This window comes from Marmota monax, unplaced genomic scaffold (assembly GCF_021218885.2).
Source record: "Marmota monax isolate L192 unplaced genomic scaffold, Marmota_monax_Labrador192_F-V1.1 WCK01_AAM20220418_F8-fsc00341, whole genome shotgun sequence".
Taxonomy (NCBI): Eukaryota; Metazoa; Chordata; class Mammalia; order Rodentia; family Sciuridae; genus Marmota; species Marmota monax.
Window position 1 is genome coordinate 704,227 of NW_026694916.1, and position 136,676 is coordinate 840,902.

A 136,676-nucleotide genomic window follows, 5' to 3' on the forward strand; every position below is an offset into this window, starting at 1 on the left:
GATGCTCAAGTTTGACCAACCTGAACATGGATTTGGAATGTGACCGTGTCTAGAAGACTCTATTAGATTAATTGTTTAATCATCCATCTTCCTGGATGGACATTAAACTGAAGTTACATATTGTCCTCTGAGCCATTTTATTCCCAGTGCCTATTAGGCACCTAGAGAACATGGATAGAATGAATAGAAGAAGCCTGACAACATTTGCCGCAGAATCAACACTTTCCACATGTCTCAGTTTAAGTCTCAACTTAGTCTGGTTGCTATTGAGACTAAATGAACTATTATTTGTAAAACATTTATAGCAATGCCTGGCATATAGAAAGCACAAAGTGTCTACTAAATGAAAACAGAGTTGCATGGGACTTGGGGTGTAGCTCAGTAGTAGAGAGAATGCCTAACATGTGTGAGGCCCTGAATTCTGTCCCAAGCATGATGGGGGGGGTTGTAGGAATGGACCATTTGATCTTTAATTATTTTCTAGTCTTGTCTTCCCCTAACCCCACCCCCCAACACTGCCCTCCTTCTAGACTGAGTTTCTATTTCCACATATTCCAGAATTTTACATGTCTTCAAATCTTTGCACATGCTGTTCTCTGTGCAAATATTTCCCACTTTGTTCACCTCTGTGCCCCTATAAATACTTCCCAGTTCAGCTCAAACTTCATTTTGAGATACCTTCCCAGAGACATATAGTTGCAGGCATGAAGAAGGCATAAAAGATGTCTGCTGAATCAATAAAGGGACAAATGTCGAATTAGATCCCATGACAAATGCAAATTGGCCACAGTTGGCTGGGAGGTAAATCGAGTCTTATACCTTGCTGACCATAGCTTTTCTTCCTACCACAAGAGGAAAATTCACTTCTCATTACCAGGCTTCTAACTTATGCATAATATAGTAAAGCTTCAAAAAACTCCTAAAGGACATTTTTTTTTTTTTTAGGTGTAGGTGACACAACACAATGCCATCATTTTTATGTGGTGCTGAGGATCAAAACTGGGTCCTGCCCATGCTAGGGGAGCCCTCTCCCGCTGAGCCACAATCCCAACCCCCTAAAGGACATTTTTATGACCCAGTGTTCACTGAATAGTCCTGTGTACCCAGCTGTCAGCCAGGCACTTGATTCTGTCATCAGACTGAGTCCTCACCACAAGCTACCTTAAGGGTGGAGACAATGAAGCTTGAGAGGAGCACAGAGGTGTTATGAAACAGGTCATATCTCAACTGGCTGATAAGAGATATAGGTTCTAATCCTGGTTCTGACCCCAGTGAGCTTCATGATCCAGACAGAGCCTTCTCTCTATCTGGGGAAACCCTTATAAAACCCCAGGGTGAAGAGGCGGGTGTGAATTCATGATTGGTAAAGTTTCAAAATCTGAGAGGATTTGGGGGAATGCGGCAGGGGAGCAGGTAATGGGAATTTACAAGGTGACTTCAGAAGAAGTGAGGCAATATCATTAAATGTCAACAGAAGGAGAGGTGCAGGCCATGAATAGAATTGCTTCCCTCTCAGCATTCCTTTGATCCTCTTAACATTTTGAAAGATGAAGAAATGCAGGTCTCACCAGGGACAGTGGTCTCTGCCTGTAATCCCAACAGCTCTGGAGGCTGAGATAGGAGGATCACAAGTTCAAGACCAACCTCATCAACTTATAGCAACTTAGCAAGGCCCTAAGAACCCTTGTCTAAAAAATAAAACAAAAAAAGGCTGAGGATGCTACCCAGAGGCTAAGCAACCCTAGGTTCCCAAAATAAATAAATAAATAAATGCAGGTCTCAAGAGCTTAAGGGGCCATCCAATTCATCAAGGTATCGATTTATAGAGGTCAATGATTGATCAAGGGTCACTCGAGAAAATCTCAGGATCTCCCAGTCAGCTATGTTCTCTACAGCTTATCACTCTTGCTGATAGCAGGAGTCCTCCAGTCTAGGAAGCCACAACTGAACTCAGAATTAATCCTGGGCATGTAAAATGCTATTGTCACCAGTAGATAACCCATGAGCCAACTCAATCCATCTGACCTTTGGCTGGGAAAAGTGAGGTCCTTCCAGAGTGGGCATTTGATGAGCAGAGAACCTTCAAGAGCAGGGGACTGTCACACAGTGCTCTTTTCCTATGCCACCTCTGGTCTCAATGCACCCTCCACCCCCAACAAATCCCAACACACAAGTGTATCTACATTACATATGTCTACACATACTCACAAACACCAGCACACACACATGCTCAACTAACCCAGGCTGTCAGAGATGCTCCTTCACCTTCCCCAGCAAAAATGCCCTGAAGGTGGGACCAGCAGCCCCAAAGAACCTAGGAAGCTACCAAAATACCCACTTCTTGATCAATGCCTCCTGAGAATAGGTGTCTAAATAGAAAGATGGGGCAAGGTGTCTAAAGCCCGATTAGCTGAGTACCAATGTGTGAACACATGTGCACAGATGTGTACGTGTAAGGCCCAGGCTCCAGGGGATGGTCGAGGAAAAAAAGTGGTCATCAGAAAGACAAAGATGGAAAGAATCAGAGAGAGACAAGAGACACCCCCCACACATACACCTCTGGTCCCTCTTTCTATCTTTCCATCCTCCCTCTCCCGGTAATTTCATTCAGGCCCGAGTGTGACAAAGCCTTGCTCAGGAGCCTGTGGATGGTTGACTCTTCAGGTGCTCCAGGGCACCTTCACCCCCCACCCTATTTTAAAAATGAAGGGAGCAGGGACCTCATCAGTCACCATACAGAGTCCTGGTCTCCGGATGGAAAGGGTCTCCATCTCTATTCCTACTCTTCTCTCTGCCGCTTATTCCGCCTATTCCGTAGGTCCTGTCAGCGTTTTTATCTACTCCACCCTCATCCCTACACCGCCCCCAGAACACCGATGCGGCTGCCCCTTTAAAGCAGCGGCCCCCGGCTGGGTTATTGTCTGGCCTCTCAGCCAATCCGCGGCGCCGTTGGGGGCGGGGGATCCAGCCTCCTGATTGGCCGCCGCGCGCCCCTCCCGCCCGGGATCCCGGGAGCTGTCCGGCCGCCTCGGTGCTGATCCCACCGCCGCCCACGGGCCGCGAGCGGTATTAAGAGGGCACTATGAGCGGGGGCGTCTACGGCGGAGGTGAGCCAGCCTTGGGCTTCGGGCTCCCAGCCCCGCGCGGCCTGGCCCGCATCCCTGCGCCCCGAACCCGCGCGACCCAAGCCTTGGGCACCCTGGGGCCTGTCACCTTCGCGCTCGAGCAGATCAGCGCGAGGTTTGTGTCTCCCGCCACCTCTACCTTCGGTGACGGCCCCGAGCGCACCGGGCCTAACCTCTCCACTATACAACCCGCCTCCGCCCGGCCAATGGCCCCTTGCTTCCCCTCCAGGAGAGTGGCTTGAACAAGGCCAGTGGGTGAGAGGGACTCTGACAGCTTGACCCTCCACTCCCAGGACCCCGAACTCCAGGCCTAGCTCCCACCTGCTCCCAGCAGATATTGACTGTGGCGAGACCGGCTGTGCCCTGAGCTCCTCTTGAAACTACCCCCCGGGGGAGAGAGTTCGGGGGAGGTCCCCTCACACTCCTGTCTCTCTGCACAGATGAGGTGGGGGCGCTGGTCTTTGACATTGGCTCCTTCTCAGTCCGCGCTGGGTACGCTGGGGAGGACTGCCCCAAGGTGAGCCTTCCAGCCCCTTCCCCAAAACCTAGGGATTCTGGACTTAGCTTCAGGCTTCCTGTGACTCAGAGCTTTCACAGCCCAGCCCCAAAGCTGTGCTGAGCGGGAATGTGGGAGTAAACCCAGGGGCGGGCTGAGGGCCCTGGGTGGGACTGGACAGGGACAAGAGGGCCATCTCTCTCCCTGCCTATCCTCCCCACCCCCAGGCTGACTTCCCCACTACGGTGGGGCTGCTGGCCGCTGAAGAGGGGGGCGGGCTGGAGCTGGAGGGGGAGAAAGAGAAGAAGGGGAAGATCTTCCATATTGACACCAACGCCCTGCACGTGCCTCGGGATGGAGCAGAAGTCATGTCGCCCCTCAAGAATGGCATGAGTAAGGGGCCCCTACCCATCACCTCCTCACACAGCACCCCCCTACACACACACACACCACCTGGGATACAGCATCCCATACCTTCAGAGTCATCCTTGCAACTGCCCAAGTCCCAGGGACCTCCTCACAGCTTCCCTCCGCTCCCTGGTACCCAGCCCAGGGTCCCACCAGATTCCCGGGAATGGGGACTTTTCTGATGGAGCTGGACTCACTCTTCCCAAGACTCTTTTCCTTCTTGTCTGCCACCCCTGCCTGCCCACCTGCATCTCTCCACATTGGTCTTCTTCCCCCAAGTCGAGGACTGGGAGTGTTTCCGGGCCATTCTGGATCACACCTACAGCAAACACGTCAAGTCTGAGCCAAACCTGCACCCAGTTCTCATGTCGGAGGCCCCGGTGAGTGCCTCATTCAGACTCACATCCAGCTCTGGGGCCCCCAGCACACCCTTTCCACCATTCACCCCTCACTTCAAGTCACCCCTATCAGTGGCTTCACCTACATTTTCCTTCCAACCTTATAATCGTCAACCAGTTTTCTTCCTTCCTGGCTTCTCTCCTCTCTTCCAGCTCTATCCACTCTGCCCTTCACCCCTGCCCACAGTTCTTTTTTGACTTTTTAACTTAAAATCTTGGGTCAACATTATATATACACGTAAGGAATCAATTTGCTTTATAAAGTGTGTTAAGGTAAAAGCCTGCAGTTCTTACCCTCCTCCTTCCATTTCCCCTATTCCAAAGACAACTAAACTGCTTTTCTCTTTTTAAGCTAGTTTTTTTTTTTTGGTAGTATTTTTTCTGTATCTCTAAATGTCACACTTAAATTATTGCATGTTTTTTTTTCCAGTATGGGAACTGAATCCAGGTCCTTGCATATGCTAGGCAAGTGCTTATCCCCAGACCACATGTGTACATGTACAAACACATACATACACACACACACATATACACAAACTGCTTTTTTTTCTTCTTCTTCTTTGAGAGAAGGTCTTGCTAAGTTGTCCAGACTGGCCTCAAACTTGAGCTCCTACTGCCTCAGCCGCCCAAGTCACTGGTTTACAGGAATGTACCCCAACACCTGACTGCATGGATTTTTCCCCCTAAGCTTTAGATATTTTTTAAAAAGGCAAAGCATTCTTTTTTTAACCTTTATTTTATTTATTTACTTTTATGTGATGCTGAGGATTGAACCCAGTGCCTCACACGTGCTAGGCAAGCACTCTACTACTGAGCCACAACCCCAGCCCCAGCTTTAGATATTCTCTATGAATTTCCCACTAAGGAAACAAGCATTTGGTTCTTCACCACCCCCACTATATCACACATATTTCTTTTTTTTTTAATTTTTTTTTTAGAAAGAGAGAGAGAGAGAAAGAGTTTTTTTTTAATATTTATTTTTTAGTTTTCAGCGGACACAACATCTTTGTTTGTATGTGGTGCTGAGGATTGAACCCGGGCCGCACGCATGCCAGGCGAGCGCGCTACCGCTTGAGCCACATCCCCAGCCCCTATCACACATATTTCTGATTCCCCACCTTTAAGTACATTTGTCTTTTATACTTTTGAAAAGATCAATACTCAGAATCTATGCTTTTATTATTTTTTATCCTGAGCAGGCAAGAAAATATGGTTATTTTTTCTTTCCTGTGCAACTTTTTGTTCACTGGATCTGAAAATTGTCTTGGGTTTTATGTTGCTTAGTCTTCTATCTACTTAATAATGTGACCCTATGTTATTCATATGTTATTCATATATAGCTACCTGTATATTTTCTCAAGACATTAATTGCTTTAGATAGTCTATTAATTTCATCTTCCTGAAGAAATTTCTCCAGGAGAGCCTAATAACCTATTCCACTTTGAATTAGCAGCCCTCTACACCAAGGGCAGAACTGTCATCTGGCATCCCCTGTCACCCCGTGGAGAATCCCTTTGCCTCACTCCTATATTGGGGAAGAAATTTGGACCTTTACTACCCCTGTGTTAGAAGTCCTGTTTCTGATATTTGATTCCATTTCTTGTTTTACTTCTTAGAAAGATTATAGGAAGTAAATTTTTTGAGATTTTGCATGTCCGATCTTGGATTGATAGCTTAGCTAGGTATCACACTCCGGGTTGGAAATTTTTTTTTTTCTTCAGAATCTTGAAGGTATTTCTCCATTCTCTTCCAATATCCACAGTTGCCACCAAGAAGGCTGAAACTGTCTAGCTCCTGATCTTCTGGTGTGATTTTTTTTCTTTCTGAAGGTTTATAGATTTCTCACTCCATCCTAAGTATTCTACAATTTTACTATGATATGTACTGATATTGATTTATATTCATTCATTGTTGTATATACTTAATATGTCCCTTCAATCTAAAAACCTCTGCCTTTCAAATCAATGAAAAAAATTTATTAATTTTATTACTTATTTCTCTCAATTTTCTCTGTTCTCTTTTTAAGAAATTCTGTTATTTAAATTTTGGGCCAAAACTGGTCCCCTGATTTTTATTTTATTTTATTTATTTTGGTGCTGGGGAATTGAACAAAGGGCCTCATGCATTGCCAGGCAGATGCTCTACCACTGCATCTCTACCCACATCCCCAACCCTTTTTCTTATATTTTCTCTTCTGTTTTCCATCTCTACTTTTCCCCTCTAGTTTCTAAGATGTTCCCTCAACTTTACATGCCAACCCTTCTTCCAAGTTTTCCATTTCTGCTCCTACATTCTTACTTTCCATGAGTTCTTTTTTTGTTCCATGAATGTTGCTATTTGAGTGTCCTCCTCTGGTTTCATGGGTGTACTATTGTTGGTTCCTTCACTAAGAATATTACTGATTTGGTTTTTGCTCTTGTATCTTCCTGAATAATCTCTGTTCTTCCAAGTTGTTCTTACAAGTGGCACGCACCTGTAAAATCCCAGTGGCTCCAGAGGCTGAGGCAGGAGGATCTCGAATTCAAAGCCAGCTTTAGCAAAAGCAAGGTGTTAAGCAACTGAGTGAGACCCTGTCTCTAAATAAAATACAAAATAGAGATGGGATGTGGTTCAGTGGTCGAGTGCCCCTGAATTCAATCCCCAGTACCCCCTTCCCCCCAAAAAAATAAAACCAAGTTGCTTTTTTATCTGCATTGTTTTTGGGAAGGTCTCTATCTCATTGTAGAGACATTTCTTAGATTCTGAAAGCCCATGTTTGCCTGCTTATTGTTTCGTGGTGGGGCTCTAAAAAGCTGATCAGAAACCCTGGTTCCGGGGGGATGGAGAGCTTATTGATTGATGTTTGCTATGGGCTAATCTGAATGGAATGTTCTGGTGGTCAGCATACAGATGCTGTACTATACAAATACTGGTATCTTCAGATTTGGGAAGGGTGCTGGGTTGAACCTAGGACTTCTCATGCATAAGGCAGATACTCTACCACTGAGCTACACCCCAACCTGTATCTTTAGATTTTTGATGTGACCCCATAGGCTTCCACCCTGGAGACCTGCTTGGATCCCTCTTTCTTAGAGCAAGTGAGAGAATGGGGCTGGTAGTCTCAGCATCCAGTGTACCTGGCATCGCTTCATTCTCCGCCTTGGGCAGATGCCCTCACTCCCGCTGTGTCCAGAGTCCCATCAGTTCAGGAATCCTCAGTGTCATCCTCTCTGGGGTTCTGGAACTGGCATGGGGGATAATAGCTCAGTGACATGGAGTTGGGGAGAGAGTTTAGGAGTCTGTTATGTGAGTAGCTTCAAACAATCTTATTTTCGATTTCCTTTCATCTCTACTTCTAGAAATACCTGAACCCTATTCCTGAGGCTTTTCAGGATTCTGTGGCTTATCACAGGTTGTTCCTGGTTTTTTCCACTACCAGTTTAGGAGTCAGTTTGCCGAACCTCACCACTCACCTATCTGATTCCCAGCTCCAATATTTTGTCACTGTTTCCCCTTATTATTCCCAACCCAAGCCCTCTTCTCTCTCTTTTTTTTTTGTCCCTCTTGCTCTCTCTCTCTCCAACCCACCCCAGAACAGAGATTAATACAACTTAAAATTAACCTTTCTAAAGTTAACAATTCAGTGGCATTTAGTACATTAACAGTGTTACACAGCCATTACTGCTATCTGGTTAAAACATTTTCAAGATCTCAAAGAAGAACCCATTTCTGTTAAATAGTTACTCTGTAATCCAAACTCTTAGAAATCACTGATCTACTTTCTGTCTCTATGTATTTAATTGTTTATATAAATGGAATCATACAATATGTCTTTTTTGGACTGGGGATTGAAGTCAGGGACACTCAACTACTGAGCCACATCCCTAGCCCTATTTTATAGTTTATTTAGAGACAGGGTCTCACTGAGTTGCCTAGGGCCTTGATAAGTTTCTGAGACTGGCTTTGATCCTCCTGCCTCAGCCTCCCTGAGAGGATTACAGGTGTGCACCACCACACCCAGCTCAATATGTTACTTTCACCCTTCTCCTTTTTCTTCTTCTTCCTCTTTCTGTGTGCTGGGGATTGAACCCAGGGCTTCATAAATGCTAAGCATATACTCACCACTGAGTTACACCCACAGTCCTATTCTGTCACTTAACATGTTTTAAATGTTCATCCATGTTTAGCATGTATTGGTACCGCATTTCTTATTGTGGCTGAATAATGTGCATTGTACAGATATACCACCATTGTCTTATCCACTTTCCACTGATGGGCATTTGGACTATATCTACCTTTTAGGCATAGTGAGTGCTGCTTTGAATATTTGTGTACATATATTTATTGGAGTACCTGTTTTCCATTCTTCTGAATATGTAATTAGGAGTGGAATTTCAGAGTCTTATAGTAATGTTTACTTTTTTGAGGAACCAACAACAGTGACTGAACCCTTTTATGTTCTGACCAGCAGTGTGAGAGAGTTCCAATTTCTTCACGTCCTTGTCAGCACTTGCTATTTTCTGTTTTTTAATTATTTTACCACTCTAGTGCACACAAAGTGGTATCTCATTATGCTCTTGATTTGCAATTCCCTAATGGCTAAGAATGTTTGATTTGCATTTCCCTGGTGGCACTTCTTTTCCTGGGCTTGTTGACTTCTGTGGGTTTAAATCTTTTTAAATTGCCCCTTCATTATAGTTTCGCTGGGATCTTGGGAGGGAATAAAATTAGATGTTTGCATCATTACCGAGACATCCTCTTCCCCAGCTTTCTTGCCTCTGGATGATTAGAATGGGGGAAAGGAATGACCTGGGGACTGGGAGGAGCCTGAGGTGTATATTGTAACAATTAAGAGCCCCTGAGCCAGGCATCAGAGGAACAGGACTCCAGATCCAGCTCTGTCTAGAGCTTCCTGTGTCATCTTCCTCTCTGAGTGTTGTTTTCCTCATCTAGGTTTTGACTGTGATCCTTAAAATTCTTTATAGTTCTCACAATGTGAACTCTTCCCCTAGTATGAGTTGTGTGTGTGAATAAGTGTGTTTGCATATATGCGTATGTAGATGTATGTATATGTGCATGAATGTGAGTGTGTATGTATGTGTGTGATCGTTGTGTCTGAGTGTGTCCCTCTTGACTCCTCCCTCCTGCACTCTCTCTGCAGTGGAACACACGGGCCAAGCGGGAGAAGTTGACTGAGCTGATGTTCGAGCAGTACAACATTCCTGCCTTCTTTTTATGCAAGACAGCCGTGCTCACCGCGTATCCTCTGGGTTGTGCTGCTCTGCTGGGTGGAGGGACAGGGTGGGGTGTATAGGCCTGATTCTCTGGAGATCAGAGTCAGGACTCTGATCAGAGCCAGACTCCTTCCTTAGCCACACCAGGACTAAAGACCCATGGGCAAGTGCCCAGGACTTCGGGAGTCCAGATAAGTGGCCTTTCCCCATTCCATGGATCAGGCTGAGCAGAGAAAGAGCTGGGCTAAGGGGACAGCAGGAGCTGGGACTGGGCAGAGGAGGGAGGGGTATATGACTCTGAGGCTGTCCCTTCTCAAACCACCAGTCAGCATTGGTTTTTTTCAGCATCTGCTTTACACAGAACCCTGTGCTAAGCACTCACTGGCGGGACAGGGACCATAATTCAGGGAGCCCAAATCTTAGAACCAAGAATAAAGAGAGGCTGGAGTTCCATAGGAACAGAGGAAGAAGTTGCAATTCACCCAGGAAAGAAGTGACTGAGGTCTGAGGAGCCTATCTCCAGGAGAGGGGCCATAAGTCAAGGGGAGAGTCTTGCAGAGTGGGGGTTGGATGGGCCCCAGGAAGAGTGGGGAACCAGGCCAGCCCCTCACTTGCCACAGCTGTCTCTTTGACTGACCCATCCCACACCAGCTTTGCAAATGGACGTTCCACGGGCCTCGTGTTGGACAGTGGGGCCACCCACACCACGGCCATTCCAGTGCATGATGGCTATGTCCTGCAGCAAGGTGGGGCCTCAGCAGGGGCCAGGGGGGCTTGGAGAGGGCCAGGTCCTGACACTGCCTCCTCTTCCAGGCATTGTCAAGTCGCCCCTGGCCGGGGACTTCATCTCCATGCAGTGCCGGGAGCTCTTCCAGGAAATGGCTATTGACATCATCCCCCCTTACATGATCGCAGCCAAGGTGGGACCTCTGGGGAGTCCAGAGCTGCCACCATAGAGTCCTGGGTACCTGTCAGCCCACCAACCCATGATATAGCAGACCAGAGAGCAGCAGGACCCCCAAAAGATGATAGGTCCAGTTCTTCATTTTTCAATCAAGGCATCAAAGATGGAGACATGCTGAAGGACATGGCCAAGGTCATGCAATCAGCTGGCAGCAACATGTGTGAAAACCAGTGTGTGTGTGTGGGGTCCAAATGGCCCAGGTTCAAATTCTGCCTCTGCCACATAAGAGCTGTGTGACCCAGAACATGATATTGACACTCTCTGGACCTCAGTTTCCTCTCCTGTAAAGAAAATAGAACAACAGGGAAAAGTGTTAAATGACACTGCGTGCAGAGGGCTTTTCTAGGTCCCCACATGGGATAGAGCCCAGAAGAGGCCTTCCCCATATGCCCTCAGCTTTCCCTAATTGGGCTTTTTCAATCACCTGTATTCAACATGTGTATGGCACAAATGGGAACAAGTTCTCCCAGTTCCCTCTCCTCTCTGTCAAGGAAGGACAAGAAACCCTTCTTTGGAGCAATAAAGCAGAACCCCCAGCGCTGGTTAACTGCAGAGCTGGTGAGGGCTGGTAAGGCAGGTGTGGACAGGGGGTGGACAAGCACCGGCGAGGGAAGGATGCTCAGAGGCTGTGCCCTTACAGGAGCCTGTGCGGGAAGGTGCTCCCCCAAACTGGAAAAAGAAGGAGAAGCTACCCCAAGTCTCCAAGTCCTGGCATAACTACATGTGCAATGTGAGGCACTAGGAATGTTCCCCAAAGAGCTTCCCTCCCCAGCTCCTGGCCTCCTGCCACAAGCTGTGGGGAGGGACAGAGGCCCTGAAGGCGGGTGGGGTGTGGTGCTCGAGAGGGAGGCCAAGTCCTCACCCCTTCTTGATTCTCAGGAGGTGATTCAGGACTTCCAGGCCTCGGTGCTGCAGGTCTCAGACTCCCCCTATGATGAGCAGTGAGTGGGGCTCCGTGCTGGGGTGGGAGGAGGGTACAAGTAGGGCTCAGGGGGCACCTGTGGTGCTTCTTACCTGGGGACTTTGTGAGCACCCCAGGCAGAGTTTTGATCCTTCCTGGGCAGGGTGGCTGCACAAATGCCCACAGTCCATTATGAGATGCCCAATGGCTACAATACAGACTATGGCGCCGAGCGACTCCGCATCCCCGAAGGCCTGTTTGATCCCTCCAATGTCAAGGTTTGGTGGGGTGGTGAGCACTGATTTGAGATGGGGGCTGGCTGGAGTTCTTAAATTCTAGGGTATGGGAGAGGCTGGGAAGGATCACAGGGGCCAAAGCCCAGGTCACCTTTGTCAACAGGGCCTTTCAGGGAACACCATGTTAGGCGTAGGCCATGTGGTCACCACCAGCATTGGCATGTGCGACATCGACATTCGTCCGGTGAGGCCTGGGCCAGGGCTGAGTGAAAGGGTCCAGGAGTGGGGAGGCTGGGAGGGGTAGTTCCTGCAGGCTCACTCTTCCTCTCTGCTCTCAGGGCCTATATGGCAGTGTCATTGTCACTGGCGGGAACACGCTGCTTCAGGGCTTCACTGACAGGCTCAATCGAGAGCTTTCCCAGAAGACCCCACCGGTAGGTGTTCACCCCTTACCCGGGGCCCTGGACTCCACTCCTGGTATAGCCTTTTAGGACCAAGTCCATCTTCCTTCCCAAACATGGAACGTTCTGTCCATCAGAGCAGACCTCTTGCCCCTGTGGCTTCTTCCCACCTTCCAAGCCCTGTCCCTTCCCAGAGCCTAGATGTCTGCTTCTCCTGCCCCTTTCTCCCCACAGAGCATGCGTCTGAAGCTCATCGCCAGTAACAGCACCATGGAGCGCAAGTTCAGCCCCTGGATTGGGGGCTCCATTTTGGCCTCACTGGTGAGAAGGAAGGGGCCTGGCCTAGTGCTGAGTATGGGGAAGGGAACACCCGGACACACCCCACTGCCTTGCCAGCATCCTAGTTCATTCATTTAACTAACATTTATTTTTTTGAGAAAGAGAAGTGCTCCCAGAAACCTAAATGCTTTATCAGGACACAAATCAGGGAGCAGAAAGACAGGGAGTTGGAGATGGGTTGGGAGGAGGTCGTGGTAAGGCACCCACCATCCTCTGTGAGCAGAGGGGATGTCCTGGGGGTTGAGGGCAAAGGAGTGATGTGATGATGACAGGCACCTCTGAGAAGACTGTCAGGCATGAATCTTTGTGATCAGGGTGTGAGCTGGAACCAAGGAGACCTTGCCAGAAGCCTCTTCCCATGGTCTCTGGAATCGCGGACTGGGAAACAGCGGAGGTGGGGGGAGAGTGAGGAGCAACGGGATGAGGAGGTGGGCGGGTTGGTTCTGGTGCAGAAGGTGGAGAATTTAGTCTGGATCAGCCACTGGGGTGGACACAAGTCTTCGAGCAGGGAGCTGGGGTGCAAAATTCATCCCCTCACAGAGGGGATGGCAGAGCCACCACAGAAAAGGACATCCACTAGAAGGGGAGACCTCCAAGGAGACAGAAAGGAGAGTCAGAAAATCAGAGGCTGGCAGTTAGAACTTAGCTGGGGGCTGGCACATGTCAGCTCCACAGTGACTAAAGGCCTCCTCTGTGTTTCAAGTGGACAGACAGCCTGATAGTCCCTGCCTTCCTGACAGTGACAGTCTACAGTCAAGACTATTAAACAGAAAGTGACCACAAAGTGTGCAGTGATCTAGTTTGGAAGTTTCCAAGGGCCTTCAGGATTATAAACTGAGATGAGAAGAGTATGAACTTGGAAGGCAAAGAAGATAACAAGGCATTGACTGTGGGGAGGGCCAGATGCAGGGCCAAAGACAGATGCAGCAGATCTGGGTTTTAGGAGGTCCACATGCTCCCTCATGAGAGTGGGGAGTGGATCAAATGGGGCCAGGCTGAAGGCAGGGACAGGGGCTGGGAATGTAGCTCAGTGGCAGAGTGCTTGTCTAGCAGGTGCAAGGCCCTGGGTTCAATACCAAGTGTTACAAAAAAGAAAAAAAGAGAGAGAGAAAGAAGGAGGAGAAGGAGGCAGTGACAGAGCTGCTACCATCTCCACTCCGACTGGGACACAGCAGAGGCATGGGTACCAGTAAGTGTACACTGGAAGCTTATTAAATGGTACATGGACAGTACGTGGACACTGTTCGCATGCAAGAGAAAAGAAAGAGACAAGGTCAAGAACAAGACACAGATGCTAACTTATGTAGGGGCTAGGTCAGTCCTACCCAACAGGAGCACAATACAAGACATATATTTTAAAATTTCTGATGGGTGCAGTGGTGCACACTTGTAATCCCATTGGCTTGGGAGGTTGAGGTTGGAGGATTACAAGTTCAAAGCCAGCCTCAGCAATTTAGCAAGGTCCTGAAGCAACTCAGTGAGACCCTATCTCTAAATAAAATATTAAAAAATGGTGGAGGGGCTAGGGCTGTAGCTCGTGGTAGACCACTTGCCTTGCACGTGTGAGGTTCTGGGTTCGATCCTCAGCACCACATAAAAATAAATAAGTAAATAAAGATATTGTACCAACTACAACTAAAAAAAGAAAAAAAATTTAAAAAAGGCTAGAGATGTAGCTCACTGGTTAGGCACCACTTAATTCAATCCCTGGTGCAAAAAAAAAAAAAAAAAAAAAAAAAAAATTCCTGTAGCCATGTTGAAAAATAATACAAAAAAAGGTAAAATTAAATTTTAAGAACATACTTTATTTGATCCAATATGTCATCAAAATCCAACATATAGCCGGACATGGTGGCACATGCCTGTAATCTCAGCGACTTGGGAGGCCAAGGCAGGAGGATTGCAAGTTCAAAGCCAGCATCTGCAACTTAGCAAGGTGCTCACCAACTCAGTGAGAACTTGTTTCCAAATAAAAACATAAAAGGGGGTGGGGATGTGGCTGAGTGGTCAAGCACCTGTGGGTTCAATCCCCAGTACTAAAAAAAAAAAATCAGCATATTGGCCAGGTGTACTGGTACACAACTGTAACACCAGTTACTTGGAAGGCTAAGGCAGGAAGGTTAAAAGCTCAAGACCAGCTTGTCACCTTAGTGAGACCCTATCTCCAAATAAAATAAAAAGGGCTGGAGAGTAGCTCAGAGAGTAGCTTGCCTAGCATATGCAAGACCCTGGGTTCAATATCCAGTACCAAAATAAATAAATAAATCCAGTCTGTATTTTCCCCATAGATCATATCTCAGGTGGATGAAGCACATTGAGATGGCGGGCCACCAGAGGCTAGTGGCCACCACATTGGAGGGCACAGGCATGGAGAGTGGGAAGGATCAAAGAAGCAGCGGGTTTAGGCAGAGCCTGGGGGGAAATGGTTTACTCAATTGCGGACATAATGAATTTAGGATCCAGAGGAACACTTAGGGCCATGAATCTAAAAGACAGCTGGATATTTGGGTTGGAAACAAGAGATTGGTTAGGACTGGGGCTGATTGAGCCAGGCCAGGAAGTCTGTTCTCTGAGGAGAGAAACAGAGACACAAGCCAGGGCTAGACACTAACTTTCAGGTGAAGGCGTAGAACGGCCATCCAAGAGAAGGAACAGTGTGAGATGCCCAGTGCGGGACCCCTCAAATGGCAGGCTTCAGTAGGGGTGGGTGACAGCGGGGCACCAGGACCTAGAAGTTAAGTGGTTTAGGTGGTTTCAGAATGGTGAGGGAAGAGGAAAGACTTTCCTTGGGAATGAAGGCGACTTGAGAGTGCGCCTGCGCCCTGATGGAGTGTGGTGAGGCTCGGACACCTGGTATGCGTGTGTAGAGCGGTGTTGGGTGGGGGTGATTGGCTAGCCTAGGCTGTAAGTGCCACCACTCAGCTCAGGAACGGTGCCTGGCTCAGGGCAGACAGGTGCTCTATAAATCCTTGCTGAATGCATGAAGCCTTGACTACAGATGCTGTCTGTATTCCCTCTGAATACACAAAGAGGGAACAGACGGGCCAGGGAGGGTGAGACCCGGAGAGGCAAGGCCAGAGGAGGCCAGGCTTCCGCAGGGTGCGGTGGGGTGGGGGCGGTCCCTCCCCGCTCCCCCTGGACTGCCCTGACCGCTGTGTCGCCCCTCCTCCCAGGGCACTTTCCAGCAGATGTGGATCTCAAAGCAGGAGTACGAGGAGGGCGGGAAGCAGTGCGTGGAGCGGAAGTGCCCCTAAGGACGCCCCTCCGCACACACCCACCTGCCCGCAGCGTTGGGGACAGCGGGACGCGAGAGGGGTGTTCCCCGGCCAGGCCTCCGCGAGCGCAGATCCCAGCCCGCTCACCCCAAGCCCTCATCACCCTCCCTCTTCCCTTTTTGTCCTCCTAGGTTGTGATGTTTCTGAGTTAAAAGAAATAAAAAAACGTTTTACGAAAAAAAAAAAGTTTGGGGGGCTGGGGTTGTGGCTCAGTGGTAGAGCACTTGCCTAGCATGTGTGAGGCAGTGGGTTCGAGTCTCAGCACCACATATAAGCAAATAAATAAATAAAGATTCATGAATAACTAATAAATATTAAAAAAAAAAAAAAAAGAAAAAGAAAAAAAAAGTTTGGCCTCTTTGGGGGTGGGGAGCGGAGGGAGGCGAGGGGAGGGCGCACCTACATTCATCCAGATCCGACGGTGGGCGCCCGGACACAGCCCCAAGAGCCACGGACTCCTCAGGTTTGAGGGGAAGCGACCCACTCAGGGAGGATCCAATGACCAGCCGAGCTTGGAGTCCAGGGGCTGCAGGAGGCGTATGTGGTGGGGGCGGGGCCAGGCGAGGGCAAATACGGGGGCGGGGCCTGGGCGGGACCCGTGAGGGGGTCTAGGTGGGCGGGGCCTCAGCACAGGTTTTGGGTCAACTGAGAGTAGCGCTCAAACTCCCCAGGACCTATACCCCAGGTGAGCCGGGGCTATAGAGGGGATCTTGGCTTTGACAGGCGTGGGTCGGGGACTAGGGTTCTCTGTGGGCCTGGATGGGAGCTGAGGTTTCCCAGGGGAGTTCCTGACCTGGACAGAGGGCTAGTATCCTGGAGTCCTCTTCTGGGATTGGACACCTGCGACCACCACTAGAAATTTAGGAAAAACTTAGTTATTTATATCTATGATCTGTTTCTGGGTGAGGTTATCTGGCCTTTCGCTAGACTCTTAGAAGGTCTCAGACCCACCTAATAGAATCCACTTAATTTAAGTCATTTTGTAACCAAAGAGGCTCCAGCACCCAGGGTGGACTACAACTTCTCCAAGATCAGGCTGCTCTGCCAGCCTTGGCCAGGACTCCCCCAATGACTGGTGGGCCCTGACCCTGACTCCAGCCTCCCTATCCTGGATATTCACTGGTCCCTCCTGACCAATTACCCTACCCATGTGCCTCCCTCCCCAGTAGTCAGTAGGGACCTAATTCCAAAAAGACTTCCATCCACATGCCCAGTCCAAACCCCGAGTCAATTGACCCAAGTGTCTCCAGCTTAGGATTTATCAGGGCAGGGACAGCAGCCTGGGCCTCAGGGGACCTGCAAGCCAGCTGCAGAAGGGTCCAGATATCTTCATGGTGAATCTTGCATGGGGTTGAAGGGTTTAGGAAGGGATCCCGAAGGTCACTGGGAGAGTTGGAAACAGGAGAGGTACCCATATCCTCTTCTCCCTGGTTTTCAGCCCCCTCCCCCACCCCTGACGGGAACTAAGAGGCCAAAGTCTGCTCCAAGGTAAAAAAAATATTGATTGTTTTGCAGCAAGGGGGCAGGAGGGTGCTGTGGAGGGATTGGCAGGGGAGGCGCAGCCCCTTGTCCTCTGGCCTGGGCTGGGGGCCCTCTGGAAGGCTGGACTGAGGCCAGGACTACGCCCCCACCCTTGTGTGTATGGAGGGGTGAGAACTGGCCTGAGTTCAGACTGCCTGCCAGGGCTGATAAGGGGCCCTCAGGGGCTCCCACAAACGGTTTATCACTGGGGGGGGGGTGTTGTAGCCTGCAGGGCTCAGGAGGGGGCACAAGCATGGAGCGGCTTCGGGGTCTACTCCAGAGAGCGGTAAGACGAGTGGGGTTGGAGGATACCTCAGGCCTTCCATCAGGTCCCCTGGCACCCCCAACCCATAAAACCAACCCCTTCTGACCAGCATCCTGACCCTTCTCCCTCCTCCTCCTGTTCCCCTCTGGCTCCTCCCCTCCAGCCTCCCTCAGGCTCCTCTCCCTGCCTGATGCTCATTCAGCACCCCAAAGTCACAAACACCATTATTGCCCGATCCCTCCTCGTCCCCCAGGCCTTTTCCCCTTATCTCATGCTGGCCCTGTCCCCCACAGCAACAGTTGTCCCCACAACGCTCTCAGAACATCTACAAACGTGTGGAAGGTCCCCATCAGGGGCGACTGGAGGAGGAAGAGGAAGACAGGGAGGAGGGGGCCGAGCTGCCTGTCCACTTCTGCCCCATGGAGCTGAAGGGCCCTGATTCCCCAGGCTCTAGAGCTGGGCTGCCAAACCTCATACCGTGGGCAGCAGCAGGACGAAGGGCTGCCCCCTACCTGGTCTTGACTGCCCTCCTGATCTTCACTGGGGGTGAGTCATGCCCTTGCCCCGCAGTGAAGGGCCTGGACTGGGGGAGATTTCTGGTGTCCACAGAGGGGCACAAGGAGAATCTCTTCATCTTGCCACCCACCAGCCTTCCTTCTGGGCTACGTGGCCTTCCGAAGGTCCTGTCAAGCATGTGGGGACTCCTTGTTGGTGGTCAGTGAGGACGTCAACTATGAGCTGGGCCTGGACTCCCGTCAGGGCACTTTGTACTGGAGCGACCTCCAGGCCATGTTCCTGCGGCTCTTGGGGGAGGGGCGCCTGGAAGACACCATCAGGTAAGATCAGCCTGCCCCCTTCCTGGTCCTCAGTGTCCTCTCCTCTCAGACTGGCCTCCCTTTCTGTTTGCCCAGGCCCCTGGTGTCTGGTGTCTGGTCCCCTCCGAGTTCTTCCACCTGCTTCATTGGTCTCCTGGTTCATTGGAAGGATGGCAAGCACCTAGAGCTGAACTCCAGGGGGCTGAGTCTCTGAGGGTGGCATATTTTGGAGATGAAGATGCTAACTAAATGAGAAGAGAAGGGTCAACATAAGGCAGGACAAACCCAGAAAGGTCCTGCGTGCTGTACCTGGGGGCCAGGATACCAAATTGGCAGGAGGGAGCTCTGTGGGACTCAGAGGAGGAGTGTTTCAGGAGATAAGGAAAAAAAAAAAGTGAATGCATTTGTAGGGACAGACCCCCAACTACATTGCGGGAGGATGCCAGCCAGACTATGCAGGCCTATGGTGCAGCAAAGATAGCCTGTGTCTCTCCTCCTGTGAGGTAGTCCCTACACCCTAGGGGAAGGAGCCCAGCTAGGTCCAGAGAAGAGGTCAACTCACCCACGGCCCTCATCTGGTTGGGAATCATGTTCAGTGGGTCCTCCTGGGATTTCTAAGTAAATAATATAAATTGTAGTGAGCAAGAGACACATATTCTCTTTTCTGATGCTTGTATGTTTTATGTCATTTTCATTTCTTACTGCATTAGAGACAGCATGAATTTGGATATTGGTGATGGTAGCTATCTTGGCTTACTTCCTGATTTTAATAGGAATTTTTTAATAGTACTTTGTTATTGAGTATGAAATTTGCTACAGACTTTGTATGGCTTTCAAAAACTTCAATTGGCCAGCTGCAGTGGTGCACCCCTGTAATCCTAGGAGGCTCAGGAGGCTGAGGCAGGAGGATCGAAAGTTCAAAGCCAGCCTCAGCAACTTAGTGAGGCCCTACACAACTCAGAAAGACCCTGTCTCTAAATAAAATATAAAAAAGGGCTGGGGATGTGGCTCTGTGATTAAGCACAATCCCCAATACCCCCAAAAAATTGAATTAAAGAAGTTTCTATTCCTAGCTTACTGAGACCTTTTTATTTTATTTTATTTTATTTTATTTTATTTTATTTACAGTACTAGGGATCAAACTCAGGGCTTCACACATGTTAGCCAAGTACTGCTCTACCATTGAACTACATCCCCAGCCCAAGACCTTTTTCTTTTATTGATATTATGTAATGATCAGGAAAGGAAAAACAGTATGGAATTTTTAAAAAAATATTTATTTTTTAGTTGTAGTTGGACACAATACCTTTTATTTATTCATTTACTTACTTACTTATTTATTATTTTTGGTACTGGGGATTGAACTTAGGGGCACTCGACCACTGAGACACACTCCCAGCCCTATTTTGTATTTTATTTAGAGACAGGGTCTCACTGAGTTGCTTAGCACCTTGCTGTTGCTGAGGCTGGTTTTGAACTTGAGATCCTCCTGCCTCAGCCTCCCGAGGCACTGGGATTACAGGCGTGTGCCACCATGCACAGCTTTATTTATTTATTTTTATGTGGTGCTGAGAATCGAACCCAGTGCCTTGCACATGTTAGGCGAGCGCTGAGCCACAACCCCAGCCTTGGAGTTTTATTATTATTATTATTATTATTTATGTACTAAGAAGAGACCACATGATTTTTCTTTTTTAATATTTACATCATAATTTGTATTCATAGATTTCTTCATTTAAACTTCATCAAGGAATGTTATTACATTTTTGATACACTGGTAGAAACTTGATCAAGAAGTTTTTTTCCTTTTGCTAAAAGACCTCAAATCTGTGGCCTCTACAACATTTAGGGATTTTGTTTGTTTTCTTGAGCAGCACTTGGCAGCCCCAGGACTGGCTGAGGAGGTGGATGATTTGACAGGTCTAGGAACATGGTTAGCACTGTGGCTCCATCCCAGGCAGGGAGGAGAGGGTGGCATCTCGGGGCAGGGCGATGAGCTGATGTGAGGCTCTAGTTTGGCTGGGAGGGGAGGGAAAGCAGAGAGAGAAATTGATGGACGTGGAGAAACTGGACAATCTGGAATGCCTGGGTTCAGGAGCAGATATGCAGGGTAAGGGAGCTGGTTGGAGCCTGAAAAGGTCTAGTCAGAGAGTGGATTCTGGAGCTTTGAAGTCGGATCTGATAAACTCTCACTGTTTCTCTTGGAGTCTGCAGTACTTACCACAGTGCCTGGTACTTTGTGGTTTCCAGTAAATCCTCAATGGATAAATATTCCAGAGATGGAGTTCTGGGTAACGAATGACAAGAGCCAGGAAGTGACCAGGGAATTGTGTTGGTGGTAACATGGATGAAGTCATTTATTCATTTACCTAACAATTTTTTTAGTACATGCTATGTGACAGGTACTAAGCTGAACTGGTGGACATCTGACATCACAGAGACCAAAGCAGTCTGACCCTCCTGTTATAGAGCTTGCAGTCCACTGGAGGAAATCAATAGGAAACTAACAGTCACATTCACGACCATATAATCATTACTGGGATCATGGCTTTGAAAGAAAAGTAAAGGGTATGACAAATGACCATTATCAGAGGACCCGATTTAGACAGAGGGTCCGGGAAGGATTCCTTGAGGAACTGACAGCTGAGATCTGAGGGATGAATAGTGTGCCAGGAAAAAAAGTAGGTGGCAAATCATTTCAGGCCCCAAAATGACATGTGCAAAGGGTCTGGAGCACGGACCTGGACTTGGCTCTCCAGGGCTACAAACGTTGTTTTAGACTTTTTTTTTCCTTTTTAAAATATTTTTAGTTGTCTATGGACACAATAACTTTATTTTATTTATTTATTTATTTTTAATGTAGTGTTGAGTATTGAACCCAGTGCCTCACATGTGCTAGGCAAGCACTTTACCACTGAACCTCAACCCCAGCCCTGTTTTGGGCTGTTTCATTCAATCAAAAATCTTCATCTGGGGCTGGAGATGTGGCTCAAGCGGTAGCGCGCTCGCCTGGCATGCGTGCGGCCCGGGTTCGATCCTCAGCACCACATACAAACAAAGATGTTGTGTCCGCCGAGAACTAAAAAATAAATATTAAAAATTCTCTCTCTTTAAAAAAATCTTCATCTGAATATGTAAAGATTGTTCCCTAAATTATACAGTCTGACAACTCTTTCCATAACATCTACATTATATTAGGTGTTATAAATACTCTAGAGATAATTTAAAGTATCTGGGAGGATACATGTGTATTATATGCAAATATAACTATGCAATTTTATGTAAGGGACTTGATCATCAGTGGACTTTAGTATTTGCAAGGGTCCTTGAACCAATCCCTTGTGGATACCCAGGGATGAGACTCAACATGTAAAGTTGTTTTATGTGTATGTGTAGGTTTTTTAAAACAGTAATGTTGGGAATGGTAGAGTGTGTGCTTAACATGTATAAGGCACTGGGTTCAGTGGTTCAACCCCTGGCACCTAAACACACACACACACACACACAATGCTTGTGTAAAATGCTTTTTTTTTTTTTTGTACTGGGGATTGAACCCAGAGGGGCTTTACCACTGAGCTTCATCCCCAGCCCTTTTTATTTTTTGAGACAAGGTCTCACTACGTTGCTGAGGCTGGTCTCAAACTTGCAATACTCCTGCTCAGCCTCCCAAGTCACTGGGATTACAGGTGTGCACCACTGTGCCAGCTAAAAATTATTTCTAAACTTAAGCAACATGGAAAAATAAAACTTCTTTTTAAAAAAAAAAAAACTTTTTTTAGTTGTTGATAGATGTTTATTTCATTTATTTATATGCGGTGCGGAGAATCGAATCCAGTGCCTCACACATGCCAGGCAAGTGTGCTACCACCGAGCCACAGCCCCAGCCCCCCAAAATAAAAGTTTTTACAAAAGCACTCCAAGACCCATTAATCAGATATAGCTATGGTTAATGTGTTTTTAATTTAGATTTTTTTTTTAAACTTCACACAATGTTTTAAAGTTCTGTCTCTATTGCTGTGTAGTCAATTGTTCCTTGCTGCCACACAGGACTTCCAGTGTGATTACCATATTTTATGTACCCATTGATTGATTGGGTGCAACTCCAAACAAGCACTTGAGATTCTGGATGGGAATTGAGTTGGGGGGAAAGACATGGCCTTGAGCCCATGGACCATCGTGGTCCTTGTGAGAGCTGAAGATGGTGGCAGAGACTAAGGGGTCTCATCCACAGAGATTCTGATGCAGTGCAGCACTGGGGACCATGGTGAGGTGTGGAGGGGAATGATAAGCTAAATGCTATAGTCCTCAATGAGAATGGATGATTGGTCAGAAGCTACCAACAGTGAGGAGGGAAGGGCTGCAGAACTGGATGGCTGGGTTTCCATAAGAAGAGAGTTTCACCCAGGAGAAATGGTCAGAAATCAAAATGGAGAACCAGAAGCACCTCACTGCAAACCCAGGGCAATGAGAACTGAGCCATGCTCTCTGAAGTCCCTCTGTGGACTCAACTAAGAGCCAGGTCTCTGCCCAGGACGGATGTAGAAGAGGTATTCTGTGATGATCAATGGGGACAGGACTTTGTTTGCCACAGAGGGCACAGTTGGAGCCAGATGACAGGTAAGCCAGGGACAGCCCAGGACAGACAGTGAGATGGGAGAGCAGTAAGAGTTAAGGTGACAATCTGTGAGTGGAAACTATGACAGAAGGTGCTGTCTGCAGTAGACCACGTGATTCAACATTAAGGGTCCCAACCTTGGTGCAGTGTCTTCAGGAGACCCAGGTGAAGGAGGAGGTGCAAAACAGGGCCTGCTGCCTGGGCACACAGGCCCGCCTCTGCAGGTGCCTGCGGGCAGTGCCCCCATGCCCCACATGCAGGGGGAAGCAACATGGACCCAGGAGTTTGGTCACAGCCAGGAAGAAGCTAAGGGATGGTGGACAGGCTCCCTGGCTATGGGAAGCTAAGGTCGAGTAGGAGGCCCTGGAGAGGCTGGGGGCAGAGTCCTGGTGGTGATGGGAGAGAACCAATCCATTAGGAGAGTCCCCAAACTTAGCCCCTCACTGGCCCTACCCTGGGATGACCCCACTTCTCTGGCATCCTTCTCTGTTCCTTCCCACTCCTGCAGGTTCCTGATGGACCACCCCTGTCCCCTTCTGGGCCTCAATTTCACCTCTCTCCACTCAGGGAAACCAGCCTTCGCCAACGGATGGCCGGCTCCCCCGGGATGGCTGCCCTGGCTCAGGACGTTGTTGCAGCGCTCTCCCGCCAGAAGCTGGACCACGTGTGGACAGACACTCACTACGTGGGGCTGCAGTTCCCCGACCTGTGAGTGCGCGGGGCGGGGGCGGGGGCGCGCGATGGGGGTGCGCTTAGACGCTCACCTCCCCCGCTCCTCAGGGCTCATCCCAACACTCTGCGCTGGCTCGACGAGACCGGGAGGGCCGGGGAGCAGCTGCCGCTGGAGGACCCCGACGCCTACTGTCCCTACAGCGCCACCGGCAACGCCACGGTGAGCGCCTCTTGCCCACCCCCAGCATGCGGAGCAGCGCGCGCACTTCCCGGGGCCGCGGAGGAGAGATGCGGGCAGCAAGCCTCACGGTCCCTGGCGTCCCCAGGGAAAGCTGGTGTACGCCCACTACGGGCGACCGGAAGACCTGCAGGGCCTGCGGGCCAGGGGCGTGGAGCTAACCGACAGCCTCCTGCTGGTGCGTGTAGGGGTGACCAGCTTTGCCCAGAAGGTAAGGGTCCTTGGATCGGGCAGCATGCAGAGCGTGCGGGCTGGGAAACCCAGGGGTTGACCTAACCATGGAAAGCTTCTAGAGGCTATAAAAGGAGAAAGGAAAGATCAATCATCCTGCTGTCATATATGACAAGTTCGAATAAAAAAAAAATGTTGGTGGCCACAAAATCGGGAGGTTCGTGGACATCAGATGGGGGGTTAGAGTCTGTAGGGGGGGCATCGAGGATGAACACCCACTGTGGCCCTCTGATAGGCTAGCCGATGCCTCGGAGGGCCCATTAAGGATGGTCAGCAGCAGATCAAAGGGGCTATTTCACTTTTCCTTGCTTTCCTACCCTCCCCTAGGTGGCCAGTGCCCAGGACTTTGGGGCCAAAGGAGTGCTCATATACCCTGACCCAGCAGATTTCTCCCAGGACCCACACAAGCCAAGCCTGTCCAGCCACCGGGCTGTATATGGACATGTGAGTCTGGGGAAGCCAGTAGTGCTTTCCTGAGGTCCAGGCCACAGGCCCTTGGAAATGGGGCTAGCCCAGCCCAGTTTCAGAATGGGCACTCTTTTCCCACAGGTGCATCTGGGAACTGGTGACCCTTATACGCCTGGCTTCCCTTCCTTCAACCAAACCCAGTTCCCTCCAGTGGCATCCTCTGGCCTCCCCAGCATCCCTGCCCAGCCCATCAGTGCAGACATTGCCTTCCGCCTGCTAAGGTGAGGGGAGACAGGGAGGCAGAGAGCGGGATGCAAACTAGAAAAAAGGAGACTCCTTTTCTGAGTGAACACGTTTTACTAGGGTCCAGCATTTAGCAAATAGAGCTCTCACTAGATTTCAAAACCCATCTCTGTTGGGCACCCTGGAGCAGGGCACAACCTGTACAACTGCCCAAGGCTGCCCTGACTGCGCTACCCCCACCCCAGATGAGGTACAGAGGCAGAGACATGGAGGCCAAGGGTGGGAGAGAGAGTAAAGCGGGATCTCTGGGTTCTTATATAGCCTGGACAGCTCTTTCTGCCACTTCTAACCCTTTCTGCTCTATCCCTTTCCAGGAAGCTTAAAGGCCCTGTGGCCCCTCAGGAATGGCAAGGGCGCCTCCCAGGCTCCCCTTATCGCCTGGGCCCCGGGCCAGGCCTGCACCTAGAGGTCAACAACCATAGAACCTCCACTCCCATCAGCAACATCTTTGGCTGCATTGAGGGCCTGGCAGAGCCAGGTGGGTCTCCCTTGCTCAGCACCCACAGCTTGTGGGAACAGAGCCCTTGCTCATAACCCCTGCCACACGGGGCAGATGTAGGGGGCCCTGGAGAGGAAGCAGGAGGGGTATCCAGGGGAGGGAGACTGGCAAGTGGAGGCTGAACTGGGACTGATGGGGGTTGCAGTGAGGAACCCACATGACCACAGACAGAATGGGCAGCATTGCTGGGGAGTAAGCTCCTGAGCCTGGGAGGTGAGTAGACACAGGTGGGATGGACAGGTTATTTATAACTGAGACTCAGCATAAAAGAGGTCCAGTTAGCTGGATGACTATTCCAAATACGACTTCATGATGGTGGGGAATTGAAGTAGGTTGTTGACCTGGAGAAGAGGGCACCAGACACTTGGGGAAGAGTGTGGCCCTGTTAAGCACCCAGATAAGCACCAGGGAGAGGTGCAGGAGGCCTGTGATGAGCCTTGGGTGAGGATGCGGGAGGTGGGAGCGGGGGTGCGGGGGGAAGATTTTGGGTACTTCCAGTGTAAGAGGTGGGACCCAAACAAATCCTTTCCAGATCACTATGTTGTCATCGGGGCCCAGAGAGATGCATGGGGCCCAGGAGCAGCCAAGTCGGCTGTGGGGACAGGCATACTACTAGAGCTGGTGCGGACCTTTTCCTCCATGGTGAGCAATGGTAAGGTCAGGGCCTGGGCCTGGGCTGGGCAGAGCTGTCGGGTGCAGCTGCAGGGGTGGGGCAGAAAGGCAGTTGGGAGCTCAGAGCAGAGGGAGGTCACTGGGACCTGGGCTCCACACCTGGCACCTCCACAGCCTAGCATGTGGCCTTAAGCAAGTCATTTTACCTCTATTTTTTCATCTAAAAATGAAATAATGGTGTCTTTGGGTCTGAGTGGAAAGTTAAGCAGAAATTCCATATACAGCATCATCCCCATCACTATTATAGTCAAGTCAGGGCAGATGCAGGGAAAGATGGGCTGGGATGGGGGTTGATGAGAGGGAAGAGGAGACCCCTTGGGGACTAGGACAGAGGAAGACAAAGGGGGATCTTTGGTGGTTCCCAGAAGAGCCCATCCTTCTTGTCCCCTCATCCCAGGCTTCCGACCCCGCAGAAGTCTTCTCTTCATCAGCTGGGATGGAGGCGACTTTGGGAGTGTGGGCTCCACAGAGTGGCTGGAGGTGATTTGGATCTGGGCAGGTAGCCAGGGGGTGGGGAGAGGTATGGTGTGGGTTCCTTCTCCATACTCTTCCCCCACCCACAGGGCTACCTCAGTGTGCTGCACCTCAAAGCTGTAGCCTACGTGAGCCTGGATAACGCAGTGCTGGGTGAGCTGGGGCAATGCCACCACCTGGCCCCCTCAGGCCCACCCTGGCTCCTGGGCCCATTCCTAAACCTGGTATGCCTCCCCTCCCCTCTCTTCAAGGGGACGACAAGTTCCATGCCAAGACCAGCCCACTGCTGATCAGCCTCATTGAGAACATCCTGAAGCAGGCAAGAGATGGGTCAGGAAGAAGGGATAAGGGGAAATTGCGGGGCGGGGGCGGGGCCTAACCACACCCCCCACCTGCCCCCAGGTGGACTCTCCTAACCACAGTGGGCAGACTCTCTATGAGCAGGTGGTATTCACCAATCCCAGCTGGGATGCCGAGGTGTAAGTTGGGGTGGGGTGGGAAGCAGGGGGTTGGGAGGAACCTGAGCCCACGGAGCCCCCCAACCTACCTGCCCCCAGGATCCGGCCGCTGCCCATGGACAGCAGCGCCTATTCCTTCACGGCCTTTGCCGGGGTCCCTGCGGTGGAGTTCTCCTTCTTGGAGGTGAGACTTTCCGGCCCTGCTCCAGGGCACCAATCCCTGGGTTTGTGGGAACCACGCCCCTGGCCCTTGCCCCTCCCTGTCCCGGCAGGATGATCCGGCGTACCCATTCCTGCACACGAAGGAAGACACATACGAAAACCTGCACAAGATGCTGCAAGGCCGACTGCCTGCCGTGGCCCAGGCTGTGGCCCAGCTCGCTGGGCAGCTCCTCATCCGGCTGAGCCACGACCACCTGCTGCCCTTCGACTTCGGCCGCTATGGGGACGTGGTCCTCCGGCACATCGGCAGCCTCAACGAATTCTCTGGGGACCTCAAGGTCCAAGATGCCAACCTTGCTCCCAGCCTCTGGGGGTTGGGGGTGCTCTATCCTTATAGGGTGCTGCCTAGGTCAGGGGGTCCAGACCCTCAGTCCCCCTCACTCAGTCCCCGGAGTCTAGGTCCTCTGACTCCTGCCTCCAGTCATCCTAGCCCCGAGGACACAACCGGTACCTTCCAAGCCCCAGGCATCTGTCCTCTCCCAACCTCAAATGTCCAGGGTCTTCTCCCTGCATCCTATCCCCAGTCCTCTGTTCCTCTATACCTCTCCCATCCTGCAAGGCCCAAGGTCCCAGCTCTGTCCCCCGACACCTTGACCCTATCCTAGGCCGGGGTCCCGGTCCCTGCCTTCGGCCCCAGCCCGCGCCTTGCCCTCAGGCCCGCGGGCTGACCCTGCAGTGGGTGTACTCGGCGCGGGGAGACTACATCCGGGCGGCCGAGAAGCTGCGGAAGGAGATCTACAGCTCAGAGGAGAGGGACGAGAGGCTGATGCGCATGTACAACGTGCGCATCATGCGGGTGAGGCCCCGCCCCTCCCGTCCCTTTCCGGTGGCAGCGCGGACACCTTTGCCTTAGCGCACGCGCTGCTCTCCAAGCTTGTGTTCGTCGCTTGGCTGCTCTTTCCCTGTCCGCCCGGCGCGCCTTGTTGTGGACATAGTGCTCACAGACCAGCCAGGCTGGAGGAGCTGCGGGGTCACAGAGGCAGGCCCTGCAGAGTGATGAAATGGACAGGCGGGACCAACCCAGTTCCCACTTACTTCTCCCGCCCCTTTGGAGGGACAAAGCGTAGTCCACAGTACAAGGGGCACTGGGTTATAGCCTGGGAGGTGCCAAAGACCAAAGAATTGGGAGGGTGGAACGTTCTCTTCTGATAATGAGGTGGGTGGAATCCTGAGAGGCTGCTTGGAGTAGGCGTCAAGAAAAAGTTAAGCCCTGATTCCCTCGCTAATCCCTCCTGTGTATCTTTGAATACTTGGAGGTCCACCCGTCTCCAGTTCTTATTCTTCCATTTTCTCACCGTAAGAATTCAACCCCTCAGGGAAAAGGTCCATAGGGTAAAACTAGAAGCAGGATCGATCATCCTCAGCAAGTGTGGGGTGAACAGGAAGCCAACAATGTACGCCACATGTGCACAGGTGTGCCAATGCCCATGTCCTTTGGCGTCACTCATTCAGTTTACAAACCTGTCTTTCCTGCTCTTTCTCCTTGCCTTCAGGATCTCCTCTTCCTTCTCTCTTGATCCCTTATTCTCCACTTCCCTCTGTCCCCACCACTGAGATATACGTGGGCCTGGGGCGATCCAAGAGATTGGCTATGTTTCGTTCTCATTTATAGGTCTTGGTTTAATTTCTGATACCTTAGACTCCAAGGACGAACCCCTGCCCCCATCAAGGGATAAAGAGCACTTGTGTGTGCGGAACGTGACTCAGGCTTAGGGAGGCGAAGGAAAAGACTAGGACTTAAGAGCCAGAAATACAGGGCTGTGCTAGACCCAAGGAATTTTGTGGCTCTAAACCAGCAATTGGCAACCTATAGGCAGCAGGCCATATTCAGCATGGCGCCTGCTTTGTAAATAAAGCTTTCTTGCAGCACAGCAATGCTCATTGCTTTTCATATTGTCTGTGGTTGCTTTCACGCTACAGTAGCAGGGCTGAGTAGTTGGGTCTTGAACAGGCAGAACTTCAGTTGGTTCAAAGAAAAGAGGACATTTCAGGGTGGAGAGACCCAGAACGAGGGTGTGGCAATAAAACAGGTCTGGCATCCTTGGAAACAGGGCATGGACCAGCAGAGCCAGAATAGAGGCCCTTTAGAGAGGCAGAGGAAGAGAGTGGCAACCCAGAGAGTGGCTTAGGGGTCAACAGTGGGAGGCCTCCAATGCCAGGATAAGAAGTTTGGATTTTGGTTCTGGGCATCAGGAAAATCTGGAGCCAGCAGATGATGTGGGCAAAGTGGAGTTTTTAGAAAGGATTTTGACCAGAGAGTAAATGGCTGAGAAGGGAATGAGGTTGAGAAGGCTGAGCTCTGGATGACGATGGCAGGTGGACAGACTGATGTGAAGCATTTGGACGGAAAAATAGGGTATTAAGGGAACAGAAGGTGCCATGTGCTAGGGGCTTTACTTCACTTTGCCTAATAGAACTTCCTAGACCCAGTGAGGTTGCTAGTATTGTATGCAGATAATGAGACTCAGAGAGACTAAATAACTACCCAAGTTACACAGAGCGATAGAGCTGAAATTTGGGCCAGGTGATCTGACCTCATAGCCTGTACCTACCCCACACTCACCTGCAAGGTTGAGAGCCCAGGCTCTGGGGAAGACCGATGCTCTTAGCAAAATGAGGACATAAAGCAGCGTTTTTGTCTTTGTTGTGTGGTGCTAGGGATTGGCCCCTGGGCCCCAGGAGTGCTAGAAAAGTGCTCCCCCGCTGAGCTATACCTTGCTCAGGTATTACTTGCTCAGGTTTTGGAAGAGATTGGCTCTAGTATGTGAGTGGGGCTATGTCCAGGTGGCCCCTATCCTGTGGGGCAGGATTCCAGTGGATGATTTGGTGAGGAGATTTGGCAGTGTGCCCACAGAGGTCCTTGAAGACAGAGAGACAGATGAGCTCTGTGTGCAAATACATTTGAAAAGATGTGAGCATCTGAGGTTCCCTGTAGAGATTGTTTTTTTCTGGGGTGGTGCCTAGGCAATGATGATTTAAAACCTTCCCTGGGTGACTCTTAACATCCATCCAGGGCTGAAAACGTGGGACTATAGGTAAAGAAGGACAGAGGGAGATCACACCTTGAGATCTGCCCACAGACGGGATCAGAAAGGTGGAAGAATGACCAGGAGTGAGAGCATCTGGGGAAAGAGGGAACAGCACTGTGGCAGAAGGTGACAGTGTGCTTCATCAGGACTGGGCTGTCTCTTGACCTTTGCTCTGTGGACATTGGCAGAGGCGGGGCAGAGTGACGGTGCGGGGAGTGCGGTATTGAACGGCAGGGCAGCAGGAGGCTTTGGGCAGGTGCGTGAATGGATGAGGGCGACTGGGGCGATCTAGACGCAGCTGTGGGCGCTGGGCATAGAACGACGAGAACAGAACCCAGCACAGCTGGAGGAGGCATCCTCCCCGGCTGCTGGTGATGTCACAGGATGGCTGCTCATGATTGGACAGCTAAAGGGAGGTGGGCCTTAAGGAAGCCGCTGGACAATATTTTTGAAGTAGGCACTGGGTCCCCAGGTCCGCTAGGAACTGCTGGAGGGAGGCGTGGTTGGCACCTTCGCCCTGGGCACAGGGTCCCCACCCCGACCTGATTTCCTCTTGGTGCAGGTGGAGTATTACTTGCTGTCCCAGTACGTGTCGCCGGCCGACTTCCCGTTCCGACACATCTTTCTGGGCCATGGAGACCACACGCTGGGCGCCCTGCTCGACCACCTGCAGCTGCTGCGCTCCAACAGTTCCGGGGCCTCCCCCAAGTTGTCCCAGGCTCTGGGCTTCCAGGAGAGCCGCTTCCGGCGCCAGCTGGCCCTGCTCACCTGGACGTTACAGGGGGCAGCCAACGCGCTTGGAGGAGACGTCTGGAACATTGATAACAACTTCTGAGGCCTGCCTGGAACCCCACAGGCTCCTGACCCCTGCTGAGGAATCTTGATCTCCCTGCTTGAGTGGTGCAGGGCGAAGGAGGTGACCCATGTACCTCTCACTGCGACGGATTTCTCATTAACCCATCCGATTTCTCCACCGGCTCTGCGCAGACACCCACACACCCCTGGTCCTACAGTGCAGATGAATAGCTCATCCGTCGTGTGACGGTGAGCAGCATCCTTTGGGGCCATCACAGCCTCCTTTCCATTTCAGGAGCAGGGTCCCCAGTACCCAGAACCCACTCTGAGAGCTTTGCTGGGCTCTGGGACCTGGCCAGTTCCCTTAATGGGAGAGACAGCTTTAGGGCCAACAGGTGGTTTGTGGCTGGAGGGGCACCGGTTCGGATGGCAATAAACCACCTGGTTATATGTTATTCATAAGCACTTTATGCTTCCTCCTGTCCCCCTTCCCCGCCTACCCCTCCCTTGAGACCTGGGGAACAGAAGGGGTCAGAGAGGATGTGTGTAGGACACAGCTTCCACTGGGAGCATTGAGCTGTGTGTTACCTTGGGAAACTGCCTGAGCAAATGATGAAGGCCTGTTGTGGTTCTCTGAAGACCACCACTTGCTGGGCTGGAGGACTGACATTGGAACCAGGGACAGCTACATTATTTGCAAGGCCTGGTGCACAGTGAAAATGAGGGACTTTTGTTCAAAAAGTGGAAACAGCGCTTTATTCTCCCACAGTCTCCACCTGTCTGGGTGTTTTGTCACACTCTGGCATAGAGATGCTTAGCGTGAGTGCAGACCCTCCCAGGTACCCAGGCTTCTGCTCCAGTTTGGTAGAAAGAAACTGTGTGCCTAACCCTGACCTTCCTTGTTCTTGTGCCCAGTCCCCTGCTGGGAAAGGAAGATGGCAGCTCTTCCCTGGTAGGGGCAGGGGGGTCAGCAAAGACTCACCCCTGGGATGCAGGTGTCTCAGCATACGCTCCAGCTCACTTCACTTCTCTCTCTCTTTTTAAAAGGTGTTTATAGTTTTATTCTACTACTACTTTTAAATATATCAAGCAATTCTACATATATAGAAGGACTAGATATTCCACATGAGCACTCGTCCACTACGCACACAACAACTGGTAAATAAAATTGCACATGTAGCAATGGTTTCCTTCTAAAACATAAATTCAAGATGATATTAAGAATTTCCAGCCAGGCATGGTGATGCACGCCTGTAATCCCAGTGGCTCTGGAGGCTGAGGCAGGAGGATTTGAGAGTTCAAAGCCAGCCTCGGCAACAGTAAGACACTAAGCAACTCGGTAAGACCTTGTCTCTAAATAAAATATAAAATAGTGCTGGGGATATGGCTCAGTGGTCGAGTGCCCCTGAGTTCAATCCCTGGTGTACACACAAAGAATTTCCAGGGGCTGGAGTTGTAGCTCCGTGGTAGAGTGCTTGCCTAGCACATGCGAGGCACTGTGTTCAATCCTCAGCACCACATACAAATAATAATAATACTAATGATAATATTAAAAAAAAGAATTTCCAGGTGGCTAGCTCAGGAGGAGAACTTGCAGAAGGATCACAAGTTCAAAACCAGCCTCAGCAATGAGGCCCTAAGCAACTTAGCAAGACCCTGTCTCTAAATAAAAATATTAAAGGGCTGGGGATGTGGCTCCATGATTAAGCACCCCTGGGTTCAATCCTCAGTACAAAAAAAAAAAAAAAAGAATTTTTCAGACAGCAACTTCAGAGCATAAACTCCAAATACTGGGTTCCCTTATGAGAATGGGTCCTGGAAGACTAATGGTCACACACCTGCTTGATTGGCCCTGCCTTGGACATCTGTCCCTGGAATTGCCTTTGGCCAATCTTTGTCCACTGACAAAGTCTGAGCTACAAGAGGGCAGGGGATTGTAAATGCTGGTGCCTTTTTCTTTTTAGTCACAGCTTCTGGAGGCACAGTAGTGGCCTGACTCTTTTTCCCTGGGCAGTGATATAATCTTAGGGCCCATCTCCTGGTCATCTGCTCCCAGCATGGCATGAGACACCTCACCTAGCTCCTCAGGACACTGGGAAATAGTGGCCACTGAGGTTAAGGTCTGGGATGCCCCTTCTGGGTTCAGGATGAAACTGCCCTCTTTAGCCCCACGAGCCTGACTTGGTGGATTCTGGGGACTCTAAATCTCAACTATTTGCTTCCCAGACATACACTCCAGAGAAAACTTCCTAAATGGCCCCACTTCTTCCCCTTGTCTCTTTGTTCCTTACAGCAGACAGAATAATGGTCTTAGCAGAGGAGCCTACTTCCTAATCCCTGAAACCTGAAAAAGAATGTCATCTTGCATGATGATGTGACTAAGATTTAAGAGATGGGGAGTGTTATGAGCTCAATTTGTGCCTCACAAATTCACTTTCCCCCCTCCCCCTCAGGGATTGAACACAGGGCCACTCAACCACTAAGCCACTTCTCCAGCCCTTTTTGGAATTTTATTTAGAGACAGGGTCTCACTGAGTTGCTTAGGGCTTGCTAAGTTACTGAGGCAGGCTTTGAATTCGTGATCCTCCTGCCTCAGCCTTCAGAGCCACTGGGATTACAGGCATGCATCATCACGTGTCTGGCCCAAATTCACATCTTAAAGCCCTAACTCCTGGAACCTCAGAATGTGATGATATTTGGATATAGGAACTTTAAAGAAGTGACTAAGTTAAAATCCAATCCAATCTCACTGGTGTCCTCATAAGAGGAAATCTGGACACACAAAGAGGCACCAGGGATAGAGCACTGGCCTAGCAGAGGTGAGGCCTAGCAGAGGTGAGGCCCCGGGTTCCATTCCGAGCAGTGGGAGAAAAAAAAAAAAAGATGGAGGGAAAGGCCATGAGCCAAGGAACACAGGTGGACTCTCCAAGCTGGAAAAGAGCAAGGAAACAGATGCTCCCTGTTGCTTCTAAGAGAAATGCATCCCTGCAACCACATTGATTTTAGCTCCAGAAGCCTCATTTTGGATTTTTGGCCCCTAGAACTGTAAGAAAATAAATTTATGCTTTTGTTTTTTCTGATGATGGAGATTGAACTCCAGACCTCACACATGCTAAGTGTCCACTCATGCACTTGAGCTACACCCCCAATCCCAATTTATGCTGTTTAAAGCCACTATCATGATGTGTAACAGCAGCTACAGGAAATGAACACTTTCCCATTCCAACTGCTGCAAGCTCAGTATTGTTTTCTAAAAAGTTTGCTTAAAAGGCAGTCTATGTCCCAAGCCCATCTGGCCTCCATCCCATTCCTTCACAGCTGCGTTTCTGGAAGCTTTCTGGGTCCCACTGGCCGTCAGTCCTCTTTACAGGTACATACCACACAAGAACCATTAATCTGTGCTCGACTGCATTTTGGGGGCCCAGGCCCAGCCCCTACAGTACTAATGGCAATCATCCACACATGTAACTAGGTGAGAGGGGTTTCCTGAGCCATGGGAGGTGTGCCTCGGCACACATTGGGTCCATTTTCTGTACACTTATGGGGCCACACCTCACTGTGGCCAGCTCAGGATATGGGAGGGACAAGACTTCTAGGGCAAAACTGGAACAACAGATCACCTTCCAGGGGTGTAACAGACTCAGTCTGTCTAATAAACATTTACTGATTCTTTGTCCCTAACCAACAATCTGCCCAGTGTCACAGAGTCCCCCCTCTTCCCTTTCCCCTCTCCTTCAGCATCTGAAGGAGGGCAGGTGGGCTGGAAGCTACTTTTTGAGGACCTGGTTTTATATTTTCCTGTGCTGTAGTTTCTTCTGCCTGGTTAGAGTGAGGTTATATTAGGCAATGCCATTTCTCACCATCTTGGCAGGGACCTTGGTGTTTCTTATTCATGGGAGTTGAAATATTAAAGGAGAGATAAAATGAGAACAGATAAAGGTCACAGAGGCAGAAAAGGATTCTGGGGACTGTAAGCCTGTGGGTAACCCAGGCAAGAGATCCTTCTGGTGAGATGTGGGTTTTGCATCAGGCAGGATTAGGTGACATTTCTGTTTGTTTCATATTAAGTTAGGCAGTTTGGCTTGGAGAACAGGATCCTATGGTAGGACAAAAGACTTTTTTTTTTTTTTGGAGGGGGGGATGATAGTGTGACACCCCTAGCCTAAAGAGTAACTTAAGAATCAACTTGGAGCCAGGCGTGGTGGCTCACACCTGTAATCCCAGCTTCTCAGGAGGCCGAGGCAAGAGGATCATGAGTTCAAAGCCAGATTAAGCAAAAGCAAGGTGCTAAGCAATTCAGTGACACCCTGTCTCTAAATAAAATACAAATTAGTGCTGGGGATGTGGCTCAGTAGTTAAGTGCCCCTGGGTTCAATCCCTGGTACCAAAAAAAGTAAAAGAAAGAAAAGAATCAACTTGGTAAAGTGGGAGAGTACATGTTTAACATGCACGAAGACCTGGGTTCAGTCCTCAGCATCACATGCTCACACACAAGAGAATCAACTTGCCCAATGCCCTAATTTTAGAGGTATAGAAACCAAAGCTCTGAAAACTAAATGACTTGCTCAAGGTCACATGGTCTTTTGGAGGAAACATCAGGATTAGCTCAGGTCTTCTAAATCCCCACTAGGCCTCTTCACTGCCCCAAGCTCCTGGATCCCCTGGGAATGGGAGTGAGAGGAACAGAAAGATATCAGGGCATCAAGGAAGGAGTGGAAAGCTAGGAGCAAGTACCCTACATTTCTCATTTAAAAATCCATTTTATTCAACTTGGAAAATGAGTACAAATCCCTGGGTATTTTTCTTGGTGGGAGTTGGGGAACAGATGAGAAGAAGAGGATTGAGGCAAGGTACGTGCATCACAGTGGCTGCCTCAGGTCCCTGCCTGGGGAGGTGATGGTAGGTTGGGGTTGAGCAGGAAGCTCAGGTCCGCAGGAACACCATGGTGAGGAGGCCTGGAGGTAGAAAAAGAAAGAGAAAGTCCCAGGAGCAGTCCTCCCCCGGCCCCTGCTCCCCTTTCTCTACAAGTGGGCCTAGGTCACACTACTACTCGCTCACCTAAGACGTAGGCTGCCACCAATTTTTGTCCCAGGGAGACGTGCAGGACTTGTGGCAGTTGGCTGCCAAGTTCATCCTGGAGTGGGAGCAGCAGGAAGGCCACAGAGACAATGCCGGTCATCAAAAAGAGGAGGAAGGAGCTGGTGGCCAGTTGCTGGCGGGGGTCTGGGAAACAAGGCTCATCAGCATTGACAGTCCCCTAACCCTCTCAACTTTGGTCCCTTTCTTCCCTCTGCCTCATTACTGTCTTCCATACACAGTGCAGACCAGCATAATTGCTCCATAGAGGTCTGTTGTTGAACTGAACTGAGCTGACACCTGATAGGAAGTACGATAGAGCTAAGGAAGAACTCTTTACTCTAAGTAGAAACCAGAAACCAGAGAAATTGTAGTCTTTCTTCCCCTTACTTAATACAAAATCTCAATTAGAAATGTTTTCATCAAAAGGCAAAAAACACTGGACCAGGAAACTTCTTCAAATTCAATTTAGCTCATTTCCAGAGTAATGCTAGTTCCTCCCTCCAGACAGAATTCAAGAATCCCCGTCTTCCAACTCACTCTCCTGCAAGTGTCTTGTCATGGGTGGTGCTGTCCAGGCAGGAGGCTCTGGGTTGGGTGTTGGCTGGGGCGGTCCCTGAAGTTCAAGGGGATAGGCTGGGGCCCGCAGAACTGAGGTGATGTCTTTGCGTCCCACCACTCTGCCCTCGGTCCCTTCCTCAGAGAGCTCAATGCGGAAGCGGTCCTGGATGTCATAGTGGCTGGGAATGGGGGCCACATGGCGAATCACACTAGCTCCAAGACAGGAGAAAAGCCCATTGGGAGGAAGTGAATGAGAAATAGAAATTTAAGTAAATCCAGGCCTCCTCCCCAGAAGCCTTTCCTTTAGGGACACAGAAGGTGGGGAAAACAATTTCAGGAAAACACGGTCTCAGACCTAAGATAATAAGTGGCAGCGACCCCTGGCTTCCATCAGCCTCCCCAACTCCCAACTCACATGTCAATGCAGGACTGAGGCTTCACATATCCTTCTGCATCAAAAACCGTGTATTTGGCAGGTGCTGTACACAGGACTGTGGGATAAAGGCATACAAAGAGACCCTAAACAAGTCTGGCCCCGGTGTAACCAGCGTTGCCTCTGCCTTCTATTCCAGCCAGGAATGGTTAGGATTCTTCTAGTCGCCAAGGGTGGGCATCTGGTCCTGCTCATCTGACTCTTCCAGCCCAACAACGAGCCCATTGAAGGACAACCCCTGAATGTCCTTCCACCAGCCCCCAGATCCCAAGCACGAGATGCCCATTCCTTCACCTCGGAAGCGAAGCGCGGTTCCTGTGGGGTTATAGAGGGTCAGCAGCTGCCGGGGTCCACTCCTTTGGTCCGCCCTGAATACTAGATCCGGGGGAAAGACGAGGACCGGGACAACGGATCCTGAGGGAGGAGGGGCGCCCCGGGACCCCCGCCCAGGGGCCCCCGGACCCACCAGCTCCTGGTCCTGGGGCGCCCCACGGCGCATGCAGGCTCTTGGCGGTCGGACATCCGAGGGCAGAGCTCAGGGGGCAGGGCCTGGAGTCTGTGGCTGGGGGCGCGAGGGACGAAAGAGAACAAGACTAGATCGTTGCGTAAGGCCTGGACTGATTCCGTTGCCACCTCGAAACCCCGCTGGATGCGGCTCTCGCAGACCCAGGCCCAGGCCCCCCAAACCTCCCCTTCACAGTTCTGGTCCCGCCCCCAAGCTTCACCTCGACGGCCACGCCTACCTCTCCAAACCCTACCCCTCGTGGCTCCCAATCCGGTCCTTTTCTTCGGGCCCGGGTAGCGATCTCCTTATCCCTGCCCCGCTTCAGACCCCGCCTCTTCCGGGCTCTTCAGGGCTCCCGCCCAGTCTCTCTGGCCAGACTCCGCCCGCCACAGCGGCCACATCTGGAACTACCCTTTACGCCCCCGGCTCTCCGGGACACCTGTATCTACGATCCCTCCCCGACCTCGGCAGTGCCGGTCGAGCTTCCGTCTCCGAACGGCCGCTCGTGCTATGATGATCACCTTGTGGTCAAAGCACCTGCCAATCAGATGTGGCCAGACTGAGGGCGCCATCTTCCGGAGAGTCCCTTTTCACACTTCCGCCGTACGACCTCTCTCATTGGTCATGACAGCCTCATTTCCGCCTAACTTTACCCTGATTGGTGCCCTTTTTTTTTTTTTTTAAAGAGAGAGAGAGAGAGAGAGAGAGAGAGAGAGAGAGAGAGAGAGAGAGAGGAGAGAGAGAGAGAGAGAGAGAGAGAGAGAGAGAATTTTAATATTTATTTTTTAGTTTTCGGCAGACACAACATCTTTGTTTGCTGATTGGTGCCCTTAAAGTCCTCACAGACACCTGGCGCAGGTGATTGGATTAAGCCTAGTGACGTAAGACTTTTAGGGCATCTCTTATTCTCACTGGAGTCCCGAAGTAACTCTGGGAGGCGGAGCGGGGCTGAGTGCAGGGCTTTGTTCCTCCCTCCACCCTCAGACTGCCCAAATCGCTAGATCGCTTCCCTCCTGCTCGGGCCTGGGAAATCACTTATATTTGCTCAGGGAATTAAGACTCGCCGAATCCTGCCGCTTACGTCATCCCATCGAATCTTTAATTTCTTTTTGCAGACGAGGACACAGCCTTGACAAGGTAAAGAATTTCATCGTATGCCACTCATTATTAGTGGAGGAAAAACTTAAGTTGATCTTTTGGGAAAGCCTTCCTGGAGCACCTTACAACAAGTAGAACCCCGCCCCTCTTTGTCCCCTTATACTTTTGCTTCCTTTTATAAACACATATAGTGCCACTTGAAATATTTTTCTCTCCTCCAATAGGACGTTCTTATTATAGAAAGGACTTTTGTTTTCTCCTGTATCTTTAAACAGTCCTTGGCATTTGGAATTAATAAATGAATAAAAGACTAGGATGAACTTTGATCAGAAGTCTGATTAAGATATTTATGGAAGAGAATTCTGGAAAAAGGAAACAACAAAGCCTGAAGAAGTGTATTAGAAGTAGGCAATGAAAGCCCGGCTCTGTGGCGCAAGCCTGTAGTCTCATTGACTCCAGAGGCTGAGACAGGAGAATTGCAAGTTAAAGGCCGACCTCAGCAACTTAGTGAGACCCTGTCTAAAAATAAAAAGGCTGGGAGATGGAGCCCAATGGTAAAGCTCCCCTGAGTTAAATCCCCAGTACTGAAAAAAATAGGCAAGGAACCCTAAGGCATAAGGGAGACAGAAGAGATGAGATAAGGTGGAAGAGGATGTAGAATACCAAGAAACTTAGAACTTAGGATAGTAATTTGCATTTTATCCTGAGGACCATCAAGAGAGTTTTGAGCAAAGGAGTGATAGGACTTATTCCCCATACCCCCTCACCCCCACATTGCGGTTGGACCCAGGGTGCTCTACCTCTGAGCTACATGCTCAGGCTTTTTTTCCTCCTAGCCCTTTTTATTTTTGTGGTGCTGGAGATCAAACTCAGGGACATCTTACCACTAAAGTACATCCTCAGCCTTTTTATTTTGAGATAGGATTTCACTGAGTTGCCCAGGCTGGTCTCTAATTTGTGATCCTCTGGCTTCAGCCTCCCCTATAGCTGGGACTAAAGGCTTGTGCCACCCAAGTATAGTTCTTTCTTTCTTTCTTTCTTTTTTTTTTTTTTTGTGTGTGTGTGTGTGCTGGGGATTTTACCCCAAGGAAGCAAGCATCTACCATTGAGCCACATCCCCAGCAAGCCTGGCTCATTCCTAAAAGATTATACAGTAAAAACTTGTGGAATGAATGAAGGAAATCTCCAAGGTGAGCCCCTAAGTGATAGAAAGGGACATACAACACCTTCCTCAGTTGAGAAACATTTATTTGGATAAGAAAGACAGCACATGAACCTGGGGCTGCAGCTGGCCTGGCTCTCAGGCCTGAGACTCTGCAGCTTGCCTAGGTTGGGAAGAACACTTTCTCTTGCTGAGGTTGGTGAGGATCTGGTCCTGGCTGGGCCGGTGTTGAACCACGAAGCTGTCTGAAGGAATGATGGGACCTCTATTCTCATCCACTTGGCCCATAATCAGATAATTGAGTCCTGGGGGAGGAAGGGTGGGATTGAGAACTCACATTGCTGGTACCTTGTCAGGGTGTATTCTCAAGATTCCATGCCTATCATTTTAATGTGGCTAAGTGCCCCCTTTCCCATTCCCATCTCTGTTACCTTTCTTCATGAGGGGGCATGGCCTGCAGGGCACGTAAAACTTCAGGGGGGTGTCAGTGGGCGGAGAGGGCAGGTCTAGTCCTCCAGTTTTATAAGCACCAATGAGACTGACAGTGACAGTGAGACCCTCTCCTGGACCCCGAACCATGGACTTCACTGTTGCAGTCACCACTGTGGGAGAATGGGAATGAGAGATGAGAAGACAGGAGGGCAGGGCAGGTGTGAAACCAGAAGGGGACTATAGTTAGAGGAGCTGGAAGGGCAGGGGAGGGAGATGGGTCTTCTTACCAAGATCACTGGCACAGAAGTTGCTCTGCAGTGTGCCTGTCCTCCGACATTGCTTTGGGCAAGGGACACTGGGTGTATCTAGGAGGGAGGGGTACTGTTTGTGGAAGGTGACCTACCCAGCAAGTATGGAAGGACCACTTTTCCCCATAACAGTACCATAGGTTTGAACCCCTTCAGAGCTCTCTTCACCTTTGGTTCCCAGCACCCAATACCAGCCATTGGCAGGAAGGAGGCTCTAGTGAGTGCTGAATAAACAAGCCAAGGAAGAACTACCCCCTCCCCCAGCTGGTAATGGGGATTGACCCCAGGGGTGCTACATCCCTAGCCCTTTTTATTTTTGAGACAGGGTCTCACTAAATTGTCAAGGCTGGCCTGGAACTTGGCATTCCTCCTGCCTCATCCTCCTTAGTCGCTGGGATTAGTCAGGATTACAGACGTATGTCATAGGTTGGCTAAGGAAGAACTTTTTGAAACAGTTCTGTTCAGTTCACATCCTCTTTTTCACCCTTCCTAGACTCACCAGGGCCCAGTGGAGTTGCCTGGGCTTCAGGTGAGACCTCTGACTTCTCCCCAGGCTGGAGTTTGGGCTGGGTGGGTGGCTTGACTTTGGGCCTAGCTCCAGGTTTTGGGCCAGGGCCTAGAGATGGGGGACCTGGCCTGGTGTCCTTCCCTGGGTTTGGGGCTGGCCCCTTTTCAGCAGTGCCTCGTGGCACGGTCCTGTAGGAGGCTGAGAAGCCGTCGGCGGTGACACTGAGATCTGAGACGAACTGGACCAGAAGCTCATTACCTTCTGAGGAGATGGGGCTGCGGGCAGTGGGCCATCAGGAGGTATTAGAGCAGGCTGTGCACCCCTCTCCCTCCCAGTCTGGTGGCCTTTTGATCTCTGCTCCTCAGTTGTCTGCATTAGAATCCCCATTCATCTCCTAGTCTCTGGATCCACAGACCCCAGACCAAGCCTCCTCCTTGTCCACTACTTGTTCTTTGCTCTGGTTTGGAGCCCAGGAGCTCAGATCCCACCCCTCAGCCGAGTTCCATCCCTCAAAGCCCTGGCCAAGCCGAGCTGACTCACCCAGAGAAGCGACTCTCACCCAGTGAAGTGAAGATGCCCTGGCCACTGCCCACCCAGGTTCTGCCCCCTCACCCAGGGGATGTGTCCCCGCAGAACTTTCCCAGCCTCTTGGCATCATCGTTCACTGCTCCGTTGAACACGCTGACCGAGTCATAGCGGCAGTAGGTGTCTGGCTCCAGGTCAAACTTCCCGAAGGTCAGCGTGATCACCTGGTGGAGGTGAAGGCTGCGCTGGGGGACCGCTCCTGGTGCCTCCCAGGTGCTTACTGGAGTCTTGTCCACTCCTTGCAGCCCTCTGAGCCCCTCCTTAAGGCATTCTCACTGCTGCTCCTGCTCGGAAGGTCATGCACTCCACTCCCACGGTACCCTGCAGGGGTGTCCATCACCTGCTCACTAGGGAGAGACTCCCACCTGTGTAGCACTACACAGTTTGCTAGCACCTTGTACCTAGCTCTCCTAAGACTTGTCACAGTTTGTAGTTTTAGCTTTTGTTTGAATGCAAGCAGGGTCTGGGTCTGGTTTTGATCCCCAGTTTGGGGCTCCAGACACAGAATGTTAAATAAATCTTCACTGGCTGCATGCTGGAGGATGCTGCCTGGGTCCCCTTGGGCAGCTGGGACTAGGATGCAGTACCTGGTCTGGGGGTGCGATGATGTGCCAGGAACAGCTGATGCCCGGCGGGTAATCAGACTCTGGCCAGTTGGGCGTGGTCAAGGTTCCCTGTTCCTTCTCCATCCGCCCCCCACAAAACTGGTGCTCTGGGGAGGGGAGAGAGGGGCGGGGGTGGGGGGCGGTGGAAACCCTCAGTCAGCTCCAGGAGAGCTCTAGGCTGGGAGCCGGCAGGCAGCTCGGATGTCTGGGTCTCAGGATGAGTGGACAAGAATCAGGGCAGGAGAGAGGGGGGAGGTTAGCAGAGAGGGGCTGGGAGGAGCAGGACAGTCTTGGGCCACAGGGCCCTGGAGGCGGGCAGGAACTGGCTGGATGTGCTCCCTTCTTACCCCTCCCCTACCCACTGCCACACCGTGCCTCTTCCCCTGGGAGATCCCATCTCCCCGACCCGGCAGAAGAGTCCCCTCTGCAGGCTGGAGAGCCCCCACGCTTTGAGGGTGCCCTCTACTTGGCCTCTTTTCGGAGGTCCCTGCCTGAAACATTTCCAGGGAATTTCTGCTGCCAGGAGCGGGTGATGGGACCGCAATCGGGAGCTCAGGGCTGGGTGTAGGGAACTCCAGGTCGGGGGAACCTAGTCCCCCAGCCCTGGGATGCCCCCTCGCGCCCGTCTGAAGGAGCCCGATTGCGGACGGGGGCGGGCAGTTACTCACCGTCCCAGTAACCCCAGGCCGCCCATTCCACCCGCGGGTCCATGACCCATTTCCGCCTCGAGCCTGGGGGGGGGCCTGGAAGAGGGGTGGGTGGGAGCGGGAGGGGGAGAGAAGACCGGGAGGAGGGACTGAAGGGGCGGTTAGTGAGGAGAAAGGGCAAGAGAGTACTGGTGGCCCTAGGCTCAAGGCGCAGGGTCCTCTGGGGGTTGAGGTTAGGGGGGGGGCGGGACCTGCACGGGGCGGGGCCAGGAGGGGGAGGTGGAGGTGAGGGAGGCTCACCGGTGCGGGAGGTGGCCCGCCCGCTGTACCAGAGCAGGAAGCCTCGTCCTCCTGTGCCCTCGTCGGCTGTCATCCTCAGGGTGACCTGGTTGCCGGGGGCGACTAGGGGCGCTGGCCTGAAGGTCCCGCAGAAGCGTCCAAGCCGCTGGCCAGAGGTTCCAGATCCAGCAAAGACCTCCAGAGCATCATAACGGCAGGAGGGGTGCAGCTCCAGGTCGAAGACTCGGAAGGAGAGAGACACAGTCTGGCCCTCAGGGACCTGATGGTGGCGCCGGAGGCAGGGGACCCACAGAGTCAGACTACACACAACCCTGACAGAGGGCATCTCCCCTTCCACAAGCATTTTCTACTGAAATGGCCTGGACTAGAAGGGACCTCATTCAGGTGCAGAGCAAAGGGTCTGGGCTCTGCAACAGCCTATGGTCTCAGGAGATATTAGCATAGACAGAAAGGAAGTTGGGAGTAGGGAATCAGGATTCGAGATATGAATTAAGAATTAAAGTGCAGGGGCTGGGGCTGTAGCTCAGAGGCAGAGCGCTTGTCTAGCACATGTGAGGAACTGGGTTTGATCCTTAGCACCACATTAAAAAAAAAAAAAGGCGGCATGTTGTTTACAACTAAAATAAATAAAGTGCAGGGCACTTGTTATTGTAAGGACTAGATGCCCTCAGTGAGCAGAGGGAGAGCAGCGCTTGGAAGGTGGTGCTTGGCAGGGGGCACTTCTTGTCTGGGAGACTTTGATAAGGGGACAGTGATCAGAAGGGCTTTCTCACCGTTATTGTCCAGATGCACTCCTTATTGGGGGGGTAGAGGTTGGGAAAGCCCTCACTTGCCACGTAACCCGATTCCCCAGTCACATCCCCTCCGCATAGGAACACAGGTCTGGAGAACAGAAGAGGTGTCAGGAGTGGGAAGTAGTTGAGATAGGGATGGGTTAATAATGGGAGGATGGGTGATGAGGGAGGCCAAAGGGACCCTGAGGAAGCCTCAGCAGGCTGACTTGCTACTCCTGATTCCTGCAGACATGAGAAAAAAGTGGGAACAGCAACTGGACCATCCCTCCAACCCCCCAGAGGCCCCACCCCCACCCCAACAGGAATTCCCGGAATCCTTCTCAGCCTCCCTTCCTCACTACTCTCCCCCCTTACCCTGCCTGGCAATCCGGGACAGGAGCCGCCTAACTACTTCCAGATGTGGACAAGCCACGAGGCTGTAGGGGGGAGGGGGCGGAGAGATGCCGGGAGTGGCAGCAGGCAAAGGCCCTCCAGTTGGACCTGGAGACCAGGCTCCCTGGGCTCCCACCTTTGCCCTGCTCCTGTTCTGCTGGCTAGAAGTATCTGACACCCAAGTCTCTGCTCATTACCCCCTCAACCCCCCACAATCTGATTCCTTTCTGGAATCCAGATGTCAGCTACCAGGCAAGTTGGGGTCTTGGCTCTGACTTCAAGCTTCATGGGGGGCCATGGGTCTGGCTGGTGGGGGAGACTTAGGAGGGTGAAAGAGTGGAAGACTGCTCCTGCAGCAGAGGGGGAGGACTTAGGCATAGGGTGGTGGTGGTGGGAAACCTGGGGGGCTGTTAGCAGAAGAACCCAAGAGACTCACAGGCATTACCGTGCCTCCGCACCCCCAGAGGAGTCAGGGTTTTGAAGCTCAATCCAGCCATCTGGAAGATGCCGAGACCTACCTGGTGTAGTTGGGGGTCTGGCCCTGGGCAAGAGGCAAGAAGGGCAGCAGGGCCCAGGCCGTAAGTAGGGGCCCCAGAAGGGAGGCTGGGGCAGCAGACAGCATGGTGGGGGGAGTGTGCTGGGGTCCTCAGCCGGAGGCGGCAGCTGAGTTCAGCAGCAGCAGAAGCAGCAACAGCAACAGCAGCAGCGGCGGCAGCAGGATAATCAGTGCCAGATGAGGCAGCACCGGGTGTGTGGGCGTGGGGACCGGCCAGCAGGGCGGGCGGCAGGAAGGCGGGACAGGGAGACAGCTGGGACAGTGGTGAGTCCTGGGGCCTCTCTAGGTCTAGTACACATCATGACCTAAGGAGGAGGTGGAGCAATGAGGGGCAGAGGGAGTATCATCCATGCATGAAGTAATGTCATCTGGAACCCCACTCTGTCCCATGTCAGAGTACCTTGAAAGCACAGCTCTGGACCTTCCTGGGGCTCTGTTCCATACTTCCCCACCACACACCCTGCTTCCTCAGAACCCAGATGAGTTCTTCCTGTGTCTTCCACCCAAATAATTTCTCTAGCCTCTTGGCCACCCTCAGCCCTAGCCAGCTTTCTACCACACATTTCTATGGCCTTCCCTCTATCTCTGGACCTGACAGGCCAGGGAGGAAGAATTCTGCACACCCATTCTCTCTTCAAATAACTGAGGTACAAGAGAGTTGGAGGCATGGAGTGTCCCTCTTACTAAGGAAAGAAGGGAAAGAGTAGTAAATAAGGCAAAGAAAGGATACAGGAGACCAGGCCTGGGAATAAAACAGGAGCGAGAGAGGAGGGGACTGACTTCCCTGGAACTAGGGCCATGGGGGTAAGGGAGCTTTACAGAGTCAGAAGTGGCCCCTAAGGATGGAGAAAACACCTGTAGAGAGGATCCAAACTGGGGAACTAAGCAGTGTATGTTGACTGAGTTGTTCCTGAAAGTGGGGCCAGGGCTTCAAAGTCAAAAAGACCTGGTGAAGTCTTGAGAGTAAAGCCAAGGACTCAGGTGCCATCAGCTCTTAAGCAACAGAGCTTGAGCTGCTCCTGCCCTCCTTTATCCACTGGGTGGGCACTGTCCCCATCCTTTGCCCAATCCCCCCCAGGCTCCAGGGTTCCAAACGGGGCCTCGCTTCAGCCTTTTATTCTATTTGTCCATCAAATCTCTTGTCCATGATAGACTGGAGGCCCCTCCTGGGCAGCCCCCTGAACATTTTACAAAAGAGTTCCCTGCCCTACCCCCTGTGACCCATCCCCACATGCACACAGTGTTCACTGCCACCACTCCATCTCTCCTTAGCCCCTGGCCCAGGGCCAGACTCCCTCCAGGGGTGAGGTTGGGAGAGGGGAATCAGCTCTCAGGGGTTGATGGGCCTGGGCCAACACCACCAGCAGCCCTCTGCAGCATGTCTAGGGCCTCCCAGAAGAAATCCTTCTGTGCGGCCATCAAGGGCATCCAGCCCACGATCTCCTTCATCTTCTCCATGCGGTCCTGTAAGGTGGGGCAACTGTGGATCTGGCTGAGGTACTCCTCACAGGCCCGGGCTGCCCCCCCAGGGTCCTGGGGGCCTCCAGTCCCCAGGCTGGGTTCAGGGCTCCCCACCACCCTGCTGGCTGGCAGGTCCCTATAGGCAGGGTAGTGCTCGATGTCATGGCTAGACAGCATGTAGAGGCACTCTCTGGTGGAGCAGAGGGAACAGGCACACAAAGGAACCTAGGAGGAAAGAAGGGGTGTGGGTTATGCTCCTGGCTCCTAGAAAGCTGGGCTAATCCACTGTTATATTCACCCTCTCAGACCAGCCCTGAGCCAGCAAGTGAACTACAGCTGGCTCTCTGCCAAGGTATGCAAGGTTGGACAAGGCCAGCAGGGTCTGCTAAGGGAGAGAGCCATGGAGTGGCTGGAAAGGGATTTGGAAGGTGCTTAGGAAATGGGACCACTGGGTCCCTGTAGGGGTCCCAGCTATAGTCCTATGGGCTACCTGGCTCTATTACTCTTGCCCCCGCTGGTTGCCCGTTGCCTCACTCTGCTCTGACCTTGACGTGGAGCTTGACGAAGGAGGCACTCCCCTTAGGCCAGCCGGGGAGGCGGCCTCCAGCCCCACAGCCGCAGCCCAGAAGTTCCTTGCTGAAGTCCGAGCCCTGGCTCAGCACCAGGGAATGGTTGAGGCCGCACCACAGGGCAATGGGGCATTGCAGATAATGTACCTAAAGACACATGGCCAGGGTCCTTGATGGGGGAACCTCAGGGGGCTGGGGAGCCCAGATCAGAGAAGGTTAACTAGGAGGCTCAGGGCTGAATGTAATTAAGGGAGGGAAGAAATGGGAGTCTGCTCTCCTCCTCCAAGAGGTCTGCACTGCCAAATACAGAATAGCAGTAATCTGTCCCTTCTTGGTACCCCTGTATGCCTCCAACAATCTAACCATATGGGGTGTCTGGTACTTCTGTGGGTACCTCATCTTTGCTCCCTAGAAAAAAAGCTCTTGTCTGAGGCTGGGGCCTGCTATCTACTCTACTCCCTCATTTTCAGGCCGCAGGTCTGTGCCATCCAGCCTTGTAGCCTCAGCGGGGACTAGCCTTCCTCTTTCAGAGTTGAAGCCTCCTCTCCCTCCCTGGGCAATTCCATATTAGCCCCAAGGAGACATTCCTTCTACTATCCCTCCTGGTCTCTAGCATTTTCAATTTGTCCCATCATTATCTTCAAAAGTGGCCACACTATTTTGAAAAAAGACCACCTGATTTCTGTTGCATCGCCCACCCCCCCACCCCCCTCCCCCGATGCAGAATTGGTTATGTGACCAGTCTGAGGTTGACCGTTCCTGTTCCTTACCATGGCTAGTCTTTCCTGAACCTCCTTTTGATCTGGCTTCTCTCCCTATGACTCTACTGACATGTTATTTCCAAAGGCATTTAGTCTCCCAGCTGCTAAATCCCAGGACTTCTCATATGTTCATTCTCATGAGACTATTAGAACTTTAATTCCAAAGACACGAGTAAGTAATTTAGGGTCACTAAAGGAAAAATGACAATGTATTGGCAAGCAAAAATTTTAAAATCACTGGAAATCCCACTACCAACTATTAGCATCTGCTGAATATTCTTCATTTCTGACTGAACAAATACACATAAATTACATATTCTTGAACAAAAATGGGATTGTACTATATAATCAGTATCATAAAGATTTTATTTTAAATGTTTTGTGGTACTGGGGATTGAAACCAGGGCCTACACATGCTAGATAAGTGCTTTACCACTGAGCTATATCTCCAGCCCTTTCTATTTTGAGACAGGTTCTCACTGAATTTCCCCTGCTATCCTTGAGCTTGTTATCCTCCTGCCTCAGCCTCATGGTATTACAGCTATGTGTCACCATACCCAACTCTTCAGGGTTTTTTTTCTACCTAAAAATATGGAACAACCATTTTTTCATGTCAGTAAATGTGTTCCTATATTGCCGCACTGTAACCATTACCACCCTTCTCATGTACTTCATTTGAAAAGAAACTTTCTGCTCTCATGACTTTTGGGGTGTGGCATTAGAGGGGCATGCCTCCTGTTCTTTTCTTCATTTCCCTGCCTATTATTGTGATTACTGCCCACATTTGCTTTTGTCATTTCAACCTTGTTTCAATGTGGAATCTTATAGCCAGCTAGATATTTCCAACTTAATGCTTTCCTCTCACAGAAAAAAGGCTAAATTCACACTCTTTCCTCAAAGCAGTAATCAGTTTCAAGGGCCTGTTTATTTCTTCTAAAACATCTCCTATACCCACCCATTCCTTTTCATTTTCACTGCCACATACCAGCCAGCCCAGGTCCTTGTCTCAGGCACTGCTTTCCCTTACCAGCTTCCTGGGAGGCTGCCTGCTCTGGAGCTCCATTGCACTATGGTCAGCTGACCAGTTTGGCCACCCCTTGGTGGCCACCTTCTGTTCCAGAACCTGCGATGATTCTTTCCCATGTCTACCAGGCTTGCAACTATACTGATACCACACCTCATATTCTCACTGATTTCCAACATACCCTCCCTTTAATCAGGCCAGTCTTTCAATGGTCTCAGGTATGTGCAAGCTTCAACCCTGTCCCCATCCTCAGAACAAAAACTACCTTTCCCTATCCCCACACCTGAACCCTATCTAATCCACAAGACTCTGCTGGCATTTCACTTCTTCTAGTTACCCTAGCCCACCCAGGTCCCCCAGCCCACACCTTCACCAAATTCCCATTACAGTGACAGCATGCACCACACAGAATGGACATCCTAGTACCAACCCTGGTTAAGCTTACACAACAATATCACAGGCATTATCCTAATGATTGGCTTAACTTTCCTGGGGAGGAGAAAGTGAATTCTGTGGAAATTGGAGAAGTGGATAGATGCAGGGGTTAGGGAATTGGAGGGAAGAGGATTGGGATGAAAATTACTGGGGAACGATCTTACCTGTGTGGGTTCCCCTCGATCCATTTTGTCCCCTGTTCCCAATTGCCCATATCTGTTATTTCCCTGCATAAAGATTCGGCCAAATTCATCCACCAGGCCAAGGTGATTGTAGCCAAGAGCACAGAATAGGATCTAGGATATGAGAGAAAAAGAGCACGTGGGCCTTGGGCTCCCTCCAGAGGAACCATGAGCTCAACTGCTAACCTGCCATCCCCCAAGCTCATCTCTTTTGGCCTTGCCCTCTATGTTACCCCACTCCTTGAGTCCCCTGCCCCTCTCTGATCAATCATTTAATTTCTGTCCATATTTCAGGCCCTTGGTGTCTTCCAATCCCTAAAGCCCCATCCCTCTGGTCTGCCCCATCCCTCCAGATCCTACCTTGGCAGGCAGTGAGAGAGCGAGTGGCATCTGCTGGTCCAAGGGGTCAAAGGCTTGAAGGGTTCCAAAGAGATCACGATACACCCCTGGGGTATGCACCTCAAAATACACTCCCCCCTGGTCTGGGGGGTCGGGAGCCCTCAGCTCAGCAGCTTTGGGCACCCGTTTCCTAGGGATAAGCCCCCACCTGGGATGAAAACTGCAAGATCCAGGGAGTCTCATACCCACTAGAAATGCATCAGCTCTGATGCCTAGGAACCTAGACATATCTTTTCACTAGGATGCCCTAAGGGGTTTATGTCACAGAGCTGAAATAAGGGTTAGGGGTGTCAGCATTTGGAAGGGCTATTAAAGGTTGGGAACTTGAAAGGAAGTGAGATGTTTCTTACCCGTGATGTAGAGGGTACTGCTCTGGTTGGAAGCCATGCAGGTCACACGCAGGTGAGGCAGGCAACGGGACACTTTCCTGAGGGCCAGCTGAACTGTGTAGGAGCGTGGCTGGTCCAGCTGGGTCTCATTCACTACCAAAGAGTAGATCTTTCCTTCCTCTGGGGAATGAGGGTAGTCATACAATTATGTGGGGGAGGGGGCATATCAATATCCAAATCAATGCTCAATGGACTCCTTAAGCCATGCAGGGTGAAACATTTACTGCCCTAGAATGGGGTTGGAGAAAAAAAGATAGACATGGGGTTGGGGTTGTGGCTCAGCGGTACAGCGCTCGCCTAGCATGGGCGAGGCCCTGGGTTTGATCCTCAACACCACATAAAAAAATAATAAATAAACATGAATACATTATATATATATAGAAAGAAAGAATAGACACAAAATAAAGGAAGAGAGGCTTCAAGTCCCTCAGGCACCAATTGCAAAAATACATCAGGAAGTAGTTCAGCATGAGAGACGGGGAGAAAACCTAAGCGTTAGATATGGCAGAATCTAATTTGTTAGGAAGAATGAAGTCTGGGGACTTAGGGCCCTGCCTGGCATTCAGAAATCCACAGGAATTCAGACTTGAGGGTGTGGTCAAGCATAAAGGATACTGGGAAGTGGAGGACAGCTTGGTGTATTAAAGTGAGGTCCCTGGCATGGAGGTTGGGGAGATTAGAATTTTAAAAATTAGGTATTCACTAGATCAGTGGTTTCTGGACTTTTTTTTTTTGGCAGCAGGGCCCTTTATTCATATAAAATAGGATGCAGAGTTCTAGACTGGGAGTGAGATAAAGGCGAAGCTGTTTGGATTGAGAACCAGAACAGGTGGCATGTGGATCCTGAGAGGCCTCATCCCTGTCCCCTGCAGCAGGTCTTGAAGAATCTGCAGGACACATTTACTAACCATTGCTTCAGGCCATACCTGTGAGGAGCAATAGAGCCCGTTGGGTCTCCTGACCAACCAGCACAATCTGTTTGAAGCTCATGGAGTGGTGGAATGTCATCTTGAAGACCCGCTGCCCGCTGGACTGCAGATAGACCTCCACGCAGTCACAGGCCCGACTGCTGGTTGTGCCTACCACTCCTGGCTGCTCCCGAGTGGCCAAGACGTAGACGTATTTACGGTAAACTGTGTCACATCTTGGGTCTGAGGCAAACTGTGGAGATAGATGAGGGATCTGTGGCCTGGGAAAGGGATGGGGCTGGAGCAAGTGAATCCTGGGGTGGGAGCAGAGGTATTTGCATCCAGGTTTGGGAAATAAAGACTTGTTTTCAGGTTCCTGGTAAGAAAGGGTCAGTGTCCTAACAAGGGCACCCTAGGACTGGGGCCTCAGGGCCCTGGAGGAGGGGGTGGGTTCTTAGCTGCCACAGTTCTGCTACTCACATCCTTGGCTCCACGACATAATACAACATAGCGGCAGGCCCGCTTCCACTGGATCTGGCCAAGGGTGGAGGAGACTAGTGCATTTTTAAGGAAGAAGAGGGTCCCCACGTAGTCGAGAATGAAGACGTGATCCTTGGTGGGCAAAAAACAGCGGTAGCCATGGGCTAGAAGGGGGGCCACACTCTTGCTGAGACATCGACGGCGGCCACCAAATGCCTGAAAATACAGGCCCTTCGTGTCTGGAGAAGGGAAGTACATAAAAGGTTAAAGAGTGTCACTGACACAATGTGGATGGGTCAGAACACAATGTGGATGGGTAAACTAGATTTCTCAGACATCTTAATATTTAGCTTTTCCTCATCCCCAGGACTGGGGAACAGGATCCTTTCCAAAGGAGACCTGGAAAGCTTAGATTATACCCCACATCTTCCCCGCCTCAGCCCAGGGTCAGACACATGCTTTTAAATAAGCACCTCTTTGGTCTGACCTTGCATCAGAATCAAGGGAGCATAAGAACAAATCCACAGAAATGAGGCAGAAAGAGAAGTGAAAAGGAATGACCAAGAAAGGCCAGTAACCTTCCCTCACCCCCAGCTGTGGATCTGTTTTCTGGATCAGTCTTCTCCCCTAATCTCCCTGTGTGTGAAAGAAGTAATTGGATAGGGGCTCTCTGGAGTGGCAGGGGTTTACAGTATGGTTCTCAAGCTAGGGGTGATTTTGTCCCTTGGAAGACATTGGTTGGTACAACTAGGGGAGTTGCAACTGGAACCTAGTGGGTAGAGGCCAGAGCTGCCCCTAACATCCCCACAGTGCACAGGAGCCCCACAATGAAGAATTACTTCACCCAAACTGTCAATGGTGACAAGGTTCAGAAACCCTGGTTTAGAAAAGGAAAACTCCAGGTTTAGGGAATAGATTTAAAGAGCTGGTGTATGGAGGGAGACTTGGCAGGGATGCTAATGGGGGCGGTGGGAGGGAAGGACACATATATTGGAGGGTGGCCCCAGAGCCTTATAGGAAATTCAATGGACTATGTTTGGATCTGATAAGTTTCTTCCAGAGAAAAGGGCTGGGAGGTTGACAGGGAGTGCAGAGGTCAGCAGGCAACTTTACAGAGCAGGAGGTTTCCCAGAATAAGAAAGGACAGAAGCAAGGAGAGAGGGAGGTGCTGGGGAAGGTGTACAGTTAAGAATGGCAGCTCTCTTCCAGGGCCGGACCCCAGAACCCTGCTCTCGAAGGCGTGGACTGAGCCTGCGGCAGATGCGTCTCCACACTCCCTCAGCATCGCACACTTCATGGAAGTAGTGGCAGGTCTGGCCTAGGGCGACTACATCTCTGACTGGGAGGAATGAGATGATATGCTCCACCTGGAGGCAGCAAGGAGGAAGTGGAGGTCACTTGGAGCCCCTAGTGGCCTGGCCCCCAGTCCTTCATTCTCAATACTTCAGCTCCTAAGACTCACCAGCTCTGGGGGAAACAACTGAACAGAAATAGGATTCCCTCTTCCCTTCTTCTCTTCACCCCCTGGCTCTGGGCCACAAGAAGGACAGCTCCGCTTCACCTGTAGAGGGAAAGGGGAAGTATAGGGGGTCCTGTGAGGGCCCCACCTCTTTTTCTCCCTGCTCTTGACCTGTCTTTCATAAATTCCTGTTGGGGCTCATCTGACTCCAGCTCTGTGTTGTCAAATCCTCCCATCTCTCTCCAGGTCCCTGGGCCAACCCTCCCTGTCTGCTTTGTTCCTTGACATAACCCATCCCCAGATCTCTTGCTGCCATCATCTCCCTGCCCTTCCCTTGCCTTGCCACCCCCTCACCCTGAGCCCCTCCTCCGGTCGGCACAGCCCGGTCAATTTTTGCAGCTTTTGTCTCCGGCTTCTCCTCACCATCCTGCCTGTCCCCTCCCTGCTCCTGCCCTCATCTCTCCGGGCCCCTTGGCCCCCCGTACTCAGCTCCCTGGCCCCTGTCCTGGCTGCCTTTCCCACACCATGTCCCCTGCCTGGGCTTGGGGGACCTCTGGGGCCCCTCTACCTCCTAGGCCCCTCCCCCATGGAGTCTGGGACAAACAAACCTCTCTGTGACCTCACTGTTCAGCCACTGTGACCTGTTTGCCTTAACCTGGACCACGGACCTGGCTCCTGGGTTCTAGATCAGCTCTAGCTACTGGAATGCTCGTGAGCTTTGCATTTTACTAGAGAAATAAAGTGTAAACTACTGGTAGATGATGCCTTGACTTTCAGGGAATAGTAGGAGATTTTCCATATTTCATATTTTCCATCAGTGTTTCCTAACACTGATGAATCCTCCACATCTCAGTAGGCTGGGGCCTCCAGGCACTTCAGTTTAAGAGTATAAACTCAGAAAAGGAAAAAAAAGAAAAAAAATGTATAAACTCAATTTTATAGGTGAGGAGGAAAGAGGACTCTGCTCTGACTACTTTGCTCACAAAGGCACATAGCAGATGAATGTGGGAACAATTTGGCACAAACTTATAATCTTAAGAAAACACATTCAAAAGCAGATTGCTTTCTGGAGGACCAGTAACATCACTACATGTACAAAGGGACAGGCTATTAAGGTGGGAAATATGGATGGATTTGCTCTGAAAGCTTAGAATCTATCTCCCAGAGCCTAGGCGCTTGGCTTCTTCTATGGAGGTGACATTTAGGAGAAATAGCAGGAGCTGAGGTTGTATCTGACCAGGTAGGGGCAGAAGATCTGCAACAACAAATCCAAGGAGTAGCTGGCTCTTCCAGGGACTCAGTCCTGTTAGACAACCAACCTGCACAGCACCAAATTATAGATCCATTCTTTGACTAGCTAACCAACAGACTGTTCACCACCCACTCCAACTTCCTTATTTATGGTAACTAGCAAATTGCTCCTTTGGGGCACCTAAGAAGAAATTTTAACAATTTAATAAACATTTAGGCCTATCAACATCTGAGATGTGACTTAGGAAAAAGCAACTTCAGTTATTGGTGGTCAGGCAACCAGCAGTCTTATGGGGCTGCAAAGCGTGGTATGACTTTCAAGGGGACAGACAAGCACTTTCTGCTGCCTTTTGCATTTGGTTCCCTTTCTTCATTTCATTCTGAGAAGTAAACAAGAGATTTCGAGCAGACACTGTCCACTCTAAACACAGAGGAAGTGAGGAAGGACCCCACGTAGAGGACTGAGACCTGGTTTTGGGTGCCAGCAGTCAGGGTCCTGCTGTTTGCTCTTGCTAACTCATCAACTTCTCTCTGCCTCAGTTTCCTCATCCGTAAAACGAAGGTCTTGTGCTACACCAAGAGGTCCTTTCTAGCCTCTAAAATCCTTAGGACGGGTGGTCACCATTCCTGCCCAGGGAAGCTTCTCTGGTGAAGCTCGCAGGCCAGGACATTCCCCTTCCGTGAGCTGGGGGTCTATAGGCTCAGGGAAGCCGCCGCCCTCTGCCCAGGGATGAGAGGAGTTAGTCCTCAGACTCCTCAGGCGGAAATAGCCCTGGGGCCTCTACAGCTGAGATCAAAGCCTGTGAAATGGCCTCGGGTTCTCATAGGCCTCTCTCACGCCCTCGACGCCAGCTAGCTTCCTAACATGTCCAACTTGTATACACTATCCAGCCCCTGCACTGCGGTCCCATCCTGCCCAGCGCGCGGCGCTCACTTTCTTTACCTCAGTCTCAAAGTTCTAGCTCACCCGCCTCCTCCTTAGCGAAGGGACCGCCTTCTCGCCCATGCTATTGGTAGGTAGAGCCGTCCCTCAGAGAAGAGGCCGGGCCAGGTTCCCTCCGGAGGCGCTAATTGGCCTTCTTGACAGTCACTCGCCTGTATCTGCTTGCGATTGGCCTTCGTTAGAAGAGGACCACGTGCCTCCGGCTTGTGGTCTCTCAGTCTCTATCTACCTTAGTAGAGCACCGGTGTCCCCGCCTCCTGGTAGGACCTGATTGGCTCCATCTCCAGTTCTGAGCATTGTGATTGGATGCGGCTGCGCGGGGTGGGCCGGCCCGGAGCGTCGGCCGTTGGCGAGCGCTCCATTCTCTCCCCCTCCCTCCCCTCTCCCGGCTCCTGCGCCGGAGGCTCCACCCCCCGGGCGGGTTCTGATTAGCGGCCTCCGACGCTTCTTCGGACCACGATTGGTTCGCGGAGTCCCTGACCCCTTTTCCTCCCCCTTGAGGCGACTACGGCGGCTCCAAGGAGGGGGAGGGGGAAGGAGGGACGGCCGGTCCCGTCAGTCAGGCAGCGGGAGCCGCCGGGAGCGGATGGCGGCGGCTGTAGCGGCCCCTCTCGCCGCCGGGGGTGAGGAGTCGGCAGCCACGATCCCCGTGCCAGGGTCTCCGGGTCTGCCCGGGAGCCGCAGCGCAGAGCGGGCCCTAGAGGAGGCCGTGGCCACCGGGACCCTTAACTTGTCTAATCGGCGCTTGAAGCACTTCCCCCGGGGCGCGGCCCGCAGCTACGACCTGTCAGACATCACCCAGGCTGGTGAGTGCGCCCGGCCCAGGGTCTAACTGCGACCCTCATTTGCATAGCCCCGCCCCTCTTGTTCCCCCTCCCCCCTTGCGAGTTTAACCCGCCCCTTCACCTGGCGGTGGGGGTGCACGCCCCTCCTGATTGGCATAAGACTGCGACCACCCCCTCCCTGCTGTAAGAACCACTGGACAATGAGCGCACTTCTAGTTTACACAGAACACCCAGAGTCTCTGGCCGAGCATTATGAGACACTTCCCCTCTTATTTGCATATTGCGCACCTGTAGAGTGGTCCCGCCCCTCACCTGGTTGGCTCATTTGCATGACCTCTTCAACCTTAGTTCCATAAAGCAGCCCCCATGGGCTTTTCTAACTACACCTTTCTCTCCCTTCTCGTTGTCTCCAACTCCTTCCCCTCTTCCACCGAGATCCGAGCAGCCCCGGGCACCCGTTTCCTATGGATCGCTTCTAACAACGGGATGTTTTTGCTTACTTTGCCGTAGTCCCGCCCCCTAAAGTCCCAGACCCTCTCTACTCTTCACCCAGCCAGCCTATGGGAGAGAAGCAAATCTGCCTCCTTTAACTCTTCTCCCTATACTCTTCCGCTCATTAACCCTGAACCCCTTATTTGAGACTCACTCTCTTTCCTGTGTCTATGAAGTCACTTTGGAGCCTGTGACCTCATAGGGATCCTAGAATTCCCTTTTCAATTTCTGCTTTTCCTCCGCGAAGGACTTGAGGCAGTTGCCAAAAGGAAATATATCTCCTAGCCGGGAGTGCTGGGCCTCTGGAGACTCCTCTTTCACGTTCCGCCCTCAGAATCCCTCTAATCATGCTGTCTGCAACCTAGTGTCTGTTGAAGGTGGCTGGTGGGGGGTTCTACTTTGACAGGTGAGTCAGGCCTCAGCTGCTCAGGAGGCAACCTATGACCTTGGGCTGGCATCTAGGCGTGGGGATCAGCAGAGAGAGGATTGCATTCCCCAGCTCCACCCTAGCCTAGGCTGGGGTGTGAGGAACCTCCTCCGCTTCTTCTTATCTTCAAGGCCAGGGCTCTGGGGCTGGATGAAAGAGTGCATTTTTCTTCAAGCAGGTGACTGACCACCTGTAAACACTCAGGCTGGCCCAAGCACACATTCCCTCTACTGTTTTGGGGAGAACCTGTTTAAACCTCTTTGCTTTTCTTGTTCACTATGCTGTGAGTTCAGGAAATGGGTGAGCCCCACAAGCCATTCCTTCCCAGGCCCCCCTCCAACCCTCAAGCTCCAGATTGACCTCAGCAGCTGTGTGACACTTGCTGTCTGTTCCCTTTCCCCTCCCCGTTGCTTGTTTTTTGACAAAGACCAAATGTTATTCTGTACTTTCATGGGGCTCTATCTCAGTGAGTGGACTCCTGGGGAAAACTACCAAGAACTCCAGGGCCCCTCCCAACTTCTGCCCCCTCTCAGCTTCCTCCCCCAGCATTCCGGCTCAGGGTGCAGCTTGTGTAGTGAAGCAGGAAAATCCCAGCTTCCTTAGAACCCCTGTGTGCCCTTCTCGGTCCTTTCAGGGCCCGGTTCTAGACCAGGTAGGTTCCATCTCATCCAGATCTCTCTCTTCTGTCCCCTTTCCCCAAATGGAGTGCTCCTAGCCTGGTGTGGAAAGGGGAAGTGACAAAAACACAGAGTTGCCCTTACCCTGCCCTCCACATCTCCTTGCTCTCTAACTCAGACAAACTGCTTCAGCAGTCTGCTGCCAAGTCATTCTGAACTCTCTCCTGCTGTTCATCTTCCCTGAATGTTTCCTATGCTTAGGTCCCTGAAACCCCATGGTCTGTTCCCTGGGCCAAATAGTCCTAAGGTGGGGGAGGAAGGGCTGTTCTAGCAAAGGAGAAGTGTCGCTCATTCTCTCATAGACCACATCCTGTGCCCCCTGGGCCCTGCCTCCTCCAGCCTGGGCTCCCTTCCGTTCCTAGCTTACCCCATCAGAACTTGGTCTCCACCCCCTTCATCCACATGCACACACACAAAATACATTTGTAGACACAGAGGAAGCAGGCAGGTGTTGAGTGCGGTTGGGAGAAACAGATGCTGTCCTCCCACCCTCTCCGGAACCGTCTTCTCTAGTGCTAGGTCTTCTGTCTGTGCACCGGGGCTGGAGCAGAGCAGGAGAGGGAGTGATTCTTGGGACATCAGGCTGTCCTCACCCTAGCAAACAGAGCCTACCAGAAACAACCTGATGGATAATTTCCACTTGATTTCCTGTCACAAGACTCATTTCCTTGGGGAATATGTCCTAGCTTCTCCACACTCCCTCTGCTTTTGCTCCCTCCCTGGTCCCCCTCACACCACCAGAGGGCCCTCAAAGAAGTTCTGTTGCCTGGGACTTCCCCAGCAGGCCTGGGCCCCTCCTCCCAGTGGAGACTGGGCTGGGCAAACAGACACTGACTTATATAGGTCTATGCAGCCAGTGTCTCCAGTCCAAAGGGCATCTCCAGTCCTGCCTCCTGGCACTGCCATGGCAAGATACTGCTTGAGATAGAGTGGGTAACAGCCCCTTCCCTCCTGTCACCTCCTCTTCCCCCTCTGTCCCCGTACTCCTTGACATGCTTGAGATAACATACAAAGGAGCCCGAACTCTTGAGGGCTGGGTCAGTCAGAGGGGAAGTAGAGGAAGGCCAGTGGCCTAGAAGAGGGTGAAAAGGAGGCCAACCCTGGGGCAGGGGAGCCTAGGGGGGAAGGACCTGAGGACACTGGCTCTCTGTTCATCTCAGCCTTCTCCCTTTGCCTCTCTGTCCTTGGGAGTATGGAACTTCATAGTCCTTTGGTTCTGGGGCTAGTGAAAAACAAACAAAAACTTGTATCCAGTGCTAGGGCCTTTCTTAATCTCTAAAACCAGGATATAGTGACCCCTGGTTCTCTGTGTGTTGAAAACAGATTGAGGTTGAAGGAGGACTCTGCTAGTAGTCCCCAGGTATTTTTCATATTCTCTCTCTGAGCTTTCCAGCCTGTCACTTTACCGTTTCTTTACTTTTTTGGTGCTGGGACTTGAACCCAAGGCCTTGTGTATGCTAGCCACATGCTTTACCATGCCTTAGCTCCCACCTTACTGTTTTCTTGGGACCATAATCCTCTCCTGTGACCTTTTGCCTTCTATCTCTCCTGGCATCTCAGAACATAAGGGACTGTAAGAGTTATAAAATCCAGCCACCCTTCCAGGAGAGCTCTTCATCTGGAGATTGGAAGATGGCATTCATGGTGTATCTCTGTTCTGCCCCAAATCTGGGCTTCTCCAGCCTGGTGACCCTAAGGTCTTTGCCTTCCCTTTGCCTTTCTGGTCATGCTTGGTGTGTACTCCAGTTTTGCAGAAGGCTTTGTTGTCTCTCCAGAAGCCCAGGTTTATGGGCTTGATTCTTTAGGTCTTCTGGGGATGGAGAGCAGTATGTCTGATCCAGAGGACATTCAAAGTACCCCTGTGCAGGACTGGCCTTTCCACAGCTCTCCCCTGACACTTGATTTCCCCAGACCTGTCCCGGAACCGGTTTCCCGAGGTGCCTGAGGCAGCATGCCAGCTGGTGTCTCTGGAGGGCCTGAGCCTCTACCACAATTGCCTGAGATGCCTGAACCCAGCCTTGGGGAATCTCACAGCCCTTACCTACCTCAACCTCAGGTAGGGAGGCAGCTGGTCTTTATTGGCTTAAAGAACCAGTGCTTAGTACCCTGAATGACCCTTTCTGTCCCTGAAAAGTGGGCAGTGCTGGGATGCTGTGACTGGGGAGTGAGCCTGCTTCTTTTCTCCCTTCACAGTCGAAACCAGCTGTCATCGCTGCCACCATACATCTGCCAGCTGCCCTTGCGAGTGCTTATTGTCAGCAACAACAAGCTGGGAGCCCTGCCTCCCGACATTGGCACCTTGGGAAGCCTGCGACAGCTTGTGAGGATGGGAAACAGGGCTAGAAGAGGGACTATAGAGCCAGGCACTAGAGATCTTTGGGGGAGAATCTGGGGAAAGCAGGAAGTATCTTTGAGGAAAGGCTTGGACTAAAGGCCAGTAGCCAGGAAAGACAAGAGGACAGTTTCTGATGATCCTAGTCTTATGACCCCTTCCCAGCTACTTTCTTGATTTCAGGATGTAAGCAGCAATGAGCTGCAATCCCTTCCTGTGGAGCTGTGTAGCCTTCGTTCCCTGCGGGATCTCAATGTTCGAAGGAATCAGCTCAGCACCCTGCCTGATGGTAAGGAAAATGAAGAATTGGATGAGGGGCATGAATGTGTGTGTGTTCGTCATCTCAGGCTGCTGCAACAAAGATACCATAGGCTGGGTGGCTTATAAACAACAGAAACTTATTTCTCAGTTTGGAAGCTAGGAGACCAAGATCAGGGTACCCGTGTGGTCAGGTTCTGGTGAGAGCCCTCTTCTTATTGCCAAGTTTTCTGGGTCTGCCAACTTTTAATTGTGGAAAGCAGGAAGGAGAACTGTCTGAGGTCTCTTTTATAAGAGCACTAATCCATTCTTGAGGGCTCTACCCTCATGACCTCCATTGCCACCCAGTGACCCACACCATTCATTTTAACATATGAATTTGGGGGAAACAAGCATTGAGTCTGAAATAATGCATCTACTTTGAAGAAGTCACAGGCAAGAAATGTTTGAAGAAGAATCATGTCTTAGTTGTACTGGGTTTTACAGTATTTAAAGCAAACTTTAAATGGTTTTATTTGCTATGTTCAAGCAACCCTCTGAGGCTGGTAAAGCATGGATTACAATCTCTGTTTTACAAATACGGGAATAGGCACAGAAAGGGGAGTAAGTGAGTGGGTTAGCTCCACGTAAAATCTCAAGGTTAGAAGGGGCCTTCACAGTCACCCAGTATCACCATTAACCCTACCTTGCTCTGCGCTTCCTCCCCAGGGCTCTGAATCAGAAGTCATGCTAAGCAGCCCCATTCTAGCCAGCTAATTGTGACACACCAACATTTGATAGCCTCTGCTTGGGAGAAGGCACACCTTCTTTTATTTGGCAGCACTGTTTTTGTGTGTGTGTGCGTGCGCTTCCTGCATTTTACATAAAAGGCAGGTAGATGTGAGAGCCAAATAGATGTGGGTGATGTGATTAAGATCTGGGTCAACAATCAAGGGCTTAATGGTTTAATGGGGAAGTTCATAGAGAACCATTAGAGCAGGATGCTGAGCCCTGGGAGCTAGAGGGGTGGCAGGGCTCTGCTTGGGAAACCTGAGGAGGACTTCTCCCCAGAGGCTCTGGCATAGCATAAACTGACCTTGGAAGGAGAATTCTCCATCCTTTATCCATGCAGAGGAACCACCATGTGCAAGGGTTGGAGATGGGAAGGAGCATCCTCCAGCAGGGAAGTGGTTGCAGTTAGAAGGGCAAGCCAGGCCAAGGCAGGAAGGGTATGAACTTGGTTTTGAAGAACAAGAGGGGAGTCAGATGATTATTCATTTTCTTTGCCTTCCCCACCCTTTCCTGTACCTTCTCTCTTTCTTATAAGTCAGTAGGCATCTTGAACCATATTCTGTTTCTGTAGCAAAATATCTGAAACCAAGTAATTTGTGAAGAACAGCAGTTTAGACAGGTGCACTGTTGCATGACTATAATCCCAGTAACTTGGGATGCTGAGGCAGGAGGATCACAAGTTAGAACTCAGCCTCAGTAATTTAGTGAGACCCTCAGTAACTTGGTGAGACTCTCTATCAAAAAAATAAAAAGGACTGGGGATGCAGCTCAGTGGTAAAAGCACCCCTATGTTCAATCTCCAGTACCTACTCTGCCCTTAAAAAAAAGAATAACAGTTCTGGAGGTTGGGAAGTCCAAGAGCAGAGCACCAGCATCTGCTCAGCAACTGGCAAGGCTCTTGTGCTGCATCATGTGGCAAGACAGCAAGCAAGCCAGAGAGAACATGCTTTTATAACAAAACCACTCCCTCAATAACCCATTAATCCATTAATCCATCAATGGATTAGTCCATTCATGAGGACAGAGCTCCCATGACCTAGTCACCTCCCGCAGGTTCTACCTCTAAACACCATTACATATGAATTTGGAGATTAGTTTCCAACTCATGAAATTTAGGGGACACATTCAACCCATAGCAGTAGGTGTACAAATAAACATTTGTTCAGGGCTTTCCCTGGGCCGTAAAAAGAGATCCAAGCAAAATGCCTTGGGAACACACAGAAAGAGCAATGAATTCCATGACCCTGAGGTGTCTAGAAAGATTCATGGACCCTTAAGGTGAACCTTGAAAGATACATAGACTTGGAAGATGGAGTTGCATGTTTATTCCCAGCTGAGTGTAGAGGATGTGGAAAGGCCCAGAAACTGAGAATCCAGATGGGCGGGCAGCAAAGTGGGAAATGGGAGTGCAGGGGGATCATGAAAGCCTTGGTCACGCTGGGATAGGGGCTGTGCTTTTCTATTCTGTGTCTAGGGCTGCCACAAATCCAGACTCTGTATTTTTGAGAAATAACAAAAGTCACCCTCTCTGTGGACAGACTGAGCCTTGCCCAAGGTGCAGGTCCTGGCTAGCACAGGGAGATGAGGCTGCAGCCAGTGGGTGCTCTTGGGGAGGGCACAGCTCAGGCAGCCTCAGTAGTCCTGACTGCATGGCACAGGAAGATTTTGAGCAGTGGGCATCACTGTTTGACTCATGTCTTATGCTGATCACTTGAGAATGAGGGATCAGTTGCAGTATTGATAGACAGGTGAGGGCTGGGCGGGAACTCAAGTCTAGATAGGCCTTGTAGGGACCAGATGTGAATAAGAAGAGGACCAGGAAGATTGCTTCTGGGGACTGACCTGAGCCAGCTAGGGCAGAGGCTGTGATGGAGTCAGGGGTGACCAACCCACCAGAACAGAGGGTGAGAAAGGGAGCACAAGGTCCCAGGCTCGGGTCTGCTCCTGACTCTTCCCTCACCCACCCCCAGAGCTGGGGGACCTTCCTCTGGTCCGCCTGGATTTCTCCTGTAACCGTGTCTCCCACATCCCGGTCTCCTTCTGCCGCCTCAGGCACCTGCAGGTCATTCTGTTGGACAGCAACCCCCTGCAATGCCCGCCTGCTCAGGTGAGGTGCTGGGTGGACCCTGGGGACAGGGATGAAGTTAGGCAGGAGTGGGGCCGTTACTGTGGTACCTTTGGTAGCCAGATCTGGAAAGCTGCTTGTCCCCCTCACCCTCCTTCCTGCGCCTCCTTACGCAGATCTGCCTGAAGGGGAAGCTTCACATCTTTAAGTACTTATCAACAGAGGCTGCGCGTCGTGGGGCTGCCCTGGGGGACCTGGTCCCTTCCCGCCCCCCAAGTTTTAGTCCCTGGTAAGTCCCAGTGGGAAGGAAGGAAGCCCTTGCATTTTCATGCCCCCTCCTGGCCCCAGAGACCCCCTCATTTCCTGTAGGAGGATGTGGGTGCTGTCAGCATGGGGCTGACCAGGTCTCCCTGGCTGGCCCCAGCCCTGCTGAGGATTTATTCCCGGGACGGCGGTACGATGGTGGGCTGGACTCAGGCTTCCACAGCGTCGACAGCGGCAGCAAGAGGTGGTCTGGTAATGAGGTAAGGCTCTTTTCCAAGGGTGATTGGTGGTGGCAGCCCTGGGAGAGAACCTCTGCACTGGGGGGCATTTTGCCTCATACCTCTGGCTCTCAGAGTGACAGGCAGTGGCTAGAGCTCTTCCTTCCCTCTGCCCACCATCCCAGACCCTACTCTCAGTCCCTCACAAGACCCCCTGTGAATCCCCAGCACTGCAGAGAGCCCACCTCCCATATGTGCTTCTGCCTTTACAGTCAACAGATGAATTTTCAGAGCTGTCATTCCGGATCTCAGAGCTGGCCCGGGAACCTCGGGCCCCCAAAGAACGGAGAGAAGATGGCTCTGGTGAGTAGTGGAGTGGGGCCAGGGAGGCACAGGGAGGACGAGGGCCCAAAGGCCCCCATCTGCTTGCTGACTGATGTTTTCTTCCCCTCCAGCTGATGGAGACCCAGAGCAGGTTGACTTCATTGATAGCCATGTCCCTGGAGAAGATGAAGAGCCAGGTGCTGCTGAGGTGAGGACCAGTCATGCCCCTCCTCCAGGAGGGGAGCTGGAGGGAGGGAGGTGGTGCAGTCTCTGGGATCCGGGGATTCCTTCATCTTTACTGTGTTCTCTCTTCAGGAACAGCGGCCACCTGAATTAAGCCCTGCGGCAGGGGACGGGGAGAGGGCACTGAGCAGCAGGTAGCCCAGCTCCTAGCCCACATTGCCCTATATTGCAGTCCCTGGGCCCCTCCCCTTTCCCTGACTGTCAGTATTTCTTTCTTGCTTTGTCTTCATCCTTAGGCGGGAGGAACCGGCAGGGGAGGAACGGCGGCGCCCTGACACTTTGCAGTTGTGGCAGGAGCGTGAACGGCGGCAGCAGCAGCAGCAGCAACAGCAGAGTGGGGGGTGGGGGGCCCCCAGGAAGGACAGGTGTGGGTTTAGGACAGACTGGAGCTATTGCTGGACAGTGGGTCTGGGACTGGGTGGACACAGGCACCTCCCGAGCTGATCTGCCCCTCAGGTCCGTGGGGTGCCTGGCACAGCTGACTCCCCCCTCTATCTTCTTCCAGTTTCCTGAAGCTGGGGATCAGGGCTGCTGGGGGAGGTGCTGCTGCCTCATCCACTCAGGCTACCTACAAGTAGGTTTCGTCCCTGTGACCTCTGCCCACAAACCTTTTCCTTGATCCTCCCCTTTAATTCCCTTTCTGTCTCTCAGTGGGCTGCCTAAGTCTAATACTATACAACCACAACCGGGAACTTCAGGGGGGCAGGGAGTCCCTGTGCCTGCCCCTCCCCCCCAGGAGTCCCTGCCTATGACTGGACCAGGTAGGACAGAGACTTTGGGAAGAGATGGGGGTGATTGGGACCTGGTGTCCTGAGGGAAGAGTGGGACACTGAGGGGATGTCTTTCTCATCTGTCCTTCTCCCTGACTTTGGCCCCCAGCGACAGCACCTGTTCCCCGGCCACTGGGCTCCATTCAGAGACCAAACAGTTTCCTCTTCCGTTCCTCCTCTCAGAGTGGTTCAGGTGGGTCTCCCCATTCTCCCCAGTACTGCCTACCTTCAGCAAGCCCTGACCATGAGACTAGTGCCACACACTGGTCTGCAAGCTTTCTGGGTTTGTTGTCCCTTTGTGTTGAAAATCCCACAAGCAGAGAGACAAGAAGTGTGAGTGCCGGACACTGACAGCTGGCTGCAGTCAATGGTGTGTGTAGTGGAGACAGCCCATGCCTTCCTCTTCTTCTTAGGCCCATCCTCCCCGGACTCTGTTTTGAGACCTCGGCCAGCACCCCAGGTTCCAGATGAGAAGGAATTAATGTCTCAAGTGCGCCAGGTAAGCAGAGGTAGAACCTTCAGGGGCTGGGCCTGGGCTCAGCATGGTGCCTCCTCCAGCTTCTTCCCTCCCTCAACACCCTTTCTCACCCTGGCCCTCCTGTGAGGTAGAAGAGGGGAACTTGTGCATTCCCTATTGACTGACCCCATCTGCTTCTCTCTCCCTTACTCCCAGGTCCTTGAGTCACGGCTGCAGCAGCCCTTGCCTGAGGACCTGGGCGAGGCTCTGGCCAATGGGGTCATCCTCTGTCAGCTGGCCAATCAGCTACGGCCTCGCTCTGTGCCCTTCATTCATGTACCCTCACCTGCTGTGGTCAGTTGGGGTGCAGGGAGGAAATAGGGGATGGGTCAGGGACTTCTGAGGCCTCTCCCTTACTCTCTTTTCTTTCTTTACCCATCCTCAGCCAAAGCTCAGTGCCCTCAAGTCTCGGAAGAATGTGGAGAGTTTCTTAGAAGCCTGTCGAAAAATGGGGGTACCTGAGGTATTTATGGGGGCTATTGTCTGCTGTAGAGGGTGGCAGTATCCTGGGCTCAGCTGGTCACATTGCATGGATGGCAGGGTTCTGTTCACAGGGGTGTCTGCTCCTAGAGGAAGCATATCACATGCCACCACCCGCACGTCTCCCAGCCCTGCATGTCTGCATGTTGGCATGGCTCTGGCCTTGGCATGTGAGGGCAGGGGTGGGAAGGACTGGCTGCTGCTGCTGACATCTGTCCTTTGTCCTTGTCCATCTGCCCTACCTTCCCTTCCCAGGCTGACCTGTGCTCGCCCTCGGATCTCCTCCAGGGCACCACCCAGGGGCTGTGGACCACATTAGAGGCTGTGAAGCGGGTGGGGGGCAAGGCCCCCCCGCCTGTCTGGCCCCCCTCTGGTCTGGGTGGCTTCGTCTTCTTCTACGTCGTCCTCATGCTGCTGCTCTGTGTCGTCTACACCTGGCTCCTGGGTTCCTAGGACTGAAGTCACCCCCCATTTCTATTTATAAGACTCCTGTTCAACCCTATCCCCACCAGTGGTGCCTTCAGCCCCTACCAAAGACACTAGTGTATCCCCCTCACAAACACTGACCTCAGAGGCCCCACTCTGGTGTCCCCAGAGCTGGGCCCCCTGCCTCTGGGCCCCCTCCTGTAGCCCCTCACTCACTGCCCCTCACCCTCAGTGCTGATGGTGCCTTCCTGTCCTTTTCCCACCCAGCCAGGCCCCACCTTCTGACCCCCCACCCCCGGAGGGGCGGGAGCTTGGTTCTTCCTTCCCCTCCTTTCTTCTCCCCCCCCACTGGCTGCTATGGGGGGCTAAATTATCTCTATTTTGTAGAGAGAACTCTATATTTGTAGCGGATGTGGGGGCCCAGGCTGGGTCCCTGGCTCTGTGTATAAACTGTACAGACTGTGGCTGCCTGTGTGTTTGCATCTGCTCCTCCTGTGGCCAGGCCCAGTCCTGGTGGGGCCCCTTGGGCTCCATGTGCCAGCTTGCCTGTGCCAGCATTTGCCTCTGGAAATGACAGGTCTCCCCTGCCCCCTGAACCTTGGTCCTGTATGTTACCTCCTTTTTGTTACCTGCTGACAGCTTTCATGTGCATCATTTGTCCCCAAGCTGTGGACAGTGTCTACCAGGATGTCCCCGACCTTCACCTCTTAACACCTTGCCCGGGACAGGGAACCTGAGTGGAGGGGGTACCAGGGGGAAATTAACCTGGGCCCCTCCCCCCAGGAGTCCCTGTGCCAGCCCCACCACATCCTGGAAGAGGAGGCGGCCCCTGGAAGGGGTCTCCCCCACATCGCTGCTGTCCTCCACGCACTGCTGGAACGGCCTTAGGGGTGGAGGTAGGGGTGCAGGGCCACCTGACCCCGGAACCGAAGACCTCACTAAAAAGGATTTGGTGAGGGTGGCCTCCGGCCTGACCCTGGGCCTCGGGCTCCCCTCTGCCCTGGAGCCTCCTGCAGCTGAGGGTCTGGATGGAAGACCCGACATGATGTTGTGAGCGCAATAAAGAGAAGCTGGAAGCCCCCTAGGTTGGCCCTCAGGTGTGAGTGTGTCTGTCAGGGAGCGGCGGGAACTTGGACGCCCTTCTCCGCAGGGCACGCGGGGCCTGAAGTGCCCTCGCCCTCCTGAGCGCGCCCATGCGGGGCCCGGGGCGGGGTCGGGCTGATGGACCCCGCCGCCAGGGGGCGTCGGTGGAGCCCGGCGGGAGCGCGCGCCACGTGGTAGGGAGACGGCGCTGGCGTTGGGCGAGGCGTCGTGGCGAGGCCTCGGAAGTGGGCCGTGGACCTAGGCTTGTGCACAGGGCCCGGCTTTAGGTTGAGGGAGGCCGAGCGGGGCCCGCGGGAAGCGGACGTGGGGGCACAGCGGCGCTGCCCCGTGCTCCACCAGACGCAGCATGTTGCCCTGGCCGCCTCAGCCATGGGGCACAGGCAAGGAGGAGTCGCAGGAGGAACCAGGTCCCTTGGCGGGCAGTGACCAAGGGGAGGCCTGGAGCTCTGGAGAGGAAGCTCCGGGGGAGCCAGGAACACCCCCACATGACAGGTGAGGGGCTTGGCTGGGGCCCCTGCACAGCAGGGGACCCTCCACCTTTGCCCAGCACCGTAAATTCAGTCTCCCCTGGGATCAGGCACAGTTGGCCTTGCCACTAAGCCCAAGGAAGTTTTTGGAAAGGGGATGGTGAGTGAAGCATCTCGTTCTCTTCCCCAGCCAGCAGCCCCAGGCCCTGGGCCTTTCCTGGAGCGGGAGAGAGCAGCAGCTGGCCCCCCACCCCCAGGCCAGGCTACACAGCAGTCCCCAGAAACCCCAGGTAGGCACAGGCCTGGCTGCCTCTACCCTCAAGACTGGCTCCCTGACTCTGAGCCTGTTCTAATCTCTTCAATTGCCCCCCCCCTCCCACTTTCCCCCCAGGTGGCTTGGGAGGTGGCCCCCTCAAGGATGACCCTGCTGTCACCCTGGGACCCCAACTATGAGGCCAAACCAAGACCTCGGCTGGTGTGGGTGAGTTGGGAGGACTGTGTGGTTCTGGCTCAGGGTGGCAGGATGTCCTGGGAAGGGACTGAGGCTCCAGTGACTTTCCTGCTCCACAGGGGTCCAGCTGTGGGTCAGGTGCCTCCTTCTCAGGCCGGACACTGTGTCATCCTTCCTTCTGGCCCATGTACGAGGTCTCAGGCAGGGCTGCCAGGCCCCTGGCCCCCACTCCAGGGCATCAGAATGAAGAGCAGTCGCCCAGGGATGCAGGTACTTCCCTAGTGCTTTTCGCTCCCGAGGAGTGGTCTAGACTCCAATAGCATCCTGGTGCTGGGTTGGGAGCCCCCTGCTGCCCCCCTAGCAGGCTCTCTTCCTCAGGGCTCCCAGTGATGTGCTGTGAAGATGTCTTTCTTTTGGACCCTCTGCTACCCTGTGGGCAGCGTGTACCCCTGTACCTGTCTGAGCCCCCTCAGCAGGTGAGAGTGACTGTCCTCTGCCACCCTGCCACCCCTCCCCCACTGAGCCTTTCTTTGGAGCCTGGGAGGAAACATTTCCCTTCTCTCTCCTCAGAACATGGGCTCGCTGAAGCTGCTGCTGCCGCCCCCCATAATGTCCCCCTCAGTCTGCCCCTCTGCATCCCAGGGCTGCTCCACTGCTTGGCTCAGTGGGCCGGAACTGATCGCCCTCACTGGCCTGCTGCAGATGAGTCAGGGGGATCCGAGACCCAGCTCCCTGCCAACTTCCCCGATCCCTGCCAGGTGCACAGCCCCTGTTCCTGTTTCTGACCACCTAGGCACCAGTGGTAGCCAAAGCTGTTCTGGAAACACTGACCCACTACTTCCACAGACCCAAGACACCCATTTTCCATAGCCCCCTGGGGCAGAGTGGGCCTCCCACTTCACCAGGCAGGTTCTGTTGACAATAAAACTGTTGGTTTGCAAAACAAGCTCCCTGTGACAGGTGGCAGAATAGAGGCAGGAGTGGCCTCTCGTCCTCTACCATGGCATTGACTGTCCTTCCCTCAAATTCTTGTCTCTCATTGCCCCATCACCATGGGGCAGGGAAATCCACCAACCTAGGACAGTTACCCAGCAGGGTACCTTTAATAGGTGGGGGATGGTCCACAGTACAGAGTTGGGGATGAACCTATAGGAAGCAAGGACTTGGTCAGCTCTGCTGGTTTGTGCTTGACTGGGAGAGGTGGACTAAGAAGGAGGCCGGGTGTTTTAAGATCCTTCCATTCTTCTTGAGCTAGGGCCCCAGGAATTCACCCTAAGGCGCCACAGGTGTGTGCAGGAACACCAAGCCAAACAGGAACCTTCATCTGTGGCCTAAGAGCCCACCTGAGTCTGATTCTCTAGGAACTCTTTAGGGAAACAGGATCAGGCTTTCAATTGAGAAAGTCCAGAAGTTTATAATTTGGGGAAGAGGTAGGTGTGGGGTTGGGGGGAGGTAGAAGAGGTTCTAGAATTCTCTCCCTTAAAAGAACAGAGCTGGCCAAGGGGCAACCCAGTGCCTCTGCAAGTCTCAGATTGGAGGTCAAGACTTTGGCCTTTTAGTCGCGGTAGGGGGTGTTAGAAAGCATGAGCGGGATGGGGGACATTGGTAACTTTGGCGAGTTTCACATTCTTCCGCTGGCCAGTGCCCCCGTCTGCTCACTGGCGCCTCCCAGAGGTTCTAGAACTCGATGCACGCGTAGCTGTGCGGGCCGGCCCTTGGGCCGTGGCCACGAACGTCTAGAGGAGGGACCAGGTCCAGGTCGACATAATTGAGGTAGCCATCGGAGGGCGCCAGCCTAGCAGTGTCCTTTTCTGCCAAGTCTGGAGCCCCATACTTAATGCACACATACTCCCCAGCCAGCTTTGACGGCGGCAGAGAGCAGGGCCGAGCAACTGCAGGTCCCCAGCCGTCCCTTTTGCCGCTATGCTCTGGTGCAGGCTTCTGGGCCTTGGACTTGTAGGAAAAGCGCTCTGGTGGAAAGCTCTTCATGGGCATGTACTCCGTGCCTCCCCAATCTTGAAGGGTCTGGTGGGCAGTATCGCTGTCAGCGAGAGGAAGACCTGAGGGCCCCATTACCACATAGCCATCTGCCTCTCTAACCCCCATGTGCTCATAGTCACTCCTGGCTCCCATAGTAATGTAGCCCGCACCCCCATCGGACTCCTTGGGGTACGAAGCTGCCACTCCCAGCCTTGCCAAGGTCTTAAGGGTTGCTTGCTCCATCCTCTCAACCAAGCCTCTTGGCTGGGCTGCAGAGGCTGGGGATTCATAAGGTTGGGGGACAGGGGGTCTGGAGATGCTCTTTGGAGGATCCCTGGACGGTGGCTCAGGCCTGCCACTGGCACCACTGCCTCCGAGTCTCTTCATAGCGGCCAGGACTGTCTCGTGGATGCTTTGGGCCACCACAGAATCGGGTGCCTGCAGCCACAGTTCCCCGGGACCCGTGGGCGCCGAGCGGCCAAGCTCCAGGAAGAAGAAAGAGTCTGCGTGGCCGCAGCGGCGCACGCTGAGCAGGGATAGGCGCAGGGCCGGTGGCGACAATCCCTGGGTGTCCCGGGATCCTCTGCCCCCCGGCTTCCGCAGTAGGCTCAGCGACCCGGAACCCAGGCATAGGCGGTAGTCGCCGCTGCCCAGGCCTCGTGTTCGCCCCAGACCCTTGGGCCGCAGCGTCACAGACCAGACGTCCTGGAACGGAGCGAGGATCGAGGCCCCGGGGTCTTCGTGGGAGCTGGGACCTGGAAGGACAACGGGCTGATCACAGGGGATTCCTTGGGCGGGAGGTTGGAGTCACCGTCCCCGGAGAATTGGAGACGTGTAAACGCTTAATATTTGAATTTTCGGGAGTTGACCTGTGAGAGGGACAGGTTTCAGATAAACCAGGTCTGCAACCCCACCGCCCTAACCCTCCTGGTGGCCCGGGGCTTGACAGCCCGTGTTCCAGCCTCACCCGCGGCGGCGGCGGCGGCGGCGGCGCGCACCTCGAGCATGGCATTGTACCACACCTGTTGCTCCGCCTCGCTGGCAGCTGCGACGCCCAGGCTGCTGTCGCGCGTGTAAAGAACGATCAAGTGGCGCTGGCGCGCGTCCGCGCGCTTACTGATGGTGCACGCGCCCGCCAGGCTCACGCTGCGCCGGGGCCGCGCCCCGCCGCTACAGCCCGAGCGGAACTTCTTCTCGCTCTCGTAGCACTCGAGGCGCGGCGGGTCCTCCCGCAGCACGAAGAACCGGCGGCGCTGGGACTTCTGCTTCCGTAGGTGGCCGCAGAGCCGCACGTCTGCCGGACAGGGACAGGGCCAGGGCAGCGGCGGGCAGAGGGGCACGTCCGCTGACTCCAACTCCTGGGTGGCTGTGGGGCCGCCGCCTGCGGCGTTCATCCCGGGCCACAGGCAATAAATTGGCCGGGGAATAGCCGATCCGCTGGGTCTCGTTCCCTGGGCCGCTGGGAAAGGCCAGCCGAAGTGGGGTTGAAGTGTCAGGTCCAGGAGGGAGAGCAGCGACCCCACAGGTTGCGACCGTCTAGGTGCCGGCGACTCTCCCCGGTTCTCTAAAGTTTGGGACACACAGCATGTGTCTCAGTGGCCGCCCAGTAGCCTGTGACACCCAGCACTCCCTAGGGCCTCCGCGGTTGACCCGGCTGGGTCCCGTCCCTCCCGCCCTACGCCGACCGCTGCCGGAATCCCCACCCACTCGAGGTTTACCCTCGCTCACCAGGGCGCAGGAGTTGGAGTCTGCAAGTGGAGACGAGGGGTCCTGCGCCCCTGGAGACGATGTCTTAGTAGGGGCGGGGACTGTGCGGACGTCTCCGCCAATCAACTGACCAGTTGTGGGGGCGGAGAAGGGCAGCGCCTGCTGCAGGCAGGAGCTACGCGAAAGCAATGTGTGAGGCGGGTGTGATTGGACTTCGCGGTGATGGCGCTAGCGATTAGAAGGTGGCCAAGAGGGCCATCCTTACAGCAGCCTCCCCTCCGGCCTTAATTACTCCACTGGACCACTAGGCGTCGGTCTCCTGTGTACACTGTTCCCATTCAGAGATGATTTTGTGCTTTTTCCTGCAAATCGCCCCGACAGCCATGGCTGCTGAGCTGTGGGCTGGTCTGATTTCTGAGTTGCAGGTTCAGTCTGTCTGTGGGTTTGGGGTGACAGGAGGTGTCTTGGGATAGGTAGACTTCTGGACTGGTCTTTGTGCACAGATCATAACCCCCAGAATCCCTAAGTAGCCACCGAAGGACCTGCAGAGAAAGAGGCCATCTCTCAGGGACACCTCCATGCTGCTCCATTGCTCTCAGCCCCCTCCTCACCATCACACCCCAAAAATGCTACCCGGACCAGCTGAAGACACTGCTCACAGAAGTATGGGCTCCCTGGTGCATGTCCTCTTTGCCCTTTGCATACTGAGAAGTTTGGCTGGGGCTGGAGGGTTGGACATTTTTGTGCCTCAATTCTGCTCTCAGGACCACTGCACAGTTCAGGGGCAGGATAGTGCTGGCCAGTGCACACCTTCAGACAAGCCCAGGTGACACATAAAGTCTCATAAGGATGGGGCCTTATCAGACTTCAGTGGAGTTCATGATCTCATTCCCATGGGCAAGCAATATTACTGCAGGGGAAAACTGAGGGCCTGATGGGGAAGAGGCCAAGCTGTGGCTTCTGTTAAAGAAAGTATTGGGCTGGGAGTGGTGGCACAGGCCTGTAATCCCAGCATCTCTGGAGGCTGAGGCAGGAGGATTGCAAGTTCAAAGCCAGATCTGGCAATTTAGCGAGACCCTGTCTCAAAATAAAAAGGGCTGGGGATGTGGCTGTGACTCAGTAGTTGAATGCCCCTGGGTTCAATCCCCAGTACCAGAAAAAGAGAAAAGGTATTGGGAAAGAGCTCCTTCAGATAGAGAACAGAAACAAGGGAACCTGGTTCTTTTTCTTAGACTAGTTCTTAAAGGCAGTCTGAGCAGAAGAGGGCAGGGCTTCCTGAAAATGGGGCCCTTTTCCGAGCTGAATACTGGAGAAGACAGCCTGCCGTGTGTGGTACTGGGATCCCTTAGCACCTTTCCTTTTTTTGGGAGGTGGGTACGGGGGGATTGAACTCAAGGGCACTCGGACACTGAGCCATATCCCCAGCCCTGTATTATATTTTTTTAAAATATATTTTTTAGGGGCTGGGGATGTGGCTCAATCGGTAGCGCGCTTGCCTGGCATGTGTGCGGCCCGGGTTCGATTCTCAGCACCACATACAAAGATGTTGTGTTCGCCAAAAACTAAAATAAATAAATATTAAAAAATTCAAAAAAATATATTTTTTAGTTGTAGATGGATACAATACCATTATTTATTTATTTTTATGTGGTGCTGAGGTTTGAACCCAGTGCCTTACATGTGCTAGGCAAGTGCTTTACCACTTACCTATAACCCCTGCCCCCCTATTTTGTATTTTATTTAGACACAGGGTTTCACTGAGTTGTTCAGCACAACTTGCTTTGAACTCATGAAACTTCTGCTTCAGCTTGCTGCTGGGATTACAGGCATATGCCATCACACCTGGCCCTTGAGCACTTTTTCAAAGGCCATGCTGAGAGCAAGATGCAGGGAACCAACCAACATTTCCAAGGATGGGTGGATGGGCATCTGGCAAGGTGTGCAGGGTCTGCTTAGGTGTCTGTTGGTTAGCCAAAGTCCCATCCAGGGTCAGGAAACTTCTTTGCATATCAGCTGGTGTGGTGGGAGGCAGTGGCTACTGCCCAGAGGTGGATACTGGCCAAGGAGAGGCAAGTATGGGATGGATCCCTTAGTAGCCATACAAACAGGACTACGTTCAAGACCAGAGGCGCCAGTGAGGCCAAGAGGCTTGATGTGGGCACCATGTGAGAAGTGACAGGGTCACAAAAGATGTCTGCACACCCCTCCCCTTCCCAGTCTTGCTGCCACCTCAATGGCCCACGCCCCTGCTGTGCTGCTGGCCTGGGAACCCGGACTCCCCTAAGCTTGCTGCAAACCTATCCAAGGAGGCTCTCTTCATGCCTTCTTCCGGTCTCCCTCAACCAGGTCATCTTGCAACACCTGTCCTTGTGAAATCACAGTGACTGTCACACAGACAGCCCCAAACCACATTGTGTCATTGAGCCCTGGAGTGTCGGGTAAAGATAACACAGGAAGCAGCAGCAATCTGAGAGCCTGGAGAGTGGGCAAGCAATGGTGGGAGGTCAGGGGAGGTAGTCAATGCCAGTGAGCTGGCCTGCTGGATACCAGGAAAAGCCTGGAGTCCAGCTGGTCTACACCAGTCGTCCTAGCAACAACATTGCCCTAGCCCTGTTTCTCCCCAGGGACAAAAGTGGCTGAACCTCAGCTCCACCAGTAGTGCCCCTCCCAACCTGAGGGTTCTACCTTTGTATCCTCATCCAGGTGCCATGTTCCACACCGGTGGAAGAATCTTGTTACCAGGTGGAGGAAGCCAATGGGAAGAGTTCCATGTGGGGTCTTTCTCTTCTGTGAATGAGTGCCACAGATTTAGCCCCTCCCTCCCACCTTTTGGGTCCCAGGTGGAAAGAACCCTGGGGGCTGTCCCCTGTACCCTCTCCCATAGGGACTGCCCACAGGTAACCCACTGAAGACTGGGTCCAAACCAGAGGACTGTAGGGCAGGGGCACAGTGTTGGCCAGGGGCATGTGTCAAGGGAGGACTTGGCTAGAAGGTAGAGGAGCTGGTGTGTCACTCCAGCCTCCTGCCTATGCACAGAGGGTTTAGATTTGCAGCTGCCAGGCGAGGCTGTGCAGGGAGGAATTTAGCCCAGTCATTTCAGACATTTTTTGTCAGTCCAGGGCTCTTTCCATGCTTTGTCACTGACCTGGAGAAGGAGGCTGCATGGAGGAGGGCTGGGGCTGCTCATGCCAAGGGAAGCAGTTGCACTCCTAGCCTCAGCCTGTGCCCAGAAACTTTTTGATTTTTCTGCCCTGGGCTGTAGGGCTGATCTGTCCCTGGACAGTGAGCCTGGCTAGAGTCCATGTCAGACAGAGGGACTGGAGGGACTGGAGGGCCGCAGGGAGGCCCAGAACCCATGCAGCAAGAAGGCAGTAAGAAAATCCCTGGGAGACAGCATGGTGTGCCTGAAACGCAGGCGGAAAGCCATTTAGCTCTCTTCAAACCTCAGTGTTTTTTGGAGCTAGGAAAGGGTGACTGAAGCTAAGGGGAAAATAAGCTCCAGATATTAGCTTCTCTCTCTTGGCCCTAAGCAGAAAGAAAGAATGGGAAACAGCAGTAGGGAGGACAGAGTGATAAACAAGTGGTAGAGAAAAATACTGGGAGAGCAGGAAGAGATAATTTCCATGGGAAGTAAAGGATGGGTACACCTGGGAGACCCCCAACAAGAGAGAGGAGGGGAGAGGCTGGGTGAGTGGGGACGCAGACTCAGGCGGGGTGGAAATTGACTTTTGGAAAAGGAGAAGGCCAAGCCTGGCTGGGCAAACAGCAGCAACTAGAGGTCTTTCCAGCAAATTCTGCAAAGCAAATAAACTGATGACCCAATCCCTACATTTCCTTGTTGCTGTTAGTGGAAGACCCATAGCAATCCCAAGAATGACAGCTCAAGGGCTGTTCCAGGGCAATGGTATGAGGGGAGGGGCCTTTCCTGGCCTTGGGTTAAAAACAGCAAGGCCAAGTCCTAGGCCTCAGCCTCAGAGATGTTTACCCAGTGACTGTCTTGTCACCACATAAACAGTCCAGACACCTGGCTGTTGACACAACAGCTTGGGGTAGAAACATCTAGTGGAGGCTGATAACAGTTGGGGGTGGGGAGGGAGGCTGATGTATTCATTGGGTCCACTTCCATCTCCAAGTGGCAGCTGCCTCTTCTGGTGGGTACTGCCCCTTCACTACATCCAACAAAGCCCAATATCCACAGGGGTTGTCCCTGGACTCCTGACATGCTCCTTCCCCTTGCTAACACAGGACTCAGGTTCAGACAGGGACTGGCTCTGTCCAGTCATGAGTCCTGTCGTCCGTTAACACAGCCTGGTCATCAGCCCAGGCAGTCCAGACCGGTGGAGCCAAGTCAAGAATCAGTCAGTTGGCTGACCTGTGATCCCTCAGGCTGGCCCAAAGCAAGACCAGAGAGCCATTTCCTTTACTTTCAAATGCAGTTCTTTCTAACATTGCCTGCAACGAGCTTTGGTGCAGAGATTTGGTAGGGGGTGAGGCATGTGGAAAAAGAAAGGAAAACAAAACAAAAAAACAAGTCCCAGTCAATTGCATGAAGCCTTTCCCTGGAAAAACCCAGGCTCTGGGGTGGTCAGGACACATGGCTGCCCTCCTCCCATTCCCTGGGACCTCAGTGTTGGTGGTCCAGGCACAAATGGGGATTTCTCCCACTCCCCATGTTAAAGAGCTGTCTGGGAGAGGCAGCACGGCTGGGTGTGTGTCTATGTATGTGCATATATATGTGTACATATATTTATATATATATAATAGGCTATATTAGAAAATTCTCTCTATGTATAAATATAAAACACTGGTATCCAAACATGACACCAAAGGCTAACTAAAGTGCTTGACAGAGTTGGGCATGTGTCAGTATGCAGGTAAAACTAGCCTCCTGAGTGCCAGGACTGGATGAGCTGGGGAAGCAAAAAAAGGAAGTGGACAGAAGCAGGTGTGGCCCCGCCAGGGCACCAAGGGCACTGGGCTGTCTGGCCGCCCTCCCACACCATTGCCATGCCTCATCTTTCCCCTGCTTTCCCCACTGCAGTAGTGTCCAGGAGAAGCACAGTGTTGGAGAGCTGGGTATGGCGCAAGCGTGGGTCCTATGGGGAAGGCCATCCAGGCCATGCCCGCGACCTCCTCAGTCTTCAGGGAGCTCCATGTATATGCCAAGGGGGAGGAGGGTTGTCTTCATAATTCATAATTTGAAAAAAAAACACACTGCCATGGCTCCTCCAGGCCAGCCCTGCCTTCAGTCCTCCTGGGCCTCCTGCTGGGAAGGAGCTGGCAGAGGGAGAAGGGAGGAAGCTTCTGGGTGGCTGACCCAAGACAGATTCATCTGGAAGCCCCAAGCAAAGCATTAGCACCTCCACCTTCCCCAGGGCCCCTGCCCTGCAAACCAGGCCCTTTCTGGTCTCAAATCCATAGAGATGCCCACAGGCAAGTGGTCACCAGAGCTCTAGGGAGCAGAGGGGCCCCAGGAAGCAGGGAAGAGGGCCCCCAAGACACAGTGCTACAAGAATGGATTTGTGGTTGGAGGTTTGGAGGCAAATGGACTCGATGAGCTTCCAGTCTAAAAAGAAAACAACAGAAAGTTATTAGATTAGGGGAGAACAGTTGTCGGCCATAGAAGAAACACAGACATATACTTCAGGATCCCTTTCTCTCTTGAAGCTACTGTGCTGAGGAAGGGGAGAGTCAGGGAGAAGGTGCACTAGAGGGGGCAGGGCCCAGAACTGAAGCCCTATAGCTGATCTCCTCCCTGGCTTGGGCGACACAGAGCTCCATGAGGAAGGGTGCACAGCTCCTTCTGGAAGGATTCTGTTCCCAGCGCCAACTGGGGCACTCACCATGAAGGGGTTGGTAGAGATCCCCGCTGGCTGGCTCAGTGGCCTCTGTCCCAGCTTGGCAGATCCTAAGTCCCCAAAGGAGGAGCCTGGTAGGCAAGAGCAGTAACTCAGCTGACAAGTCTGGACCCTCATGCTGCTGCCCCACTGTCCTGGAGGACAAAGGCTCTATTCCAAGGTGACAGCAAGAGGGGCCCTTCCAGAATTCAGAAATAAAGAACATAAAGCAGTCAGGGGACAAGGACTGTTCTGCTGCTCCCCTGGTCCCCCTACTGGTTAAAAAGGAAACTAATGCAGAAGTCTGTGGGTGGGTACAGTGGATTCTATATCCTCAGATTCAACCAAAGATTTAAAAAAAAAAATATATATATATATATATATATATAAAAAGTGCATCTGCACTGAATAGGCATAGGCATTTTTAGATTATTATTTCTTAAACTGTAGGGTAAAACAACTGTTTACACAGCATTTACATTGTATTAGGTTTTGTAAGTCATGTAGAAGTTTCGTGCAGCTACTGCCCCACTTTATATAAGGGACTTGAGCATCTGTAGGTGTGCTGGAACCAACCCCCAAGGACACGAAAGGACTCAGTCCATGAAGAGTAAGCAGCAGGGGGCACAGGAGGGCACATATGGCTTTCTTACCATTTTGCTGCTGAGCCAGTGAGGTTTGTGGGGGAAACAGTGTTGGGGGGAAGGTGCTGGCAAAGGCCCCCGTGGGTGGCACTGGCTGGGGGAAACCAGGCCCAGCACTGCTCATCCCAAAGCCAGGCCCTGCGGAATAAGACATGAGACTCAATCAAGCAAGTTTCTTGCAGGTGGACTAAGAACAACTTTTCCCAAACTCCCCTGGTGGGAAGTGGGGCACAGGATCCTTCATGAACCCCAGAACTCTGCAGTTTCTCCTGCAACCTCTGAACCTGCCCTCTTCCTGCTTATGGGGCTTGTGGCATGGAGGGCACAGTCATTATGAACGCAGGCACAGCAATGAACTGGGGCAGCTCTCTGTGACTATCAAACTGCACACACGAGAGTTTTTACCCTGCTCTGAGCCTTAATTCTCTCATCTCTAAAATGGGCACAGCACACATCTCACAGGGCTGCCGTGAGAACTGACGGCTGTGAGCCCCTCGGCATGGCTCCACATGTGGCTCAGCTCTGCAGCTGTTCTTCTCTTCCCAGCCCTGGAGCTTCAGTGAGCCAAGGACAGGGATGACCAGGAGTTGGAGGGGACAGAAGCAGAGGCTGTGGAGGGCCAGGGTGGGGAGAGCACAGTTCCTGGCTAAATGAGGGCAGACAAAAGGAGTGCAGTTTCCTGGTGACTTAGGCTTGGGGCACAAAAGGGAAAGAAGCTGGGTGCCCAGAGGGACACAGGATGGAGACAGGAGAAGCACTGCCACTATGAGTCAACATGAAAGCAACCTTCAGAACTGGTTCCCCTAAACCAATCCTACAGTTCTGTGACATGGGGTTTTCCTTTATCCTGCTGGGCAGCCTAGAACTGAGGGCCTGGGCTGGGCGGGTAGATAGTAGCATCAGCAGGAGTAGGGGGAGACCGTGAAAGGCAAGGGCTGGGAGTTGCAGGTGAGCTGACGCTCTGCAGAGTCCGAACAAGGCAGGGACAGTGCACGTGGCTTACCTGGGGCCAGGCCATTGGGCTGGAACGGGTTGGTGGAAGGCAGCTGGAGCTGGGCGGGGGCGGTGAAAGGATTGGTGAAGGCTGCCCAGGGAGGAACCAGAGAGGCGGGAGAAAGAGACAGTTATCTTTTTTTTTTCTTATTTGCCTTATTCAGTGATGATGGCGTATTCCTCTAAATTTGGTGTGTGCCTCTCTCTGTCCAGCATCCCTCCTCTCCTGGCCCTGGTACCCACAGACAGGACTCACCTCCAAAGGCAAGGCTTGTGTTGCTGCTGCTGCCGCCAGGTGTGGCAGACTGGAGGGTGGGGACCTGACCAGCCATCCCGAAGATGCTGTCATATAGGGAGAAAAGCCAGGATGCATCTCCTCCAGGACCAGGGACAAAAGGTGAGCAGGGGATCAGAGGACAAAAACCCATGGTGCTCTCACAGACCAGAAGGGAGCATGAGGGGAGGTGAGTAGGCCAAGGGAGCAATCAGGCTGGCAAAGTGCTGCTAGCTCTAAGGCGAGTCCCTCCATTTCTGGACCTACCTGCCAGGGACACCTCCAGCTGACACTCCAGGTCCCAGGAGGCTGCCCACATCTGTGAGGCTATTGGGCTGGCTGGCAGCTGCAAGAGGAGCGGCAGCAAACGGAGCTGACTGGCTACTCCCTGGGCAACCACAGGAGAGAAAAGGCAGGATTTGGGTGAGAGGAGGAAAGGGCAGAAGAAGAGATGGAGATGGGCTGTTTTGGAGTAGGGTGGAAGGATGACAGGAGGGCATCCTGGCTTCTTGGAGCCAGCCCATTTTCCACAGACCACCCAACTTGGGAGACTTGTCTCCCACTGAGAGTTCTGGGCAGTGGCAGCCCAGCCCTCCTGAAACTCCCTAGCATGTGACACCTCCACTGTGAGAAGAAAATAATTTGTCCTATGTCAGGCCTTCCTCCCTCCTCCTCTAGTTTGGCTGACACATCCCAGATGGAAAAGTCTGTCCCTTCCTCAAACCAGCATTTTTCTTCATTGACATGTTACATGAAGGAGCAAGCCGAGGCACTGTGAAGGACAGCAAGTCTGGAGCACACTCAGGAGCTGTGCAGGGACTGTGCACATGCCACCAGAGCTGATAAGCAGAGTCTCCAACGGTCAGCACTCTCCCATCCAGCTGCCCCTGCAGAAGGCCCCTGACTGACGCCCTGAGCTTGGGTGCACTGCTCACAAACGGGGCCAGGCCAACTGAGAGGCTCTCCTGTCCCCCACATCTTCACAGCCAATGAGAAGCAGCACAGAGGGCAAGGCCCACATGGAAACCTTAGAGAGCACGAGGACCAAAAGTCCTGGTGATTCCAAGTAATCTCATCTCAGGGGGAGCTCCCTGGCCCAAGTCCCTGTAATTTCCCAAAAACTTCCTTGTCTGTATTCAGACTTATCTATATATCGTGGGACCCTGGTGATCACTGTGGGCTGCTGTAAAGGTAAATTGTGGCCACAAATGCAAAAAGGCTTTATTTTTAGTGTGCTGGAAGACTCATTACTACTGAAGTAAAATTCACTTTAACAAGTGTCCACTGCATGACAGTGTCCAGTACTTGAGGACTGGATATTTGAATGGGTAGTCAGAAGAACTGGAGTCTAGACATGGCTCTGCCATTTGCTGTGACTCTGGCAAACCATCCCCTTCTCCTGAGCCTATTTGTTTTCTTGCCCTCTCATTCTGTGTCCATAAAGACCCTGTGAGACATGTGAAAGGATTTTGAAATCTGTGAAGTATAACTCAAATGCAAGGCACTATCTATCATACCTATGACAGAAATAACCACTTCCAGGAGCAGAGGCAAACACATGATGGCTATTTCAGATGGAAATTCACGAGAACAAGGGCCTCCTTGAACCTTTTTGGACTAGGGCCTCAAGGATAGGCCCCATCCATGGTCATGGCCACTAGCTCCTGCTCACCCTGGGCTCAACAGAAGACTATCTGTGGATGGGTCTTCCCTGACCCCTGGTTTGATCTTGGTTTTCTTCTCATAGAAGGGTGGTGGGGGGTTTTACCAGGGATTGAACTCAGGGGCACTCAACCACTGAGCCACATCTCTAGTCCTTTTTTTTTTTTTTTTTTTTAAAGAGAAAGGGTCTCACTGAGTTGCTGAGCACCTCGCTGTTGCTGAAGCTGGCTATGAACTTGAGATCCTCCTGTCTTAGCCTTCCAAGCTGCTGGGATTACAGGTGTGCACCACTGTGTCCAGAATCTCATACAACCTTTTCCTTTTTCCTTTGGAGCCCTCAACATATTTATAGTGATATGCATTTATTTCTGTATCAACTGTGTTCCTCACTAGAGCAATTTCATTGGTAGGAATTTTCTTACAAATACAACTTGCAAATGTGCAAAGCATAACACATATAGGATAATTATTAAGTGTAGCACTAATTAGTAGCAAAACCATCACAAATATTCATCAACAAGGGACTAATTAGATGAAACATGACATATACATACTATAATAGAGTATTATGCAGTTATAAAAAATAAGGAGGGGCTAGGGGTGTGGTCTAGTGGTAAAGTGCTTGCCTGGCATGTGTGAGGTCCTGGATTCAATCCCTAGCACCACAAAAAAATAAAGACAGACAAGTTTACCAGCTGGGAATTCTTTAAAAAAAAAAAAAAGAATAAAAAGGTCTGTGGAGATGTAGCTCCATGGTAGAGTGTGTGTCTAGCTTGAGACCCTGGACTTGATCTTCACCACCATCAAAAATAAGATAAAAATAAAAAAAGAATAAGGAAGCTCTTAATGTATTGTCAAAAAAGATTTAATAGTACTGTTAGGTTAAAAAAATCAAGGTGTGGAATACTATGTATATTATGCCTTGAAACGTATAAAAACCTGGGCTGGGGCTGCAGCTCAGTGGTAGAATACCTGCTTCACACGTGTGAGGCACTGGGTTCAATCCTCAGCACCACATAACAATGAATAAATAAATATATTGTGTCTATCTACAACTAGAAAAAATATTTTAAAAAAGTATAAAAAAAATGGAAAAACAGGAAGATAAAAAAGTAAATAAGTCTACAGACTCCTCTTTCCAGAGGCACAGTTATAGAAAGCAAGCAAGAATGCAGAGATGGTGTGGATAAGGCTGTAGAAATATTATGTAGGATGGAAAACTAAATATCTGTAGGAAAAAAGGAAAGGACCAGAAAAAGTGACGGGGAAACTCAGGTAAGATGGCCGATGGGACAAAACCCTGTAGAAAGTGGGAAAGGACAAGGGGGTAACATTTGCAAATGGAAACATCTGTTTTTTCTGACACACAAGAGGAAGAAAAAGGGAAAGGGAAAAATAAAGACTCAAGGCAAAGGAAAGGCAAAGCCAGGCTGGCTCCCAAATCTTCACTGCTCCCTGGCCCCTATGACCACAGCCTGATTTCTCATCAGCACAGTTTTGGGTCTTTCTGAATGCCTCAGAACTGTAATTTGAATCTCTATGCTCTTCCTCTGCTAAAGGCTGTATTTATCCTTCTTGAGGGGAGCTTCCCTGTGCCAGGCATTTGGCATAAATGACAATACCTAGCAGTTCAGAAAGGAGCAGGGGTGACAAGATGTCTATGCCTACCTGCAACCAGTCCTGGAGAACAGCTTCATCTTCCTGAGTGTCAGTGCCTCCTTGGCCACCTCCCTCACAAATGCCCAGGCTTTCTAGATGAACAAGTTACAGCTCCCAGCTTCCTCCCAGGCAAGGCTATAATGCCACTGTGTACACTTGGCCATCCAGCCTCTGACCATAGTCTGTAAGGCAGGTGAAGTTCTACTGATTCTCCAGGCCCCAGCCTTTCCCTTGTCTGATTCAGAGTAAATGGACTTTCCAGCAAACCCAGCTCCCTCTCCTCAGATGAGTGAGATTCTTTGGCACTGTCCTGAGTCCTCAAGTTTCTAGAGCTTTCCCCAGTAAGGACCAGGCCTTCCACTCTACCAGGTTGGGAGAGGCTCAGCTCCTGCCAGGCTGCAGGCTTGCTGTGCCTCACTGTGGACACTAGGGGGCAGAGCTGGCCCTAACCCAGGTGGCTTCAGGACCCTGCACACACGGGGGCATTTTTACAAATGAAGCCACCTGAAAGTGATAGTGAGCCCTTGAGCACATATCTTATGCTGCTTATATACTTACAGAGCCTCAACTCCATGCAGCTTGATTTCTACACATTTGCCTTAGAAGGGTTTTAGGGAAATTGCAGTTTTAGAAATCTCACCTCTCCATACTGCTCCTCAGAAATATAAAAATAAAACCAGGCTTGTCAAAAGCAACACTCACCTCAAAATCTATTTTCCTACTCCATTCCCAATCATGTTCCCCCCCCCCCCCCGCCCCCGTAACCCAGGACCTCATACAGGTAGGTAAGAGCAATACTTCTTTTTTTAAAAAAATATTTTAAAAATATTTTTAAAATATTTTACTTTTTAGTTGTACACAATACCTTTATTTTGTTTATTTATTTTTATGTGGTGCTGAGGATCAAACCCAGGGCCTCGCGGGTGCTAGGTGAGCGCTCTAACCGCTGAGCCACAACCCCAGCCCCAAGAGCAATACTTCATTATGTCACATTCATAGGCACACTCTTGTATGGGTTGGCAGAAAGTGAATGGATTTTGCCACTTATCAGCATTTGGTTTTAGCCAAGTTATTGGCCAGAGTGAGCTAATTTCCTCAACTGCAAAGTGGAAATCTTTCCTTCCTCCTGACATACTATGTGAATGCTCCAGGCCATAGCAAGATCTTTGAAAATGTTGACTGGCCCTGGGTTTGGCTACAGAGTGTCTGCTTTTTGAGACAACTAGATACTGGACAAAAGGTTCAATGCCTGGGACAGCTGTGGGACTGCTGAGGTCTTCTTTCTCTCTGGATCTGTCCCATAAGCTTTGTCTTTGTCTTTAAAGCAATCAATTATGCTAGGAAGGCATTTCTTCTGAAGGGGCCGGTTTAAAAACAACCTTGGGTTAGGAGTATAGCTCAGTGATGCAAGCATGTGCTTAGCATGTGTGAGGCCCTGGGTTCAATCCCCAGCATCACTAGAATAACAAATAAATAAAATAAAATAAGAAGCAACCTCCTCTAGGCTGTTACATCTAGTGCTCCCACTCCCTTTCTCTTGCTAAACTGGATATTCCTATGTCAATTACACTGCGGCCAACAGTGCCCAAAGGGTCCATTTTTCCCCACATAATACTGGCCAATATCAATCTTTAAAAATTTTGCCAATATAATATGAAAAATTATCTTATCCTTGTTGCATTTCTCTTCTTTGTTAGGTTGAGGATTATTTTCATATTTTTTTTTTCTGAGTATCATCTGTTTGTATCTCTTAGTCATCTTCCTATTCTTTCTTTCTTACTTACAGAAGCTTAACAAATACTTCATGGATATTAACTTTTGTCTGTTTTCCATGTTATATCTTCTTTCTATCTGTTCCATGCCTTGAAGTTTTTTTTTAAGAACATCTTCCATCACATAGAAAGTGATCTATGTGGAGTTCCAGTGGCGTAGTCAGCACATGATACTTATAAGAAAGTGACCTATACTGTTTTTCTGTTGGAATTTATGGAGATTTTTGCTTCCTAGTACATGGTCAAATTATAAAAGGGTCATATATTTAACAATAAAACATATTTTGGGTTAGGGATGCAGTTCAGTGGTAGAGTGCATGCCACCACCATAAAAAGAAGGAAAGAAAAGAAAGTATCTACAGGTTACAAAGTTCTACTTATATTCTTCTTTCTTGCTTGCTTATTTATCAATGTTATCTATCTTGTGAGAGTATATTATAGTCTCCTACTGCATTGGTTTATTAAATGTGTCTAATAGTTTTTACTTTGTGAATCTCAAGTTTATACTGTCAGTTACTTTAAGGGCATGATTTTAAGAATGTCTTTATGAATTTTAATTTAATTGATAATTTTAATTTTTATCAATATAAAATGTCTCCATTAAAAAATAAAAACAAAAACAACACAGCAATTCTCAGTGGCACAGTGGAAGGCTGTGGGCAGAGTGAGAGTCAAGAAGTCACAGCTCTGCCGCTCTGCAGGCTCCACAATCAGGTAAACTGCTTCACTGCCTCATCTATAAAGTGGCTCAATTTTATAACTTTTTGGGTTTGTGGTACTGGGAATTGAACCTAGGGTCTCATGTATGCTAAGCATGTGCTCTACCATTGAGCTATACCCATTTTAAAAGGACACTCTCAGACTTCAAAACTCTATGATCAGAGGACCCTGGGTAGGCTGTAGGGTGGGAAGAATAACTTACCAAAGCTGCAGCTTCCAGTTAGCATCCGACTGGCTGGCATTGAGAGTGGAGCAGGGGAAGGGAGGTTAGAGGAAGGGAGAAAGAGAGGGTGTGTCACTAGCTTGTCCCCCAACATCTGGTCTCTACAGCACCCCAGTTGCCCTCTCTTGTGTCCAGGATGTCTAAAAGAATGACAGTCTGAAGGCTACAAAGACTGATGCCTGGGGACTTTTGGAGGAACAAATGCTTTAAAGAGTCTTGAGAGTCTCCTGCATAAGAACCAAAGTTAACAGTCCTTTGCTCTTAGAAGAATGGGTGAGGACTTCTGGAGAAAAGTCTGTTTTCCATGTTATACCTTCTCCCTGTCCCTTTCATGCTTTCTTATTTACAACATCTTTTATCACATAGAAAATGATCTACACAGAGCTCCAGTGGCATAAGTAGGTACTTGTAAGAAAGTGAACTTGACCCAGCCCCTTGACAGGATATGGCACAAAAAATCAGAGCACTTTAGAGAAAAGGTCCTGTCCTTACTCAATTTTTCTTCAACTTAGGTCTTCAGACTTCCCAGTCAGATATTTTCCAGGGTAGAAAATGTATAGCCCCTGCAGCAACTGCAGCCACTTTCCTTACATGAAGAACAGAACCAGAGCACCCCCTCTCCCTGACAGGCATGTGTCAGACCACCCTCGTCCTCTCCTAGAGCTTCTTCTCTGTGCTGCTTCCTTTGCACAGTTCTTTTTATCAGCAGGGATGTGAATGAAGGGTGATGTATGGATGTGGACGGCTGATGCTGCTGGAAGACAGAAAGGAAACTGGTGGGACAGTTTACCTGCTGGGGTTGGCTGGGTCTGGAACAGGGACTGGCCCGCTGGAGGGAGGCTTCCGAAGGCAGAGGAGCCAGGGCTGCTGCCAAAGGCATCAAAGTTGGCAAAACCTCCATGGGTAGGTGTCTGGACTAGGCAGAGGGAATATAAAGGTTATGTGAAGAAAAAGCATATGCATGTCTACATAATGTGTGTGCTAATTCTAAAGACCAGGGATTGCTCTGACAGGACGTCTGCCTTTCCACAGGTCCTCTTCAGAGGGAAACGGAAGGAGTCTGGGGCTGAGAACTAGACCCAAGTGGGGAAAGGGGCATCCAGAAGCCTCCAAGTTCATTTCCTACCATCTTTTATCCTCACTCCATGAGGATAAAAGTCACTCCATGACTTTTTTTTAAGGGCCTAGTTTATGGCAGGATCATGTGAAAGAATTTTTTTGGTGGGGCAAGGGGCTTGAAAAAGCAAAAGGGAGACTAGATATCGCTTTGTTCAACCCTCTACTGGCTATTGCTGGTGTCTGGGAAGAAGGCAAGGAAAAGGAACATGCTAATTCATTTCCTTCCATCTTTATAAAAGAAAGAAATAAAAAGGCTCCTCTAGTGTTCTTAAGGAGGTGCAAGGAGCCTCCAGCTGCAGTGCTTCATGTCTGCACTCCTGAATGGAATCCCTGCCTCATTATACACCTGAATCTTTCCATCCAGGCTGCTTCAGAATGACCATCACATGCTTTGGTGTGGAGAGATCTAGAACCACAGGAAACCTTGGCACCCCAAGGGACTAAATGTCTTGTGTTATAGGTGTATATATTATAGGGGGTGCTCGTCACAAGTTCCACTTACCCCCAAAGGCTGGGAATGCCGCAAAAGCAGGTACTGCCTGGGGAGCAGCAAAAGGGTCTCCACCGATGTCAGCCAGCAGGTCGGTGCTGGCTTTCTTGGTGCAAGAATGAGGAGGAGGCTGGGAGGTCCGGGCCTGGGCTGGCCGAGCCTGAGATTGGCTGACAGACTTGGAGAAGAATTGCATATGGCATTTAGATAGAACCAGACCCCTCTATGACTCCCCAGGAAGCCCCCAGACAGCCAAGTGGAGAAAGCAGAGAGTGAGCGCCTCCTCTCAACTGAGAGGCTTCCCGGCAGAAGCCTCAGCTCTTCTCATAACTCAAATCGTCCTTTTTTTCTCAGTACAACCATTCCCAGAACCACATATTTTAGAGTGCATTAGTCAAGTAATCCTGCAATAAACATGAATGTCTCCGACAGTGCCCTGGAGCTGCTGCCTCATCTTTCCAGGTACTAGAAGCAGTATCCTGGCCCCCACTCTGTTCCTCAAAGGGAATGGTCAGGATTGGAGATGAAACTGACTTCCCTAAATACCACTTCCTGTTGGGCTCTGTCTTCCAAAAGACAGGATGGCCAGGGTGACAGATGCAAGCTACAGGTAACAGCAGGAAAATGAAACCCCTGTCTCAAGCCTGCCTTGTCTAACCCAAATCTCAGCGTAAACCTGAAGGACAGTTCTGAGAGTTACCTGGCTTGAAGTGGAGGCAGCATCCGAGAGAGGTGGCACAGGATCCCCCAGAAGTGTCCGAAGGGGCTTCCCTTCTGGGATGGAACCCTGGACGGGGGTGGAGGCACTGCCTTTGGTATAAGTGGGCCCCTTGACTTGGTCTGGGGGGACATACCTTTGAGGAAAAATAGACTGTAAAGAGAGAGCTAAAACCTTGGACCATGTTAAACTTAGGTGCTTAGGAAAACACAGGTAATAGGGGTCAAAGGTCTCTCTTATTTTTTCTTTATTGATCACCTTTTTGTGGGTAAAGGGAATTCAGCAACTTAGTAAAGTTCTGCCTCTTTCTTGATCTTGTCCTTGAGCATATCATTTCCCCCCCCCATATTGGGGATTGAACCCAGGGGGACTCTACCACTGAACTACATTCCCAGTCCCTTTTTATTTATTTTGAGACAGGGTCTTGCTAAATTGCTGAGGTTGGCCTTGAACTTGGAATCTTCCTGCCTCAGCCTCCTGAGTTGCTGGGATTGTTGGCATGAGTCACTGCCCTGGCTGCCCCTTAGCACTTTGATGCTCATTGTTTCTGCAGGAACACAGAGTTTACTCTAGGTTGTGTCTCCTTCTCCTCCTCTCCCCGTCCTCTTTTTAAAAAAAAATAATATTTATTTTTAGTTGTAGTTGGACACAATACATTTATTTTATTTATTTATTTTTATGTGGTGCTGAGGATCAAACCCAGTGCCTTGCACGTGCTAGGTGAGCACTTTACCACTGAGCCACAACCCCAGCCCCTCCCCCCCTCCTATTTTGACATCTCAAACCATGCATGTTTCAAGTAATAATACATTCAATAATGCTGATGGGCCTACTTTTCAATTTCTGATTCAAGGTCACCCTTTTTACTTTCTGGATATTTCTTCAGATTCGTCCTTCTCAAGCCCACAGAAAAGGTGTCAATATCTCATCCTTTTAGTGCTCACAATCTATCCTGTCCTCCAGCTCATGTTACTTCTGATAAAAATCCCCTCCTACCATAGCACAAGCAGTCCCTGCTCAGTAAGCATCTAATTCTGAGACACTCTAATGAGGAACTCAAAACATAGTTTTATCCATGTCAGTCTCCCTTCTCTCTGCATTTTCTTCTCCACCTAATAGTTACCCTAACTATATATAAGTGCCAATGGGCAACAAGAGGAGAGAAAACCTGGGGATAAAAAAGGCAAGGGAGAATGGAGATGATGTTTTCCTCATTAGGAAAACTGAATACCCATAAACCATGGGTAAGATGATTGATGAAAAGCATAAAGCTACAGGATGTGTAGCTTGCAACCATCTCTCCCCATATAAAGATCAGTGGAGTTATAAAAACTAGCTCACACTTCTACAAGCCCACCTCCTTGCTCTACAGGCTATAGTCTCCCCAAAAGAGGGGACATCAAAATTGCTGGGTTGGGAGCTGATGACAAGATGTCCTTTCATGTTAATTTATTATTTTGAAGCCAGAATTTAGCCCTGATTGAATCTGAGTGGAACCCAAATCTAGCTTTTTTTTTTTTTGGTACCGGGAATAAAACCCAGGGTGTTTTACCACTGACCTACATGCCTAGCCCTATTAATTAATCTAGTTATTTATTTATTTTTGGTAATGAGGACTGAAACCAGAGCTCATTACCACTGAGTCACATCCCCAGACCCCCTCCCCTTTTTCTGAGACAGGGTCTCGCTAAGTTGCACAAGCTGGTCTTGACTTTGTGATCTTCCTGCCTCTGCCTCCCAAATCGCTGGTATTATAGACATGTGCCACCATACCCAGCCCAAACCTAGCTTTAATTTGGACATTGGAAGGTCAGATGAAACACATCTTAGACTCATGTTTCCACAGCAATCTCTTTCCTCTTTCTTACCATCTTTTCTTCTCGTATTTTTCCTGGAGAAACTCCTTCACCTTCTGAGGATCTCTAGAGTCTGGTATTAAAGATGTCCGAGCATCAAAAAGACCCAGCCAAATCTTTCTGCAAACCTGAAGGAATAGAGCCAGGTGACAGAGAAAATGGAGCAGAGAAACTGAAATATGAAAAGATGTATCTTTCATTGATATACCACTTTCAATGTCTTCATCAATAAATATTTACTGAGCATTTTTACAGTGCTAGGATCTGATATATCAAACAAATAAGACATAATTTCTATCCTCACAAAGTCTGTAATCTAATGGGGAGGTCATATCTTAAATAAATAAAAAATAAATTTATAATTACATATTGTGATGCACAATAAAAAAGGAAAATAGCCATAAGAATTATAGACAACTAAATTTGGGTGGGGATGAGATCAGAGAGAATTTTCAGAGTCCTTGATACTCCTGTCTAAGTAAGCTAATCACCTGCAAGTTAGAAGTACTGCTCAAATCAAAGATAGCAACTTTCCAATTGGCAGATTTAGCCTAGGAAGGGGTTTAACTTACTTTCAAGTAAATGACATAGACTTAAACCCAGGTAGTCAAGGCTCAAGGCAGCAGAGCAACCCCAGCTCCACTAGGAGGGGCTGGCCCATCAACTCTGAATGAAACACAGACTGCTAACTGCCCCATCCCCATTGACCAGGGGCAACCCCTACAGAGACACTGCTCCCCCGCCCCCACACACATACACTCCTCAAATGGGACAAACCACAATTTACATAACTAAGATTCTTTAAATTCACGAATATACATATACAAGAAATCTCACATACTAAAAAATTAAGAGAGACCTGACCTCAAAAGAAAACTGTGGGGTTTTTCTATACTTGAGGACAAGCTCCGTGGGTAGACAAGGCAACTACCACCATCTAACCATTCCCTCGGTGAGAGCTCACCTCATTTCCACGAGACTGTAGAAATACTACTTCAGGCTCTGTGAAAGTTGTCATGGAGATGGACTTGACACGATGAGGGGGGTTCAGGCCTCTCCTGTGGGGGAGAAATAGAAAGCAAGAGAAGTATAATGCAGTTAGCACTGCAGGTCTGCTTATGAGAAGAAGGGGAGGGAGGAAGAATGAAGCAACAGCATACAAGCTAGGCTCAGACAGAAAGAGGCCCCACCCAGACCTGGGGCTGTGGAGCTCAGTAGTACAGCACTTGCCTAGCATGCATCAGGCCATGGGTTTTTTTTTTTTTTTTAATTTTTTTAATATTTATTTTTCAATTCTCGGCGGACACAACATCTTTGTTGGTATGTGGTGCTGAGGATCGCTTGAGCCACATCCCCAGCCCCAGGCCACGGGTTTGATCCCAAGCATGGGGTGAAGAAATAAGAACCTCATTCAAAGCTGCTTCTTAATTCCAAGAAAGAAGGAACATAAGAATGTTTTGGAAGCCTTGAATGAGACAGGGAAGAATTAGGGACATACTGTGACCTAATCATTTTAGAGAGGAAAAAGCAGAGTCTACCCTCCAGAAACAGCTTTCTGTATCCTGGCTCAGGTCCCAACAGGCTAAGAAGCTACCTCCAAGAACTCAGGCATGTGACCATGTCCCATCTCCTGTTTTGCCATTGTTTCAAAGATAGGGCATATCCCAAGGTCCCAGAGACTATGAAAATATAAACCCCTCAATCATGAGGAAAGGCAAAAATGAAGGCCCACAACTATTCCTGATATGGTGACCAGAATCCTTAAGCCAGTTGCCTCTCCTGGGCTCCACAAAAGGGTGATGTGTTGGGGGGTATAAGAGGGGACCCTCTCTTTCAGGAAGCCATCTTTGAGATTCCAGATTGTCTAGATCTATTCAAAAAGTAAGAAGAAGTCATATTCAACCATGGGATGTGAGGATGGCACTGGCCAAAATGTATATCCTGTAGAGATGCTTTGTGTTTGCTCTGTGTTTTCTGTTAACTCCCAGGGGGTCCAGTTCCATCCTGTAGAGAATACAGCAGGAAAGGCGTCCTTACCTCCACTCAATTAGCCTCTGGAGTATTCTAATAGGGAAACTTGGGGCTAAGCCAGCTGGGGCTTCATGGGTTTCCTTACACCTTAAGTTTTACTCTGGTCTAGACCTTCTGCCCTCATTGTGCTAAAACACAACTAGCCAAACCTAAACAAATGAACCTGACCTGGGAGTGAAAGATCACAGACATATGCAGGAAAGAGGGTCACAGCGGATGAGACCTCTTTGAACTTTAAGAAACTGGGCAAATCAAGAAGTTAGAATTAAAAAGTCAGCTGGCCCTCCGTTACCATGGGTTCTGCATGCATGCCTTTAACCAACTGTGGATTAAAAATATTTGAGGAAAAATTTGCGTTTGTACTGAACATGTACAGACTTTTTTTTTTCTTATTATAATTCCCTAAGCTCTACAGGAGAACAACTATTTATGTAGATAGCTTTTATATTGTATCAGGTATTATGAGTAATCTAGAGATAATTTAAAATATACAGGAGGATGTGCGTAGGTTCTATGCAAATAGTTTGCCATTTTATATAAGGGTTGGGGAATCTTCCACCCACAGATACTGAGGGTCGACCATAAAACTGGAATAGGGTCCCAGCTAATGTCCTCAGGAAAACAAAGGGAGAAGAAATAGATAAGGACATTTACCAAAGGGAAATCCTGAAAATTCATAAAGAAGGTGGAGAAACATGTTCACGCTCACAGGTGCACACACAGAACAAAGGTGCTCCTGACGAGTCTGTGAGAATGGCAGAGAACCTGTCAGTGTAAGTGACAGGAGAGGGGCGGGGAGTGGGACAGATGACACAGTACAGAGTGAACAGTGAAGGGCGGCTTCTCTTTTGGATGATAAATTACTCATTAAGGAATTCTAACAAAGGACAGGACACAGGGGGCTTCAGCGGAGATCATTTTCAACAATTCTGCTGCTAGACTTTCAAGTAAAGGGTCTCAAAATGCCCTTAGAAAAGACAAGCAATATCAAAGCTGACTGATGCCCTAAGGAAACAAGAGCAGGAGAGCCAAAAGGAAGGCTTTGGTCGGACACAGCAAACTCAAACAACAGCTCTTTTTTCCTCCCTAATACTGGGATTGAACCCAGAGCCTCGTACATGCCAGGCAAAGGTTCCACCACTGTGTGCCTCCCCAGCCTCTTTTTGCTTCCCCCCTCCCCAAGACAGAGACTTGCTAGCTGCTCAGCCTGGTGTTAAACTTGGGTCCTTCTGCCTTAGCCTTCCAGTTGCTGGTATTACAGGTGTGCACCAAACAGTACCTCTTAAATATGATCTTCCCTGAAGACTCTTACAGTCACATTTCTGAGATAGTCCAAGTCCAATTTTTTCTCCTAAGGCCTCTCTTGCTACTGGCTCAGCCTGATTTCATTTTTAATTCTAGCCAGGCTGCTTTTATACTCTTTCCATTGCTTCTTCTCACCTTAACCACTAGGCTTCTCTGTTCAGAATGCCCCGCCTTTTGAAGTCTGGCCAGAGTTGACCTCACTGTGCCTATGAACCTGGTCGTTTCCTCTTCACCTCCCACTAACAAATATTTGCTTTGCACAGACACAGGTCTGTGCACCCGGTAGGCACTTTGGGGGATACAAAAATATCAGGACCTAGTTTTTGACCCCCAGGAACTTACAAGAAGGACTCGAGAACCTGCATACAAGTACTTCTTTACAGTGTAGGAAGCTATTCAGTCGGACACTGACAGATTAGGAAGAATGTATCTCCAGGACACAGCAGTGCGAGAAGAAAGAGAAATGGTCATGGGAATGGTAAAACGTGTTATGTTTACATTAGAAAAATAAATCCTAAGCCTATCACATGAAGGTCACTGACATTTCCTGAAAGGACAACCAGGAACTGTTAGCAAAATATAAACAGGGAGGTGCGCTTCCTTGTCAGGGGGAGGAGGGGAGCTCACCCAGGCATCAATCAAAAGGGATGCTTAGAACAACAGAACTTCTTATGGCTGAGCTTGGAGTTGTTTTTTTTTGGGTGGGGGGGCAGGGGGCGTGGAGATGGGGGATGATGGGATGAAGGAAAGGCAGAGAAAGTAAGAAGTGATTTAAGTGCTTTGGACCAAATGAATCTGATGGAACAGGATGTTTCCACAGCACAGTACAAAAAGCACTGCTCTGACCTTGATGTCTGTAGACTGGATTATGTATAACCAGAGCCACAGTTTGGGGGCAGGGAGAATTCTCTACAAGGCAACACTCTGCAGCTCAGGAAGAGGGCCTAGTTACATGGCTTATGAGTCAGTGTTTCTTTCTGAATCATAGGGAAGCCATTGCTGGCTGAGAGACACAATTTAGAAATGAACCCTCTCCTGCCAGCAGCTGAAAGCAAATGGTCTAGGTGTGCTGCATTTTGTTGGGTACATAACAGGGCTATGCAATTGGCCAGATGTGAGTCACTGGCTTGGAATTAAACAGATCCAACCTTCTGATATGTACCCAGTGTCCCCAACAAAACTCTCAGGTTCTTCCTAAAAGAAGAAAGTTAGAAGGAGGCGCTGCCCTTCTGTTATCACAGCAGATCCTTTCTGTTACTTTTACCCCCAAGGTGCTAGGCAAAAACAGATATCAATTTGTCCAAAATAAGGCGCATTTTTCCAATTGAAAGCAGGCATATTACTGGGACTCAAGCCTTAAGCTAGTTGTGCTGTCTTTAACTACTTTAGTTTCTTTTTCACTAGGCTCCTTACAACATTTGAAGTACTCTGAAATACTTGGCAAGTCTTGCCCGTGTAAATTCTAGTCTGCCCAATTCTCTTTCCTTCTCTCTCCTCTCCCTTGGTTCCATGAAGCATACAACCATTTCCACAAATACCACACCTTTTGCTTTTCCTGTGGTCATCACCCTCAAGCTGGCCTATATTTTGCTTCGATCTGGCTCCATAAAAGCATCAAACCTGCTCAGCTGCTCAGATAAGAAGGTTCTGCCAGGTCAACAATGGAAAAAACCAGTTCCACCCAGCACCCAAGTTCTTTTATTTGTGCCAAATTTGAACTTGGGAATTCCTCACCTCTTAATATTTGTGTTCAAATCCATATACCCTAGAATGGGTTTCTCTGTTCCTGGGATTCCACTCCTCTGCCTAAGCAGATGACAGCTAAACCATTTAGCTTCTCGGACTCAAACTACTAAGAGTCCCTTTGAAAAGTTCCAAATAGAAGGCTTTTCTTTTAATCTGCTCCAGGGTCAATATCACTAATTTTAGGGAAACTTTTTCTAATCTCAATTTTGCTCTAACCCATTTCCTTTGTTATTCCTCAGCAGAAATAATAAACAGCTCTCCTATTGGACAGAGCCTGGTAGAGGCCTGATAGTGTTACCAGCTATGTTCCTCTTTAGTCTCAATTCCAAAACATTTTTACATGTTCTCATTTCCCCTTCTTCTTTTCATATCTTTCGGTAATTTGTTACTTCCTTGGGGCTTTTCTAGTTGTTCATGGGCCCCTATAATAAAGTGCCTAAATCAGTCATTTAGTAGCCTGCCCAGTCCATTTATGCCAGCAGAGGTGAATATAAAAGGTGAGGGAGGTAGGGAGGGAGCAAAGAGACTCATTAGGCGCAAGGTATATGTACACCTCCTCAACCCAGAAAGATGGAAAAGTACTGAATTATTGAACAACATACTACACCTTTCCTTCCATGGAGACACAAATACTTCAACTCATAACTACTAGTAATAAGCCAGACAGGGAAACTAAGGCACAAGTAGTGTAGGAATCTGTTAGTTATATAAACAGTTGTCAAGTACATCTCTTGACACCTAGCCCGGAGCTCTACCCACCTTAAGTTGATTTCCATTATTAAAGTAAAGGTGGGCAGAAGTAGAAGGGATAAGTCTCCACTATTGAGACCCAAGGGACTAAAGGAGGATCAAACAACCAGGTCATGGAAGCATGTCATACTTGACTGAAAAAAAAATGGGTGTCAAAGTCAGTGACCATCCCTGATGTCAACAAGACCACAGGCCTCGGTGTCAATTTTCTTTCTGAAGAAAAGTCTTTTATCCATAGAGGTAATCAGATAAACCAGAACAAGAAAGAATATTCAAAGCATTACTTTGAAATAGATGCTTTTTTAGTAGCAATTTCTACCCCATATAAAGCATTAAATGGCAGGCTCATCCTCTAGTAGGGGAGTTGAAATTGTAACTAATAAGCATATGGGAAAATTAAAAGGATCTGAATCCAGGTTAAGGAAATTAGGTATTGGAAGAAAACCAAATCAATAAAACTAGGTCAAATTTGGGACCTACAATTGTGGCAGCACATATGTAAATTTAGAAATGACAGAAACTAGCAGCCTCTCTCAGGCCCTCACACCAACGCTATAGGTATTTCCTACAGTTGAAAAAATATTTCCCATTAAAAAAGAGCAAGAATGAGCTCATCCACGCAGGGATGAAGGCAGAATCATACCCACCCACCAATATTAAAATGTGGATTTTTCTTCAGATCTTAGGAAATTCAACTTTGGCTGGAACAGTCAGCTTTGCTCCATCAGCCAAACCAGCCAGCTGAGACCCCTGGCAGTTCTCTCACTGCCCTCAGAAGATGCCCTCTTCCTAAGAGATAGACATATTTGTAATACAGTCAACAGAAAATTTGGCCTTCAAAATAAAGCCAATCCTGCTGTCTTCTTTCTTTGGCTGGGTTGCTGAGGATGGTATTTAAAAAATGTCCCTTCAAAATGCCCCTCATTTTAACAAAGAATATTCTCTTTGCATCATATCTCAATGTGAGCTCCTATCACTCTCTAACCCAACTAAGCTTTATCTTACTTCAAAGCACTTACCACTACCTACAATTATATATAGAAGGACTTCCTTTTCTTTTTTGTCTTTTTTTTTTTTTTTTTTGAACTGGGGGTTGAACCCAGGGCTTTGCAAATGCAAGGCAGATGCTTTGCCACTGAGCAACATCCCAGCCCAGAAGAACTTCTTTATGGCCTTCACTAGGAAGCAAACTATATGAAGATGGAGGTTTTGCGGCTACCGTTATCTCCAGAACCTAAAACATTGATAGGGACTCAAGAAACATTTGTCAGCTAACTGAATGAATAAATGTGCAGGTTGTTGGCTTACCATAATTTTCACTTCCCACTACCACAAAATTCTAATCTATGTCAATCAACACATGGACTTAAGATGCTAACTGGTCTACGTGTTACTATGGACCAGGACTCTTCATTGTCTGCTGGACTATGTGCCCTCTTCACTTGGCAGCCAGAAAAAGGCATCCCCTGCCTCACATATTCTGCATACCTGCCAGCTCCTAGCCCTTCCCATAGCAGGGACAAGGTAATACTTTAAGATCCCTGTAAAAGGTTTATATGCCTTACCCTAGTCCATGCTTATCAGAAATCCAATTTCTAATGAGAAGTTCCACCACAGCCTAGGCAAACAGTCATAGCCTGGGGAACTCCAGCTCTCTTAAGAGTTTTCCCTGATATTTCTCTCCTTCTTATCTCACCATGTCTTCAGTTCAGCCTTATTCATTGGCCCAGTCTCTTGATCCTTCACTCAACTCTTACTTCCTGCTAACAAAGTGTTGTCCTCACTTCTCATTTCCTAACTTCCAAAATTATGTTCTCTAAAGTCTACTGTCTCCAGAATTCATTCCTTCAGTAATTCTCATAAAGTTTTACCAAAATACATCCTTTCTAGAAATTCTTTTTGCAGTACTAGGGACTGAACTCAGTAGTGCTCTACCACTGAGCTACATCCTCAGCCCTTTTAATTTTTTTTTTAAATTTTGAGAGTGTCTCACTAAGTTGCTGAGGTTGGCCTGGAACTTGCGAAGCTTTTGCCTCAGCCTCCTGAGTTGCTGGGATTATAGGCATGCACTGTCATGCCTGGCTTAGAATTTCCTGAATCTTTTTTTTTAAAACATATTTTTAAAAGATGGGCACAATATCTTTTTATTTATTTTTTTTATGTGGTGCTGAGGATCAAACCCAGTACCTCACAAGTGCGAGGCAAGCCCTCTACCACTGAGCTATAACCCCGCCCCAGAATTTCCTGAATCTTCAAAAGGGTTAGTTGATTCTTCTTATTTGGTCCCACAGGAATGTATATCCCTAAGGAGTTTCACTCAGTTTGAGGTTCATACATTCCAGAGAGATACAGGCCTCCTTAGATAATTCCCTGTTAAACTATCAATCCTTAGGCCATAGCCACCTCCATCTAGCGTATGCCCTGATCACTGGCATCTGACTTTTCATTAGTGAGACCCACAATAGTGATAGGGACCATGCGGAAAAGTGGTAAGGTTCTGAAAATTGTCCATCAATATTTAAGGAGTTAACATTTCCACCAAAAGAAATCAGGTTTTTAATGTGGCCCAGATCCCTTGGCCTTCCTTCTGTCTTGATTGAGGGATACTCATTACAGAAGTGAAATGTTATTTGTGGAATACTTTAAATCAAGATCTAGAAAATGATAATGATGTGAGAGCACTGCCTATTTATTCAGACTTTTATCTTCCATGCCATCACCACTAACCAAGAAATGGATTAACACCATTTCCTGATATTTTCTTCCAATACCTAGCTCTTGGGGACCATCCATGTTATCCCCCCTACTTTCCTTTATTTCTTCCCAGGCCTTCTAACCCAATTTTCCTTTTCATAACAGCATCTTCAGGAATCAGCCCTTTCTCTTTCTACATTATGCTACATAAATAATTCCCAAACTTTCCTCCTTGTCTTCACAGAGTATTTGTCTCAGTCTCAAGTCTCTACTCTCTTACTTCATTTGAGAATTGGTCTCATGGCACACTCCTTTTTGGGTTCTAAATTATTGTCCCAAGAGTCACAATGGCTTTTACTCAGACCAAAATGAAGTTCATCCTTACAACATATGAGTGAGGATGATCAGAACATATAAATGTGACAAAGGAGGTAAAACAAAGTAGAGAAATAGTTCCAAACAGTATCTTACGTTTCCAGAAATTCCTCATTTCTGGTCTGCCATGATCATAACTAATATCAAACAACAAGTGCTGAAAACAGCAACCCCCATATGGCACTGGAAAAGTTACTAAACCTCTTTGCTTCTGTTCTCCCATCTGTCATGCAAGAACAATACTGCTTATTTTTTGGCTCCTAAAGGTGTAAGAGCAAGGAAAGCTTTTCTTGTTCAGAAAATAACGTATATTAATACTAAAAAAAGGGCAAAATAAATCCCTTGGAAACTTATAAAAAAAAAAAAAAGACCAGAGATCTATGAATGGTATCAGATGTTAATCAAGCATCTAATCAGATAATTCGCTGGGGTGAAGGAACCTTACTATATAAGCAGAAATCTGGGCTAGAACTGAAGTATCTCTGGCATGATCAAATACAGTGTCAGTGTCAAGGGTAGCATTACAAACCCTACCCAATTTAGAAAGAGTTGACTAGATGCAGGCAAACAAAAAGGTGTAAATGATTATATTTAAGGATGTCTCATCCCATACTTTTTGAAAAAGTTAAGCTCTCTACTACGGTAACCCTCTGGTTCTCAACTATTGAGATTTCGTAAGAAGTCAACCTTCTGGGTAGCATTCCAAAGCTCTGCAAGATTAGGTCTGCACCTGAACCCTGGCTCCCTATCTGATACTATCTCTAGACTGGGTTAACTCACCTATTTTCAACTGGTTCCTGCATCTGACACTTCAGGAGGGGCACAAGCCAGAAAGGTGGGGGGGGGGAGGCACTATTCATCTGGAGTCCAGCTTTCCCTACCTTTTTGCCTTCCACCTACAAGAAGTTTCCTTTAAAGGTGTATGCCATTTTCTGGCCCTTTAAATCCCTACTCCATTAGCTCACCCCACGTTCCCTTCAATTCTCCACACTTTCTGTCTCCGCACCTGCAGTTCGCCTCGCCTCCTTCAGGGAATTTCTCCATCGTCTCCGGGTGTCCTTCCTCAGCCCCCACCCTTCTCTCCGCAACGCGACTCCAGCTTGCTCTTCTCTCCCCTCTGCTTCCCTTCCCAACACCTCTACAGAAGACGACCCTCTCACCGTGTCTGGCGCGACTGTGTCCTCCCCCGCCGCCCTCGCCCCTGGATCTGGGCCTCCCCGACCACCTGGGATCCCCGTGGTCCCCCGGGCTGGCTCTCTGCCCTTGCTCCCTGTCCTCCCACCGCCGGTCCACTCACAGGAGGCCGGAGCAGGTGGTGCAGACGAAGCTGCCCACGGTGATATCCACGTAGGTGACCCCGCGCTGGGCGCACTCGAAGCAGTGGCGGTTCCCGGCCTGGCTGCAGGCACCCAGCTCCCGCACCCGGCGGCACCACACCTCCGAGGACGCCTCCGCCTCCGCCTTTCCCCCGCCGACTCCGCCACCCGGGCCTGGGCCCTTTTTGGCCGCCATCACCATCGCTGCCCACCTCCCTCCGACCTCCTCCCCACAACTCGGGAATCGCTCCTTCAACCACTGCCACCTTCCCGCCTCCGCCGCCTTCGCGCGCCCAGCAACCCTGACAGAAGCTCAGGAGCCGGCGGCGTCCGCGCGAGACTCCACCGCCCCCTGCCTCGCCTGTCCTGCACGTAGATTGGCTAATCTTCTCCCACCTCCTCACTATGATTGGTCCGAGCTGGGACAGCCTCCGGTTGCCTGAGCCTCCAAAGCCACGCCCCACTGCTTTCAGGCCTCAAGCTTCTCCCATTGGCCCGCAGAGACCCCGGCTGCAAGAACTGTGCGTGCCCTTTTCTTGTCCCCGCCCACTCTCGCCACTGCCTCCACCAGGGCCCGCCTCCCGGTTTCGCTTTGCGACTTCTCCGCTCTAGGGTTCTTACGCTAACTTTGATTGGCTGTCGAGGTCTCAAAGTTAGCGCGCGAGGTAGAGGAGGTGTTCTGCGCTTGCGCAAATCTAGTCCTGCGGACTGTGATGATTGCCGCCAAATTTCAAAGTCTTGCTCTAGGCTTCGCGGAATGACACGCATAACAGAAAAGTGGCCATATGAGGGGGAGAGAGGAAAGGAGGAGGGAGAAGGAAAGAGAGTGCTTTAATAATGCTGTTTCGTGTATTCCTGCCCAAAGTCATAGGTAGGATACTAATTTTACAGATTAAATCGTTTGGAGTGGATTATGCAACTGGTACGTGGCCTGGCTGGAATTCGAATCTGAGTCTTGGCTTTTTAAACCCTACTTTTAATCATCATGTTTGGTGAAGTAGTATTTGATTTTTCATTTGACACTTACTGAGTGTCTGCTGGGTTTCCGGTACATTCTAGACACTGGAAATACAGCAGTGAAGCGCTCAAAATCTCTATCCTTGTGGAATTTACATTCTGATGGGGAGAAGCAGACACAGAACAAGTGGAAGAATCATCAGTTAGTGATAATTTGTATGCAAGTAACTAAAATAAATTCTTGGAAAAGAGAATGATTGGTTGGGTAATTTGGAGAGGGTTGGTGAGGGAAACCATCTCTCTCTCTCTCTCTCTTTTTTTTCGAGGATGTCACTTTAATTTTAAAACTTTCACAGGAAAATTTTGCATGCACTGTCTCATCGGTCCTTGTGGAACAGTGATTTTAAAACTGAGACCTGAATAACAAAAAGGAGTCAGTCATGATGACATCTGAGGAGGAAGAGCATCCCAGGCAGATACAAAAACAACTGCAACCCTACAGCAAGATGGAGCTTCCTGTGTTGAAGCAGCAAGGTTTGGATTTTCTATGTATTATGGGAAGCTATCTAGTTAGAATATAATTTTCCACAATGATGGAAAACCTCAAACTATGTTTAGGACCCAGGCTTTTTTCATTTTGTTGCTCCATAGTGCCTCACCTCTATCCCATGTTCACTCATGATCTAGTCTAGCTTTAGTCATCGTGCCTGTTGGGTAGCAGGAAAGAGCCCACTGTTTTAAGGACCTGGGAAGAAATTGCATACCACCCTGTTGGTTCTCATCTCACTGGCTATAATTTGGTCATGTGACCACACCTAAGTTCAAATACTCTGGAAAATATATTCTTTATTTGGGGCTTCCATGTGCTTATCTAAGTTCCAGAGTTTCTAACACCGAATAAGGGAGAAGGGATATTAGGATAAAGCCACAGTCTCTGCGACAAAGCCATTGGAGGATTAAAGCAAAGGTAACACTTGATATTATTTTCAGTTTTAAAGAATTCATTCTAGTAGGACTGGGGTTGTGGCTCAGTGGTAGAGCACTTGCCTGGCATGTGTGAGGCCCTGGGTTCGATCCTTAGCACCACATATAAATAAATAAAGTGAAAAATCCATTGGCAACTAAAAAATATTTTTAAAAAATTCATTCTAGTCAATGTAGGAGAAATGGTTGTGGGTGAGTAATATTGGAAGTAGGGCAATTGAGAAGCGGTTTCAACAGTGGGAGAGAATTTGATCACGGGATGTTTTGGATATAAAATCATTGACAGTTGTTAATGAATCAAATGTGGGAGGTGAAGAAGGAAGAGCCAATGGCAACCTCTTTAGAGAAGTACTGTCCAAAACTTTCTGTTATAATGAAATATTCTATGTCTCACTGTTCATTATAGTACCTACTAGCTACATAGGGCTGTTAAAAATTGAAATGTAGCTAGTAAAACTAAGAGATTGACAATTCACAATAGCTAAATGATGGAACCAACCTAGATGCCCTTCTACAGATGAATGGATAAAGAAAATGTGATACATGTACACAATGGAATATTACTCAGCCTTAAAGAACAATGAAATTATGGTATTTACAGGTAGATGGATGGAACTAGAGAACATCATGCTATGTGAAATAAGCCAATCCCAAAAAACCCAAGGCCAAATGTTTTGTCTAATAAGTGAATGCTGATCCTAGTGGGGGGCAGGGGGTGGGGAAGAATGAAGGAACTTGGGATTGTGCAGAGGGGAGGGTGGGGCTATGGGGATGGGAAGGATGGTAGAATGAGACAGACATTATTATCCTATATATATATGTATGATTACCCTACTAGTGTGACTCTGTACCATGTACAGCCAGAGGAATAAGAAGTTGTGCTTCAATTGTGTACAATGCATCAATGTGGTGAGCCGCTTCTGCCGTTTCTGCAGACTATGGTCGCCATTACAAGATGACGCTGGCTCCGCTGTGGTCTGTGACAAACAACTCCTTATCTGGGAAAGTTGGCACATGATTTTTCACCACCCTGTGAGAAAGCTCCACGCGGCAGCTTTGCATTGGGGCTTGGGATGCTTTATTAAGGCTGGGAGGGGCATCCGAGAGGAAGAAGAAGAAATATCAAGGGCCTGAATAAACTGCTGAAAGAAGATTCCTGAGTTGCGTCTTCCTTGCGGGCAAGGGGTCGCGACAAGTGGTGCCGAGACCCGGGAACCAGAACTTTCAACAGTCAGGGGTGGTGCACCGGTTAGTCCCAGGTAAGTGGGATCCGCGATCAAAGCGGGGTTAGTCCCAGGTAAGTGGGATCCGCGATCAAAGCGGGGTTAGTCCCTAGTAAGTGGGATCCGCGACCAAAGCGGGACAGCTCCTCTGTAATGAAAGAGAGAGCCTTACATTTTATTGCAGCTGCACTGTGTACTTTCGCTTCTACTTTCGCTTTCTTTTTTTTGTGCTTCCTTTGTTGTTGTGTCATGGGTGCCGCATCTTCAAGTCCGCTTCTCCTGGCCCTAGATGGCCTGTTACGTTCCAAGGGACTGGAAGTGAAACATAGTACTTTACAGAGATTTTTACAGAAGATAGATATCGCTGCACCGTGGTTTGCATTTTCGGGCAGCCTTACTGTGCCTAGTTGGGATAAATTAGGCAAAGATCTTGACTTTGCTTCTGAGCAGGGCATATTAGAGGGTGGGGTGATACCCCTTTGGAAAATGGTCCGTGGTTGCCTTACAGATGGTAAATGCCAGGAAGCTGTGAGTGAGGGTCAAGCTATTCTTGAGCAACTGCATGAGGAAAAATCTGAAGGATCATGTAGTGGAGTGGCAGAGAGTATTAAAAGTAACAGTAGTGAGAAGGCAAAAGAGCCTGAAGATAAAAATAGGAGAAGGCTCTACCCAGACTTGACCGAATTAAAAACGCCTGAGAACACAAGCGACTCAGAGAGTTCTGAGGACCTTGATATATTGTTACAACAACTACATAAGATAAAAATGAAAAAGAAGAAAAAGGAGACACAGGGCACGCAGGCCTACTGTAAGAAGGGGAAGGGAGTTAACATTGGTCAACAAAACTCTGAGGAGGAGGAGGTAGAATATCTAGAAGAAGATATGGTGCCGATTGCCCCACCTCCGTATGTGGGGGGGAGCCAAGGTTCCGGGAGATCTTTTCATGCACAAGTTTGGAGGACAGTTAATACAGATATGGGACTTGCATACCCTGTATTTCAGGACAATAACAGGGAAGATATCATGAGCCTTTAGACTTTAAGCTAATTAAAACCTTGGCAGAATCTGTCCGCACTTATGGCATAGATGCCGCTTTCACTCTCACTCAGGTGGAGGGACTTACTAGATTTTGCATGACTCCCTCAGATTGGGCTAGTCTAGTCCGCGCTTGTGTTTCCCCAGGGAAATATTAGGAGTCCAAAGTTGGCTGTTTAATGTTTCTGGCAGTACCCAAGACTCGGAGCGAGGTAGGAGGCTTAAAATTTCTGCAAATAATTCACAATTATCTAATGCTACATTACCCTCCGCAGCAGTCCGTCTCCAATCTCTGTTCCTGTTTCTTTTGGCTAATGTTACATTACAGGGGATGCTTAATTGTTCTAATATTACCTGTTATTTGTCTGCGTGTTGGAATGGCTCCTGGACTACGGCAGTGATTATGAAAATTCCAACTTTTGTCCCGATCCCGGTTACTGCAGATCCAGAGTCTTTTCCTATTGTTGAACTGATTAGAGCCCGTAGAGATTTTGGAATTACGGCAGCTATAGTGACAGCTGTGGCGGTGTCTGCTGCTGCAGCAGTTATAGCTGGAGTAGCCATGGCCAGCCAGGTACAAACTGCTGCCACTATTAATCAGGTTATTCAACAAACATCCACCATACTTGAATCTCAAAGTAGAATTAATCAACACATTTTATCTGGGATTCTGGCTGCTAATCAAAGGATAGATCTGCTTCAAGCTCAAGTTGAGGAATTGTCTGACCTAGTACATTTGGGTTGTGTTGACCAACGTGCACATTTATGTATAACCTCTGTCAGATTTAATGATTCCAGAAATGCCTCCCGCATCATCGGAGAGTATCTATCCGGAACCTGGTCCATGGAAGCAGAAAACTTGATCCAGTCTCAACTAACTCAGATTGCTGTTCTGAATAGCACCCGTGTCGATCCTGTGACTTTGGGTCAATTCACCGATTGGATATCTTCTGCTTTTTCCTTCTTCAAAGAGTGGGTGGGAGTAGACATTTTTGGTGCAATGTGTTGCTTCAGTGTTGTACTCTGTTTGTGGCTTCTCTGTCGCCTTAAGGCCCGCAGTGCTCACGATAAGGCTATGATCATACAAGCTCTTGCAGCTTTAGAAAATGGCAACTCGCCTCAAGTCTGGCTTGCGCATCTTAAGCAGTAAACCTTTGTCATGGTCGTTACACCCCAAGTTATTATAACATTGCACTGGGATCGACATGACTTTCCTTGTTATTCTCTTAGTGTTGGAAAGCCCTTGCACTCTGCCGGTCTTACTGCCATTGCACGCAGATGGGTTTCCACACTAGTACTTTTCTATCGCCTTGAAGTTCGTGCCTTTCTTTCAGGGTGCTGTCAACTTGTTTGTCATTATAAACAGCCACAGTTCAGCCTCAGCTATCCCCCTTCGTCCACCATCGTCACGATACAGGATGCGAGGCAAGGCACTGCACTTGAGTGATCCTTGACGAGGACCTCAAGGAGAGCATGTCCTATTGCATGCGGGTTAGACGCGTTCACGCCCCGCCCCACGAAAAAAGGCGTCGGCTGATATGGCTTCAGATCTGGGGAAGGCGCCTCCTTAGGACTAAGTCATACTATGCAGCCACTTCTGCACAGTGGGATAGGACCTCTACTCTCGCCTGTATTGTTTTAAGAAAACAGAAAAGGGGGAACTGTGGTGAGCCGCTTCTGCCGTTTCTGCAGACTATGGTCGCCATTACAAGATGACGCTGGCTCCGCTGTGGTCTGTGACAAACAACTCCTTATCTGGGAAAGTTGGCACATGATTTTTCACCACCCTGTGAGAAAGCTCCACGCGGCAGCTTTGCATTGGGGCTTGGGATGCTTTATTAAGGCTGGGAGGGGCATCCGAGAGGAAGAAGAAATATCAAGGGCCTGAATAAACTGCTGAAAGAAGATTCCTGAGTTGCGTCTTCCTTGCGGGCAAGGGGTCGCGACACATCAAAATGCATTCTACTGTCATGTATAACTACTTAGAACATTTAAAAAAAATTGAAGGGAGACAAGTAGAATAGAAGAAGCTGATGGGGGAGGGAGGGAAGGGAAAGGTGAGGTACTGGGGAATGAAATTGATCAAATTATACTGTTTTATTGTGTGAATGTATGAATATATTATAACAAATCCCACTGTTATGTATAGTTATACTGTGACAATAAAAAGAAAAAAATAAGAGTCTGAATTTTTTATATTTTATTTCTTGCAATGCTGAAGATTGAACTTGGGCCTCCTGCATGGTAAGTAAATCCTCTACTTCTGAGCTATGTTCCCATTTCCTATTTAATTAAAACTTAAATTTAAATAGCCATATGTGGTTTAGTAGGCTACCCTATTGGAAAGGATATCTAGATTCTTGTTTTAAGCATCTGAGTGACTCATGGGTGCCATTTATTTTAAAGGGGAGACTGAGGAAGATCAGGTTAAGGGATGCTGATATCTAGAAATCAGTATTGCTTGGACATATTGAGATCCTTGTGAGGCCTTCAAAGGGTTGATAAAGTAGACAGGTGGAGGTATAGTCCTGATTTCCAGGTGAGGCCAGAGCTGAGAATGTAGGGTTAGGAGTCATCAGTATATGGAAGTTACATACAGCCCTGGGACCAGATGAAGTTGCATATAGACAGAGAATAGGAGAGGGCTCAGAAGTAAATACTGGGTTTCCTTAGTTATCACAGCCACAAATGCACTTCAACATCCCTAAAAGTAGGCCACACTAAGTCACATTCAGATATGCAAACAGGACTTTGCAGTCCACTTTAAACATCCCTTCTGTAGCTTCTTGTGAGCCAAAGGTTATTTCTTCCCATCTTGAAACCTTGAATAAGTTGGTAAATTTAGCTACCATCAATAGTGAGGGGGGAAAAAAAAACTAAAACGGAACATTCATTACATTCTGGTAGTTTTCTGTTAATTTTTGCTACTGGGTGTGGCCTGCAAGAGCAACCAAGGAGTTCATTCTCCTCCCATCTCTACTCCACCCAAGTCATATCAAGGACTAACAACCCTATTTCCCCTTCATAATCAGGGGCAGCACCGCCAGTTTTGGGGACACTGCCATTGCTTAGGGTCAGGAGGAGTACCAAATAGTTGGGCGCCCTGGTGGGAATACCCTGCTCTTGAGCTATTAAGTCCACAGAGCCTGAGTGACTTGGGAGATGGAACATAAATATTTTAAAAGAGAATGGTAATCATGACAGCTGCCACTCTCCCCCTCAACCCTTGGCTTTTGGTCCTTTGTCCTAGCTGAGGGAGAATTTCAGGCCCAGTTGGGATCCTGTATCTCTATCTGCAAACAGTGTCTCAGCCTTGCAGGTGTGGTCTCCTGGATACTGCTAGATCAGTTTTCAGGGGACTACTTTATTGTTCTATAAGGCCAGCTGCTTCTGGTAGATAGGAAATATGATAAAGGTTCATGGCTGGCCAACTGTCTTATTTCTTTCACTGAGAAGTGAAAATTTTATCTGGACCACCCTGTGTTAATTGCAAAGTCACCATTCCAGGAATGGTGAAATAGTTCAAGGTGTGTCTTGTAAGGAAAGGAAACCCTAATATAGAATAAATATTTCTTCCATAGTAGAAAAATAATCCTATGCTCAGTGACAGAAGGGACCTGTTAGAGTTGACCAGCCACTGGATTTCTGATGGGTTCCCAAGAATCCTGGTGACTCATTAAGGTCTTAGGATAGTATGGAGCCTCCTCCTGAGCTTATTTATTGTTTATAATACTATTTTTTCAGTTGTTTTTCTTCATTTTCCAGGTACAGATCACTTTATCTTCAAATAAAAACATATTGGATAGGCTGGGGTTGTAGCTCAGCAGTAGAGCACTTGCCTAGCATGTGTAAGGCACTGGGTTAGATTCTCAGCACCACATAAAAATAAATAAATAAAGGTCCATTGACAAAAAAAAAAAAAAAAACATATTGCTGGGTATAGTGATGCACGCCTGTAATCCCAGCGGCTCAGGAGGCTGGGGCAGGAGGATCACAAGTTCAAAGCCAGCCTCAGCAGAAGTGTGGCACTAAGCAACTCAGTGAGACCCTGTCTCTAAATAAAATACAAAATAGGGCTGGGGATGTGACTCAGTAGTCGAGTGCCCCTGAGTTCAATCCCTGGTACCTACCCACCCCTGGGGGGGGAAACATATTGGTGGTTTCCAGGGGCTGAGGGAGAGGGGAATGAGTAGTGACTGCTTAATGTCTATGAAGAATCCTTTGGGGGTAATGAGATTGTTTTAGAACTAGGTAGAGATGGTGGTGAATGGATTAAATGCCTCTGAACTGTACACTTTAAAATGGTTAGTTTTTAAAGTGAATTTCACCTCAAGTTTTTAAAAAAGACAACAGGCTGCTAGGTTCCCTCCTTATTCTACACCCACTGGTAGTTGACGGACTGTATCTTCCTTGAACAAGATTAGAGATTTATTCCTGGAGAAGGCAAAACAGAGGGTTTCTGGACTGTGGGACACAAGCCCAGTGGAGGACACGAACACCTTACTAAAAATATGGGGGTTTAAAGAAAGCAAATGCATCAAATATTGAGACTCCCAGACTACCTCCACCCCCAGCTGCCAGATGCATAGCCACATGGACCTATATCCTCCAGGCAGGATTTTACAAGTGTTTTTCCTGGGAAATACAACTAGCCAAGAGAATAGACTTAAAGACACTGACTTTGGAATTTTTCCATAGAAAGGACTAAAGCTGAATTGCCTTACAGAGAACTAAAAGAAAAGCTTCAGCCAAATACAGTGTCATCCAGTCAATACCTGATGTCATCCCATCAATTGATGTCATCCCACCAATACCTGTCATCCCAGCTACTCTAGAGGTTGAAGCAGGAGGATTACAAGTTCAAGGCCAGCCTGGGCAATTTAGGGAGATCCTGTTTCAAAAATTAAAAAATGAAAAGATCTGGGATGTAACCCAGTGGTAGAGAACCCCTGGGTTCAATCCCCAGTACTGCAGAAAAGAAAAAGAAAAATTTCATCCAGGCATACAGAGCTGTCAATCAACTTTTTGCATTTAATTAAGTTCCCACCCAAGCATCTCCAGTGTTTCTTAGGAAAACCTCTTCTTTGAAATGCATAGATCAAAATTAATTAAACAAATAAATAAATAATCAGAAGCAATCTGGAAGAAGCAAAACCTATGGAGAGAGAAGAAATTTGTATCAAAACTTTTGACGTACCTTCTAAGGGAGTGCATAAAGAGAAACAGAGGAAAACATTTTCATAAATCAAAGATAGCATATCAAATGCCCACCTAAGCTTGAGATAATCCTCTGTTATTTTTTTCAAGTTCTGTCAATCTTTGGTTGAACTGAATAATGTCAAAGCAAACTTTCTCCAAAGTTCCTATCTTCCTCCTTAAGGGAGAAATTGACTCAGGAATCGTTATGGCCAGAAAGATTGTGACAGTATGTAGTGTGCTGGCTTGATTTAAATCTTTGTTCATTGAACTAAGGAATTATTTTGCTACACAAATCAAGCAGAACCCAGGCACGCCCATCTATTTAGTTCCTGCCAATGCTTCAAGCAGAAGCCAAAACCTCAACTCAGTGTTAGGCCATTTCTTGCAACCAATTTACCACACCTACTTGGCTTTTTCTTTTTTTGTGGCTACAGCTAGGGGTGATATTCAAAATATTTAGCAGCTGGTTGCCCAATGGCCACTAGCCAATTAGAACAGACACCGACTTTAGCACAAAGTCAAGTTTTTGAAGGTCAACAGCTGTTCTGGGTCTTAACTCTTTAGTTGCTGAATAAGAAGAAGGACTGGTAGCCTGGAGGCAGGAAAGTGGACAGGGGGCCACTTAGGAAACATTTGGCAGCAATTTACTAACTGGTAGAAGAGCTTTTTGGTATTACAACAATCAGTGTGGCTCATGACAGAATGTCAGGCTGGCAAAGCAATAGAACTCGCATGGTCTACCCACTGTGTTTTTATAACACCTGCCTCCACTCTGGTCTAACCATCTTGTTTCCTCTTTACCAATGTTATCAGAAATTTCATACTGGTTAATCAGTTTTGGCTGGGCTAACTTTCCCCCTTTTCCCAGACTTAAAGAATTAGTCTTTCAGCTGGGAGCACACCTGTAATCCCAGCGGAGGGGAGGCAGAAGGATCACAAGTTCAAAGCCAGCCTCAGCAATTTAGCGAGGACCTAAAGCAACTTAGAGCGTCCCTATCTCTAATATATATATATTTTAAAAGGGCTGGGGATGTAGCTCAGTGGTTAAGTGCCCCTGGGTTCAATTCCCAGTACTCACCCCCTCAAAAAAAAATTAGTCTTTCAGCATTGGTATAGTTTTCTGTTTCCTAAATAAGAACAGAATATTAAAGATGCGAGCAGAGGGGAGGCAGCAGCTAGCTGCTGGTTATTGGTGACAAAAATAGTGACAGTATTCCTTTTTCTTTCAATTTTTTTCCCCACATGTGATGTGCTAAGAGCCATCAGATTCTTTAGTGTCAGCTGGACAAAGAAGTATAATTAACCAACCTCTGTAGGAAAAGAAGAAAAATAAGGGATGAAATGGAGAGAGAGAAAGACACAGAAAGAATGGGAGAGAAGTAGGAGGAAGGAAATGAGTATTTTTTTCCTTGAGTTAGTCTGTCCTCCTTGATCACAAAGCCACAGGATTCAAGCCCACTAGTTTACTCCTTCAACAACTCCCTAAAAAAATTTTTGCCTATAATTCCACTTTTTTTTTCTCCTTGGATTTTGCATATCATCCTTAGTTTCATGGTATTTCCAAACTCCTATGACCAGATGTTCCTCATTATGAGGTGACTCATCACATTTGGTCAGCAGTCATGAATGCAGTAGAAATTATTTGGAAGGAGCCCAAGGGACTGGTGAACCCCATCCCCTCAAGATATTGTTATTGCAACTGCCAAGATTTTAGTCTTTGATGATTGAGATCTTAATTTTGACCATAGAAGTCTAGAATAGTGGTGAATTTAGTGGTATATATTGTCAACTAACAGTATCATTTTATTAAAAAATATTTGGCAGAAAAATTTCAAAAACATTTGAAAAGATAAGAATATATATTATGCACATTAATTAGGATGCATAAAAAGAAATGGGCACTGCTAAACCTCTACTCAATTTAAGAAATAGAATGTAATCAATATTCACTTTGGGGACCTAATTTTCAGTGGTTTCCAAGCACTGACTGACAGTAAAATGTGTTTTCTATAGCAGATCTGACAGAATGACTTTGATATTGTTATCTCTTTCTACCTGGGCATTCTTTCATGACATACATCACCTAATCTTTTGAAAACTGTCCATCTAACCCAGTGCTTATATCTCTTGTTCCCTTAGAATATCTCTCAAGCAGTGGCTGTTAACTTTGATGTACCTTCAGATGACCTGGGAAGATTTGAAAAATCCTAATCCCTTGGTTCTGACCCAGAACCATAAAATCAGAATATCAAAGGGTGCAACCTAGGTCTACATGCTTTTTAAAGTTCCAGGTAATAATCCTTCTCCTCCTCCTCTTCCTCCTCCTCCTTTTTCTCCCTTTCATTCCCCCGCCCCCACCGCCCTTTTTGGTCCTGGGAGTTCAATCCAGAGAAACTCTACTACTAGGCCACATCCCCAGCCCTTTTTATTTTATTTTTTTTTAAATTTTGAGACAGGATCTCACTAAGCTCCTCAGACTGGCCCCAAACTTGCAATCCTGCACTGTGTCATCTGTTCTTTGCAAACAAAACAAAACAAGGGATATTTCTGAAAATTTCAGGAAAGAAATGGTTTGGGTATTCTGTAAAGATATGGGTGGGTGGGAACTGGAAATCTATTTAGAATCTGAGGTTGGGCTAGGAATTGGCCACTGTCTCTTCCATTTCTTATGGCCCATGCAACTTCTCACCTGGCATTCCCTTTCTCATTGTCATTCCTCTAACCAGTGGTGGGTTAGTCATTGTCAGGCTCAGAATGTCTCTATTAGGTAACCCCTATACAGTCATCTGTGATCACAGTCCAGTTAGGAGATATTCAAAGCCCAAGGCTAAGAATGTAAAAGCATGGGCCAGGCATGGTTGGGCATGCCTGTGTTCCCAGCTATGCTGGTGTCTGATGCAAGAGAATTGCAAGTTCAAGACTAGCTGGGACAACTTAGTGAGATTCTACCCCAGAATGAAAAATAAAAAGAGCTTGGGAATAAAGCTCAATGGTAGTGTGCCTCTGGGTTCAATCCCCAGTCTAAATAAATAAATAGAAAAAGTTACCCTGCAAATATAAACAAGAAAGAGGGAGAGGTCATATTAATATCTGACAAAATAGACTTTAAAAAATTTGTTGTTGTTGTTGTTGTAGATGGACAGGATGCCTTTATTTTATTTATTTATTTATTTTTGTAGTGCTGTGATTGAACCCAGTGCCTCACACACAGTTTCATCCCCAAAATAGATTTTAAAACAAAAATGTTACTAGAAGGGCTGGGTTGTGGCTCAGTGGTAGAGGGCTCGCCTAGCACATGGGAGGCCCTGGGTTTGACTCTCAGCACCACATATAAATAAATAAAATAAACATAAAAAATGTTACTAGATATAAAAAAGGACCTTTCATAATAATAAATCATTGTTGTATCAAGAAGTATATTCGTACATGCAAACTAACAATACAGCCCTAAATTCATGAAGTAGAAAATGACAGACTCAAAGGAGAAATAAATAATTCAATAATAATAGCAAGAGACTTTAATACTCTGCTTTCCATCATGAAGAAACCACAAGCAAAATAACAAAAAAGAAATTGAAAACTGTAACAACAGCATAAAATGACTAGACCTAGTCAACATTTATAGACTATTCTACCCACCAACTGCACAATATATATTCTTCTGAAGTGTTCTTGAATATTCTCTAGGATAGACAATGTATTAGGTCATAAAACCAGTCTCAATACATTTAAAAAGATTAAAATCACACAAAGTATATTCTGTAATCACAATAAAATAAAATTAGAAATCAATAGTAGGAATTTGGGAAATTCAAAAATACGTGAAAATTTAAACAACATACTCCTAAATAACCTACAAGTCAAAGAAGGAATCACTTTGGAAAATACTTTGAGATAAATGAAAATGAACAATATAACAAAACTTATGGGATGCAGGTAAAGCAGTATGTAGAGGGATATTTATAGTTGTAAATGCCTACATTAAAGAAAAGAAAACAAAACAAAACAAGAAGAACCAGGCAAAGTGGTGCACTCCTGCAATCCCAGTGGCTTGGGAGGCTGAAGCAGGAAGATCTCAAGTTTAAAGCCAGCCTCAGCAAAAGCAAGGCACTAAACAACTCAGTGAGACCCTGTTTCTAAATAAAATACAAAACAGGGCTGGGGATGTGGCTCAGTAGTAGAGTGGCCCTGAGTTCAATCCCTGGTACTCCCCCATCCTGCCAAAAAAAAAAAAAAAAGAAGGATCTCAAATCAATAATAAGCTATTCTTTTTAAAGACACTGATAAAAGAAGAGCAAGTCGATAAAAAAAAACAAACAAGAAGATAAATCAGTCAATTAAAAATAGGCAAAGGATGGGACTGGGTTGTGGCTCAGTGGTAGAGCGTTCACCTAGCATGTGCAAGGCCCTGGGTTCGATCCTCAGCACCACATAAAAATAAATAAGTAAAATAAAGGTATTGTGTCCAACTACAACTAAAAAAATAAATATTTTTTAAAAATGAGCAAAGGATCTGAATAGAAATTTCTGTAAAGAAGACATACAAATAGCCAATAAGCACACGAGAAGATGCTTGGCATCCTTGGTCATCAGGAAAAATGTAATTTAAAGCTACAAATCAATGTGATTCCACTTCAGACCCACTAGGAAGAATGGCTAGAATGAAGATATATTGAAAACATATGTCCTCACAAAAATTTGCACATGAAAATTCATAGCAGTGGTATACATAGTTGCCAAAAAGCAGAAACAATCCAAATGTTCATCAACTGATGAATGGATGACAAATGTGGTCTATCCAGGCCATGGATTATTATTTGATAATTGAAAGCAATGAAGACGTACTGACACATGCTACAATGTGGATGAACCTTGAAAACATGCCAAGGAAAAGAAGACAGACACAAAAGCTCACATATTGTACGAGTACATATATATGAAATGTCCAGAAGAGAAAAATTCATAGGGACAGAAAGTAAATTAGTAGTTGCCCAGAGGAGGAGTTGAGGAATAACCTCAAAAGAGTATGGAGTTTCTTTTGGAGATTATAAAAATGTTCTAAAACTCATGGTGGTGATGGTTGCACTACTGTGTGAATATACTGAAAGCCACTGAAATGTATATCTTATTCATTTATTATTTGGTACAGGAAATTGAACTCTGAGATACTCTACCACTGAGCTACATCCCCAGTCCTTTTAATTAATTTATTTATATTTTGGTATGGGGGAGATAACCCAGGGGTGCTTTACCATTGAGTTACATCTCCAGCCATTTTTATTTTTATTTAGTTATTTTTTGGGGGTATGGGGGATTGAACTAAGAGGCACTTGACTACTGAGCTACACCCCCAGTCCTGTTTTGTATTTTATTTAGAAACAGGGTCTCACTGAGTTGCTTAGGGCCTTGCTTTTGCTGAGGCTGGATTTGAACTTGAGATCCTCCTGTCTAAGCCTCCCAAGCCACTGGGATTACAGGTGTGTGTCACCATGCCTGGCCCCTTTTTATTTGAGAAAGAATCTCACTAAATTGCTTAGGGCCTCACTAAGTTATTGAGGCTGGCTTGAACTTGCATTCCTCCTGCCTCAGCCTCCTGAGTCACCGGGATTACAGGTTTGTGCCACCATGCCCAGCCCTTTTTATTTTGTATGGAGATCTCACTAAGTTTCCCAGGCTGGCCTTGAACTTCTGATCCTCTTGCCTCAGCCTCCTGAGTTGTTAGAATTCCATACTTGAAGTGGTAAATTGTCTGATATGTGAATTTTATCTCAATAAATCTGTTACAAAAAAAAAACTTGTTTAAATCCAAAGCCTGCTTTCCTTTAGAAATTGGGGGCAGTATAACTGGAAGGCATCACGAAGATTTATGACCTGCCCTAGATAGGAGACCAAATGGGGAAGGCTGACCTGAGATGGTGGCAGTGGGAAGGAAGGTGGCTCAATCAATAAATAGCACATGGTGATTTGAAGCCCATGACAACTGAGGAAAAGGGAAAGGTCTGGTAAGAATCTCTCACACAGTCCATTTCCAGGTCCCTGTTGTCTGTCTCATCCCCAAATTTATCTGTCTTCTGTTCCATCGCCATAGTTTCTTTTTTGGAATGCAGATCTCATGTGTCACTCTCCAAATATGCACACACAGACATGGGTCCTTCTCTTTAGCCACAAGGACCATGTCTCTTCTTTTGTATTGGCACATTCTCCTTTGCTCACCCTGTTCCCTCAAGTTGGAATGTCAGTCTCCAGTTGAAATTATCTGTGTTCTTCTCATGTAACTTTTTTTTTTCCCTCCATCCTACTCCCTACGCTTGGAGTACACAGTCTAGTAGAGGAGATAAACAATACAATTGGGTTCTCTATTACAATGTGATACTACTGTGGCTGGTGTGTGCCCAGTGTCCTAGGAGGGGAAGGGAGCAGGGTAGAAAATGTGCCGTTAGTCAAAAGAGAAAATTCCACACTCAAGTTGACGTCCCAGGTTGAGGCTTGGAACTCCGTGTGGAGGCATTGATTTCATTCTAATGGATTATCTTCCTACCAATCTGCTCTTTTCTTAAGATCAGAAGCCTTGTTTTATACCCCATCTTTCAGGAGCATCAATTTTATTACAATATTTGTGAGAAACAAATTTATTGAGAACCATCTCTGCTATCACAGAAACATGGGAGAAAGGACAGAGAAGATCAGGGCAGGAGAAAGTGTCCCAAGAAAAACAGTCTCTGAGGTCTCCCCAGGTGGGAGTGGAGGGGCCCACTTGTCTCCAGGCTGCTCGGATGCTCTTGGGACTGGAATCTGTGTGGAGAAGCCTGAGGCAGTCTGCACACCTCCATCCTGCAATTGCTCCACATAAGTGAGATCCTGTGGGGTCTGTCTTTCTGAGAAGGTAAATCTATTAATTAGCCTGAGTTAATCATCCCTTGGTGTATAGATTTATCTAAACATTACATTGTTCCCCATAAATGTGTGTGGTTATGATTTGTCAGTTGCAAATGACATTAATCAAAGCATATGTAAAATAAAATGCTGGACCATCCCACCTACTTGGTTTTGTCTGCATCTCAGCTGTCTACTTTGTTCCTGAATTCAGGGTGTGTTTGCCCTCCATTCATTGGAACCACTTTGTTTCTGAATCTGGGGCGTGTCTTTCAGGCTTGCACACAGCAACATGGCATGTGTATTCACAGAATACAGGTGCCAGTCCTCCTAGTCCTCCCCTTCCAGCTCTAGCTATAAATACAGGCTGTGGTCCAATCGTGGGGTTGTCCTGTGGAGAGGGAGTTTTCTTCTGATGATATATACCCTGGGAGGACTTGCTGCTCTTTGTTCCCCATCCACTGCTGCTCATCCAGGGACATGCTGGGGGGATACCTGCTGGGAGTGGGAATCTTCACATTCAGGTTACAGAGAGAAATGATGGGCAGGCTGGCTCTTCTGCTGCCCTTCTGCTCTGACTTGTCCTCAGCCAGCTGATGCTCATAAGGTAAGAAGAGGGAGATGCCAAGAGCAGGCTCACTGGCACACCTGGCACAGAGCATGAAATTGGAAGAATCTGAGGGTGGGGGACAGAGCCCAACCTCTGGATGCCCAGGCTGAACTTGGATTGTGTCCCTACCCCCGGGCTGTCTTGGTGCTGGAGCATCAGATATGTAGCCATCAACTGATGAAATTGTCTCTTTGCCAAAGGTAAATAGGTATCACATGTGTCCCAACCTGAGTCAGACATGACTCTCAGTGTTGTGGGGTCTGTGTGGTTGGGGCGGAGTTTGCTAGGATGAATCAATTATTCCTCACCCTGGCTTAGCCATGGATGCCCCCGGATTTGGACTCCCATGGACATCTGTGTAAAGTCAATGGTCAGTAAGTGGCTGATGATGCTTTGCACTTGGGCAGAAAGGTGAGAGGGAATGTCACATCTTTCCTGCAGGATCTGCTCCTTGAGCTGCAAAAAGGTGTTCCTCTTAAATGGGAGACACCCCATGACCACGATGTACGGGAGGACACCCAGGCTCCAGAGGTCCACTGCAGGGCCATCAAATTCTTCCCGCTGTAGAGATCTGAGGCAGTTTGGGGTGGGGGGTGCTGCAGAACTGTCCAGATTCTGCCCAGCCATGCACCTGCCATCCAAGCTGAAGCTGGAAAGAGAGTCTGATATTTCCTCCAGCATCCAGGATGTTCTCCAGCGTCAGCTCCCTGTGCATGATGCTCTTCTTGTGGCAGTAGCGCACTGGGCTCATGATCTGCCTCGACACTCTGGGCTTCCTCCTCCTGCATGCCGTGGCCTCCGGAATGTGGTGCAGTTGCTGTCCCCCATTCACGTTCTTCCTCACAGTGTAGATGTTTTCAGTGGTTTCAACAATGCAAAACAATTTGATCACATCTGGGTGTTCCACAGGATTTATTAGATCCATTTTGCCTTTAATGAAGGGCAAGTTTTCCTTGCCCTATGTGACTTGCATGACCACGTCTGTTCCCCTGAGGTTATGTCAGAGACAAAGCTATGACCTGGGCAAAGCTGCTCTGCTCTGTGTCCCTCAGATGGCACATGAGGGTATCCTCAAAGGAGGAGCTGGCCTAGAGGCCCTGCCACACTCTCATAACCCACACCCCCCATTACACATACTGTGCAACCTAGCAGCAACACTAAGAATGCTAGCTTATAAAATAAATGAAAATTTAAAAATAAAACAACAATAAAAATAAACCCTAAAATTAAAAAAAAGTGAAAATACCAAAATTATCAAGCCACCAAACAATCTGTGAGTCTAACAGGTCACCAATCAATAACTCCCTGTGATTATAGACACACACACACACACACACACACAGAGCTGCAGCTAGGACCTTATAGAGGTGGTATTTGAAATTCCCACACACTGGCTCCTTGTGAGGTCAGCATGAGAAACATCCCAGTCACAGCTGTTCGTAACCCACGGTGAGTCGTCTCACTTTTTGGCCTCCAGAATCTTTTCATAACTTTTGGCTTCTAAAGTCCTCATCATGTCTACACTCCAGGTATTCAGTTCCTTTTTCTTTCAACTCAGAATGATTGATGTCAAAGGGTGGTGGCACTTCACTCCCATTGCCACACTGTAACACATTCTATTCCCTAAGACACTGTAACACCCATGAGGCTGAGAGGAAGGGAGATTCCATCATCATTTCTCCAGAGGTCCTTGTTAGATTTCCCATCAGAGTCTCTGGAACTCAGAGGGTCATGGGTTGATACATTCAAAGTGATGGAAGACGAAAATTATTGGCCAAGATACCCCATGGCCGGCAGAAGGAGCCTTCCATAGGAGGTAGAAATGGAGGAATCCCCAGAAGCCTTGGTCTTTTTATGCTCCTTTAACAAAATACTGTAGACGGGGTAATTTATAAACAACAGAAATTGATGTCAAGTTGCCAGGTGATTCCATGCATGCAGAGGGCTGGCTTTCTTCTCCTAACTTGGCACCTTATGGCTGTGTCCTCACATGGTAGAGGAGGTGGAGGAGTTGAACTCAGCACTTCAAGCTCTTTTCTTTTCCCCCTAGTATTGGCGATTGAACCTAGCACCTCCTGTATGCTAAGCAAGCTTTCTAACCACTGGGATAGACCCCCTGCTATTTTCGCTTTTGAGTCAGGGTCTCACTAAGTTGCTCAGGCTGGCCTGAAACGTGCCATCCTCCAGCCTCTGCTTCCCGAATAGCTAAGATGACGGGTGTACATCTTAATATATGTACTTCTTTGTGTGTGTGCAGTGCTGGGGAGGTAATGGGGCCCCCTGCATGTTAGACAAGCACTCTTTTTAAAGGTACACAGCCCATCCATGAGGTTGGTGCCTCATGGCCTAACTCCCCCCGAAGGCCCCTCTTCTCTAGACTACTGCATTGTGGTTGAAGTTTTAACAGAAAATTTGGAGGGACACACATTCAAACTACAGCACCAGATAAGAGTCATGGGAGTTGATCACCACCAGATGTGCCCTGAGGGAGAGGAGTCCTTCAGGTTGCTTTGGAAGACATTAGACAGGAATTCAGAGCACCTGGTTGTTCTGCTGCAGTAGTGGAAGGGACGGGTCCAGCTGGGGGCTGGTATAGATGGACATGAGCATGAACCTGACAGTGGGGCCCAGGCCAGCCTCACCACCCATGTTGGGCTCCACCTCAGGGAAGTGTGAGGCTGAGCTGGCTCCCACCGAGAGGGTAATGACCTGCTTGTGCACAGCCCCGCAGGTCCCAAGGATCCAGTACTACTGGTAATTCTGGTAGGTGAAGAGACCCAAGAGAAACAGACTGATGTTGTCAGTGTCCTCAGGTGTCCTTGGAGGTCATGTTCTGGAAGAACTTAAGAGGCTTTAGGACCTAGGTTTTGGGGGGGCCTCCTTCCTACATCTTCTCCAGGGTTACCACAGCAATAGGGGAAGGATCCTTAGCCTGTGAGTGGCTGGAACATGCCCTGGTTCTGCATCTCCATTGCCAAGTCAAAGTGGGGCAGTTGCTCAGGGTGACTACCTTGCTCTCCCCATGGGGCATGAGGTCATTGATCCTCAGGGACAGCTCCAAGATCTGCACTTCCACCCCAAATGGGGTGAAATCCACTCCTGTGCTTTTAATTTCTGTATCTCCAGCACCTGACAGGGCTCCTGGACAGAAGTGGTGATGATAAATCTTTACAGAAGACTGAATAAGTAGGAAGAGGTGTCCAATGGCACTTGAGAGGAAGGGCAGGAAGTGCTTCCTAGAAGAATCAACACAAGAATTGAATCTTGGAATGTGGGTAGAGATGTTGGTGGGCGGGGGACATAAAAGGAGGAAAGGGGCTCCAAACAGAGGCAAGGTGAGCAATGGCATGCAGGCATGAGAAACCTGGCCCCTCAGGGAATTAGAGGGAGGTCAGCAGCCCTGAGCCAAAGTTTGGGGAAGAGAAGGCAGAGATACAGCTGAAAAGGGCCAAATCAATAGAGCCGTTCATGCTGTGTTGATGAATTTGAAATGGATGCAAAAAGCAGTCGAGAGCTATTGAGGATTTTTAAGAAAGAAACTTAGATGGACTGAGTGATGTTAGGATGGAATCTAAATCCATAGATTCCAATCCATTTGGAGGACTCTTCTTTCTTTTTTTTCCGCAGTGCTGGGGATCAAGCCCAGGACTTTGCACATGCTAGACAAACGTTCTACCACTGAGTTATACCCCCAGGCCAAGACTCTCTTTTCCTAAAGTTTCATTTGAATTCATTTTATTTTTTTTTAAAAAACAGGCAAAACAGCCACCTGATTCAAAATCCAAAAAGTGTAAAAGGGCATATTGTGGACCATCTCTCTTCTTAACCCTAATTTACAGATGGTGTGATCCTTATGGCCAGTTCCAGCTCCCTGCTGTGGGGGGAACCAAGGTTACCAGATTCCCCATGGATGGGTATGGGCAAATATACACCTTGCAGCCCTCTGCTCGGGCTACTCAGTTTTGCAGTTAATATATCTTAAAGATTGTTGCATAACAGTTGTTGAGACGTTCTTCGTTCTTTTTCATGACTGTCTGGTATTTCATTATATGAAAGTTCAAAATTTATTTACATTTCGCACACATACAAGTATATCTGTGGCATTAATTTTGGGGGGGTCTCTTTAACACCAAAAAGTTTCACTGAACCCCATGTGAAGGAAGTTGTATTGACTTTTAAAATACATAATCACAGAAGACTGCTCTGATGGTCCAGTAATGCTTTTAAGTAGATTTGTACTTTCATGAATATGTTATTTACATAAATTTGAAACATATATGAGACACATCATTTATCCAGTCTATAGACAATGCCTGGTGTGAGCATGGGTTCAAATACCTGCCAACACTAACTGCCGTCCACAGGACCTGGTGTCTGAGTGGCTACTGGGTAAAGCAGAGGTGGGAATACAGAATAGTATCTGTATGTTTGACATCCTTACTAAAATGATGAGCACCGGGTATGGGAAAGCAGAAGACATGTGATTTGGCCATGTTGAGCTTACTATGTCTCTAAAATATGTATATAGGATTTTAAGTTCTGCAGCACTGGGCTAATATCTCACCCTAAATGTAGAGATGTCCTGAACGAGTCTGAGGGGTTTCTGAGAGAATGTTGAAGGCATTTGGAAGAGAGGTCAGACAGCTTGGACCATAGCATCTGAGTCTCTTGAGTTCATTCTCAATTGCCCAGAGTCAGGGCAATTGAGTTCTTTGATATCAATGCAGTAGTCAAATATCTATTGGGAACCCTCTCAGGTTCCAGGCCCCATTTTGGAGCCTGCTATGTGGGTGATGCCCACAAGGTAGTAGCAGGTACACAAAGACACGTGTAATTCAATATTCACATCACATCTAATATGAAGGTTGTGGAGGTCCTAAAATGTGTCCACAAACCCTGGATGCTCCTTCCTCCAAAGGCAGAGTCTAATTCCCCTCCCCTTGAATGTATGCTAGACTTAAGACTCACTTCCAAAAAAAAAAAAAGAAAAGAAAAGAAAAGAAAAATGTAATGGAAATGATGCTTCCACCGTGTTCTCTTGGATCATCCACTCTGGGGGAAGCCAGCTGCTATGTCATGGGGACATTTGAGCGAGGCCCGTACTGGAGGAACTGAGGCCGGCTGCCAATAACCAGCCCCAACCTGCTTGCCAGGTGAGTGAGTCATCTGGGAAACAGATTCTCCAGTGCAGTGAAGCCAGCAGGTGAATTGAGCCCTCCAGCCCCAAGTCTTCCAAGGGAGATCCCAGACGTGGAGCAGAACCATGCTAATCCTGCCAGCCCTGAATTCCCAGCCATAAAATGGTGTTGATAGAATAAAATGAAAAAAATATCATTTTAAGCCACTATGCTTTGAGGTGATTTGTAATGCAGCAAAAGATAACTGATAAAGGGTGGCGGGTGTAGACAGAATGTTAAGGGAATACCAGGAATGGGTACTTAGCTTTATTTGGGAGTCTAGGAGGTTTTCCTAAAGGAGGAGATGAATTGCGTCATACATAGAGGATGCATAAGAATAGTCCAGAAAGGTTGAGAGGGTGTTCCAAGCCTAGGGAATGGTACAATAGGGGCAGGGAGACTTAAAACCAGATGAAGTGTGAAGATGAGCTGTGCATATAACTTACTCCTTTTGAATAGGGCCCAAGGTGAATCGACTTCATACCTAGTTCTGCTCTAGAGTAACTGAGATTGACACAAAGATCTTATTGGTGAATATACTTGGCAGACAATAAAGCATCTGAACTTTTTAATCTGTTGACTTTTTATGAAAGAAATTTCAGGAAGTTTGATATATTATTTTTTTTTGCATAAGAATATCCCATTTTATAAAAAGAGATTTCCAAACCTAGATGAGCAACGGAATTAAAAAAACCCAAAAAAACAAAAAACAAGACTTTGGGGATGGGGATATAGCTCAGTTGGTAGAATGCTTACCTCGCATGCACAAGGCCCTGGGTTCAATCCCCAGCACCAAAAAAAAATCAGACTTCTGGGGCCCAACCTAGACCTAAACCATCTCTGGGCAGGACCAAGGGTTCAAACCAATGTTCTCAATTTACAGATGAGAACAGAAGACACATGGGACAGAGTTGAGACTAGAATACTGGCTTTTCCTTGTCTATTTGTGGTCTTGCTGCCTTACTTCTCTGACACCTACCAGAGTATCTTCTTAACTCAGCACCGAAGCAAATCACAGCCAGTGATGGTTAGCAACCGAATGAGCTAAAGCAGTCTTGCTTACAGTGCAGACCCCATCTTTGCATTCTGCCTCGCCAAAAATCCATTAGCAAAGGGAATTCAGTGTGCAGTACTTTTATGTCTTTTACCTTTAAACTTTTGCCTTAGCTTTCACTCCTATTTCTCCCACCCCTGATGGTAGGGATATAACACAAGGCCTTGTGCATGCTAGGCAAGCACTCTACCACCAGGTCACATCTGCAGCCCTTACTCCTCCTGTTCTTAACCACACACATTTTAAAAATTGAGATATAATTCCTCACTTTACCATCTTGGTTTGCAGTTAGCAGTTTCTAGTACTATGTATTTACAGGGTTATGTAACCACCACTGCCATCTAATTCGAGAATATTTTTATCACCAAAAAGAAACTCTACCATTAGTAGTATTCTTCATTACCCTCTCCTCCTATCCTCCAGAAACCACTGATCTACTTATTACTTTCTGACTCTGTGGATTTGACTTTTCTGATTCTCTCATATACATGTTGTACAATATGTGACTTTTTGTGTCTGTCTTCTTTAAGTCCGCAAATTATTCTAAGGTTCATGTGGTAGCAGGTGTCAGTACTTTATTCCTTTTTATGGATGAATAATATTCCATTGCCTAGATATACCACATTTTTATTTATCCATTCATCTGTTAATGAACACTTGTTCCAATTTTTTTTAGCTATTGTACATAATGCTACTATAAATATTAATACACAAGTTTTTGTGTGAACATATGTTTACAATTCTGTATATACCTGGGAGTGGAATTATTGGGTAATATGATAATTCTATATTTAACTTTTTTAAAAAATAATTTGTTTGCTTACCTTTTTTATTTTCTTATTTTTTTTATTTCTTTGTTGAGTGTTTAACTTTTTTAAAAATTTTTTATTTATTTTTTAGTTGTAAGTTGGACACAATACCTTTATTTTATTTATTTATTTTTATGTGATGCTGAGAATTGAACCCAGGCGCTCTACTGTTGAGCCACAAGAAACTACTCAACTGTTTTTATAATCACATATACTTGTTCACTGAAGTAATAACTTTTTTTCTTTCACTTATTCGTAAGAGAAAAATATCACTCAGAAGTAATACAGTTTTGAACCTTTGTATAAATATGGAGGATTGGGCTGGGGTTGCGGCTCAGTGGTAGAGTGCTCGCCCAGCATGCTTGAGGCCCTGTGTTCGATCCTCAGCATCGCATAAATGTAAAATAAAAATATTTAAGAAAAATAAAATAAAAAATAAATAAATATGGAGGATTGAATAACTACATTTTCTATTTTCCCTCCTGGAAATGTGGTAAGAGAGATTTTCTTTTACCCTCACAAAGAAGATATTAAGAGGAAAATAATAAAATATTTGGAAGTTGTGAGGCAGGTGGGCAATGGGAGTTGATTTTTAGTCTACCAGAGAAAGATGAGACCTGAGGCAGCAATGGGAGGACCCAATCACAGACCTCATGGAACTGTTTAAAGCTTTTCTACTTTAGAGATAACAGATGTCTCTAAAAGTGGGAGTCCAAGTGGGGATGAGCAAGGGATCAAATAAAGATTTATGAAATATTTGTACAGCCATCTTCGTGGCAGCACTAGTCACAACAGCCAAAGGTGAAAGAAACCCAATGCCCATCGATGGATGAATGGTAAACAAAATGTGGTATATCCACACAATGGAATAGTATTTGACCTTTAAAAGGAAGGAAATCCTGACACATCCTTCAACGAGGATGAAAGCATTCCACCAAGTGACAGAAGTGAATCACAGAAACACTGGATCATTCTATTTATAGGAGGTCTCTAAATTAGTGAAATTCATGGAGACAGAAAGTAAACTAGTGGTTGCCAGGGGTGGGGAGAATGGAGGATGGGTGCTGCTGAATGGGTTACAGAGTTTTCTGCAGTTTGATTGCACAACAATGTGAATATATATAATACTATTGAACTGTGCATGGAAAATTTTGTTAAAGTGATAATTTGTATTGTATTTTACCAATTTCTAAAAAAAAGTGTTAAAAAACATAATCTTTGGAGCTGGGGTTATAGCTCAGTGATAGAGCACTTGCCTCGCACATGTGAGGCACTGGGTTCGATCTTCAGCACCACATAAAAATAAACAAAACAAAGATATTGTGTCCATCTTAAAAAAAAAAAAAACCATAATCTTGGTTTGTCTTTCCTACTCTGAGCAAGGGGATAAAGCCTCTCCCAATCGTGGAGAAAGATGTGACTTTCTCGAGAGGTTAAACAAAGGTAACTCCAGGCCAGAGAACATAATGCACCTGAGGGCAGGGTATATAACAGGAAAAGTGAAACCTTCAGCCTGGTCACCTCCCCACTCCCCAAAGATGACTGACGGAGTCTTCTCTGGAGTAACTGGCCCAAGGGAAAGAACTTTGGGTATTCGGCTATAAATAGGGGGCTGAAGGTCACACTGGAAATTAGTTTGAAAGAGAGATGCCAATACAACAAAGAAAAAAGTGACCTTGGAGGAATAGGAGCAAAAGCAGAAAAAAAAGCTTTTAAATATTAATATTATTGGTTGCTGAATAGATAAGAATAGATATTTTATCTCTGAAGCAAGGCCGCCAAAAAGGAACATTCAGAGAACAAAAAAGCCTCTTGAAAATTAAAAATGTGGTATTTAAAATGAAAGATTCAATAGAAGTGTTGAAAAATTAAGGTGAAAAAAAGCTCCTGTTAGTAGAACCAATAACAAAGACAGAAAAAAAAAATGGAAATAAAAAAAGAGGAAGAAAAGAAAATTTGAGAATATCAATTCAGGATATTGATCCAGCATTAAAAAAAAACAAAACAAGATTCATAGAAAACCATATGGGAAAATTATCAAAGAAATAACTATAGAAAAAATGGCCAGAACTGAAGAATCTAAATTCCTGGGTGGAGAGGCCCTATATATACCCAATAGGATGGGTAATAACAAACCCATATTGAGATGTATCATCTTGAAATTTCAGAACACAGAACCCAAAACAGAGATGCTTCATGTTTGTAAAAAGAAATAACAAGGAATCAGAATGACTTCAGACTTCTTGACAATATCACTGAAAACCAGAAGACAATAGAGAAATACTTTCAGAAATCTGAGGAAAGATAATTACAGCAGGGTACAGTGGTACACACCTGTGATCCCAGTGGTTTGGGATGCTGAAGCAGGAGGACTGCAAGTTTGATCCTGGCTTCAGCAACTTAGTGAGGCCCTATCTCTCTCTCTCTCTTTTTTTTTTTTTTAGAGAGAGAGAGAGAGAATTTTTATCTTTATTTTTTAGTTTTCGGCGGACACAGATCTTTGTTTTTAAGTGGTGCTGAGGATCGAACCTGGGCCGCACGCATGCCAGGTGAGCGTGCTACCGCTTGAGCCACATCCCCAGCCCTAAGGCCCTATCTCAAAATAAAAATAAAAATAAAATTAAAAAAGGACTGGGGATATGGCTCAATGGTTGAGTGTCCCTGGTACAAAATAATAATAATAAGATTACAAACCCAGAATTCTGTACCTAGCTAAACTATCAACTAGTTAAGGTACAAAATGTTTTCAGTAATGGAAAGTCTAAAAAAAAAAAAATCTTCCTGGCATTCTTTCCCAGGAAACTACTAGAAGATAGACTCCAAGAAAGAAGAGACATGGAACTCAGGAACAGGAATAGGAAGGAGAGAGACAATACCATGGTCCAGAGTGAGCCATCTAGAGAGTAACAGGGTAAGGCGAGTAGGAGAGATAATGCCAATAAAAAGATGAAGCTGATGGATTATATTTGTGATAGGTACACAGAAAACTAGACACAAAACTGAGACTGTTAACTCCAGGAAAAGGAAACTTCAAGAAAAAAATAGAAATGCTGTGGTTGTGGGTGTAGCTCAGTGGTAGAACACTTGTCCGCATGTGTAAGGCCCTGCGTTCAACCTCCAACACTGTTAAAAAATTATTAAAACAGAAAGAAAGAATGAAAAGAAAATACAATTATGGTCTTCACATGGCTTCGTTGTAAATAATATTTATATAATAATATTATAAACACTGAATTTTGGCCCGACCAAAATTTGTGACATGACTGTATTGGGAAGATGGTGGGAATTGAAGAGTTGTGTGGGGAAGATGGGGATGAAAGAGTTAAATCCTGTTTTCTTTTTTAAGAAATCATAGATCATATCTAAAACTGAAAAATCAAGAAATAGCTGTACAAGCATGTTACTTAGGAACAGGGAGGTGCATACCAGAAGAAACAGCTAAAGGACTTGAACATGGTTGGATCCCAGAAGCAGGTCAAGAGTATAAACAGGTAGAGCTGCTTTCCTTTGTGATGAACCTTCTAGAACAATTTGATTTTTAAAAGTATGTATCTATCTCACTTGACAAAAATACAAACTAATTAATTAAATAAAAGGTGAGGGGGAAGGAACAATAAAATGGAAATGAGATTTAGGTGGAGCGGTGGAATATTCTGTTCCTTTGCATTTTAAATGAAGGGCAGGGCACACGAAACTCTTTAATATGTGCAATGAATAGTAAAAGATATACTTAGGATTTGTATGTGACAATTCTGAGCAAAGATACGGGGAGAGGCAGATGCTGGCAGACAGAGTGTGACAGAGAAATAAAGGGAGGGGGAGAGAAAGAAACAAATACCAATACCCAAAAAGACATAAGCCAGACTCATAAACACAAAGAGAAATGTGGAAAGACTACTACCCCCCCAAAAAAAAAATTCACAGGTGTGATTCAGGACCATATACACCCACATGTGCACCCACAACCAAGTCTTCATAGATAACATCTCCAACTTCTGTTAAATAGTGGGGAATGCGATTATTACTAGACATTCTCTACCACCACCACTACCATCACCACTACTAATTTTCCTCTGCCTTCAAGATCCAGCTGAAATTTTCATGGGAACCTCCCAGGCCACTCCAGTTTGGGTCCATTACCCAGACTAACTCATCTTCTAGGAAAAGAATGTCTTGTCCACCCATTTGGACTTGACCTTCTTGTATGTGGTGCTGAGGATCGAACCTGGGCTGCACGCACGCCAGGCAAGCGCGCTACCGCTTGAGCCACATCCCCAGCCCTGGACTTGACCTTCTTAACATTCTTATGACCTTATGATGTTATTACACAGCTATACTAAACTGCTATTGCTTCTCTTTTGAGCTGCTATTTAGCTTTCTCTTCAACTAGGTTATATGTGCACAGGGGACAGAGGAGTCATGTCTATCCACTGAAGAATCTTCCATGGTCCCAGCTTCCAAGGAGGCTCTGGATGGGAGGCTCTGCCATTCACTTTCTTGGTGATTTAAGCTTGTTACTTGATCTCTTTGTTTGTCAGTCCTTATTTGTAAGGATACTATTAGAATGAATTATATAAAATAGCCAGTCTCCCGCCATATTTGACCTCCCCAAATGGCAATTTTATATGATTCAACCTCATAAAACCACCACCTTAGGAGGTATGAGGGTTAAATGCAGCGTGTGTTTCACCCTAAGGGAACACCACCCTGCTGCACAAAAGGTGGTTGTAAGCCACTTGGTTCTTGTGGAACAAAGGCAGTACCTAGGGATGGCAGGGAGCCAAACAGAGGGAGCCTGGCCCCTGACACTGGAGCGCTGTATCTGCTATGGATTGCTAATGTCTAGAAATTTATATGAGCAAGAAATGACCCCCTACTTAGGTTAAACCCCTGTTATTTGGGCCTGTTTTGAAGCAGCTAAGCTGACACCCTAATTAATAAAATATGTGTGTTTGAGAGAAAGAAACCAGGTATTTCTGCATAGAGATTTCTGCCTTGGGACACAGAATGTGAAAATGCAGGTTAACAGGGACAGTCTAAGACATGTGGGTGGTTGGGGGCGGGGAGGACAATAAGTTCAATTTCAGATGAGTTCAACTGCAGATGCTCAATTTTGAGCCTAGGGCAAACTGCCTTGTACTTCTGGAGCCCAGGAAAGATGATAAAGCTGGAAATACTGGTTTGAGAATCACATGTGTTTGTACGATTATTTTAACCTCAGAAAAGGTGTGCTCATCCTAGGAAGACATATGGAGACAGAAAAAGGACTCTGCTAGCCGCGTGTCTCAGTCTGTACAGGCTGCCATAAACAGAATATCACAGACAGAGTGGCTTTTACTTTTATTTATTTATTTATTTATTTTGGTACCAGGGATTGAACCCAGGGGTGCTTAACCACCAAGCCACATCTCCAGACCTTTTTATTTTTATTTTTTTATTTTGAGACAGGATCTCACTAAGTTGCTTGAGGCTGGTTTTGAATTTGCAGCCCTCCTGTCTGAGCCTCCTGAGATGCTGGGATTACAGGTGTTTACAGCCACCATGCCTGGCTCTGAGTGGCTTTTAAACAACAGAAATTTATTTCTCATGGTTCCGGAGGCTAGAATGTCCAAGATGAGGGCACCAGAAGACTTAATGTCTGATGAGGGTCTGATTCCTGATCATGACCTAATTATCTCACAAAGGGCACCATGTCCTAATACCATAATCTTGGGGGTTAGTCTTCCACTATATGAGTTTGGGAAGGAACACATAATGAAATGGTGAAAACATTAATAATCATGGTAATTACTACCATGGATAAAACATTTCACCATGTGCGGGACAGGGGCTGTGCTAAATACTTCAAGTGTATCACAGCTTTAAGCTCACAAGAAACTTTTAAGTGGGAAACATATCTTAGCTGCAAAGCTGGGAACTGAACCCAGGTCTGATCAACTTCAAAGTTCACCTTGCTAACATTATTCATTAATATATTTTTTTAAAAACTTGAGGATGCAGGTATATGCAGTTGCCAGAACTCTTCAAACCATAGATTTTAAATGAGTACACTTTACCATATATAAGTTATACCCCAATAAAGATGATTTTTTTTAAAAAAGAGCTTCCATTATTCAGGGGTCAATAACCAGTTGTTGACACGAGATAATATAAACTTAAAAGTATGAATTTAAACTCGAAAGTGAAAGGAAAGTGACCACAACACTTGGAGTGACCAAGAGATTTTTATTGCAGCAGTGCAACAGAGGAGAAAAGAGAAAGAGAAGGAGAGAGAGAAAGAGAGAGAGAGCATGCGCAAGAGAGACAGAGAGAGCAGGAGAGAGCAAGAGAGAGAGCAAGAGAGAGGGACCCGGCAGGAGGGAGTTTTTATAGCCCAAATCTAATGGGGTCTCTGGGTCTGCAAGCTGCCTTGTTGGCACACAAGGGGGTTAAGTGCTCAGCCTTGAGCGGCGGGCTAAGTGTTCAGCATTGAGCAGGGGGGTGAAGCGCTCAGCCTTGAGCTGGGGCTTGGGCGTTTGGGCTTGAAGCAAACAGGTGATAAAGAACCAGACAGAGGGTTTGAGTGGCCAGGTCACCCTGCAGCTAACTTTGTTTGGCAAGCCCTGCAGATAGTTTACTCAGCCTGTCCTGCACCTAACAGAAAGCAAGTTGGGGATGGTGGTGTATGCCTATAATCCCAGCAGCTTGGGAGGCTTAGGCAGGAGTTCAAAGCCAGCCTCAGCAACTTAGTGAGGCACTAAGCAACTTGGCAAGATCCTATCTCTAAATAAAATATGAAAAGGACTGGGGAGTGACTGGAGTTGTGGCTCAGTGGTACAGCACTTGCCTAGCATGTGTGAGGTTCTGGGTTTGATACTCAGCACTACATAAAAATAAAAATAAAGGTCCACCATCAACTAAAAAAAGGAGGGGGGGCTGAGGATGTGGTTGAGTGGTTAATCACCCTTGGGTTCCATCTCTGGTACCAAAAAAAAAAAAAAGTATTTGCAAGCAACTGAGTTTAGATTTAGGGACGGTTTTACATGATTCCCCTGGTCCTTCTCCCAGTCTAAGATAGAAATAAAAAGTCTTACTGGCACATTCAAAAACAAACACACAAAGACTAACGGGTGGAATCCAGTTGTCAGGTTTTATGATCAGAATCTCAAGGTAGCCCTTCTTGAAGGTTAAGATAATCAAACTCGGGGCTTCTCAACCTCAACACTATTGATGTTTGGACCAGAACCTTCTTTGTTGTGGGGGCTTTCCTGTGTATTTCAGGATGCTCAGAAGCATCCCTGGTCCCTACCACTCAATTACACACCCTCAGTGGTGACAACCAATAATAGTGAAGCAAGATTGTCCTGGTTGAGAACCATACTCTAGCTACCATTTGGCACATCTTGAGGGTGGTGCATCCTCCTCCGGGGCTCCAGTACTTCCTGGGCCAGGATTCATGTCCATTGGCCCCACCTAGAGCACTGAACATCCTCAGGTCACTTTCTGGCCACCTGGGCTCATCTCACTCACCCTGTGAGAGGGACAGCTGCTGTTCACCTCCTTTTCAGGGTGCCTCCACCTCTGCGCCTATCTGGTAGCTCTGTGCTACTCCCACATCTTCAGTTCCAGGAGCAATGTCTGTCCTCTCTATTGTCCATCCTCTTGTAGCCTTTCTGTCCCCACCCCCAATACACTCTGTAAAGCCTGCGTAGTCTCCCTTTCCAAGGTATAAAGAGTGGTGGTCTATTGGTGGACAGGATCATTGTCCCATCTCATGCAGAGGCCCCCTCCTTCTGCAGAATGTCAAAGAAAGGGAATCCTCCATCTACTGCAAGGTGGGCAGGATGGGAACCTGGCTCTTTCAGAGCAATGATTGAGGGAGATAGGTTGGACTGGAAGTCTCCTGCCTCTCTTCATAGGAAGGAATGTGCCCATGGGCTATACCTACTGCAGGAGAGAATTCTAGATGCTAACCTGTTCTCCTTAGGTCTTCTCTGTTCTCAGGGGAATTTCCCAGTCCAAGCATATGGATTGGCTTCTGTAAGAAGTTACTCATCAGTACCGTCTTTATTTCCTTATCTTAGGGCTTCCCATATGGGTGGGAAAGGAAGAAAGAATAGCAAAGGGACTCTCTGGACCTTTTCACTCCACCAGCCTCACCCTCAAAATGGACAGAAAAGTGTTCACCATGTTTTAAATTTTCATGTCTCTAAGTAGATGAACTGTGTGAAAGTTTATGACCCAAATGAAAAGATACATTTTACATTACTAGATGAGCAGAGTGGCTTCAGATCAGAACGGGCAGTGAAATTAGTAATGCATATATTTAAAAATTTCCTTCTAGTTCTAATTTTTCCAGGATTCCCCTCATTACTCTGAAATTTCTGGAATGTGTACATGTTGTGGTCCCACCCATCCCCGGACTTTAAAGCAGGAATGTCAAACACATTCAGCATAAGGTCACCATTTGGTCAGTGGAAATTTTGAAAAATGGTGGTGACACAATCTCCAGCCTGTGGTTTCTGGCTCCTAGCCATTTGGGGGAGAAAGATTGCCCCAAGGTAGTGACAGAGGTCAATGTGTGGGCAGGATGAGTACCAGCCAACATCTCATCCCATTCTGGGGTTGGTTTGGAGATGACAAAAAAGCAATGGAAGCTGGACTCTCAGGGTGGGCTGCTTCTCTGCAGGTGCATGCATGGAGAGACACCTGGGTCTGAACCATGATCTCTGTGTATGCTTCCTGTAAACTGTAGGTGCCACCTTGAGAAAACAATCAGACACGTGCAGGGGTTCCACAGTCTACAGGACAATTGGCCTAGGCTCTTCTCTAAGACAGGGTTATGGAAGCAAAAGAAACAAAGTTAACATACCAAATTAGAGGAGAGGAATAAGGCACCTCAGTCTAAATAAACCCCACCATGCCACTGATTGAATGTCTGTGTTCCCCTAAAATTCATATGATGAAGCACTAACCCCCAATACGATGCTATTTGGAGGTAAGGTTTTTAGGAAGCGATTAGGTTTAGCGATTAGGTTTAGATGAGGTCATGAGGGTGGGTCCCCATCATGAAATTAGTGTCCTTAGGAGAAGGGGAAAAGAGATCAGAGCACTCTCTCTCTCTTCCATGTAGGGACTCAACAAGGAGGTGGCTGTCTGGAAGCCAAGAAAGGTGCCATCTTGGACTTCCCAACCTCCAGAGCTGTGAGAAACAAATGTCCCATGGTTTAAGTCACTCTGTCTATGATATTTTTTAATGACAGCCTGAGCTGACTAAGATACCAGGACACTCTGGGGGACAATTTGGGGAAGTATATATGGCCTGGGTATTCAATAGGATGAATACCTAATGACATGGGGAGGTGGAGATAGTAACTGAAAGCAGGAGCTTTCAAAATAGCATGTGCAGGAAGACCTTGTTGTGTTTAATAAAACATATGTATGCATAGACAGATTTCTGTAGTCTATAGAAAGCTGTTCAGTAGTAACCTCTGGATGGTGGAAATGTGTTGTTTTATTTTTGTTTTTCATATTTGGTTACTTTCTACAATACATATATATTACTTTTGTTAAAAATAAGAAGTTATTTTTAATTAGAGAGAATGCGTGGTGTGTGCTGGGAGGGACTTTCTAGATCATCTGCTCCCAGTCCTCATTTTTATTCAAAGGAGGAAAATTTTTGACTCATCACATTGACTTAAAAAATAAGCACTTTTTATTGTGGAAAATTTCAGACAGACTCACATGTAGACAAAAAACTGTTAATGAACTTCCACATCCACACCATTCAACCTCAACCATCCGTTCATGGCAATTCTGGGTTCATTTGTTCTCCTATGCACTTTTTCTCTCCCATTTTACTTTGAAGCAAATCCCAGACCTCATATAACTTCTTCTATTAATATTTCAATGTTATCTATTTATGGACTCAATATATATAAACCACAATAAACTATCATGTCTAAAAAATTAATACTGTTGTCAAATACCCAGTCAGTAGCCACATTCCCAGTTGTCTCATAAAGGTAATAAGTGAAATTTTTGTTTGTATGTGGTGCTGAGGATCGAACCCGGGCTGCACGCATGCCAGGTGAGTGTGCTTGAGCCACATTCTCAGCCCAATAAGTGAAATTTTTAAAGAAGAGTTTTATTGAATCAAGATCCAAATAACAGGCTGGGGTTGTGGCTCAGCAGTAGAGCTCTTGCCTAGCACGGGCGAGGCCCTGGGTTCGATCTTCAGCACCACATGAAAATAAATAAATAAAATAAGGGTATTGTGTCCAACTACAACTAAAAAATAAATATATAAAAAAAGAGATCCAAATAAGTTCTACAGATTGCAATTTGTGCAATATATCTTTTTCGGCTTCTTTCCGTCTCCAGTTTCTCTCTCCATCTCCTTTCCCTAGCGGCGTCTCTGTTGAGGACTCTAGGATGCTTTTCCTGTGACATCTCCTGGAGTCTCCATTTTGCTGATTGCATCCATGATGGTGTTGAATGTGCTCCCCTCTTCTCTGGATTTTCTGTAAGTGACAGTTGCATCTAGAGCCTTCAACATATACTCAGGTACCATTTCAGAGGACAAGAGCTCTTCCTAGATGTTGGTGTGTCCTTCCACCAAAAGGTACCTAATGTCTGGTTGCCTCTTATAACTTGATAGGTGATGTTAGCTGCTGTTGAAGCTCAATCTGAGGATCCATTCTGTCATGGTGAGGATCCAGTTCTAAAATTCTTTCCTCACTTGTTAGTTGGACTATTTCTATAAAGAAAAACTTCCCTTCCCCTGTGATTTGATAAAGGCTGATATATGCATGATTCTTTTCATTTACTTACCAGTTTTCAAATAATTAGTTGATTTCTGAGCATCCTCCAAAGGCAAACAACTGTTTTTAATCATATGAACTCATGGATTTCAATCTGTTTGTCTTTTGTTTAAAATTATTGATGGATACAATACCTTTATTTTATTTATTTATTTTTACATGGTGCTGAGGATCAAACCCAGTGCTTCACACGTGCTAAGCAAGTGCTCTATCACTGAGCTACAACTCCAGTCCCAATCTCTTTGTCTTTTAATCCATTGTAGTTAGTGCCCTTCTTTTTTAAAATATTTTTTTAGTTGTCAATGGAATTTATTTTATTTATTTATATGCGGTGCTGAGAATTGAACCTAGTGCCTCACACAAGATAGGCAAGGAGTCTACCACTGAGCCATAACCCCAGCCCACCCTTCTTTTTATTTTTTAAAATATTTTTTAAATACTTAAATATTTTTTTAAAAATTAGTTATGTATGGACACAATGCCTTTATTTATTTTTATGTGGTGCTGAGAATCAAATCCAGTGCCTCACACTGTACCACTGAGCTACAACTGCAGCTACTATAGTTATTACCTTTCTTGATGCTTAAATTATCCCCCCTCCCCCTTTTTTTGGCCACTGGGAGTCTTCTGTTGTTGTCAAGGTTGCCCAGGGGATTGAACGCAGGGGTGCTCTACCACCGTGCTATATCCCCAGCCATTTTACTTTGAGACAGGATCTCACTAAGTTGCAGAGACTGGCCTTTAATTTGCAATTCTCCTGCCTCAGCCTCCTGAATCTCTGGGACTACAGGCATGCACCACCATGCCCAGCGAGCTATTGTTTTAATTATATGAACTCCTGGATTTCAATCTATTTGTCTTTTAATCCATTGTGGTTACTTCTTTCTTTTTTTTTTTTTTAGTTGTTGATGGACCTTTATTTTATTTATTTGTGTGTAGTGCTGAGAAGCGAACCCAGTGCATCATCACGCATGCTAGGCAAATGCTCTACCACTGAGCCACAACCCAGCCCCGTCATTACCCTTCTCGATGCTTGAATTATCCCATTTTTTGGCCTCTGGGAGTCTTCATTGTTGTACTTGTTGTACAGGGGATTGAACCCAGGGGCACTCTACCACTGAGCCACATCCCCAGCTCTTTTTATTTTTTATTTTGAGACAGGGTCTCACTAAGTTGCAGAGGCTAATCCTGAATTTGCAATTCTCTGAACTGCTGAGATTATAGGTATGTACCACTTTGCCCAACAACTGGGGACCTCTTCAAGTTTGCTTCAGAGTCTTTGCCATGATCCCTAGTAATCTTTAATAGAAATAGCTCTTCAGAGCCGAAATATCACCTCAATGAACAAAATAAGCCACCAGAATTAAAGTAGGATACTATTTCTGAGATCTTTTTTTTCCTCTTCCGTTTGATTCTAAGGCTCTGACTCCACAAGGAAGTTCTCCCTCAGGGAGCTCCTGTCTCCTTGACTTGAGTGTGCTCAAGGCCCTCTACCTCTGGCTGTGCCGGCCCTAGTATCCCCTGCTTTGCTGAAGTTTCAAAGGTAGAAATTCAGCATTGGAAGTAGCTTAGTGACTGACCCCAGGAAGGGGCTGGTAGTCCCATATGAGAACCACACACCTTGTGTCAGGTGTCAGGCAGGCAGGGCAAAACCCGGGCTGAATTCCCAGGTGAAGTGCCTTCTTCCACCCTTCATGTGAGGTTTTTAACTCCAGCACAGTCTAAATTCTTTTAAAGGGGCTGGGCAGCCTCGACTCACAGCTGCCCCAAGCACCCACCTTTGGTCTTGGGCCTTCTTCCGCTCCTTTTCCCTCCCAGCCTTTCACTCCAGCTCT

The 136,676-nt window shown here is 48.3% G+C and overlaps 9 protein-coding genes and 3 long non-coding RNA genes across 24 annotated transcripts; 6 read left to right on the plus strand and 6 right to left on the minus strand.

Annotated features, from left to right (window-relative positions):
* The first annotated feature begins 2,980 nt into the window (after positions 1-2,980).
* Actl6b (actin like 6B) lies at positions 2,981-16,078 on the plus strand. The gene is made up of 14 exons (XM_058573548.1): positions 2,981-3,107; positions 3,566-3,642; positions 3,849-4,014; positions 4,309-4,409; positions 9,568-9,665; positions 10,292-10,386; positions 10,454-10,560; positions 11,245-11,334; positions 11,484-11,545; positions 11,669-11,783; positions 11,905-11,985; positions 12,080-12,175; positions 12,377-12,463; positions 15,655-16,078. The coding sequence occupies exons 1-14, from the start codon at positions 3,083-3,085 to the stop codon at positions 15,733-15,735; spliced, it is 1,281 nt and encodes a 426-aa protein (XP_058429531.1). The 5' UTR covers positions 2,981-3,082; the 3' UTR covers positions 15,736-16,078.
* On the minus strand, positions 10,667-16,283 carry LOC131423509 (uncharacterized). Its single transcript, XR_009225192.1, has 2 exons — positions 16,160-16,283; positions 10,667-10,885 (listed from the first exon to the last, which is right to left on the minus strand). It is a non-coding gene; the product is annotated as an uncharacterized LOC131423509 (long non-coding RNA).
* A 70-nt stretch (positions 16,284-16,353) lies between these two features.
* Tfr2 (transferrin receptor 2) lies at positions 16,354-31,428 on the plus strand. Of its 4 annotated transcripts, none has more exons than XM_046427119.1 (20): positions 16,354-16,441; positions 17,195-17,244; positions 17,503-17,563; positions 17,836-18,088; positions 18,192-18,378; positions 23,540-23,680; positions 23,753-23,864; positions 23,971-24,093; positions 24,441-24,557; positions 24,663-24,802; positions 25,139-25,302; positions 25,856-25,975; positions 26,393-26,475; positions 26,559-26,622; positions 26,721-26,788; positions 26,872-26,948; positions 27,027-27,111; positions 27,200-27,427; positions 27,805-27,945; positions 30,741-31,428. In XM_046427119.1, exons 3-20 carry the CDS (start codon positions 17,531-17,533, stop codon positions 31,011-31,013), a joined length of 2,409 nt encoding a protein of 802 aa, XP_046283075.1. In that variant the 5' UTR covers positions 16,354-16,441; positions 17,195-17,244; positions 17,503-17,530; the 3' UTR covers positions 31,014-31,428. The 4 variants fall into 4 exon arrangements, with proteins under 4 accessions (XP_046283075.1, XP_046283076.1, XP_058429534.1 ...); XM_046427120.1 differs by lacking the exon at positions 30,741-31,428 and adding an exon at positions 28,762-29,020; XM_058573551.1 differs by lacking the exon at positions 30,741-31,428 and having other exon boundaries at positions 27,755-27,945.
* Positions 31,429-35,713: 4,285 nt separating this feature from the next.
* Mospd3 (motile sperm domain containing 3) lies at positions 35,714-38,086 on the minus strand. Of its 3 annotated transcripts, none has more exons than XM_046427122.2 (6): positions 38,070-38,086; positions 37,338-37,605; positions 37,026-37,101; positions 36,590-36,819; positions 36,032-36,196; positions 35,714-35,928 (listed from the first exon to the last, which is right to left on the minus strand). In XM_046427122.2, exons 2-6 carry the CDS (start codon positions 37,540-37,542, stop codon positions 35,897-35,899), a joined length of 708 nt encoding a protein of 235 aa, XP_046283078.1. In that variant the 5' UTR covers positions 37,543-37,605; positions 38,070-38,086; the 3' UTR covers positions 35,714-35,896. The 3 variants fall into 3 exon arrangements, with proteins under 3 accessions (XP_046283078.1, XP_046283077.1, XP_046283079.1); XM_046427121.2 differs by lacking the exon at positions 38,070-38,086 and adding an exon at positions 37,787-38,051; XM_046427123.2 differs by lacking the exon at positions 38,070-38,086 and having other exon boundaries at positions 36,590-36,789; positions 37,338-37,768.
* Positions 38,087-38,304: 218 nt separating this feature from the next.
* On the plus strand, positions 38,305-38,972 carry LOC124081014 (uncharacterized). The gene is made up of 2 exons (XR_006847933.1): positions 38,305-38,406; positions 38,664-38,972. It is a non-coding gene; the product is annotated as an uncharacterized LOC124081014 (long non-coding RNA).
* Positions 38,973-39,877: 905 nt separating this feature from the next.
* Pcolce (procollagen C-endopeptidase enhancer) lies at positions 39,878-45,890 on the minus strand. Of its 2 annotated transcripts, XM_046427130.2 has the most exons (10): positions 44,878-45,890; positions 43,967-44,075; positions 43,194-43,452; positions 42,915-42,989; positions 42,229-42,353; positions 41,669-41,805; positions 41,048-41,331; positions 40,528-40,605; positions 40,240-40,410; positions 39,878-40,113 (listed from the first exon to the last, which is right to left on the minus strand). In XM_046427130.2, the coding sequence occupies exons 1-10, from the start codon at positions 44,979-44,981 to the stop codon at positions 39,947-39,949; spliced, it is 1,509 nt and encodes a 502-aa protein (XP_046283086.1). In that variant the 5' UTR covers positions 44,982-45,890; the 3' UTR covers positions 39,878-39,946. The 2 variants fall into 2 exon arrangements, with proteins under 2 accessions (XP_046283086.1, XP_046283087.1); XM_046427131.2 differs by lacking the exon at positions 42,915-42,989.
* Positions 45,891-46,015: 125 nt separating this feature from the next.
* On the minus strand, positions 46,016-55,534 carry Fbxo24 (F-box protein 24). Of its 3 annotated transcripts, none has more exons than XM_046427127.2 (10): positions 55,201-55,534; positions 52,986-53,084; positions 52,707-52,890; positions 51,524-51,762; positions 51,062-51,296; positions 50,097-50,255; positions 49,708-49,829; positions 49,330-49,461; positions 46,922-47,092; positions 46,016-46,601 (listed from the first exon to the last, which is right to left on the minus strand). In XM_046427127.2, the coding sequence occupies exons 1-10, from the start codon at positions 55,237-55,239 to the stop codon at positions 46,239-46,241; spliced, it is 1,743 nt and encodes a 580-aa protein (XP_046283083.1). In that variant the 5' UTR covers positions 55,240-55,534; the 3' UTR covers positions 46,016-46,238. The 3 variants fall into 3 exon arrangements, with proteins under 3 accessions (XP_046283083.1, XP_046283085.1, XP_046283084.1); XM_046427129.1 differs by lacking the exon at positions 55,201-55,534 and adding an exon at positions 53,337-53,423; XM_046427128.2 differs by lacking the exon at positions 46,922-47,092 and having other exon boundaries at positions 55,201-55,529.
* A 175-nt stretch (positions 55,535-55,709) lies between these two features.
* On the plus strand, positions 55,710-67,309 carry Lrch4 (leucine rich repeats and calponin homology domain containing 4). 2 transcript variants are annotated; one of them, XM_046427124.2, is made up of 18 exons: positions 55,710-55,982; positions 59,469-59,613; positions 59,751-59,877; positions 60,073-60,178; positions 62,889-63,025; positions 63,160-63,272; positions 63,408-63,507; positions 63,738-63,828; positions 63,921-63,997; positions 64,105-64,166; positions 64,269-64,397; positions 64,538-64,606; positions 64,684-64,793; positions 64,912-64,995; positions 65,216-65,301; positions 65,476-65,613; positions 65,705-65,782; positions 66,055-67,309. In XM_046427124.2, exons 1-18 carry the CDS (start codon positions 55,763-55,765, stop codon positions 66,250-66,252), a joined length of 2,070 nt encoding a protein of 689 aa, XP_046283080.1. In that variant the 5' UTR covers positions 55,710-55,762; the 3' UTR covers positions 66,253-67,309. The 2 variants fall into 2 exon arrangements, with proteins under 2 accessions (XP_046283080.1, XP_046283081.1); XM_046427125.2 differs by having other exon boundaries at positions 67,009-67,309.
* A 132-nt stretch (positions 67,310-67,441) lies between these two features.
* Sap25 (Sin3A associated protein 25) lies at positions 67,442-69,193 on the plus strand. The gene is made up of 6 exons (XM_046427132.2): positions 67,442-67,821; positions 67,987-68,086; positions 68,188-68,277; positions 68,367-68,517; positions 68,626-68,723; positions 68,818-69,193. The coding sequence occupies exons 1-6, from the start codon at positions 67,676-67,678 to the stop codon at positions 69,115-69,117; spliced, it is 885 nt and encodes a 294-aa protein (XP_046283088.1). The 5' UTR covers positions 67,442-67,675; the 3' UTR covers positions 69,118-69,193.
* A 133-nt stretch (positions 69,194-69,326) lies between these two features.
* On the minus strand, positions 69,327-76,170 carry LOC124080996 (insulin receptor substrate 2). Of its 2 annotated transcripts, none has more exons than XM_046427095.2 (4): positions 74,620-76,170; positions 71,956-72,476; positions 71,195-71,686; positions 69,327-70,982 (listed from the first exon to the last, which is right to left on the minus strand). In XM_046427095.2, exons 3-4 carry the CDS (start codon positions 71,619-71,621, stop codon positions 69,925-69,927), a joined length of 1,485 nt encoding a protein of 494 aa, XP_046283051.1. In that variant the 5' UTR covers positions 71,622-71,686; positions 71,956-72,476; positions 74,620-76,170; the 3' UTR covers positions 69,327-69,924. The 2 variants fall into 2 exon arrangements, with proteins under 2 accessions (XP_046283051.1, XP_046283050.1); XM_046427094.2 differs by having other exon boundaries at positions 71,195-71,791.
* A 132-nt stretch (positions 76,171-76,302) lies between these two features.
* Positions 76,303-100,424, minus strand: Agfg2 (ArfGAP with FG repeats 2). 2 transcript variants are annotated; one of them, XM_046427096.2, is made up of 13 exons: positions 100,100-100,424; positions 90,866-90,959; positions 89,914-90,029; positions 88,028-88,181; positions 87,340-87,505; positions 86,509-86,634; positions 85,698-85,730; positions 79,950-80,070; positions 79,665-79,750; positions 79,419-79,499; positions 78,425-78,553; positions 77,778-77,863; positions 76,303-77,500 (listed from the first exon to the last, which is right to left on the minus strand). In XM_046427096.2, exons 1-13 carry the CDS (start codon positions 100,318-100,320, stop codon positions 77,441-77,443), a joined length of 1,473 nt encoding a protein of 490 aa, XP_046283052.1. In that variant the 5' UTR covers positions 100,321-100,424; the 3' UTR covers positions 76,303-77,440. The 2 variants fall into 2 exon arrangements, with proteins under 2 accessions (XP_046283052.1, XP_046283053.1); XM_046427097.2 differs by lacking the exon at positions 85,698-85,730 and having other exon boundaries at positions 100,100-100,422.
* Positions 100,425-100,807: 383 nt separating this feature from the next.
* On the plus strand, positions 100,808-106,224 carry LOC124081045 (uncharacterized). 2 transcript variants are annotated; one of them, XR_009225194.1, is made up of 3 exons: positions 100,808-101,040; positions 101,432-101,609; positions 102,995-106,224. It is a non-coding gene; the product is annotated as an uncharacterized LOC124081045 (long non-coding RNA). The 2 variants fall into 2 exon arrangements; XR_006847936.2 differs by having other exon boundaries at positions 100,811-100,989.
* The last annotated feature ends 30,452 nt before the right edge of the window (positions 106,225-136,676 follow it).

Excerpts from the sequence above, each read along its gene's own strand:
- Actl6b (XM_058573548.1), top strand. The coding sequence starts at position 3,083 with ATGAGCGGGGGCGTCTACGGCGGAG. Across the intron at positions 9,666-10,291 it reads AAGACAGCCGTGCTCACCGC|CTTTGCAAATGGACGTTCCA; the intron begins GTATCCTCTGGG and ends ATCCCACACCAG. Across the intron at positions 10,561-11,244 it reads CTTACATGATCGCAGCCAAG|GAGCCTGTGCGGGAAGGTGC; the intron begins GTGGGACCTCTG and ends GTGCCCTTACAG.
- Tfr2 (XM_046427119.1), top strand. The coding sequence starts at position 17,531 with ATGGAGCGGCTTCGGGGTCTACTCCAGAGAGCG. Across the intron at positions 23,865-23,970 it reads GCGCCACCGGCAACGCCACG|GGAAAGCTGGTGTACGCCCA; the intron begins GTGAGCGCCTCT and ends TGGCGTCCCCAG. Across the intron at positions 26,476-26,558 it reads GCTCCACAGAGTGGCTGGAG|GGCTACCTCAGTGTGCTGCA; the intron begins GTGATTTGGATC and ends CCCCACCCACAG.
- Mospd3 (XM_046427122.2), bottom strand. The coding sequence starts at position 37,542 with ATGCGCCGTGGGGCGCCCCAGGACCAGGAGCTGGTGGGTCCGGGGGCC. Across the intron at positions 37,102-37,337 it reads AACCGCGCTTCGCTTCCGAG|TCCTGTGTACAGCACCTGCC; the intron begins GTGAAGGAATGG and ends TTTATCCCACAG. Across the intron at positions 36,197-36,589 it reads GACAAGACACTTGCAGGAGA|ACCCCCGCCAGCAACTGGCC; the intron begins GTGAGTTGGAAG and ends CTTGTTTCCCAG.
- Pcolce (XM_046427130.2), bottom strand. The coding sequence starts at position 44,981 with ATGCTGTCTGCTGCCCCAGCCTCCCTTCTGGGGCCCCTACTTACGGCC. Across the intron at positions 44,076-44,877 it reads CAGACCCCCAACTACACCAG|ACCTGTGTTCCTATGCGGAG; the intron begins GTAGGTCTCGGC and ends TCTGTTCTCCAG. Across the intron at positions 40,606-41,047 it reads GGCAACTCCACTGGGCCCTG|ATACACCCAGTGTCCCTTGC; the intron begins GTGAGTCTAGGA and ends CCTCCCTCCTAG.
- Fbxo24 (XM_046427129.1), bottom strand. The coding sequence starts at position 53,408 with ATGGTGAGGAGAAGCCGGAGACAAAAGCTGCAAAAATTGACCGGGCTG. Across the intron at positions 51,763-52,706 it reads GAGAGCTGCCATTCTTAACT|ACACGAAGGGCCTGTATTTT; the intron begins GTACACCTTCCC and ends TCCCTTCTCCAG. Across the intron at positions 46,602-46,921 it reads TCGTCAAGCTCCACGTCAAG|GTTCCTTTGTGTGCCTGTTC; the intron begins GTCAGAGCAGAG and ends CTTTCCTCCTAG.
- Lrch4 (XM_046427124.2), top strand. The coding sequence starts at position 55,763 with ATGGCGGCGGCTGTAGCGGCCCCTCTCGCCGCCGGGGGTGAGGAGTCG. Across the intron at positions 63,273-63,407 it reads CCCCCAAGTTTTAGTCCCTG|CCCTGCTGAGGATTTATTCC; the intron begins GTAAGTCCCAGT and ends GGCTGGCCCCAG. Across the intron at positions 63,998-64,104 it reads AAGAGCCAGGTGCTGCTGAG|GAACAGCGGCCACCTGAATT; the intron begins GTGAGGACCAGT and ends TTCTCTCTTCAG.
- Sap25 (XM_046427132.2), top strand. The coding sequence starts at position 67,676 with ATGTTGCCCTGGCCGCCTCAGCCATGGGGCACAGGCAAGGAGGAGTCG. Across the intron at positions 68,278-68,366 it reads CAAGACCTCGGCTGGTGTGG|GGGTCCAGCTGTGGGTCAGG; the intron begins GTGAGTTGGGAG and ends CCTGCTCCACAG. Across the intron at positions 68,724-68,817 it reads TGTCTGAGCCCCCTCAGCAG|AACATGGGCTCGCTGAAGCT; the intron begins GTGAGAGTGACT and ends CTCTCTCCTCAG.
- LOC124080996 (XM_046427095.2), bottom strand. The coding sequence starts at position 71,621 with ATGAACGCCGCAGGCGGCGGCCCCACAGCCACCCAGGAGTTGGAGTCA. Across the intron at positions 70,983-71,194 it reads CGCCGCCGCCGCCGCCGCGG|GTCCCAGCTCCCACGAAGAC; the intron begins GTGAGGCTGGAA and ends TTGTCCTTCCAG.
- Agfg2 (XM_046427096.2), bottom strand. The coding sequence starts at position 100,320 with ATGGTGATGGCGGCCAAAAAGGGCCCAGGCCCGGGTGGCGGAGTCGGC. Across the intron at positions 80,071-85,697 it reads AACTGGAAGCTGCAGCTTTG|GGAGTAGCCAGTCAGCTCCG; the intron begins GTAAGTTATTCT and ends GTGGTTGCCCAG. Across the intron at positions 79,500-79,664 it reads CACAAGCCTTGCCTTTGGAG|CCTTCACCAATCCTTTCACC; the intron begins GTGAGTCCTGTC and ends CTCCCTGGGCAG.